At 50.0% G+C, this 133669-nt stretch overlaps 1 protein-coding gene across 3 annotated transcripts; it reads left to right on the forward strand.

The window, feature by feature from the left end:
* The first annotated feature begins 4935 nt into the window (after nucleotides 1–4935).
* Nucleotides 4936–113861, forward strand: PRICKLE2 (prickle planar cell polarity protein 2). 3 transcript variants are annotated; one of them, XM_072876082.1, is made up of 9 exons: nucleotides 4936–5049; nucleotides 5396–5481; nucleotides 81099–81282; nucleotides 92974–93087; nucleotides 94842–94979; nucleotides 95341–95544; nucleotides 97269–97455; nucleotides 99793–100656; nucleotides 111146–113861. In XM_072876082.1, the coding sequence occupies exons 1-9, from the start codon at nucleotides 5008–5010 to the stop codon at nucleotides 112012–112014; spliced, it is 2688 nt and encodes an 895-aa protein (XP_072732183.1). In that variant the 5' UTR covers nucleotides 4936–5007; the 3' UTR covers nucleotides 112015–113861. The 3 variants fall into 3 exon arrangements, with proteins under 3 accessions (XP_072732183.1, XP_072732185.1, XP_072732184.1); XM_072876084.1 differs by lacking the exon at nucleotides 4936–5049 and adding an exon at nucleotides 5101–5224; XM_072876083.1 differs by lacking the exons at nucleotides 4936–5049; nucleotides 5396–5481 and adding an exon at nucleotides 54345–54524.
* Nucleotides 113862–133669: the final 19808 nt, after the last annotated feature.

A 133669-nucleotide genomic window follows, 5' to 3' on the forward strand; every position in this document is an offset into this window, starting at 1 on the left:
TTAGTGGTGTGGACTCCAACTCCCAAATGCTATTTACAGGGAAATTGAAGACTGCCTTCAAAATTAACAATAGATGGCTATAAATCTTACTCAGTTACCTAGCAACTAACACAATAAAATCCTAAGGTTAAAAGGAGAAGGGTTATTTGGAGATACCTTGGGGAGCACGTAATGGCCATTTGCATTCCTGGGTGGGAGGACAAAAAAAAAACCTCCTGGGATATTTACAAATTACTGTATTGATGAAGGAAAAAAGGTGAAATTACTCAGTGCGGTTTTAATCAAAATACCTCAGAACTGACAAATCTAACAAAACAAATAGTAGTCAAATGGCTGTGATAAAGAGCACTGGGAAAATGTATGGCGATCTGCAGAAATGATGGAAGGGTTTTGTTAAGTTGCTAAGCCCACTTTGTTACTGTTTCTGACATCTGAAGTGTGTGTACCGCAGACTAACAGTGTAATAAATGGTTCAAAGTGAATTTGACCGGTATGTGCCTGATGGAATATGCCCTAGAAAAACCTACGCAGTGCAAAAAAAATTTAAAACTGAAGTAACATAGCATGATTCATCCCGGCCTGGGTTCCTGTTATGCACAGCACAGATTGAAATTCCATATCCCCACCTCAAACTGGGGTTTATGCACAGTCTTTTCTGCCTACAGTAATTGCAAATCGCAAAGCCAGAATGAGCGGAAACACTGAATTGTTTCCCTCCTAAAAGACCCTCATGAGGGCACGTTTACCCAGGAAGGAGGAGGCTTGGTGGAAGAACTATACAGTAAAATAAATGCCTGGTCCCCAGCACACTCCTTCAGCAGCTGTGGCACTTAGAAGCATTTTTTAAGCCCTCTTTTTGTTGTTGAAAGGCTTCAGACAATAACTGCCTAATAACAGTCAGACATTTATTACCTTCAGGGTACTAGATGGCGACAGGACTCATGTTGAGCTGTAATTCACCTGCGCAGGCTGCTGGCAGGAGGAACCGCAAAGGGACTGACTCGGTCCGTAACAGTCAAATTCACCTTGACGTCGCAGAGGGGAGAAATGTATGGGTCCAGCAGACAAAATGAGAGCTGCTTTCTGCCTTACTCCAGTGTTTTCTGTTGGTGGTACTGCTGCCCAGGTGCTGACAGCCAGGGCTGGACCGTAGGAGGCACAGGGGTGTCAGAGCTGATGGAGAGATGCTAAGAGCTTTCTGCAGGTATTTTGGAGCTGATTTCCTAACACGAGGCATGGTTTGCAGGATCGAAGAGCTGGGGGCGCTTTCCTGGAAAGACTACCAAATTTTCCTGGCTCTGTATGCAGAAGCGTTGTGTCTGCCAGCTAACTCCCATCCAGAAGCGCTGGGCGAGAGCTGGAGGCAGAGAGTACATGGTCTTTGGTGGCACAAGTTGTCCCCACATGGCAGAGCCCTAATGGCATCTCCTTTCCTTCACAGGCAGCGATGGGGGACGATACAAGGTGAGACTTGGCACAGCTGCGAGGTTGGGCAGCTAGGACCAGGCAAGCAGAACAGCTCTGCAGCAACATGGGTTTCTTCTCTGCACCTTCTGCTGCCAGAGGCTGAATTTGCTTGAAGAAGTGCATTTATCTGACCAGGAGGCATAGCACAATGTGCATGTTGGACTAAGATGCTCTGCAGGGCTTGTGACCAGACCTGCTGAGCCATGAGGGCTAATGCAGCCTGGATACCCTGCGGCCACTGCAACGCCTGCCCCGCATCCAGGGCTGCTTTCCTGCACGGATCCCACGTCAGCCCCTGCACCCATTAGTGGGAACTAACGCAGGAGCTGCATTTTACCTTTCCCTGAGCTCTCTGATTTTAATCATAATTATTTCTGTAATATGAGGTACAACAGGGAGCAGGAAAAGAAGGACATTTCTGTCATTTCCCTCCTCTCGGCCACCCATAACTTCAAAAGGGAATGGGGTCCTTCTTACGGCGCACGAACAGAGAAAACTGGGTTTTAAACTGGTTTAGTCATGAGAAGGTCTGGAAGAAGTGTCATCTGTAGGCAGGTTTGGTTGAAACAGAAATGGGAGGGGAAGATGACGTACAGACCAATTTAAGTGACAGCAGAAACAATAATTTGTCAGACAAACTGTCTGGCATATATTATCCATGTGTCTCTGTTTCTGAGCCTATTTGACAGCAGTATCTGACACCCCCCACCTCCAAGCTGAGTCTGTCTCCTCTCGAGAAGAAGATCTACATGTTTATAAAAACAAAAATATAAAGACCCCCCTTTGAAAGTACCTCTCGTGGTAGCACAGGTAGGGCTGGAGCTCTGTTGCTGTCCCCTGCCCGCCCAGTCATGCCAGGATGTGTGCATCATCCCCTTTGAACATGGTGAGAACAAGGGAGTGGGAGTTTATTTCCTGAGAGATCTTTACTCTTGGCAGCTTTTCTGGGGGAGGAAAGAGAAGAGGAGCGTTCAGGCCAGTGAGATAATGTCTCCCCTCCCTTTCCCAAATACATCCCAGAGATGATTTTCTGGCCTGGCTGTTTCCTTATGTAGATGCAGCGTCTGAGCATCCCTAAAATGTGGATCAAGTCCTCCTGACTAGCTCTTCATTTATCGCGGATGTCTTGGGACAGAGGGAAACTGCTGTGCCCATGAGATATTTAGATGCCTGGGAGTCACTGAGGACCTGACTCCGTCGGGGTCTTTGGTACCTGAATATTTTTATGGCTCTGGGTGTATGTCATTTCCCCAGATTGCCCTCCAGGCACGCCAGGGCAGTGAGCACCCCTCTTATCTGCATCTTCTGCACTCCCAGGCTGAGCCCTCCTCTTCCCTCTCCTTTTGAACATGCTGGTGCAAGTCTTGATGCTCAGAGCCTTCCCTGCCTTCTGCCTGTGTATGAGGAGTCGCCCGCCAGCATTTGCAGTATCTACTGAAATGGGGCTGGAGGATACAAGACGTGTAGGGTGGCAGGCAAGTTTGGTGGCCCCATGGACAGCTTGGGATGGAGAGAGGGGACCAACTTGCCTTGTTTTAAGAAGCTATTTAGGACCTGCCTCTTCATCCGAAGACCGGAGCCGTGATTCAGCACAGCCACACCTCCAAGGAATTTACCCTCCAACTTTGACTTACTTTTGCTGTTTTAAACTTAAGCAGATGTCCTCACCAGGCCTGCTATTGAGGGCACACAGCATCTCTTGCAACAGCAAAGCAATTAAAAAGGATTTGCAGGTCACCTTTAAAGCATTTCCCACAGCACGTTGAGTCTTGTTATAAATCCCGTATCCAATAATGCTTTTATTTCGGCAGTTTTAATTGGAGTTTTAAATATTCTGAATCTTATGCAAGACACCCAAAGTGCTGGAGAATTTCAGGCCCTCTCTTGCACGATGCTCGTTCCCTGAAATCCCGTTGACCTTCAGTAGAGATAACAGTAACTCAGCACCCTGATATTGCTGTATCCGATATTAGACACATATAGGTAGGGATGTTTTAATATGAGGTCAAACCCCAGCCTGCAAGCAGTTGCCCACCATGTGATGAAACACGTACGTATTTGAAGGGATCGCCTCCCTCCTTGAGAGGTTCTAACATATTCATGCATTCGTATGAGCTGCAAACTGGAAGAGAAACTGAGAAGGAAAATGATGAGGAAATTTGGCAGAAGGGAGCAATGGAGGGAAGCTGGAGGGTTTTGGAAGGGTAAAAATAGCAACCACAGGAAAACAGAGCAGGGATGGATGTCAGTATTTTCCCACTGACATGAAGAAAGCCCATGAAAAAGAAAATTTTCTCCATGATAAAATTTTGTGCTTTTTTTTTTTTTAAGAAAGCCCAACATTTATGGGAGGAAAGAGTGAAAATCTCCCTGAAACTTTTTGCTTGAGACTCTTCAAAAGGCAACCACACAGCTCCTGGCCCCATTTCAGAAGATACAAGTGAAAAGTTGACAAAAATGAGAACTGATTAAACGCAAAAAAATTATCAAAGAGTTACAGTTTTAACCAGCCGTGAGGCAGAAAGGCAAAGGAACAAAGAGGCAGGGAAGGAGGGGAAGGAGATGACAGGATCTGCAAACAACCACAACCACAGGGTGAAGCTGTGAAATGCTAATGGCGAAGCTGCTCCTTCCCCACTGGGGACAAGTTTCCGAGGACCCCTGTGCTCCGCGAAGCGTGTTTGCTGCTCCCCGTGTTTCATTTTGCTCTGCCTTATGCCAGATGTGCTGTTTGATTGCAAACCCCCAGGGGTATGGGCTGGTTGTTGGCCGTGGGGATCCCTTTGTAGCGCATTGTATAAATGACAAGAGCAGACTGATGCACGGGCTGCCCCACGGCTCCTGGCCCCACTGGCCCACGTGTAGCTCTGGGAGGACCGTGAGCTCCGGGGGTGTAACAGGTGCTTTGCGTCTCAGGCTGCAAACATATTTCACATGACTGTGTTTCTCCTGCACCCTGCTAGTGTCTGTGGACTAAATCTGTTCTCTGCGAGGAGGGGAACAGAAGCCCAGCAGGAACCCGGCTGTTTGCTCCCGGCCTTTGCTTATGCCAGCACAAGCCCCCCGTGCAGCGCGGGCTGCAACGTGCTCAGAGCTGCACCTTCAGCGCGCGCCCCTTCAGCACTGCAGAATCCCATCTCTGCTCTTTTGGAGCTCAGGTTTTTTATGAACGCTCATGCTCCAGAGAGTTACGAGTGCACCGCACTGCCGGGCACGGCTGGCCGAGCGCCGTGCTCCCGAGTGCGGCGGGACAACAGCCGGTGCCGGGAAGGGCCCGGGGAGGGTCGTTAACTCTGGAGCGGAGTGATGGCAGCAGGCGCTGCGGTGCGGCTGGGCGGCAGGAGCCGCCGGCCCGCGGCGAGCCGGGGCGGGGGGGCGGCCGGGCTCTCCCGGGGCGGTGCCTGCCGGGCCGAGGGGCGGGGTGAGGGGCGGGAGCGCGGCGCGGCGGAGGGGCGGCCGCCGGGGGCGGGCCGGGCCGGGGCGGCCGCTGCCGCGCACTCGGGCTGGGCTGCGCTCGGCTCCGCGGAGCGCGGCGCTGCCATGTTCGGCCGCGGCTCCCGCAAGCGGCTCTCCGGCCGGTCGGTGAGTGCCGGGGGGGTCTCCCTTCGCCCCCCGTCCCGCCCCGGCCCGGCCCGTCCCGGCGGGGTGCGCGCCCCCCGCCCCGCTCCGCTCCAGCCCGTGGCTCCGTCCCGCCGCCCGGCTGCGCCCCGGGCGCGGTGCGCGTGTCCCCCCGCTGCCCCCAGGCGCCCTTCCTGCGGTGCGTCCCCCCTCCAGCCCCGCCGTGCTCCCTCCCCGGCCCTTCTCCCAGCCGTGCGGGCACCCCCTTTCCCCACAGGTTCCCCCTTTCCCCCGGGCGTGCCCCGGTGCCCCAGGCACCCCCCTGTCCCGCAGCTGGGGGGCTGGGGCTGACCTCTGCGGTTTGTTGCAGCTGACGGCGTCGGGGGAGCCGGAGCGGGGCCAGCCCTGCACCACCTGCGGGGACCAGTGCCCCGGCTTCGCCCTGCACAAGTGGAGGTAAGGCCCGGCGAGACCCCCGTCCCCCAGCCCCGTCCCATCGCCCCGTCACCCCGAGGGCAGTGGGACCCCGATGGGTCTCCCTCTTCGCAGGGTTTTGTGGCTCCCTCCCAGCTCTGTGCGTGTTCAGGGTGCAGATGGGGCTTTTTTGGGGAGCGCTTGCGTTGGTCTGAAAGCGTCGCCCACCCTGGCTGGTGGTTCTCGAGACACGGGTGGGTTTTTCAGCCTCGCCGAGCAGCGCCCAGGTGTGTCTGTGCCGCGCGGGATCCAGACCTGGGACTGGGGTAACTGGTTTGCTAATTACCACCTCGCAGCCGGTCCGCTCCCCGCTGCGGTCAGGGGCTCGTCCTGCTGCCCTGGGTCGTGCCAGGGGCTGAAGTTGCCCTCGTCCGGCGGGGACAGCCTGGGCAGGCTGGGATGGGCTGGGAAGAGGGGGATCGGGGCAGAAGGGGGTCTGGGGGGTTTGCACCAAACCGCTGCGTGAAACTCCTGCCTCCCCCTGTGACCCCACGATGGGTTTATCCCCTCTCAGCGATGCCAAGCAGGGATTTAGCTATTAAAATGGATGGGGCGTGTGTAAGAATGAACAAGTATTTTTTGGCTATTGCTGTTGTGTCTCTTTATAAAACGGACAGTGCTGGCGCCTATGAGGCACAGCGAGCCCTGGCCTCGTGCTGGATCAGCCCTTCTCCCCTCCCCACGTTGTGCTGTCTAGAAATGAGTTCCTGCTCATGGGTGATCTGGGACTTGGCGATATTAAATCTGGGCTGTGGGCTCTGGGAGCTGGTGCACGGACTCAGTAGGCCAGGGAGCCCTTGGCGACCTTTTAACCTTATTTTATAGGCTATACCCTTTTCTCCAGCATCTGCCATGCTTGGTGCTCCTCCTGGCTTCTGCCCTGCTTCTTGGAGCTGCGTCTCAGCAGATTAAAGCATGGGTTCAGAGCGAGGAGGGGGATTGGTTTATTCACACAGAGTTGTATCATAAGCTTCAGCCTGGCAAATAATCGTTCCCGGTGGCATTTGCTCCGAGGTGTGGTGGGACGGGGTCCGTGGGCCGAGGCCTGCCCAGAGCGATGCGTGGTGGCAGGTGGGGCTCGCCATGGTCCTCCAGCCTGGTCCTCCGCAGGGGCCGGTGGCACATCCGAGTGCACCATGTCCTACCTCAGACCTTCAGAAGGTGAAGGTGTCTCCTTCTCTTGGGCTGCAGGAGCTGTGGTCTCCTGACACCCTCCCCATAATCTGAATCTGCCACGTGTGCATTAATAAAGATTTATAAGGTCACCCCTGAGTTATCTTCTTTTCAGGGCTTATAAATGCTTTCCCGAGCTGTCCCAGGTTTCCTTGCAGCTGAAGTTTGAGGTAGCAGGTGCTGTCACAGAGGCGCTTCGTGATGCTTAAAAGTGTCAAGGGGAACTTTCAACTGTAGGATAAGAAGAAGAGAGGTGGTCAGCAAAGCTATTTCTCCTCTGCTCCAAGGACTTACGAGGTGCTGTGGTTTGAGTTTTGTTATGTCAGAGGGCGCACTGTCTAGCGGCTTTTGAAAAATTAGGTGAATTTTGATAGCATCCCATCGAAGGCCCAGTGGCCCAGCAGAAGAGGCACGCAGCTTCTTGGGGAGCGTCAGGTGAGAGGTGGTGTCGCGGCTCTGTTCAGGCTGTGCCCTCCGCACCGGCACGCTGTGCCCCTTGCGCCGGATCCCGCAAAACCCTGCGTGCAGGAGGAGGTGGAGCAGGAGGCTCCAGCCTGCCAGGGCCACCCGTAGCTGTCTCCTGGCTGCCCTTTTCTGAGGGACCCTGGACACTGGCAAGGATTTTAGCTAAAACCACATGGATGGTGCCAGCAGCCTTTTCTCAGGAAGGAAGGGGTTACCTCCCCCAGGGCAGGAGAAGGATGGGGCCCTGGGGGTAGGGGTGGGGGTCAGCCCCCAGGGGCATTGCACCTGGTGCGCTCCGGTGTGCGGGCAAGCAATGCCAAGTTAGACCTTACACCAAGTTACCTTACACCAGGGACTGGACAAGCTGAGAGCGCTCCTGCACACACATTCACGTTTAATTGCCTTGATATAAGAGTAATTAGGCAATTAAATAAAAGCAACCTACTTGCCAGAACACAATCGAGAGGAAGCACGTTCATTTTTTAGCAGCCAGTGGTCTATTAATGCCAGGGACGTGTAAGCAGGCAAATTATTAATAGTAGTTTTGTAGGTTGAAAATACGCTCAGGAGCCCATGCCCTCTGCAGCCAGCTCCTGCTGGGGATGCTCACCAACATGTTAATGTGCAGAGGGAGATTGGAAGAAAACAAGGGTTTGGACGGAAATCCTCAGATTGAGGATACAAACCCGGATCAATTAACCACTAGAGATTTGTAAGCCTTTTTATAATCCTTTAATAGCAGAGTTTTGCTGATAAATGTAAATGGAACTTTTTTGCTTCAAAGATGGGAACTGGTGATATGCTTTAGGGAGAAGGAAAAGAATTTATAAGCTTACAGGCACTGAAACCATTGCTGATACAGGCATTGTCATATACGTAATTATGCAGGACTGTGCATTTTCTAGTTACCTGTGATTTTAGGTGTGATCTGTGCAGCTACTCCATTGAGCAGGCAAATTGCTTTTTTAGACGCCAAAGATTTCTGTGCCCGAACGTTCCCCTAAAAGCCACTTTTCTCAGATGGGGAGATGGCTTTGAGTGTTGGTTGAATTTATAATTCCTGGAAGCAAATGCATACTTCCTGAGCCAGGGAAACCACTCAAAAATCAGTTGTATTCTGCAGAACTGTTTTCTTTTCAGAATAAAACCGGTCTCTGTACTGTAGGTGATGTGCAAAAAGAAGATGAAAGGGGATTGCTAAGTAATTAAAAAATGTCACTGGTTTTAGAGTTTGTTTTTGAATCTTCTTAATTTTGCTCTGAAATTATAATCTGAAATTCAAGGTAGTGGGTGAATTATCCTGTAAAAGTGTTGACTCTTTTGGTGGAAGTCAGGAATTGAAAACACCCCGTGTTACAGACACAGTTAAACTGGAGCCCACTGCCTGCGTCTTACCCCTCGACGCTCTCAGACCTCCTGCGTGCCACAGACCTCTGCCTCTTGTTGTAAGGCAGAAATTCAATTTTCAGGTTTAAATCATTTAGCCCCAAAGAGGAGAAAGTAAGTGGTTTGTCTGAAAAGGCTGAAGATTGAATTCCATCATCCTTGGGTGTAAAGTCTGCGAGGACGCGGCTATCAAACTATGACCGGTATAACCCCCGATTTCTCATAGCCTGAACAGAAAAATGACTCCTTCCTCTAATTGCATCACTTTCTTTTATGGTAGGTTGTCAGTAAAGTACGTAAGGACTGAAAAGTTCATCTGTGTGGGCTGCGGTCTGGAGGATGGAAATTGGGTGTATATAACAAAATCCTCATTAATACAGGTCGATACTTGAAAGGTGGCTTTGTGTGGAAAAAGTGAAATCAAATTCAATAAAAATCTCCTAACTCCTTAGGAGCCCGGTTGCTGTTTTCTAATCAGATCTGCATTACATTAAACTGTGTGCCATTCAGCTTGTTAACAAGCTTTGGCATTAAATAAAGCTGTCACTGGAGTTTGGTGAATGAATGGCCATTAGGAGTGTCTTTTGCATAATGTCTTGCAGAGAAAAGCCTGCGAGGGAGGTGGTCCGGGAGGAGGGAAGGGAAGGGCATTTATAACCTAGTCCTGGTGCAATTAGTGTGAATATGCAAACCTGAAAGGTGACAAATGGTTGGCAGCTCCAGGAAGGGAGCGAGTGGCTTTTGCTGCTGTTAAGCCTACTGTGAAGAACTAATTTCGGATTTACTCTGGGCGAAGTAAAATTACAGCCTTAGTACTGTATTTAAAATAGCGGATCCTTCGAGTTGGGAGATTGGCATGTGTTTAGCACACAGAGGCATGGTTTGTTTGCTCCTTGAGAAAGCCTTGCAAAAAACGATACTCTTGCAGTTCAACAGACCTTGCTGTTCCCCGCTCTCTACCTTCTGCTCCAAAAATACCAGCTAAACCATAGATGCAGGACACCTAAATCTCAAGACTGCGTTTGAGCTCTGCTTTGAGGAGAGGGGATGTACCACCTGGTTTGCAAAGCCTGCAGAGGCAGTGGCGTGCAGCTGATTTCAGAGGGAAGGCGTTCAGATGCTGTGACAGATAAGATAATTTTAAAAATAGTGTCTGAAAACCTTTGGAGAAGTCTTTGTTGCCATAGTTATTCTTCTCGTTTGCAGAAGCATTTAAATAACAGTAATAAACATGACATAAAGACAAGGACTGGCTTACTGGGTTTTTCGTTTCAGTGTGAGATTGTGTTTTACATCTTTTCCTGGAGTCTCTTTTTTTCTTGCATATGCTGTGTAATCTTTGTCCCTCGAAATCACGTTTTGGTGGGGAAGAGATCTGCTTCTCTTCATGCATCCCTATCACACTTCATGGTCTTAATAGCAGCAGTCTGTGTGCAGCATGTAATGCCTGGCCCTTACCTTCCAGTATTTATGTGACTGTTGACTTAATATTCAGTAATATTCCATATTAACTAGTGAAGTTTTGGTGCATGCAATTGTTTCGAGCGTTTATTTGCTTCCATAACTCAGCATCTCACCATAATCTACTGTGGCCGGTCTCGCAGAAGTCTGATCATATCTGGCCTCGTCAGATCTGGGAACATCTGCAAGAACAAACTTCCCAGCTTCCCAGGAGAGACCACCTGGAGATCCCCGATGATACAGGAGCAGCCCAAAGGGTTGCGACTGACCACTGGATCACAAAAACCTATGGGCAAGGCTAAGCTGATGGACGAGGAAAAAGAGGAGATGTGTGTTGTGAGATGGTGACCTGGTAAATGAGGTGGTTGACCAGAAGCCCAGAGATATTTGAGGCTGCTGGGTGATGGTGGGTAGGTCTCTTTGCAACTCCCATCTCTGCCTTGTTGACTGTAGGCATGGAGTTGCTAGTGGCAGTGGATGTTTATTTTCTTCGTGTGTTTGTCCAGTTCCCAGTGCTCTGGACATTATCTGCTCGTGTGTGGTGAGCAGCAGACGGGACTGTCCGTGCAAGGAGAAACTCTGTGTGCTTGCAGCCTCAACCTGCGTTCGCCTGGTGCTGGCCCTGCCCGCAGCAGGGACGTCCCAGCAGGCACGCGTACGCGTCCCGGGGTGCGTTTGGGTCTCAGGTCTGATGCCTAGTGCCTCATCCAGAGAGCAGAAACAATAATATTTGTAACACAGCACGTGAACAAATAATGCTGAATTCTGAAGCATTTGTTTCTACTTTCAAAAAAAAAAAAAAGTACAGATTATTACTTCCATATGTGTTCAGCATTTTTTGTAGGTTATGTATCTTTCACACACACGCGCCCAGCTTTTCCCTTTCATGAATAACATGCTTTGTGCCTCTCTCTCCTTTAGGATTCAGATCTTCCACACTCCCTTGCATGTTTATTTGAAAGGCTTTGGAGATGTGAGAATAGCAATACCTTATCTTGAATGGGCTTATGCTTGCATCGCTGCTGTGGTGAACTGCACTGGGCCCAGTGGGTTTTATCAAGTTTTTCTTTTTGCAATGGGGAACCTGCTGCAATAGGCAAAACTTGGCCGGTGCGGTGCATCCCAGTGCGGTCCATCCTGCTGCTCCGGAGGTGAGTCCCTGAGGGACCACAGAGGGGACAAGCAGGCTGCTGTCCCCGGGGGACCTGTGCCTGTCCCCAGGGGTGGGCAGGAGTCACCTGTCTCCCGAGGATGCTGTTGTCCTGGTGGAGGGGATGCAAAAAAATCAAAGGTTGGTTTTGTCTGCTTATTTTAAAGCCTTTCACAAATGGATTGGTATTGTTAGCTTTTTAATTTTTTTTTTTTTTTGGTCACAAGCAGTTCAGAAGGAAGTCGTCATTCCCTGCCAGGTTGCTCACTGACAAAGTCAGTGTCTCTCAGCCTCTGTGCCCAGGGTGCTTTGGGATAGGCGGCTGCTGGGTGCACAGAAGCTCAGCTCGGGAGGATGCTGGAACATGCACTTTGCTGGGCATAAATGACTTCATCTGTCCTATTCACTTACACCTGTGAGATTAAGCACTTGTGTAAGTGTTTGAAAAATCAGGGTCTACTTTTTCTTTGAGTTTTCAACCCCTGTGGCAGTAGGGAAAGAGCAGGGTAGCAAGTGATGGCTCCTGCTGCTGCCACCGTTCCCACCGTGTCTCTGCCGAGGGGCAGCCGGGCCAGCAGGGTGTGAGTTTGGGTGGGTTTGAGGGTAGGGATCCCCATGAGGTTTTCAGCTTTGTCCTGCCCTGGAACAATCCGCCTTTATATGAAGTGTTGAGTGCACAGTTGCATTTAAGGGACTCCCAACCAATTTTTTGGCTTGTCCCTTCCACGTCTTCATGCCCTGCTGCTGAAACAGCACTTAAAACAGCCGAGACTGATAAGGTATCCTGTTTGTGTTGGCTGGGAGACACGATATCCACTTTAACAGAGCATTACAATATTGGAGGCAGTGTTGTCCCTGGCAAAATGCCTAAAATAAATTCTTTAATTTTTTGTATGCAATGTACAAAAGAGCAGGTGAGGTATGTACTTGTATCCGGGCAAGCCCGGGGAGCCTGTTTGAAGTCCTTTACAAGCCACTCAGGATTGTATTGCAAGAACTCAAAGGAGTTTGAGACACTTCTTGATTAAATTTCAGCTGAACACAGAGCCCTAGTCTGCAGCTGCTGTAGCTGGAGTTGCTCTGCTGCCGGGCTCTGCCCCGCTCCATCGCAGCTGAGCTGCTGGAAAAAGCCAAAAAAGCAGAATTTCTCCTAGAGAAAGTGCAGCCTGGGTACGTTTTCTGTCTGTTTTGAAGCAGCCTTGTGCAATTCTAGTTTTATGAATGGGGTGAAAAACCACTAATAAGCTGTTGTGGGTTTTGGGCTGGTTAGGGGGGTTTATTCTGTTTCTGGAGTGATTGTGAATGACACTGATGACGGAGGGGGCAGAGCAGACAAACACTGAATTCTAACTTTACCTGATATTTTACTCCTTGACTAAACAAATATTTTTTTTAAAGTTGGTGGCTTTTTTTTTTTGCACTAAGTTTTTGGAAAAATGACTACAGCTGCTTCTTGGTATGCAAAGAGTGAAATGTTACCTGCCTGGTGTGAGCGAGTGGGGTTTGCCATCGTGAAAGCAGAACAACGGCCACGAGCACTTTCCCGGCTCCTCGGCCATGGGGCTCTGCTGCTGTGCACTGGAGCCTTTTGGGATGGAATTGCCCACGACAGACATGCAAAACTCGGAAGCGGGATGGGATAGCTTGCAGTGGGGACGTCCTTCAAGCAAACAGCTGTCAGTGCTGGAGGCTGTGGTTATGGATTTGGGTACTGTGTGGGGTGTGATTTAGTGGGGTGGGGTGAACTGATTTAACAGCTCAGCGCTGCTGGATGCAGAAGGTCCTGCGCTCCTCGTGCATTGCTCCAGGCCCAGGGTAGTGGGTTAAATCAGTCGTTGAACCCTCTGCTGAGCCGGTGCAAGGAGAGGGGGAGAGGGAGGAGGTGGGGGATGAAGGGTCTCATCGGTCCAGTGGCATGCCAAGCCGGGCTGTCATCCCTGCCCTTGGCATCCCCATCGCATACTGGGTTTTGCTGCCCTGCCGCAGCCGCAGCCCTCTCGGTCCTCCCTGCTGGTCCCACAGGAGCGTGCAGAGTCCGTTTTCCCACAGGATGCGTCCCACCGACCCCCCGGAGCCCCAGCAGCGCTGCCTGCGGCTGCGATCGCCCGGCTGGGGTGTTTGGCCCCATCTGTTCTGTGGGGAGGGAAAACTACCCCTTTCGTAGAGAGTTTGCAACAGGCCTTTGTCATGAGCGTGGTGCGGCATGAGAGAAGAAGCTCCTGGCCGCTACTTTGGAAAAAAAGCCGAACTGGGTGGGTAAAGGCTGGTACCTGAGATTCTCAGCTGGAGGGGGCCAGGGTGCAGCTATTCGGCTGACGCCTGCCGAGCACTGCCCTCCTCTTTGTTGTTCTCCGCTCTGGAGGGCTGTTCAGTGCTTTCAAGAGTTTTTCTTGGGTTTTGTTCCCTTTCTGTTTGCCTTTAAAAAGTCAATCTGCAGTCTTTTATTTTTTTTTTTCAAAGACAGTTCCCCCCCCCTCCCGCCCCCCGCCCAGTAATCCATCCTTATTACACCAGTGAGTCACTCTTCAAATAATCAATTGCGTTTTCATTGTCTGGCTTGTAAGTCTATCACCGAGCTTAAGGATGGCCGATAGTATCAGCTGAGACCTTTGGCAGATGGTTTTGCAATTCGTGATGCTCATTTGGATATTTGCTTTTTTTCTCCTATGAATTATCTCCCAGTCGTGGCGGGGGAAAGCCGGGCTGGGGACTCTTCCCTGCGTGCGCAGCATCTCTGCGGTCACTATCTAACGTCGGAGGAATTTGTAACATTAGCAGAATTGTCTGATGCGAGGAAAACTAATTTCGGGGTAAGCCTCACGAGCATGGCTGTAAAGAGCCTTTTTCTCGTGCGCTGTCGTGTCCTCCTGGGCTCCGGGCATGCATCAGTGCAGCCCCGAGGTGGCCGATGGTCAGAGCCTTTCTCAGGGTCACCGATGCTAGGGCCCAGAGGCATATATAAAATTCAGGGTGCTCCCCTCTGCTGCTGGAGAGGCTGTTTCTTCCCCTGTGTGTGGCTCTTTGCTCTCTGCAGGGCCCTGATGCCAGAGCTTAACACTTCGAGAGCTAAGTATTACAATTATTATTCTTACCGCGGAGGGAGGCACTTTGTACTCAGCCATCGCAGCAAATATTTCATCCCCTATCAATTGCCCTCGTGCAGATGCTGCCGCCGCGGTGATAAAAGACATAATGGCTGCTCTCGCTGATAAGGGGAGCATATAAATATAATTATTGAAATCCCTGCACAGAGCCTGGGGATGGGTGGAGGAGAGTCCCTCTCCCTGCGAGGGGTTTCTCTCGCTCTGGAGCCCATCGGGGAGAGCAGGAACGCTCACCCCAGCGTGCTCCCTGCTGGCTGCAGCTCCTGGCAGCCGAAATGGGAGCTGCTTGGCCACAGCTGTGAGCAATTAGTAAAAGATGTCTTTTTCCCCCCTCCACTTTCTTTCCTCCTCCTCCTCTTCTCCTTGAAACCAAGCCACGGGCCCTGGGGGAGCCGGGAGGAAAGCCCCGAGCAGCTTGGGTGTGAGATGCTCCTGCGCCAGCTCGGAGGCGGCCGGTGCTCGATGCGGTCGCACCCCGGTAGCAGGGTGCAGGTCTGAGGATCCAGCCCAACCTTGCGGGAAGCGTACTGCGGCCGAGGAGCCAGATATTATTTAGATCAAGCCAACAAAAAGTATTTCCATGGCAGCGGTAACCATAGGAAACCTCCCCAGCGTGTCTTGGGTGGTTCCTGTTTCCTTGCCTTCAGCTGTTTGCTTTGCAAGCGGAGCAGCGGTTGCAAGTGCTCCGCGCCTGTGGTGCCACCAGCAGTGGCCGGTGAGCCGGGCTGTCCCCGCCACGGGCTGTCCCCGCCACGGGCTGTCCCCGCCACGGGCTGTCCCCGCCACGGGCTGTCCCCGCCACGGGCTGTCCCCAGGGGCTTCGCAGCCGCACTCCGGGATGCATCGCTGCTCCTGGTTTTCTCTTGCACTCTAGTTGGTGAAAAGATGCTTTCAGAGGCTTCTTTAGATGCTGTAAAGTCTCAAAGCCACCTTTTTACCTTGTGTCAGCTCACAAATGCGTGTTTGATCCTTAAATACCCAAGGCATGAAAGTGAATTGGCTCCCAGGGTCCAATTCTTCTTCCTTTCTATAGCGTCTTAGAAAGATGCTTTTATATTCCCTCTGGCTCAGCTAGTGATGCTTGGCCTTCAACCAAGATGGGTAATCTAGGACAAGAATCCCTGAGAATAGCAAGATGAAAAGTTATAAAAAAACCCCAACATTTTGTTGTGAAAAAATGCTGGTAAAAGACTTCATTTAAAAAAATAAACTGGAATATTTTTGATTGGCTTCATGTGGACACCTTTACAGGAGGGCGTAAGAGGAGGCTTGTTTTCCTGGGTGCTGCCTCCTCTAGGAAATCCAAGCCGTGAAGCGAATACAAATGCTGGAAATCGAGAGGTTTTGTAGTGAGTCACTGGAAGGGATGGGGAACCAGTTGTGCCGGTGTGGCCGTGCTGGTCGGCAACCAGCTCGTGGACCGACAGGGACGGGGCAGCTGCGTGGAAGCACCCGGGGGCCTGGGCATCACTGGAGACTGCACCCGTGGGTGCTCCGACCCCACCGACCCCCTCCCACCCTCCGAGGGCAGTGTGGAGGTGTGCCCGCGTAGCTTTGCGGAGCAGATGGGCCCCGCTTGCAGAGCCGAGGTGTCGCACAGAGACAGGTTATAAAAAGACATCTCCTTCTGTGGGAGCGCGAAGCAGAGGGGAAAAAATACATTGTGATGCCAATAACTGGGATTTTGATGTTTGCGTACCACGCGGCGCTGCTCCGTCCTCCCCACGCCGTCGGGTGCTCGTCGTGGCAGGGTTTGCTCCGTGGGGGAAGACCTGGTCGGTCTTTGACCTGTCTGCCTTGGGTGGACGTGGACCCCTTTGCAGAGATGCTGCTGGGCTTGTTGTCTCGTAACCTGCCCTGACTCTTTGCAGATGATTTGATCTGTGTTTTTGCAAAACCCACAATGCTACAGAAGTCAGGCTTTTGCTTAAGATTACACATTTGAAGAAGCAACAGTGGAGCAGGGACAAGGCTGATTCCCTTTCTCTTCTCACCTGCCAAACAAATGGCAGCGCTCATCACAGAGCTGCGCCTATGCCATATTAAATCTGTGTTCGGTGCCATAAAGGCCATGTGCTGGAAACGCAGCCCCTTTAAATGTCAGATTTGAGGAGAGCTGGGACGTGAGAAGACAATAAAAGTTAATATTCTGAAGTCGGGTTTGTGCAGTGTAGCTCGGATTTTTAATATCAAGTGCATAGTTTATTACAAGATGTAGAGCCTTCAAATACATATATTTGAATATGTTTTAGTATTATCTTTCCTTCCAGTAGCAGGAACAATGCTGCTTTGCAAAAGAAAAATGATTTCATGTTGCCATGTGATAGTTTCAGCTTGTACCTCTAATAGATGTGTGATCTGCTGAAGTGTGAAGGCGATCTGATAAATGCCTGAATAATAAAGCTATATTGTTTGTTCTGATTTCCTTTTGCTAGTTTCAAAGGTATAAATAAAACATTTTCACACTGTACTGTGTAGTTCCAGCCCGGACTGTTTACTTTCTGCTGATGCACCCTCTAGGAGCCATGAATCTTTCAGTCTGACAGGAGAAATCTTGTGGCATTAGTATTGCATGTTGCGCTCAAAATGATTAAATGTGATTTTAATCAATATTTTGTCCGAAGTAAAGTTATAAGTATTTTAGCAAATAGTAAATCTTCCCTTTAAACAAAGAAGCATTTGTCTCCGTGTACGGCAGAGGGCAGCCGGCATCGCTGCGCTGGGAGGCTGCTGCTCGGGGCTGCCTGAAGGGAAAAAAATCCCTGTGCTTAAATGATATTTTGCAGAAATGAAATACTCTCTGTGTGTTTGCTTATATATGGGTGTGAGTGTGTATATAAAAAGACACAGGGTGGCATATATATAAAAATAATCCTAGCACATAATATAAAACTTAAATATTGGTAGTGGTTGCTGAAGTTGGATGAAGCGCATGTTGTGTTGATTAATGCTCAGCCTGGTGTTACACTAAGCTTCGGAGGGGATTGAAGCATGCTGAGAGGGGAAAACGAAGAGGCCCCGGCTAGCGAAGGGTTGCAGTCTTCATCTTCCTTGCAAAGACGGAGTCTGGAGACATCTTATGATGCTGGGAACTACCCCAAGTCAAGGAAAGGCCTTAAAAGACAGATAATATTGGGATATGCAGAATTGTGAGTCCGTCCTTCTAGCAAAGAAGCAGCACGTCTGGGCGCTGGGGGGGTTTGTGCCGGAGTTTGCAGTGCTGTGGTCTCATTCCCGGCAGCACCAAAGCTGTTGGAGTTGCAGGGCTCTTGCGAAAGCCCCTGAGATGATTCTTATCCCCACCTTAGAAGTGATCAGCTGTTAAGGAAACTTAAAATACTGAGTTTGGTGGATGGAGGAGGAAGCAGCCCTGGCCCCAGGGGCAAGGCGGCAGGGCTGGAGGCTGGCTGCAGTATCCTTCGTTGGAAGATGAAGCTCCTGCTTGCTAGTGAGGGACCCCATCCCGCAGGTACGGAGACACGTGCTTAGTTGTCCAGAGCCAGTCATGGAGACTGGGGCCTCGCCTTGCGTAATAAGGTTTTTCCAACAGAAATGGACTTTCTTCTTTTTATTTTTTCCCCTGTAGCTAATTGCACAGACACTACCAAGATGTGCTTCTCATTGAACTCTTAGTGCACCTTGTGTTTCTTTTAAGAGGGAATAAAGAACTCCAATGCCAAGTCTGTGCTCAGCTTTTGGCTTCGCTGTGGCGCTGGTAAAATGTTCAGGGCAGCTGGATTTTGTGCTGCGTTTTGGGCAATGTGTTTCCTGGTGAAACCATAAGATGCCATGCTGAATTTTCAGATTTTAGTCATTAATTTGAGAGGAATTCAGATTTCCTCTGTCTCCGCCAGTGAGCGGCTTGGATTGGGCTTAATCTAAATCTCTCAAAGCACTGCTCCTGCAAGGGGCTGGAAGTGTCAACATTGTTGTATAAAATATGGGGCTGGTAACAAGAGTGAAAGAACATGTGGTTCAATAACCAGTTTATGCAAAATACCCAGCTGGGTGGATTTTGCTACTGAGAATCTGTGGACTGTAATGATCAGAGAAATATGGAAATGTTGGAGGGGCTTTATAATAATGGGTGCTAATTAAGATGAAATGGATTTGGGTGGTAGGGAGTAATCCAAGATTACAATAGCAAGTTTTTTTTTAAAATAGCCCCTGCTATTTGGGAGGGCAGCAGAGCTCCTTGTTGTAGGGCTTAAAACAGCCTCTCCACAGGATTGTTGCAAGCATTCACCCTTGCCTGGTTATTTCACAAGAGCTTGGTACAGCTGAGACATGAAATACGTGACTAATTTCAAGGGTACAAGCTGGCGTGCGTGCTGTAAAGCACCTTCTCACTAGGATAAAAATGCTGTTATATTGATGTGCCTGGATAATTGCTTTTCTGGAGGTCTCGCTGGAGCTGGGCTCTGGGAAGGGGTGTTTTGTCCCGTTACGGCGATTCCTGCATTGCACGTTTCGGAGCTGCGAGAACGGCCCGGTGCTGCCGCTGCCAGCGAGCTGCTCCTGCCTGGGCTGGTGCGCTGGGAGGGACTGGGAGAATGCTACTGGGAATGACCTCTGGCAGCTCTGGGAGTGGGACCAAAAGCAAGATGCAACACCACAGCCTGGACTGCAGGACCCCGGTTCTGCCCCACCAGCTCCAGGTTTTTGGGCAGGAGCAGACGTGCAGAGCCAGGCACATTTCTGCTCATGCTGCTTGGCTTTTCCTCTCTTGTAAGGCTTCAATGGTCTTTTTTCAGCGCTGACCGTGCCGCAAAGCACTGGACTTAGCACACCGAGTGCTTCAGGCACCTGGCTCCTCGGGAAATGATGGCTATGAAATGTTTTGCAGGAGCTTGTCGTCATTAAAGGCGATTTGGCAATGCGTAGCTCGAAAGGCTGCGCTCGTAGGCAGCCCAGCCTTGTGCTGCAGACGGGCGAGCCTTAGGACTCACCTTAGCCAATGTCAATAGAAATGAAACTACTTAAATACACAGTTAAAATATGTTGTTATGTTAGCGTGTGGACCTCCATGCAAGATTGCTCTTTAACTGTAGCCATTAAAGGACCCCCATGGAAGGAGGTATAGGAGGCTGGTAAAAAAAATTTCCCAGTCTTAACTGCTTGTTTGCTGCCAAGTGGATTTTGGGCTGAGGTGAAAGCTACCTGGTTTTGGGGTATTTCTATCCAAAACCTTGTAGACGGTAAGCAGAAATGTGTTAAAAAGATGCTGCGTGCTTCCTTTCAGGTGATGAAATCCAGCTGCCCCGTCTGCTGGCGTTTCTCTTCTGTGCTTCCACGCACGGTGCCCAAGCCGTGGTGGCAGAGAAGGCTGTTTCCAATGGCTGGCACATCCTCGTGGTTCAGATCGGCCGTCTTCCTGGGCTTTGCCAGATGATCCGGGAACTTGAGTAGTTCATAAAAGGAGCAAGTAGCCAAATGGACCAATAAAAGGAGTTTGTGGAAAAGCCCAATATATTTTATGAAGAAAGAAACGGATCCTCAAATGCAAGGGTTGTGTCTTGTAAAATTTTGCAGGGCTGCTAGTGCTGTTAAATGCTGGCTTTCTGCTCCAGCCGCTCTCTTCCAGCGCACGCAGTAACTGTCTAAGCTTTCTTTCTGTCCTGAGCTCTTCCAAGTTTGGGGTGAAATCCTGGCCCTGGGGAAGTCACTGGGAGATGTGCCGTGAATTTCCCAGGGACCTGGAAAGTGATCTTCAGTGTGAGACCTGTGATGACAGCCTTCGAACAAAAACCATCTGGCTTTTGTGGGGCATTTTAGGCAAGGTAAAATACAGCTTTACATCTTCTTAATGCTCTTCAATGGGAACAACTGCAGCTAGAAGGCCAAAATTTGGCTTGACAGTGGTTCTCGCTGGGAAATGCCTTTTGTGTGATCCAGGAAAAGTTAAGCCCTTTGGATTTGAGCGATTGATGAGTTTGTAGCAGCAGGATGGTGCATGCACACGCAGCATTTCTAACCATGGTAACCCAATGAGTGAAATTTCAGCCCAGCGCAGAGGGCGAGCACAAGGTTGATGTATTATTTAAATCCCCCCCCAAGCTGTTTAAAGGGCTCGAAGGGGGCTGTGGTGCAGGGAGCTCGGCTGCCCTGCCAGCTTGGGTGGATTTCATGCACCGTCCATAGCTGCGAGATCTCATCTCCCTGTGCTGCCCCGAAGCCTGTAGGATGGGGAGGCAACAAATGAGGCAGAACATCCTTGGAGGCTGAACCCCTTCATGTCATTGAAGGGACAGGCGGGGAGTTGCAGGAAAGCAGAAAACAGGGATCTTGCTGCCAATTCAACTTTTTATCCGTCTGTGCAAAGGAGTGTCTGCAGCTTCGACCTTGATGCTACCTGACCTGTGAGATTTTTAACGAAATCTTTTTAGTATTCTCCTTGTGCAGTTTGAATTTATTCCAATGGACTGCAGAGATGTGGTGGTGTTCGAGCTAGGCTTGAATTTCTTAGCTGATAAAAATTTGATATCATTCTTCTATCTTGGCCCCAAAGGGCAAAGCTGCAGAGCTCAGCTAATCTTATGAGATCCATGTCTTTTTGATTTGACAGTTCCTGAGAGCGGTTTCTGCTGCACCCAGACTTTAAAATAGGGCACAATCCCAATTTCCAAACTGCAATTAAAATTTGGCTTCAAATCCAATTTCTCAGCTCCTAAATGCTGAACAGAGACAAATTTCGGACTGTGTCCTCTCTGCAAAATGATGATGCATGCCGGTGTGTGGCCCTTCACTGAGCCAGGGTTGGGGTGATCCCGACTGCAAGCAGCTCTAAGAGAAGGGTCCAGATTTTAAGGAAATAGCATTACATTTCCCAATCACTGGAAGTCTTTACGGTCGAGGGGGGTTACCTTTGGAGATGGCTTGGTCATTGCCAGCTCTGGGAACTGGCTGTGCTGAGCTCTCCTCCTCACTGGGGATGCTCAGCTCCCCTTCAGCTTCGTGGGAACATGACAGTGTCTCTTCTTGTGGATAGTGATGCTCAAAAAAACAGGCTGTGTGGCTGGATGAAGTGCTGTGCGGACCGCCATGCTTTTGGCTACCGGGCCCCTTCCCGCAAGCTTTCTCCAAGGTGAAGGTTGGGTTTTACTGCTGGAGTTTGGCTGTCACTCTCGCTTTCCCCACGGCCACCTTTTGAGGGGATCAGTGGTTGGTTTTGGCAGGAGCTGTTTTATTTCTTGCTTGTGAACGTAGTGATCTCAGCTGTCTGCGGGTCTGCGTGAGGCTCGGTATTAGAGCTGCTTTGATGTCTGCACTGATACATCTTAAGGCAGCTCAGGATGATTTTATGCAGTAGCCCCAAGGTGCTTGCACAGAAAAAGGTGCTTTAGAAATGTAAATTTTGTTTGAGGACAGATTTTTCTCTGCTGCTCTCTCTCAATTCAGGACAAGGCGGTAAAAATGTAGCATTTAATTAAAGTTTGTAAAGGTTTGGAAATGAATTGCTATAAACATAAAAGACATAATCAAATGCCTACCTAATCCCCACCTTAAGGGCACATTAAATGCAGAAAGAATATAATGTGTTGGAGACTAGGATTGAAAAGTGATGAGGATTTGGGAGCAGATCTTTTATAGCTGGAGCTTCTAAATTATTTTACTTCAGGCTTAGGGATTTAAATATCTACATATTATAGATAAACATGAAGCAGCCCAATTCTCAGTTGGCACAGCTGCATCATTCTACCCAGTCATTTTAGCTACAAATTCGTACAGCGCAGCCTTGCGACGTGCGTTACGGCGCGGTGTCTTGTCCCGGTGGTGGATGGGGTAGCAATCAGCCCTGGGTTTATCACCGAGTCGAGGACTTCTTCTCTGAAGCTGATAGCTATTTAGACAAAAGCGCCTGAGACTTTTCCATTATTGGAATAGAACAGGGTGAAGAAGAAGATGTGGCGTTACGCAGTGTCAGCTGGGGAGCTGGGCTTCCTCGGCTGCGGAGCTGCCTTCTGTCATCTCCAGCTTCAATTTTAAAAAAAAAAAATTAAATAAAATTGAAACAATCTTTTATCCTGAAAAACTCAGACAGCAGGAACCAAATGCTGTTATCTCTCTGGGTCTCTAGAGAAATAAAATCTGGGCGCCTTGGAGCTGCCTGGCTCCATCACCATCTCCCCACCGTCCCCCCATCTCCCCGGTGTCATCCCCATAGCCAGCTGTCCTGAAGAGTTGGTTTTCCCCATCGAACTGCTGCCCCCCCCCCCACCCTCCAGCAGCACGTTGTCAGCAGGAGCACGCCATGGTTTTGTTCTGCAGTTAGCGATATCCGGCTTTGTTCAGTTTTGGGTAGAAACCAGGCTGTGTTCTGTGGTCTAGCTGTGATTCCTGTTGTTGTTTTTTAAGGCATTGTGATTCTTATGGAAATTGGGAATGTTTCTCTTGGTGGAGAAAGAGCAGCGAGGTATCACCAAAAACCCCAGCTGGACCCACGCCTTGCGGTGCTTTGCTGGGGTGGCGGCAGCAGAGGTTTGCTTTCTTTGGGACCAAGGCTTGGAGACGTGGGGTGGGGAGAGGGCAGGGAGAGGGCTGTGGGGAGAGGGCTCGCACGGGCACCGGTGGTGACGGTGGTGGTGGTGACGACGCTTGGAGGAGCAGAGGTGGTGGTAGGGGATTGCCCTTGCTGGTAGCATCAGGGAAAGGGCAACGTGGCCAAAAGATTAACTCATCCTCTAAACGGCGAGGGGAGAAAAAGAGCCTGGGCAAAAGGGAAGGGGACAAAACACCTGGTGGCAGAGCTGAAAGGTGCCCAGTTAAGGGTAAAATTAGTCCCGTGTCTTACACTGCAGGGCCCCATGGAAACGGGGAGGGCTTTCTTTTTCTGTTGAATCGGGCTCTACGCCAGGTGAAAGAAAACATTTTCCCAACACCAAATGGAAAAATGCAAGGCAGACGTCTTAAATGAACTGTTAAAGGAATAGAGCTGTGAAAAGAATACGTTTGCTGTGCGCCAGGGTTATGCATTTAACAGATTTTTGACTATATGCGACCTTTGCAGTTTGTAGACAGAGAAATCTGCTGCAGAAACTCAAGTTGTACTAAAGGCTGATGGCAAATGTCAGGGTATCATTGCTGTTCCTGGGCTGGGCTTTGCTCAGGAGGAATGGACAGTATCTTTCTGTCCTCCCCCAAAACCTTGCTGCATTCTTCCTTTCCCCTCTAGCCCTCTCCCCTCTCTTTCTACAGATCATTGGCAGCTCTGCTCATGCTTTAAAATAACCCAGGCTAAAAAGTGCGATTTGCGTTTCAGCGATTTTTGATTACACCCACGTCCTATATTTATTGCCGTTTAAATCGTCTGTGTTAGCTTGAGATGTGTTTCTTTTGAGCAAGGAAAAAAAACTTGACTCTGTTGCTAAGGGAAAGAAGATATTTATTCATCAGGGCACTTCTTCAGTACTGCGAGGCTGGTAGCCATGGAGGAGGAGTGTAAGGAAGAGAAACGGTTATGTATTTAAGCCCTTTCTGTTATTGTTGTTGGACTCTTGCCATATCTACTGATGGTCAGCAGATGTCTTTTTTTTTTTTTTTTTTTTTTTTTTTTCCCCCTCCCAGTGTTGTGCATCTTGGAGTAGAGGTGCAGCTCGGGTTATGGTGCAGGGCAGCTGGTCCCCAGAGCCTGGTGTAAAATCCAGGGAGGTCCCTGGAAGGACCCGCGGGGCTTTGGTGGGTTCCTGGTCCCACGGGCGTTACGAGGCTCCCGTGTTTTGTAGCTATTTCCCCTGAACCTCTCCAAAGAGCTTTTCTAGTCCTTGGCTTCAGTATGTCCTTTTTAAAAATCCCCATCAAATCAAAGACACCAAGAGCCAAAAATGATGCACATGGCTGCGTTCCTTCCCCCAGCTACTGCTGCTGGGGGACGTGCGGCAATGCCATTAGCTGGCTGTCGCCGAGGTAGGAGGCTTTCCTTTCAGCTGTCATAGCAACAGGAAAATATTGTTTTGATGGAGATCAAATTAAAAATTAAATTTGTCTCTTTCCTAGTAAGTGAATTGCTCACTTGTGAAAAGTATAGATCACTTTGATTGGGGTAGATATCTTTGTAAGCACCTCTGTGGGTTTCTGAAGTGGATTTTGCAGATGCCTCGTGCCACACTATGTCCCTGCTGGGTTTATGTCAAGTGTCCCGTGAATTTGAGCTTTATTTAACGTTAGGCTTAGTTCAGAAAACTTCCTTGGCAAAATTTCCTTGGTGCTTGTAACCTGCTAAAGCTTGGGGGGGGGGAAACAGGTCTGACGAGTGTCTGGAAGCAGAAGGGATGACTACTCAAATGTAGCATTTCTATTCTTTCTACTAAAAAACCAAATAAGCAGTAATTTGGTGGTTTACAAGATGCTCTGGTTCTTGGAACGCAAAGCTGAGCACAACCTGAGAGCAGAGAAGAGGAGGTGAGTCACGTAAACGGCAGGGTTTGCGGCAGCGCCGGGAAGAGAACAGCCTGAACATCTCTCTGATGCTCTCCCACACCCAAAGTATTTCCAGCTCGGGGACTTTCTAAGCCAGACATGATTTCTAGGTATTCGGTGTCCCCAGGTGCCTTTCTGTCCCATGAGTTGTCCATTCTCCCTTTGAGCCCACGCAAGCTTTTGGCATCCGCAGCATCACTTGCTGTGGCTCGGTGCCGCTGCGTGGGGGACCACCTCGCTTGGGTTGCTTTCATTGTGGTTGGCTTCCTTCGGCCAGGTCGCAGCATCCTCAGCCTGCAGGTGGGGAAACCGAGGAGTGAGAGGGAAGGACCTTCCCAGGCTGCTCACAGGTCCGTGCCAGCCCCGAGGCCGCACTGATGGCCATGTTTCTTCTCAAAGCAGCACGTGGAAGCTCGAGCTAGTCGTATCTGTGTCCTTTTGGCTTGTAGTATAGTAGCGCTAGCAGATTTACTACAGCTAAACTGATTCTCTCATTGGTTTATCTGTAATTAAGATTCTAATTGATAGGGAAAAAGCTTTTTGGTTGAAGGTAAAGTGAAAAAAAGAAAAGGTTTTTCTTGGAAAGAGTTTAAAAATCACCGGTGTTCTTCAGCAGAAGTGAACAACCCCCTGTCCAACATTGTGCAAATAATTGTTTTTGTTTTTTTCACGAGACATCCTGTTAGCACGGATGGTTTGTGGACATATGCAGGCTTTTTGACTGCATAAACAACTCTGGCCTGACATCTGGCACTGGAGCACAATATAACAAGGGCTGCAAGCATCCATGCTGCTTTGATTGGAAACGATCTCCCAAACTTTGGTGACAGATGGAGGCCAGGAGCTTCCTCCAGATTACGTGGGGTGCACGAAGTCTGGCTGTGGGCGAGAGGGGCTGTCCTGTCAGCCAGCGTCCCTTGAGCTGCTATCTAGACAGGCTTTGGCACTGGGTTGTCAGAAGTGGGAGGAGAGGGAGAAGCCACCCAGAAAATAACCAATTCCACATTTTCCAAAGTGACTTCTGGGCTTTCCATCATTTCAGCTTTCCAGGTGCCCAGCTCTTGGTTCAGAAGTGGTGGCTTTTTGAAACGAGCTTCTATTTTTATTCTTTTTCTTCTACCCTGTTCCTCTGCAAGGGGCTTGGCCCCTGGGGACACACAGCTGCTCTGCGGGAGGTGCTGCTTCCCCCGTGCCCAGCCCAGCCTTGAGCCCCGTGTCCTGTGCGCGTGCCACAACGTCTCCAAGAAAGGAGGACAAAAGAAAAGGGCTTGCTTGTTTGAAATGTCAGTGGTGAAATTATAAAGAAGATTCCCTTTCTTCCCCCATGGAAATCCATACGTAAAGCTGTTTCCAGCCAGCTCCCTTCTTAAGCACTCTATTGATTTGTGAAATCAAATCGGGCTCGGGCAATGCCGTCATTATCTGCCACAAGCTGATGGAGAAAGTCGATGCCAACATCAATTTCCCATTGCACGTGGCTTTCGTGGAGTTCATGGCAGACTGCAAGTGGCGTGACACCGAGACCATATCTGCGTGATCAGTTATCACCCACTTCCATTAAAATCCTTCTCCTTTTCCCCAGACTGAGGTCTGCAGCGATGCTGCACTGTGGGGACCTGCGTCCTGCAGGCAGCGATGCTGCTGAGCGCCTGCCTCTCCGCACCAGCAGGCATTCGTTGTGCATTTTATTTTTCGCATGTGTTCATCTTCAGTATTACAGACATGTATGTGCAGAGCAGTGCTGCGTGCTGATGAGGATTATTATATTGCCTTTTTTTTTTTCTCCCCCCTCATATATTTGAAAAAGCAACACAAAATTACATATATAAGCGGCAACATCTGTTACGGAAGCCTGGCCCAGGCAAATTACTGCTTTAGAAAGTCGACGCAGATACTTGTGTGATTCACTTTCATGCTTGCCAGAGTCACATCATACCCACAGCGCTTTATTCCAGCTACGATAGGTGTGTCTTTTTTTTCTTTTACACCCACATCAAATTCTTAAAATAAGAGCACTGTAAAAGGAAAAAATAACTTTGAGTTTATTTTCCTCTGGAGTCCATGGGGCCCTGGAAGTTATTATTAGAGGTGAAGTCATCACAGAGGAGACTGTAACCCTTGGGGAAGGGTGTGGGCGACGCTGCTCTTGCAGAAAGAGCAGGGATGGTGGTGTCCTAGGGCAAGGGGACGTGGGCACCAGGGGTAGAGAAGTCCCCATCTACCTCTTGCCCGTGTCCATGATTTTGGCCAGACGGCGATGGGGCGTTTCAGTGCACATCCCTCCTCCGGCACGGTGGCTCTGGGAGCAGAACGGATCTGCCCTGAGCGCTGCTGAGCTCCACCACGTCTGCACGCACCATCCCTTTGCCGGCTTGCAGTGCCCAGACCACACCAACAGCTGGAGTGGAGCTATTCTTTTTTTTTTATTTCACATAAAACAGAGTTGGATCCTCGTTACCGTGGAAACTAGCAGCCCTAATTATAAGGAGTTTGATTCACTGGATGTGAAAAGCTATAGTTCTTCTTTTTCTCTTAAAAAAAAAATAGAAACAAAAAAGGTATTTCATAAAGTGATAACCCCACACCTGATGTAAGGGTAATCTTGAGTGTTTTCCATATGAATGGTGTCCCAGGAATATAGAAAATACTAGTACTACTACGTCTGTAATGGTGAGCCAGGCTGGGATCAGCAATACCATCCTTTGCTGCCGGTTACTTGTGCTGAACCATGGCTGCCTCCAGGCTGACACTGAAAACAAATCAAAGTCATTGCATTCTGTATGATTTTCCTTTTTTTTTTTTCTTTGTCTTTTGCTGTTGCATCACGTGCAGCATGAAGAGAGGAGATAAAGCCAGAGGGCAGAGGTGAAAATATCTCCTGCCGGGAACTCCGGATTGCAGCCAGGAAAAAGGCTCGGCACCTCTTGGTGCGGGAAGGACCGAGGTCTGTGCAGGGCCCATGAATAGCCCCATTGAGCAGCTGCTGGTCTGGAAGTTAAGTGGTGGCTTAAGTGTTTTGCCAGATCTGCTGGAATTTGCTCGTTTTGCAGACAGCGGTGAAGGAGCATTACTGTTTACATCAAAACAGGATGCGAGTCAATATGTAAATACTGTATAAAGAATGCTCTGTGTGTGCAAAGTGGCCTTTGCAAGTGGTCTCGGAGTTCATCCTCCCCATTGCTCTGTCCTTTGAGGGAAATCAGCTGAAAGCTGCAAAAATTGGGGAGTGTTTTTTGTCTTGGCTTTCTGGCTTCTTTTTCTTTAAGCAGACAGCGAGGGGACCGTCCTGCGCGGGTCAGAGCATCGGTTGTATTTGGGTCAGGAGGGTTACCGGGGGGGCAGAGATTTGCACATGGAATTGATTATTTTATTCCATTTTTAGAACGTGCTTACTGCGGTTTAAAACTCAAATTCGTCTTGTAACACAGATACTTAAATCCTGGCCTGGAACCGTAGCTAAGAGGAGAGCATTTAATACTTGCTAAATCCCTATTTCAAATAAACGTGTGAGAGAGTGGCTTTCTGGTTTATTGGTGAAGAAACAAAGCTGATATTTTAGAATATATCCAATTAAATTCTGCAGAGTGGCCTTTCACATGAGGATAAATACATTTAGGGCCGTGTCCCTCCGAGCATGAAAAGCAGGGACTGTTGAGGGGGTGTTTTGGTGTAAGTTCATCCACGCTTGTGACACGGGCTTTTTCCAGCCCTGGGTATGGTTGCTCACGAGTTGGGAGCTTGTCTTCCACCTGGGAACGGCTGGCACGTTCTTGTTGTACGGCTTCGTGGAAGGAGCAGGACTCATTGTGGTAGGTGTACGGTTGGACTCGCTGACCTTAAGGGTCTTTTCCAACCTAAACGATTCTACGATTCTGTGATTGCCACCCTCGGTTGGGTCAGTGTCTGCATCGTACAGATGAGAAACCAAGCTGTGAAGGGTTGGAGGGCCACAGCAGCCCAGCCGCTTCGGCAGGGGCAGCCTGAGCTGCTCTGCGGTCTCTCTCCACGGACTGCACCTCGCGGAGGCACGGGCATCCCTCGGCCGGCTGGGACACGCCGGCCCCTCGTCAGGGTGCTCCTCCGGCGGGGCGAGCGGCTCTGAACAGCCCGGGCAGAGGGGCTGCTTTTGTGTGGAAATGCCTTTCTATCCACGCCGGCCCAAGGGTGGTCGGTCTGATGTGTTACTGCACTTTGCTTTTGCGGGGATGATCAGTGCCATCAGACACTCTTCTAAGGCCTGGGGGAATAATTTGGGAGTGGGGAGGCAAGCGGTGTTCCCGTTTGCGGGAGCGGGGTGGGCGCCCGCACCTTGCGTGCGTGCAGATGGGATCAGGGAGCTGGAGACTCCGGGGACGCTCATTCTGCAAATGGTTTCCAGTTAATGGTGTCCTGATATCCGTGACTATGTGGCAAATCGTGTGCTTAAAGTTGCGTACGCGGATGGTTTATCAAAGGCAGCAGAGCCTACTGCTGTGCTTAATATTAGGCGTGTGTTTAAGTACCTTGTTGAACTGTAGCAAAAGCAGCTAACCCCAGCCAGGACTTCAACTGGGCTTTTTCTGGACTGAAAGAATTTTTCTGCCTTTTAAATGCCTCGGGATTTTTACAAGACATCCATCTCTGGTTTTAAAAACCCGTCACCATGGTATAGTGTATCAACGTCTGACAGCTGTGACCAGGTAAGAATTACGATGTCTTGAACAGAATTTATGAAACCACAAATTACCTTTTGCCTATTGAAAATTAAAACAGCGCTAGTGGTTTTAGACTAATACAAAGGAACCACAGTACTTTTTTCATTTAGCAGTCACCATATGACTGATACAATTTTTTAATGTACACGCCCCCCCCCCCCCCCCCCCAATGTTTGGAATGTATAACTATATATTGGGCATTTAAAAAATTATAAAAACCATTAGGCAAGAATAGCACGTTAAAATGTATTTTACATGTTTTTCTTAGGCTCAGTTAGCCATATGTTAAAATAAACTTTAGCAATGGCAACAATTCTTGTTTGAGATTATGTCTTAATAAAATAGTGTGTGGGTGGTAGATACAAGCAGATACATTTCTGTGCAGAAGTCAGGATTCAGCTATTTTATATCATGTTTACCTAAACCATCCCCACCGAGCAGCTTCCACCTGCATCCCCTGGGTGAGGATGTGGTCCCGTTCCCACCGGAGCCAGCGGGACATCTCCAGTGGGGTCGGTGGGCTGTGCCGCTGCAAGGGTGCACGTCCTGTCCTGCCCATGGGGTGGATGGACCATGGGGTGAGCTGGGCAGCCAGTGCACCGGGAGCCTGGTGTGGGGCTGCTCCTCTGAGAACATCTGTAGAGCTCCTGCATCTCCTAAAATCCTTGGCAGATGTGCTACTGGGAGAGCAGGCAGGACCTGCAGGGCTTGGTGCATGAAACAGGCTGTCGCACGCAGCCAGGGCAGCCCTGGGAGCATCCGACCCTGTTCTCTGGCACGACATGGCCCAGGGTTGGAATGGGGAGGATGCCAGGCAGGCTGGGTGCTTTGGGCTTTTTTCCATCTGCTGACACGGCATCCAGAGCTTGTACTGGGGGAGACAGCCAAGGGAAGTGCTCCCATCCACGCGCACACAGCCTTGTGACGTGGATGGTGGGGACCACAGGAGCTTCATGTGCCAGGACCTGGCAGTGGCTGGTGGAGGGATAATGACAGGACAAGAAAGACGAGGGCTAATTCACTTTCCACACACTCCTAACAAACCCCAAACCAGACCCAGTTCCTCCTCTGACCGGTGCAACGGCCCCAGTGTGCTGTAACGACTGCGGGCACAAGAGGGGCTGGCGCGGCGTTCCCCACCGTCCCCGCTCTGCAGCACGAGGACATCTTGCCAGCTGCCAGAGGAGCCTCGCTCGAGTAAAGACCATCGAGTTAATCTCCTGCTTGCTTCAATTACACCAGCCAGGAATAGGTCCCGTGGTACTTTGGCAAATTTGTTACTTCCCGATGCTGTTTCACCACTACTCATTCCTCATGGAGATCCTTCCTGTTACTGCAAACGGGTTTCCAAGCAGTGAGTGGCTCAGGGTCTTGATGTATATGGGAAATCCATGCTTCAGCGTGTTTGTGCAATATTTACCATTGTGTGCCTGCGTGTGTATGTGCGTCCTTGCATGCCTAAGCACCCTGCAGCGTACCGAAGTTTTCTTGACGCTTGCACGTGGTGGGTTGAGAGCACGAAGAGTTAGCCGGGGAGGCAGCAGCCTTAGGACTCCCCGGTGTACAGACTGCAGTGTGCTCTTCTGCAGACTTTCTAGCACGTGGCAGTTGATATTTTTCAGGTGACACCTAATTTGCAGGGGTTGGGTGACGGTGGGGCGCTGGCAGGTCAGCCTGGTGCCCAGCACTTTGTGATCCCTGCTTTACGTGCTCTGTTTATCTCTGGCTTTGTAAGCCCGAGCCACCCTCTGCTTGTTTTAATAACCTCTTATTTTTCTGTTCAAGACTTCACAGAGCTGTGGATCAAACTGTTGTTTCTGGATTTATTTATTTATTTATTTATTTTAAGGAGGAGAAAATAATCACGGTCAGCTGCACACTGGATTTTATTAAGGGTTTCTGGAAACCACATCAAATGGTAACATGAGCATGATGATGAATGCTGGGAAGTTCATCTCCTAGCCTGATGCAGATGGTCCACTCCCTATTTACATTTTGAGGGCATCGTTTCATGTTGTATCGCTCTGGTCACTTCTGCTAATGCGGTGAAGGCCAGGGCTGTACTTTCATGGTGTGCCCCTGCGTGGTTGTGTTGTTTTTAAATTGCCTTGCATTGCTGCTGGCTTTCTTGTTGGTGAGCGGTGAAGAGAGGAGAATGTGCAGGGGATGATACCCCTTGGATCTGGCGTTTCAGCCTTTCAACTTGTTCTACCCTTGAATAAACAGGGATTTGCATTTTGACAGTGCTTTTCCCCTAACTCGGGGATCTGCAGTAAATTGCATTTTCACCTGTAACATTCTGCTGCTTTCTCCCTGTCATGATACTGGTGTAGTGAGGTGCAACGCAGCAGTCAATGAACAGCGGAGTCTGCATTAAAGACAGACAGCGAGTGATGTCCTGATGTCGCTGTCACCGGTCTAAGGGCCGGGAAGGGGACTGGCTCTACCTGGGGTCGGTTTGGGGTGCGTGCCCTCGCCTCCCATGGTGCCCCGGCCCCTCCAGCTCCCACCCCCTGTCAGACCCATCCCTGTGCTATTTACCTTCGCTGCTGATCATTTACTTAACTTTGCATTTATTCAGGGTTTAACTCCGTCAGCCTGTTTTAATCGGTGGGGCTGCAGCGTTGTTGTGCTAAACTGGAGACAGATGGTGCTTGAACAGGGACCACACACAGAGATCCGCAGCAGTGGTGCTGGCCGGGCCGGACGAGCAGGGTCCCACATGGGTACTGGCGGGTGGGAGCCGGCGCCAAGTCCGGGATGGTTTGCGGAGCTGCCGGCAGCAGGAGGTGGGGAGAGGCGAAGGGGCCGTGCTGGATGGCAAGGGGACGCATCGCCCCTCCAGCTCGCCCATCTCTGTTTTTCTTGTGGCACAGCGTTTTTCCTAGAAGAGGAGTGGAGAGTTTGCCAGGCCCAGCTCCATCGCCTCGATGGGGTGCCTGTCACCAAAAAAGCCCTTTTTGCTGGAAGGAGGGGGTGGGAAGGGCCCCGCAGAGCGATGGCTGGAGCGGTCCCTTCCCCTTGCAGGCAGCACGGGGAGCGGGAATGGAGCCAGGCAAAGGCTTTCTAATGAGGCGATATAATGCCTCGTTATTAAGCGTTGTGGCTGGACGTAATTAGCTCAGCGCACCAGTTGCCATGGTGTCTGGCACACATTGGCACGAGTGCTGGGTTAGCTCTCTGCCCAAATGCTCAGCCAGTGTGTTTCATCGCTTGGAGCCAGGAGGAAGGAGATGTCCCCAGTCCTGATCCCCAAAGAGCTCGTGGCTCCTCGGCGTGAGGAGGAGGAGAGCGCTGGGAGTTGAGGTGGGTGAGGAGCCAGGGAGGGGGCACAGGGGCGATTCTCCACCGGGAGACCCTGAACCTCGTGCTGTGCTGCAGCACCTGCCCCAGGACCCCGGGATCACACTTCAACCCGACCTACGTGGCTGCACCGGTGACCATCGTGTCAGCCTGTCTCCCTGCACGCACTCCGCCAGCGCTTCCTGCGGGTGAATTGTGGGCGAGGAGGGTGCAGACCCGGCTCCAGCGGGGTAACGCTCCCCATGCTGCTCGCAGGGCTCTTCTGGGAGATGCTGGTGCAAGTGAAAGGGAGGAGCGCTCCTAACTGCTTTTGCTTTTTTGGGTTATGCCTTGCAACCAAATATGATAAACCTGTTCTCTCCTAAAGAGGATTATGAGGTCTTAAGGGTAGTGATATCAGTCTGGGCACACGTTTGTATGGTGCCTGCTTCGCAGCTGGGCTTTCTCCTAAGGTGTAGATGCCCTCCCTTCAGCCTCCACACCAGCTGTTGGAGGCGTAGGGCAGAGCATCCTGAAGTGTGGTCTTGCAACCAAAGACGTGTCTTGGTGACCTCAGACTGTGAGTGAGGGACTGTGACTCATGGAAGCCCTCTGATGAGATTAGAGATTTGCTCACCCAAATTTCTTGAGATCTCCGAAAAAGGAAGAAGCCACTGACGAACAGACCTGTCCTCTCTCGTCCGTTCCTGCAGACGGGCAGTGAACCTGCTGGTCAGTGGTTTTGTGAGCTGCCGCGAGAGCCAATACAATGTGCTGACGGCGTGAAAGAGCAGGGTTTGTGCAAAGGCTTTCTCGTCTCCCACGTGGAAATTGGTTTGCAAGTAGAAACAAGGAACCTGGGAATGGTTCTGCAATTAGAAACTCATCTGTCTGTGACTCCGGTGGGATAAAGAAGCTTCACACCTTACTTAGAGTAAATGGCAAGGTAACAAATGCTGGGATCCTGGCAGCTGGATTAAGGGTGATTATCATAGGATTTTAGGAGAATTAACATGGCAGTAAAATCAAAAAGAAACCCTGGGAAACAGTAAGAAGCACGACAGAAGACCCGTCCTGTCCATCCTCCCAACAGCTGTGTGCTCGCGAGTGCTTGGTCTGGTCTAGTCAAAGCGGCTGGGGACGTGGGAGCCGGTCCAGGGCTGTGAACCTCTGATACACGGTTGTGATGGGAAAGGCAGAATGAGATGTCTCAGGGTGTAATTTGCCCAGTACGAAATAAAATGTGATCCCGGGTTGTTGGCTGTGCTGCAGCCGGGATGCTATTACGTGCATTTTTATGAGGCATTTTATCTAGAAGTGTTTTTTCTCTCGAGGACCCTTTAAGTTGATTTTCCACATCAACTTATTTTTATAATTGCATCATATTTACCGATTCTGGCTCATGAACTTATAACATCTGAATGTTGTAACTGCGAGGCAGCCAGCCTTTCTGGGGAGACTGCATTGAATAAATACAGTACAGAGGAACAGATACACTCAGTTAATTAGCTTTCACCCAATCTCAGTAACAAAGTGACTCACAGGGCGTTTAACCAGGGAGTTGCACCCTATTTTGTGGGTGCAGGGGCAGGTAGAGGAGAGGTTACCTTATTTCCATCGGCTGCAAGTCAGCTGGCGGGGAAGATGAAAAGCAGCAAAGTGGAGCCGATGTTCAAAGCTCTGAAGTCTGAAATCACTAAATAGGAAATAGAAATAAACAGGAAAAACACACACCAAAAAACCCCCTTTATTGAAATAATTGATAAACACAAGTAGTAACACAGATGAGTAGTGAAAGAATTTGCAGTCATTAGTGAAGTAAACAGGGATTAGACAGGACTTGAAATAATTTTTCCTATGGATTTTTCTTTTTTTTTTTGGTACCAAACTTCTATCAGTTGCCCAGTCAGTGATTCAGGGAATACCATTTTACTGGGGAATATTCTTTTTCATCGCCTCAGCAGCTGATCCGCGGTACAAATTGGTTGCCATAATATTTTAGCTGTCATGGCAGTCAGCTCCTCCTGCAAGGCACCATCTGACTCTGGGATAAAATGGTGACACAACGCAAAAAGCTGTCCCGACGTCACCACAACCTGACATTTCCAGTCAGAAAAATGTGCCTTTTTAGAACCGGTTGGGACTTGCAGAAAATGGCTTTGCGTTTTTGGGTGGCTTGTGGTGCACGGCGAGCCTTGGCCGGCGCGGTGAGGTGCTTAGAGCTGCAGCAGCTCCCTGGTAGCAGGCTGGGATTCCCTCTCACTTATACCCCAGCAAACTTTCCCCTATTTCTTAGATTTTCTGGCAAAATGTGGGTGCAAAGCTTCACAGGCCTTGGTTCAGGCATTGCACTTTGTGCCTGCCATTAATAAACGGTATTTACATAAGTAAGAGGGTGGAATATTGCTTACAGCCCTCGTTTGGTGTAGAGTAGCTCTCCAGCGATAAACTGTTTATATTGAAGAGGAAAATAATGTTTAAATGAAATGGATAAGCAAATAGCTGGGTTTGGCAAACAGATGCGAGAAACGGAGAAGTCGTCAAATCCTGGAGTTGTAATAATAAGTAAAACAGTTTTCTGGCTGTTCAGTGTCCCGGTTCCCCTCTGCCTGTGGTCTGGCATCCAGGGATGGGAGGAGCAGGGACTTGGTGACCTGCCCCACGGGAACCCAAGGGGGCTTCGGGTGGGAATTTCAACCCATGGTGAACATTTCTTTAAATCACTGGCAAGCAGGAAATTTTTCAACAGCTTTGGGAACAATATGTCAATGGCAACTAAACAAGTTTTTAATAATGTTTACAGAGGGGTGGAGAACAGCATTTTTCTCCCAAGATCAGTTCCTCCAACACACAAGTGCCAGTTTGTACTGGGATGCTTTGCTAACGTGATTTATTACCGGCCTCGTTATTATATGGCCTTGCTAAATGATTTTTTATTAATTCCAAGCGTTTGTTTGGGCCCTTTCAAATAGCAAAGGAAAGAGCCAAGTCTGACAGTTTGATAGTTTGACGTATTTATTGAGATCTGTGTACTCTGATTATCACCCCCTCCAGCTCCGCAATGGGTTTGTTTACTCTGAATAGGGGTTTATGTACTGCACATGGAAGTACTATAAAAATTAAAACAACTTTACATTTGTTTTCCTTGCTGTCTGAGCTCCAGCCTCACAATCCATCCCAGCCATCCAGAGCTGGGAGAAGAATTTGGCGGGGCAAAAGCACGGTGTGGCAATTCTCATTTAAATTCTCCTCTTCTAAAGTAGAAAGCCCCATTCTGTGTCAATAAAACACCTTATGCTCAAAAAAGGAATCTAGGTACAAAAAAGGCACAAATTAAAGGGGAGCTGTGATAAAGTCTCCTTGGAAAAATGTAAGCAATATATATGTGTACTATAGATATACTATATCTATATATACTATTCTTTTTATTCTATTTTATTTAAAAAGAGAGCTTTTCGCAATCTCTGTTTATGAGTGGTGTGGTCCCATCTGGAAACCATTCTTTCAGACGTGCATCCTACACAATAGATCACTATTTTGCTGTTTAATATGAGTCCAGTTCCCCCGAGTATACAGTATATCCAGGCACTGGATGTATTTCTTATCATCTATATTGCTTCATTAATACTGCACAAACTGACCCTGTAGCTGTGCAGCCGCTTTTGTGTGGTTGGTGTCATCTCTTGGAGCCAAACGAAAGCACGTGCCAAGGAACTGAGGTCTCAAAGCTGGGCATGCAACATGCTTATGGGGCCGTTAACCACCATCGGCTAATTAAAGTTGGACTCACATTTTCTAACCCTCTGACCTGACAGATTGCTGGAGGTTTTTGTTTTGTTGGGGTTTTTTCTTTAAAAAAAAAAATATATATCAAAATAAGCCTCAGGTTGAGAAGTCTGAAGAAGTGTGTCCTTCTGTGATGGCTGGAGATGGCTTTCCCAGCCTGCAGGGTTGCTGTGTGCCATCCGTGTAGAAGATACACTTCGGAGGCAGCTGGACGGGGACCGTGTGCTTGATTTGAGGTGCTCATCTGGGCCCTTTTTCGGCATCCATGGCACTACACTGATTTAAGTGAACCCCAAACAATTCTTAGGGTGGGAATTACTTTTTTCCAGGCATAATAAAAATGGGAACATTTTCCGCTTGAAGTGGACAAGAGAACATCGGGAGTTCCCAGTGTGGATGAATGTGTAAGGGAACCCCACTCCTGCTCCAAAAAGGAAAGAAAAGAAACCCATACAGAAAGGCGTGTTGGGCCCAGGAGGGAGGGTGAAGGGGCGTGTGGGCTCGACCTCGCTGAAATCCAGCAGGATTTGTTACTTCAGTGAAGAAGCGTTTGAGCCTTTCTCCGTGTTTGTCTGGGAAGAGTGATGCGCACCCAAGGAACCATAGAAACAACAAATAATAACGGCGGCACTAAATGGCTTGCTCTAATCACAAGCAGACTGTTGTGGTTATATTTGAGCACTGTCATTACAAGAAACTCTGTAATGAGTATTTTTTTTCTTTTTTCATTTGCATCAAACAGATTCCCTGTATTAACATTAACAGCCTTCTGTGGAGCCCAAGGTATTTACAAATTCGATGGTGCTACTTCAGTCTTTTGGGAAGGTTTTCAGTTCTTATTTAAATCACCCAAGACAGTTATGCTAGGCAGATTGAAAGCATGAACTGCCTGGAAAATAGCACGCATAAGCTTTGCTGTCGATGAGTGGTCTATAGTCCTGTCCCTTTGGAGACCCAGAGCATTTTTTTAAATATATATATATATATAAATATATATATATGTATAAATGCATGTGTATATATATAAAAAAGTGTAATATATATAAGATGTATATTGACGTATTGCATTGTGGTTGTGATGTCAAATGTCCAGAGCATCTGGGAAGGTAAAGATGGAGCATCCTTCTGCTAACAGCAGGTGAGACTTTGTTTTCCTCATTTGCTGAAACCCCTCTTGTAGGTAACTTTGGATTTTGGTAGGTGATAATTGGGTTTATTCATGGAGCGGTACTCTTAATTGAAATGTAAGTCACCAAAAGCACTATGGTTAATCTCTTTTTTTGGAGGGGGAGAAAATGTATCTCAAAGACCTGAGCTGACATCCTGTCGAGCACAGGAAAGGCAAATCTGCTCAGGAGAAAGCTCTTTCAGCCTTGGTTTTAAGAAGCATTGGTGAAAACAGTCTGCTGCGGCATTAGTTTAAAGAGCAAACAGAAAGCACGTTTGTGGTGGATGGAGTCTATCCCTAATTGCTCGGCATCGAAGCGTGGCTGTGGACTCGCAGGGGAGGTGTACGCCTGCCTTCTCACCTTGCAGTTACCGCAGCGCTGCCGGGCATGCCTGCCACCGCTTCGTGACGGTTTCGCCTCCATCTCCAACAGCAACTCGAAAGCAAACTGGCCCCCAGCTTCAACCTTGCATCTCCCCAAGATGTTAGCAGGGATCATGTCTGCTTGCGTCTTGGTTGTACCAACACATAGTCGCACCTCACTGGTGCATACCATGGGTTTGAGAGCCCTCGCACCGCGAAGGTCATGGCTGAGGCTTTGACGTTAGGTCAATAAACCTTTAAACCCTAGCCAGGAACTCTGAAAAAAACCTATAATTTTTGGGCATCGTAGGCATAGTCATGGTGGCATGATACATTTCTGGTGGAGGTGCAGTGAAGAAGCAGTGCTGTGAAGAGGGAGCCCTGTCTGGAGTAAATCACAGCGGCCAAACCTCTGGTGCCGAAGACTTGAAGAAAGCCTTCAGAAAGGATGAGCAATGGGGTGTTGTTTGTGCTTGGGGACAGCCAGCCCTGCTGAGAGGCTTCCCAGAGGAACTGAGCTGAGGAGAAGGTGGAGAAATGGAGAATTTCTCCAGAATTTCCCTGGAGAAATGCCTCCTTATTTCTCAGGACAGGTATAATGTGGTGATCCAGGTCGATTTGCTGTGGGTTAAAGCATGGAAGGACCAGGATTATTTCCTTTGCCAGAGAGCTTAGCATGCAGAGAGCATGTGGTGTCCTCCAATGCAGCACAACAATGAATATTTAAGGAAATGTTACAAGCATTTTAATGACTTTTCCCAGGTGTGTTTGTCCATTTCCTGCTTTTAGTTATTTCTGATGGACCTGTAAAAGCAAGGAGACTCAACGAAACCATACACGAGCAGCACAGGGCTGTCTAATGGGAAAGGACAGAGCTGCTCTGAGGTTTCCAGAAACGAAATTGCGAAGCCAATTCACGATTCTTTGGTTCCAGTTAAAATTTTGCATCCCAGCCAATTGAGCACTGTGATCGCCCTGGGGAGAGAGCAGGGCCCCAGCTTGGGGTGTGATGAACAGGGGCTTGATTTATCCCTCAGGGGATGTTTCTCCAACGAGCATCCCACGCAGGAGCACCGTGAGCTGCCATGGCCATCTGCATCCCTGTAATGTTTTGGTGGTGCATAAAAGGTTTTTTGTTTTATTTTTCCTGTTTTGTTATTCTCCAGCCCCCCTTAATTTAATGGGACTGTTTTCACTTGATCATTTCCCAGAAGAGAGTTGTTAAAGCAAAATCGCTCCTTGTTTCTGCAGTGCTGTGTGATCATTCCATCTGCTAGGCCATCCCTCATCAGCTGAGACGTTGGGTCAACACCCTGGACCAAGGTGTCTGTACAGTTTAGCACATGTTTAAACTGGAAATGCAAATTCTCCATTACAGGTTGAGAGAGGTCTTATTTAATTCAGTGTTTAGTTTTCAAGGATTCAGAGAGCTTGCAAAGTTTTGAAAGACTCGGGCCTTGTGTCGGTTTTCGTTCTCTTTTGGCATCCAGATGTTAATTACGGATGAACTGAGCAGCGATGCTGACGAGCCCGTTCCCACCCGTAAATGCATATGAAGAATAAACGAGTGTCTTGGCTGGAGCAAGCACACGCTCGCACTCTGTTTATGTGAATCCACATACCTTTGAAATCAATGCACAGATCCACATGTCGCCATGATACGTTCTCAATGTATGTAGCATATGTGCCGCGGGAGCTGGAAATAATAGAATCAAAGTGTAATTCAGAGTGCGGCCATTGTTGAGCCAACTTCATTTATCTTCACCATTGTCCTTATCATTTGCGATTTCGACGGCGGGCTGCTGTTGGCAGGTGACGGCCGTTTCATTGATGGTGCTGTGTGGGCATTTGGTTGCAGTGCAGCCGTTTGGGTCAATAACACAAACTTTGAAGTTCCTTTTTCAGAATATGGGTTTTCTGCTGTTCATGTTTATGGCGTCTTGGAAGTAGAATGTACTTTTGCACATGATTTTTTTACATTGTGGTGAAGTGGTCCAAGAGTATTTGGTATTACCAAGATGGTTTTTTAATGGGAAACATCTCTGTAGATACAGACTCAAATTTTCATAATTGCATGCTCAGTAACTACCAATTGTGTGCTCATTTAAGCAGATGCATCCCCACCCATTCCCTTCAGTTCATGTTTAATGGGATGATTTGTTTGGTCGTGAGGCTTGGGGGATTTCAATAAGCCCAATTTGCAATAAGAAATAAGGGAATAATAAATTTTGCAGAAGTTTGTGTGTGCTGTGTTTAAGGTACAGGAATTACTAACTGTTTTTTCAGACGTCAGCACAACCCAGGCTGTTACACACCGGTGCATGACAATGTGATGCTGCAGTTGATTTCTTCGGCTGCCTCTTCCTGCATGCACAGACATAGCCAAGGCCTGAGACGTGCACCCATGCGGTCAATGCACCTGCCCCTTGGGGCATGAGGCTGGACTAAGGGACCTTGCATGAGCCCTTCTTTTTTTGTGATTAGTTGGTTGAAATGTTGACTTCATATCTTGCACTCACGTAGTTTTGCAACAGGCTACTAGTTTTATACCATTCCCTGCTCTTGAAAAGAGATTTGCAAGGTGTTAATCATTCATCGGAGATTTACTATTGAATTCTCTGGTTGTTCAAAGTTCCCAGCAGCTGTTGGCTTCAAATCTTCCTGATACATATTGCAGAAATCACTCTCTTCTACAGTAATCATTATAGCAGGGAATATCTTGGCCCCGGCTGCTTTCTAACGCCATCCGTTACTGCTTAGGTTTGTGCATTGGTGCACGAGCATTTCGGCCACCTGCTGATATCTTAAATACTGGTTTGCACGCAGGTGACCAGAGTCCTTTAGAAGTGCTTCTAGCAGTGCTATATTTATCATAAGAGATGAAAGTTCAGTCTTTTTCTATACTGTCCTTATATGTCATAGCGTTGTGTTGGGTTTTTAAAAGCCAGCTGTGCAATTCACAGCTGGGCTGTCGATAAAGAAGCCTGGCACTTTCCTGCAGTGGCTGTAGAGATTTGTTTTGAGTGTCTCTCTGGACTTCACATGGTTTGATAAACATGCTTAGTCTATCATCCCTCCCTCTGTTTCCTGCAGTGATAATGGATTGTAGAAACCTTAATAAGCAAATTCAGGCCGATCCATCAAATAACCGAGTTGAAAGACATCACGTCTTTTTCTCAGTCGGCGAACAGATGCGAGATATTAGGGCTGCAAGTCACAGACCTGTGTGAGTTTAATGGGGAGGTTCTCATCATTCCCAAGGCCTTTGCCTAGAGTTGTAAAATAAATTATCCTCAGTAATTTTAATATTTCATGAAATCTTGCAAAGTGATGGCATTCTGGGCAGATTAATACAAAAGCTATAAAATTCACATGTGCCATATGTTATATGAGCACCAAATGGGACGCCTGGGATTCTTAACATCAATATAATTTTAATGTTGGCTTCAGCAGTGATTCATGACATACTCGTCCCTGATGAGAACCTCGATAGTGCGAGTGGCGTTACCTCAATGTGCCTTGGCTCTATGCAACTGGTTATTCGACTAGATTTATGAAAAACCACCATTCGTGGTGTTTGCTGGCTTGTTCCAGACTGCGTTAGGTCTGCATGGTGATGCTGTGCCACCCCGGGCTGCAGGCATGGCCGAGGGCCACCGTCCCCTCCCTGTGGTACCTGCAGAACAGGGTCTGTGCCAGGCTCGCGTCTCACCTCCGTGCCGTAAAGTCCCGTTCACTCTGGGTTAAATATCTGGGCTCAATTACTCCAGGCTGGTGCTTTGGCGCAGGCGTGAGCTCTTTGACAGCGCTCGCTTCTGCGCTAATGAGCTGTCTTAGGTTTCTGCATTAAATCCACCCATACTGTTTTCCCTTCGTGCTACTGGCCTCCCCAGGCTCCTCTCCGTTCAGCAGCCCTGTTTAAAAGCAGCAGTGCAAATGTGAGTGGAATGATCCTCTCTTGGTTCTCCTGATTCAGAAGTTTATTTGGGAGGTGGTGTACCCCCCAGTACCCAGTACCTAGCACTATCAGGTGCTGTTTGTAAACTGACAATATTAAGCACAACTATACTTTCGATATTCCTCCGGAATCTGAAAACCTCTTTAGAAAGGGGCCTGCCAGCTGAGTTTGGTTTTTTAATTTTTTTTTTTTTTTTTTTTTTCCTTGAAAACCCTGCCAGCATCAAGGCCGTGCTGTGCCAGCATAATCACAGGCACCGCTTGCTACCTGGCCCTCCATTGTGCCCATCCTCGGATGGTGCGTCTGTTCATTTGTCTCAGATCCATCCATCACTTCTTAGGTCTCAGCCTGTCTCACCCAGGCCAGTTTTTGGAAGGGGGATGCTGCGAGGAGCCACCCAGCCATTTTGGCGTGCTGGGCTCCCCGCATCTTGCATCCCGCAGCAGCGGGTCCTGGGTGCCGGTGCCGGTGCCGGCCCCGGTGAGGCAGCCGGGATAACGCCTTCCTGCAGCTGGCAGCACAGCGATGGCGCGGCTTGGTTTAGCTCGCTCGCTGGTGAGCAAAACCCATCCCTGGACGTGGATTTGGGAAGGCGGACGCCTTTCGTGCCAGCACAGCTTCAGGGGTTCACTCACTGTACAAGACGCTGCCAGGGGTGTTCAGCGGACGGTGACAGGGACGTTTTGAATATAATTATCTTTAACCTGGAGGTTATTCTGCAGCTCGCAGGATGGTTTTAAAAATCCTGTCCCACAGGCTTTCCTGTGTGCTGGGTTTTAGTACCGTTGACGGGGAGCACAAAACTATGTGTATTTTTCTTCCTGTGTTTCATGATATTTAACCTAGCAATCTAACGTGCCTAAAATAGCCAATGTTCTTCCTAAGGCACAAATACAGTTTATTTGTTAAATATTCAGTTTTCAGTTTTTCCGGCTGCTGCTTTTTCTCCAAAAAACCAGGTCCCATGCTGCAAAAAAATGCAAATATAGTTATTACTTAGGAAAGAGAGGATTAGTCAGCAACTTAGTTATGTTTTTGTAGGAATAAGGACACAGGGCACAAGTCTTTAGCCCTGTAGAAGTGCGGTTGCAGTTAGGCAGTATTTTGTACCCTTTGTACTCCAGTTTTGTAGCACGTAGATGCCCAGGGAAGGTCTAAGCAGAGCCCGAGCCCTGGCTGTTGTGTATACACAAGAAGAAATAAAGCCCCGCAGTCTGGATTGGCACTGTTAGCTTATGGCCCATCTCGTGGATACCTCTTGAGAGAAGAGTCAAAGGTCCCTGAAAGCTGTCTAATCAAGGCAATCCGGGAGCAATTAAAAGCGTGCAGGTGTCAGTGCTGCAGAGTGGGTTACAGGCATTAAGGAGTAAAGCATTAAGAAGCACACAGGAGAAGGGCACTGGGACTGGGTTCAAAATAGAAGACATCTTAAGTGTATGGATGAGAGCATCACCTCCCGCTGCCAAACGTGCCTGAAGCCTGTGCAGCGGCTCGCTGCCTCCTGGCCGGGGGAGAGAGGCGAGAGGCCAATGCTGGAAGGTACATGGGCACCCTGCGATGCCTCATTAGCCGTCAGTGGGTAACGAGCCTCGAACGGGGTCTTGCTCGTCCCTTGGGCATCCTCATCCCCTGGGCATCCTTTCGAGGCAGAGGCTGTCCTGGCAGTGGTCCCCTCCTCCTCAAGCCGCCTTGGTCCCCTTCTTACTCCGAGACGGGAAGGCAGGAGGCAAAGACAGGCAGGGCAGAGGCAGGGTTAGGCTTTGCGATGGTGCTGCCGTGTCATGGTGCTTGGCATCTCCCCCGGCCCCGCGGCATGCCCTGCGCTGGGCTGCACCGGCTCGGCAGGCAGCTCGCTGGAGTGAATAAAGTCATCGGGAGGGCTGAGGCACGCTCACGTTTCGCGTTGGCCGCATGATAGCGGGGTATCACTTTAAATAGGTTTTCTTGATGCAATTTCCACTCTTCCCTATCCCCTCAGGATTTTGGCGTGTCTGAGGCAGGCGGAGCAGGTTCCTAGGAGAGAGGCGGCACGGCGCTGCGCCCGCTCGCCTGCCCCCGTCCCCGGTGGCATGTCACCGGCTGCCTCAGCTCCCCGGCGGGGCTGACTCGTGTGGCACCGCCACACCGGCGGCTCTGACATCCCGCCCTGGCGTTATCCGCCCGCGGCGCTGGAAACCTCTTGAGCCGGAAAGAGCGGGGGGGAAAGATGCGGCTGTGAAAAGGGCATGGGGGTGTCACTGTGCCAAACCCAGCGAGGGCTCAGCCGGGACCCTGGTGCAGCTCCCAGCCATGGGCTAAAGATTTACGGAGGGGGTGTTGGGAGGAAACCCTCCAGCACGCAATGCGGTTGCAGGGAGGAGAGGAGGAGGAGAAGCCATCCGTGGGTCAGGCAGCCCTGGCCACCCCCAGAGCTGTTGGCGTTTGCCATCCTTCCCCCGGTCCAGAGACACCAGTTTGGGTTTTCTGGTGGTATCGGTGAGATGGCCGTTTCCGCTTGGCAGGATGCTTGGGGGTTAATTCTGAGCATCCTTCTACTCTTTCAGCAGAAGGACAGCAAGCCCTAGCAGTGTTTTGTTTTTAATATCAGTTGGCTAGTACAAGAAAAGTGATGTCAGAAAAACCATCTTTCAATGACAATATGATTAATTCCTTCTTAAGGGGAAAAAAAAAAAAGGGTTGGGTATTTTTTCCCCTTTTTTTGCCATTACCTAAAGATGGTCTGACAGTAAAGAACCCGTGATTAATTGCACCAAAAGAAATATAATAGACACCTTTTCTTGGCATCATCTGTATTTTGTGTGATTTTGCTGTTATCTCATTGGCTCAATGTAGAAAAATTACCTCTGAGGCCGCTGTAAGGGATGTTACCTTCCTTTTCCTTATTACAGATTGATCTTTGATACCTGCTTTTCTCTGAGAGCTCTTTTATTCCCACAAGTGATACAAACCTTCTGCTGTTTTCCATATATTGCACTTAAGTAGTTCAATACCTTTTGGAACCTTTATGGGAACATTTAATAAAGACTCAATGATTGCCGTATTTTGAAGGTTATATGATATGAGAAATTATATATTGTTTTAATAGCTGAATATATATATGCTGTTGATTTGAGATAAACCAATATTTTTCTAATAAGGCAGAGAATTGATACCTTTTTTTTTGTTTATATCCTCTAGAGTGTGAATATTTTTCCATCTGTGGTTTCCAGTAAAATGGATTTTCACTCTCTCTGAAATTTCTGCCCAAGTCCCAGCAATATTTGCTTAAGAGTAATCATAGTATTACCCAAATCTCTGTTCAAAGCAACGGTGACCTTACCAGTGGTAAGCAATAATTGGATTATTTTCAGAGATGTAGGAAGATTCACTGTAATAACAAAAGAAGAAATACCAAATGATAACACCACTTGTCTGCAGCACAGTAAGCCGCAGCGCTTTCCATAGGATAGTTTAATAGCTTAGCATATTATGAATACTGAGTAAGAAAGGCAGAGACTTGGGGAATAGATGCTGCCTTGCAGTTTGGGGTGATGCACATGCTTATGTGGGGGGTTCTCTTACTGATTATTATTATTAAAGTGCTTTTGTCAGGATGTGATGCTCTGTGTGTATAAAACTTGCACCCAGGACAGCGCTCACCTGCCTGCAAGGGGGGTTGCAGGGAGCTCACCCTGAAAGCACAAGCAAACGTACGGCCCAAAATGTCCCGGCTTGATGGCGTTACCGAAGGATTTGGTGTGGCGAGGCTGTGGCTGTGGCTGGGACACCTAAGTGTCCTGGGTCCCCCGTCCCCTCTGCTGCCCATGGCTTGGCTGTAGTTGGGTAATGCCGATTTCTCGGCGTGGGTTTCTCAGCAGCGTGGGTGCAAGTCAGCTGGCAAAGCCCGCGGGCACGGGCTGCCCTGGAGGTGCGGGATCAGCATCCCCATACAGCACAGGGCAAATGCCGGCAGGGTTTCTCCCGGAGAGGCTGAGCTGCTGTGAAGACAAATTGGAAACCATTTGGAAGAGCAAATCCATACCAGCACAGTGTCGGGCGAGCCTGATTGCCTCGCTCTCTGCTTTTAATTGTAATGAATTATATGGCTCAGCACGGTGGGGTGCTGAGCCTCTTGGCTGAAACTTGTGTAATTCACGTAAGTGTTTACACAAAAGCCAAGTAAATGTTAAGCTTCCTACAGATTTCAATATACATGAACCCTTGTTTGTATTCAGTTTGGGAGACTGGCGGAAGCAAAGCAGCGTGTATGGCTGTGTGTCTGGGTGGGGGACGTGTGCACATGGGAATTGCACGTGTTAAAAGATATACAAAAAATACAACCTTTAACTTTCACTGGAGTGGGTTTTGCAGTGACCTGTCTGGTTCCCCTCCAAGAGTTCTGTATAATTTTGGTTTATGAAGAGATGCTCAAGGGCACAGGGGAGTTTTTGCCTCTTGACCACTAAAAAAGAGACTTGTGCTGTCAAGGCTACCGGCGTCCTTTGAAGTCCTCCCGTGTGCCCACATGATGCTTCTAATTGCTGCAAATGAGCCTTCTGCAGCACAGGCCGCTGTGTAATTCAAACCAGCGCTGCTCGCCAGATGGGATCCCTCCCAGCCTAGACCTTGGCGATGTCCATCCCCATGACTGTCACAGGGAGGACGTCACACGAGGGGGACAAGGGGTTGGTCCTGGCCTCTGATGGCACCTGGTTGTGGAGCAGAGGTCCCTTAGCCTGGCTGTGCCCTGTGTGTTGAGAGGTGACCCTTGGCTCTAACACAAGGTCTGGCCACGCAGCGCTCCAGGTCTCTTGGCTTCCCCTTGACCTGAGGGGAGCTGAAATTTGGGACCCTGCACATCGGCCAAGCCCTTGCTGTTGTCCTGATGGGGCCAGGTTTGCTTTAAAACAACAAAACCAAACAAGACTGTTACAGAATTTGCATTAAGATGATTCCCTGGGCATGGTGCAGCCAGGAGATCTGTATACCTGGAGGTAATTTTATTTTTAGAAAGCACATTAAGGAGCATAACGACCTCATTACCATGCCAGTTGCAGCCCTGCCTGCTTAAGAGTATTTAATTGTTTCCCTGTGTGCAGCCGTTTTAGTGGATAGGGCAAAAGCAGGAGAGGAAGCGATTTTGTGTGACTGGAAACGATAAGGATGCTGAAGCAGAAAGCAAAGGGCTTGTCTTGAAGCATCCCTGTAAGGTTCCCTCCCCAAAGCACCCCAGTACTCCAGGCACCTGCAGTGTTTTGGAGCCCTTTCCTCCAAAGAGAGAGGCGGCTCCTCCTCCCATTGCCTTCCGAGGAGCCACAATTTTTTCCTCTTTTAGGCCTTTCTCTTGGAAAAAAAAAAAGTGTTTGAAAGGCAACCCAGGCTCCCACTTCATCAGATAGTGCTGAAAGCTGGGGATGGAGGAGAGGCGAGAGGCTTGCCCCCAGCAGGCTCGCTGCCGAGCGGGCAGTGCTGCGGCGGGGGACGCTGACCCTTCCAGCCGCTCCCCGGGGGTTTCGCTCGTCCCTGCTTGCCTCGAGTATTTTTAGCCTCCTTACCACTCCTGTGCAAGGAAGAATGTATAAAAACATGTAAAAGAGAGAGGAGAGGAGGGGGGGGAAAAAGGATTTATGTTTCTCTGGCAGTGGTTTTCTAAGGAGCCCTGATTATTCAGCAGCAGTGGAAAAAACCTGCAGAAGATGTAAATAATCTTCAGGATTATGCTAAAGCCAAGCTTCAGTCATTTTCCTGGAAAAAAAATGCATGAGGCCTGTCCATTTAATAATGATCAACCAGAATTTCTCTAGGGCTTCTTATATTTTCATGAAAAGGATCAGTTGTCTTGAAGAGAAATGGTAATTCTGGTATCTACAAATACCCTTTGGCGGGGGAGTGTGTGGTCCAGGTTGGTGTACTTGTTTGACTGGGCTTTTTCTTCCCGTTTTCTTTTTATGATACTATTGTACATTCACATCCACAGTTACACACTAAAATGATCAAAAGCGAAGAGTTGGTTTACCATGAAATGGCAAACCACGGCTGTACTCTGTGGTATAGGCTGTATCAAGATAAAAACACTACATGATTTTTAGCTTTCCCTGTGTTTATATTTGGTGCCAGAGGTACTTGAGCGATTTTGCAAAGTGCGTACACAGTGCAGTCAGGCCTTCCAAAAAAATCGCGGTATCTTTTGAAATCTATACAGGATCTTACTTACCCTGCTGGGCTTAATTTTAGACTATCGAGTTTATCGTTCAAGGAGGAAAAAATGGGTTTGTTGTGTGCTGTATTTAATCAAGTGCAGCAGAAAACTATCACAGGCATCGTTCATCTTCGCAAGCCAATTTTTGTTTCCATTTTAGTTGTAGAAAAAAACAGCCCCGGTAAAATGGACTCGTTTATTGTGCAGATCTGATGGCACCAGGATTACAGCTGCTGGCAGGTATTGCCTGGTTTGCAGTGGCAGTCCCCATATGGATTTTTATGGGGTTTCAGTGTTGAGAACTGTGTCTTTAATCATTGTAGAAATGCCAGATGGGGATTTGGGGATGCTTGGAAATAAGGGAAAGTACACGGCATTCCCGTTGCAGCTTCCAAAACACGAGGTGTGCTGCAGAAGCCTGAGACTGCTGGGTTTCCAGCAAGTGGCAGGGTTTAGGGTGCTCGTGCATCCTTAGCTTTTATCCTTCCCAGCCACCCGCCCTCCTGAGAAGCCCCATCCATGGTGGAGGCGAGAGGTGCTCATCCCTTTCGTGGTGAACCCGGGTGTGATTAAACAGTTGCTGGTACCAGGCGTGGAGGAGGTCTGCGGTCCCGCTCTGCTCTGCTCCTGCTCCGTTCCTCGGACTCTGGGTGTTTCTGTGGAGCGTAATGCCCGAGGTGATGAGAGCAGGGTGAAGAAGGGAAACGTCCGCCCTAACTCGTGGCAAGGGACCACTCGGTCCAGCGACGAGCATCTCTCCTCTGCACGGGGTGCAGCCGAAGTTATGCTTCCCAGCAGACAAAGCTGCAGCTGAAGTTTCCGCTGTGAGGAAGCCTGTTGACTGCAACTACAGAACATTTTAATATTTAATGAAGACTTGAAGAAACATCATGCCTCACCGATCTGGGCCTCGCTGGCACGTGGGTAGTTCAGAGCGTGCTTCAGCCACTGCAGCGGTCACACGTGCAAAGCAGCCAGCGAGGTGCCTGGCTGGCAGTAGTCTGAGCAACGGGGATCCTCGCTTGCGTAAATTTTGGGCAGACAGGCATGAAAATCCAAGCCCCGAGCGTGGTGTTAATAAAAATGCCTGGCTTTGTACCGGACAGCCCTTTGCGTGGTGGGGATGCTCTGATTTATTGGTGCGTGGGGCTCATTGAGGTGGGATGTTGGGGCTCACATTGCTCGGGAACAAATTCCAGTAATTGCCACCCATAGACCTCTCTGGGGTTTTGTTTCAGCAGCCCTTAATTCAAGAAACAGTTTCTGTCGCTCTGGGTTCAGCCACAGGCAAAGAAATGACTGAGGGAGAAATAAGTGATGTGTCCTAAGCTGCAGGAAAGAAGTGGTGGTATTTTTCATAATTCGGTGCATTCGTAATCTTTCGGTTCTGTTTCTGAGCATCCTGGCTGTCTCATATATCTGTGGGTTCCTACAGCAGTATATTCTTCTCCAGGTTCACACATGCCTGGGGTGATGGCTTGTGAGCTATTCTGGCAATACCAAAAAAAAAAAAAAAAAGGCTTGGAATGGTGCAGGGAGGGGATGTGATGCCAAGTGGAACAGCTCTGTCGTACCTGCCTTGAAGAGAAATCATCCGAACGCTAAAGAAGACAGGCTCCATTGCGCAGATTAATGTGCAGTGTTTGAAAGCAGCCAAGAACATTTTATACACACACACGGCAAGGCTGGAAGGAGCTGGGCGGTTCAGCTCTGCAGAAGCCGTGCCTTTCCCTAAGAGGGCATTTTTAAAAAAAAAAAAAAAAAGGAGAGTACAAAGGTCTCCAGGAGCGCTCAGCCGCTCAGGCAGTTTAATTGGCTGAACATAGCGCTTTACAGTTGGGATTAATATGGATATTTCTTAATAATGTGTCACCTTGTCAGGAGTTTCAGGGTCAGGACTGCAAGGCTGCACGGTGCTTGCAACTGAAGTTCTTGCCTTTCCTTCTGGTTTTTATTATTTCAATATGCGCTAACGGGAGCTATTGTAAGGAAGATATTGTTAAGTTGGTTTCTTCTTTTCTTCACATGGAACTAGTGAAGAAACTGGAAAGACGAGGGGCAGGATGGTCTTGCAGAGCTTGGCAGTGATCGCTGGGGCATGGGTTGGCTCGCAGGTCCACGCCAGCTTTGACCTGCACACCAGGCTGCGCAGCCTATCAGTGTAAACACGGTGAGCTCAAGCCTAAGCAAATCCCACCAGAAAGCGAATAAAAAGTAATTTAGCAGTGCTCAAGATGGCTTAAAAGGACCTGAGACCATTAGCATTCTTACAAGTATTTTGCAACTGGTCTTGCTCCCTTTTATCTCTGTGGGTCTCCCCTGAGTGCCCACCAGCACTGGGATGCCCGCGGGGAGGAGGCTGCTCCTCCGTGCCCTGCTCCCAGGCAGCCGGGGTGATGTCTGCCGCTGTTGTTGAGGGTTATTTTGCTTTTTCTCTGTTTTCCTCCTTTTTCTCACCTTCTCTCCCTGTCCAGTAATTTCAGAGGGGGCTCTGGGAAGCCCACCTACTTGATCAGCACACGTAATTGCCACCAGCGCTAATGGGATGCACTCAGAAGAAGGTTTCTCTAATTTCCCCATGCTCCTGCCTGCCCCTACCTCCCTCCAGGAGTGATTGCCTCCACGGCTTTATAATCAGCATCTCGCCCACCACAGAGGAGAGGTTCATCTGCCTGGAGGCACCGCAGCGCAGAGCGATGAGGCTGAAGCCTTCCCCGCTCTCGATAAAGTCGTTAGCGGCACAAAAGCAAGCAGCAAGCACGCAGCTGATAAAAGTCTCAGCGAGGCATTTGCTCCTATAATGATCGTCTTCTATGCATAGATAATTTTGATAGAGTTGCACTTCTGAAGCCCACTGTCATCAGGGTGGCTTGAGCTGACCTGTTAATCATAAGAGGAATTAATGGGAATTACAGCCAGCGGAGGCCCCCTCTCTGAAGAGCTGGTTCAGGGCGTAGCACTGGAGGGGAATTTAAAAATGAAGCAGTGTGTGTTGTCCTTAGAGCTGCAGATAAAGTGGCAGCGAGTCGGTTCCCAGGGGAGAAGGGGGGTGTGGAGGAGATAAACTCCAGGAGTATAAACACCAGATTAACAGCCTAATTCTGAGGAGTGTGAGCACACATGCATTTTCATTGCATCCACTCGGTAATTAACAGAGACTTTTAATTTAACCGGGGAGGCAGGGGGGAGCAGGGGGAGACCAGGGCCACCAGGATTTGCAGCCTTCGTGGTGGCTGTACCCAAAGGAGACCCAGGTGAGATGGTCCTGCATTACCTCTCTTGATGGTGCTCCTGTGGTGTAAATTGCTTTAGCACCATTGACTTGAAGTGAACTGAAATCAAAAGATCCCTGCTGATGCTTTACACCACCTGAGGTCCTGGCTGTCTCCAGGTAATATTACCAAACAGCCACTAGATACTTCACAAAGCATTTCCTCCAAGTTTTCTTTTTAGGATAAGTTTCCTTTAAAATGCCATATATCCATGTAGCCTGCAGAGATTAAAAGAATAGCTTATCTCATCCGTACAGAAGACCCATAAAGTCCTTAAATATGCTTTATATTGGTGCTTCTCAAAGGAAGGGTTGATTGCTTGGTCTTAAATATCCAAAACGTGGTCCCTGCGTGCCTGAATACGCATACACGAGAGCTCTCTGAAGAGCAGTCAGAGGGGCTGCTCAGAGAGGCTGTCTTTAGAAGTTTATGAAGAGCAATGCAGCAAGTTGCATTGAAATGCTGTTGTCATTTGTGCATTCCAAATGCACGTGCAGTCCGGGGTTTGGAGCAAAGGACAGCAATTAGACAGTCCTGTTAATAAGGAGCATGTTGCTGGGAAGGGGAGAACGATGATAGAATGAGTCATTTCTTCTTTAACAATAAAAGGAAGATAAATGGTGCTTGGTCGGTTCCATGTGTGCACTTCAGGAGTTTTTAAAGTCTGTTTACCAGTTTGGGGACCAATGGAGGAGGAGCAGGTTTCCTACAGAATTAGCAACTGGTTTGTACTTTGGGAAACGCAATGAAGTCGTCCTCGTCCAGGGTGGCTGGAGAGGAAAGCCCTCATCAAAGGTGATGTCCTTCCCAGCGCAGGCACTGGGGGGACCGTGAGAACCCCCGTGCTGTGCCAGCCAACGAGGAGTTTTTCTGTCCATATCATCTCCCTCTGGCAGCGGTGGGATTCCCCATTTCCCTGCTGAGCACAGGGGCAGTGACGGTCCCACAAGCGCCTGGGGAACAGCATGGCCGGAGGAATGGGACCGATCTGCAAAGAAGGGGCTGTTTTGCGAGACAGCCGAGCAGGTACCTGGAGCTGGGCGTCCTGGCTGGCAGCGCTGCCCTGAGGCTGCAGTGATGCTGTGGGATGGTGCTTTCCTTCAGTGGAGGAGGCCAGCAATGTGGGTCAGGACCCAAAACCTGCAGCCTGAGCACTGTGCAAAGGCTATTGCTAGACGGACACAGCCCTTACCTGCGGGTCTCCTACCTGATTGCAAACCAGAGGGTGAAAGCTCCAATGCAGAACGCGTGCCCAGGAAAGGGGGAACACCTCTTGTAAATGGTGAACTTCTCAGTGGGACCCTCAGGATGTCATTTAAGGATTTAAGACCAGGAAAGAAAGTACATCACCCTGCTCTCTGCTATTGCTATCTCTGGCTTGGCTGAGGCTCACAGCGATGGCACGTGGGTGGCTCTAACTCTGTGTTTGTTATGGGGAAGCTCAAAAGGTCTCCGTTTGCCATCCGATGTCTAGTGGTGAGGTGCTACTGCTCACCTACCGAACAGCCCAGGGAAAATAAAGCAGCAAGGAAAGCTCGGACTTGCAGGGGAGGGTGGGGAGAACGTATTTTGGGTAGTCTGTCAGTCAGCTTGACACTAATTGGTTACAGTAAGTAATTGTTCTCCATGTAAATTAGACTCCAATTTCCTCTGTAGTCTGTCTGTTTGCTGTGTGGGCTTCGGTCTCTAATTAGGCTCTCACGTGGCGAACCTGGTTTGTAAGCTGCTTTTGTTCCCTGAGAGCCAGGCTCAGCCCTCCCTGAGGCTGCCCAGGCTCTTCGAGCCCCGCTCCGGAGCAGGATGGTTCTTAGATCAACACTGCCAAGTTCAAAATAAATTCTTCTTTTAATGTATGTTTTGATTATTTCTGTATTTAAAGCTTGCAACAGCAGGGGGGGCAGGGGTAAAATGCAAAGGGATTTATTAGACTTACAATGGGAATACCCCTCGGAAACGCTTCCTCTGCGTTCCTGGAAGCCCTGCTCGCTCCTCCATGAATAGACCTCATTGAATTGCTAGCTTCTACGAAGGCCAGAGCAGCTTGCCCACATCTGGATCCTGCTGCCTGTCTGCCGGGACACCTGGAGTGCATACTGCTCGCTCGGAGGTAGCCGTGTGTGCGCATTCAAAGCTCGCCCAAACGCTGGCCCACGTTCTGGAGCTGCTCCAGGGTTGCACATCTGTAACCGAGTGCAGAAATGAGCAGTTGCACGAGAGGCTTTTATCCCCGGCCCTCCGTTGTTTGTGAATGAAGGCAGTGTTTCTAGGTCGCTGCCTGCAGTAGGAAGCTGCCCATGGTGTAGCTCTGTGGTTTCCGAGCTGCTGCTGGTAGCCCCCACCTTAGTCCGAGCGTCAGAAGCGAACGCCGTGGTCAAGCATCTAGATTTGTGTGCGGCGGAGAAAGACGTGTCCCTATGGCTAACGTCTGCACCAGGCTGCAAAAAAAGGAAAACCATATGTGTCGGCCGGCCAGGCTGTTTGCCAGCAGTGCTTTACGATTCAGTAGTCACCTCTGTGAAACTCGGTATCAGGAACCATGTGCTAACTGTTTCTATAAACCTCCTCCTTATGTGATACAGTCCTGACCCAGATGTGTCAGGAGTACGGTTGGGCATTCTGATAAATACTGGTTTTATTGGCATCCTGATACTCACCTTACTGACTTTCGATCCGGTGACACGCGCTGGGAGTTGCTGGCTTTCTTCAGCGCGCTCGCAAGGCTGTGGTCCCCTCGAATTAGGTAGATAAGAAACTCTCTTGGGAGAAAGAGGTGAAGCAAACTGGGGGGGGGGGGGTTATTGCTTCTCTTTACGCGATTTATACATTGGCAAGGTAAGTTCGCTTTCATACCGCTGGTCCGAACTGGAAGGGGTGTGGGCTCCGTGGAGAGCTAAATTTGGGTAGAGGGAGGCGATTGGATTAGGGCTGACGGGTTTCACCAATAAGCTCCATCTGCGGTGGGCGGCTTTCCCTCCCCGGATGGCCGCAGCCGCTCGCCGCCGCGCAGGCACCCGGCCCGGCCCGGGCTCCGCCGCCGCCGGGGGACGCGCCCGGTCCCTGGCACCGAAGGCGCTGCCCGTCCTGCTGCCCGTCCTGCTGCCCGTCCTGCTGCCCGTCCTCCCCTCGGCCCTTACGCGCCACACGTGAAGTGAATGCCTGTTTAGCCTGGGTAAGTGATCGCGCCCGATTTCTAGCCCGTGAAAGCAGAAGCCGCTGTAACGCCCTACAAATGTTTGCGTTGGGAAGGGATTTTCTTTTTCAGCTCCGATTCCTGCCTGTCTTTGCAAGCGCCGGTTCTCGCTGCGGGCAGAGCCCGGGGGCCCGGCAGGGCCCCGCAGCGGGGATGTGCCGTGTCCCCGCCGATGTCCGACCTGGAGGACACGGGAAAACTTCTCCTTGATGCCGGCGTGACTTCTCTCACCAGCCCCGGAGCCGCTCCTGCTTTTTTTTTTTTTTCCCCACCCTGTCGAAAAACCCCCGAGGAGTAAAACCCCGCGGGAGGCTGGAGCTTATCTTCGGCTCCGGGTTTCCAAACATGCCGTGTGTCTTCTCAGCTGTTGCAAGGATTTGTGCGGAATGACAAAATGCGAATTTTGAGCCTTCAGCAGCTGTGTTTAGTACAGCAAAAAGGGTTATCTTTAACTTTTGGATGTTGGATTTTTTTTGCTCTTTGTTCACGTGAATTCAGGAGACAATATCCGATTCCTTTGAGGCAAAGCAAAGGCACCTTTTAAGTGAAACAAAGATTTCTAAGTACTTAATCAAACTTGCTGAATTCAGTTGCTTTGGGATACTTTAGGAATTAAGCAGATAGGAGGCTGTGTTAGTGACAAACAACCTGTTTGCTTGGAAGAAGGGGTTCATTCCCGCCGGAGAAGGCGGAGGAGCGCGCAGCCTGCCGGACGCCCGCGCTGGGCAGGGGTCCGGGGGCTGTTTGCTGGGTGGGGGTGTTCAGCAGCATCCTCTCTTTGCCTTTGTTTAGGCAGCGGAGATTGTGTGCTTTAGGATTCCTGCTCTCTTTCAGCAGATGTTCTATCTGTGCAACTGGTGGAGTAATTAGAGGGACGTGGTGCTGGTGTGCAAACCCCCCGTGGGGGGGTTAGAGAAATCGCAGGGTCAGTCCCGGGAGCAGCCGGCTGAGGAGCGAAGTTAGCACAAGTTGCCAAAAGCAAAATGCGTATGGCCCAATATATTCGACTTTATTTCTGCGAAGGGCTTGTCCTGTGCCGTGTCCCCCCCCGAGAACAGGCAGGGGCTGTGTCCCGGGGCAGAGTACCGTGCTGCTGCTTACGGCAAATTTCTTTCAACATGCGAATCGTTCACTCGGGATTTTTGTGGTGGCAGCTGGGGGATGATTAAATGTTCTTGTCTGTGGGAAATTACCAGGAGATTTGAGTATTTTCCTCAGTGGCTTTGGCACTGGCAATGGGGTGACATGAGAGCCTCCCCGCTCGTAGATCGGGCTGCCCGGAGGTTTTGAAGGCTCCAGTTGCACAAGCATATTTTTCCTCTGCTACTGTTTAAATAATAGCAGCAACATGCTGATTCCTCTAATGATCTTGATTAAGTTATCGGTTATTTCCTTAATTAGCTACTTGATCTACTTACACCTTAAATGAGTCTATTTGTTCACCCGGGGAGGGGGGAGGGGGAAGCTCCTGTTTTTTCCCTTTTAAAAGGTTTTTTTCCTCTCCAAAATGCAGCTGTCATCTTAGGTCGATAAGGGAGCTTAGATGAGCTGGCTTCCCCGGTGCTGCCGCACCAGGGATGTGTGGGGCGGTCGTGGTGTTAGCGTGGTGACGAGGGGACCACGCCAGCGGTGCTGGAGCATCCTGCCTGCCACCGCTGGGGCCTTGCTCAGCAGAGATGCCTCAGGGGGCTGGAAGCGAGCTGCTTCCAGAGGCTGAGCAAAACAGCCCCATCGCTTTATTCGTGGTGGTGGTGACCTATAAATCTAACCAGCCGTTTCAGGCTGGCCGTGGAAAGAGTGCCAGTGTTTGCGGATGTGACGCCGAGAGATGGGCATTGGTGCTTCCTGGGGGCTGGCTCTCCTGGCAGCAGCGAATTTTAAATGTGTACGTTTATTCCCAGCATCAGTGTTATGCAGACAAACAAAATATGTCGAAGTGGTCTTCTGAATGCTCTGTGTGTATTAACTGGGATGGGGTGGTGTCTCAGGGCCAGTTCTGGAGGAGAAAATGCATCTTTTAATCTCTAGTAGCCTTTATGTTTCCCATGCATTAATGCAAGCGTAGCACTGCATCAACCACCCAGCATCTCTGCACAGCTCTACAAAAGCAGCCTCGCCAGTTGGCACCAGTTCTTCACCAGTATTGCCCACGCACCGCCGTTTGTTGCCCTCTCTCCCATATCTCAGAGCAGAGAGACTCAAATTCTTCGCTTTGGAGTCTCCTTGTGATATATGCAGCAGCAGCAGCTCGTGCCTCAGACAAGCCTATTTGTTCATGCTTTTCTACTGTTTATTACTCTTAATGATATTCCCCTCGTTAGCCTTAGCTTCACACCCTCCCTGATGCAGAACTCGCTGAAACACGTATTGCGTAATGAGCCTGCTTCCATATATAAATTGGAGAGACAGAAGTTGGGACTCTCCCAGCTAAAACAGAACTAAATGCTTGCCCTCCAGTTACATTTTAGCATCTGTGCCAAAAAATTATGTATTTGTGAGGAATTACCAAGAGTTCTGACATACACAAGCTTTATTCCTTTGAGTCTTTTATATTTTTAGCAGTTTGGTGAGAATTTGGACTGTACGACTTTCCTCTGTCAGAAGAAACCTTTCCTGTGGCCCATTGAAAGCCAGAGCATCGCCCCGCGATGCAGAGCCCTGGGGAGTGGCACGAACGTGTCTCCAGCACCGGCACTTGCTCCGACCGGGACGTGCTTGGATGGCAGCGCTCGAAATCCCATGTGCCGCGTTAGGTAGCACGCACAAACCCCGTACCCGGTGCTGCCAGCCCTGCTGCCTGCGTTGGCTGACTCTGGGCGCTCGGCGTTACTCTCGTGGTCTCAGGTGATCCCAGCAGAATTGCAGCTTTCAGTTTGGTTTGCAAAAATAGCTTCCGAGCTGAGGATTGGTGGGAAGGGCTTGAATATATCAATTCTAATGGCCCAGAAAACAGCATCCTAATATTTTTATATCACGATTCCTAAATGGTTGTCATGACGTTGCAAATGCAAGCGGGGTGGATCTTATGGTCAGCTGTGCTTTGGACACCAGGGATGAGTGTCACAGATGTTGCAGTGCCAGAGCAGCGATGGTGACGCCTCTGGGTGATCCATGTTCCCTTCCGTGTCTGTCCTGGATTGCTTGTGTAACCTCGGCCAAATCATGGACGTCCTCCAAGTTTCAGGTGGGGGAGAGCAGCAGAGCTCCTCTTGCAGCTGCTCAGGGTTTGGTGTTGGAGCAGAGCCAGCCCCAGGGAGGTACCCAGGGATGCCCGTACCCAGACGGTATGGGCAGTGGACCCTACTGTGGCCAGGACCTCCAAATACAGTGGAAAAAGGCAATAAAACCAGACAAATAACTGCACTCAAAAAGAAAGTATATCGCTGGCTTGTCCCCTCTGCTTTTCTTCCTCTGCAAGTCCTGGGAGGTAGCTGAGATGAAATGTTTACTCTGACAGGGTTAGATTTCTCTTTACATTCCTTGGAAGTTTGTGTTTGGATTTTGCCCTGTTCGTGTTGGTTTATGCAGTGATGTTTCCAGCAGCTGGATCACATGGATATACTTCCACCTCTTGGTATTTTGTGCAAAGATAAAAATGAAAGAAAGATGGGCCTGGGTAATGAGGTAGCTATTTAATCACAGCAGGACTCACAGGAAAATGTGCGTTAAATATTTATGGGATGGTATTTGTTAACATTTTCACTGTGTTGGCACTGGGCAGTGCAGGAAAGCTGTCGAGAGAATTAGAGTCTGTGTTACACAGCCATAGACCTGGAAAGAGCCGCAGCAGAGGAAAGGCATGAACGCTTACTTTGTTATCCCGATGTATTCCTCATAGCTAGCATTGCATTTGGAGTTGCAGTAGTAAGCAGGATTTCAATAGTTTCACTTACAGTTCTAAAAATGCTCACGGTAAATATTTTAGGTCTGATTTTTCTGACTGCCGTGTCTTATGTGAGTGGAAGTGGCTGACACCGAACCCCTGATTTGTGGGCGGGCAATTAGAGAGATAAGCCTAAGTGACTTCATGTGTCTCCTTTTCAGATTGCTCAAGTCTGAGTTGCTTTAAAGGGCTGGGATTAGCAGAGATTGAGTTCTCAGGGCGCTGGAAACCAGCTGCGGCTGGGGACCTTGTCCAACATGTGCTGTAGGTACCAAGTTATGGAGCGAGTTATCCGTGGGCATGAAATGATGCCAGGACAATTAGAAGTGATGATAAAATAGCATTAATGCTTGCTTCATTAACAGTGTGGAAGGTATCAAATTACTCTGGTGCTATAAATCTAACGCATTTCCTATGATTGTTAAGTGAAGCTACTTAAATGGTTGAAATAGGTTTATTTGCTGTCCATTGCATCCTCAGATACAGGATCACAGCAAAGGGTGTTAGACTTCCCATAGCAGTAAGAGGAAGGTCTGAAGCCTTACCAGCCTGATGGATTAAATACTCCTTTGAGATGAGACAGGGTCTGGTGTCACATTTTAGGATACCTTGTTCTAGATGAGTAGTGTGAGCCCGGGACTGGCCTCAGGCTCATGCCAAAGGCTGTACCGGTTGCAGAGGTCTACCAGATTTGGGCTTTGGGGCCGAAGGTCCGTGATGCTGGCCCCGTCCCATGCCATTAGCCACAGCAAGTGATGTGCCCAGCTCAGGCTGTGCCCGCGGGCACCTCCCTTGGCGGAGAGAAAGTTTGTCTTGGTATTACTCTCCCTGGCAGAGAGCTTTGTCCTACTTTTTAACAAGTGTAAAAGGGACGTATACAGATATAAGAGAACTACCTCCTTTACCTCAATGCCTGTTGGATAAAATAAATGCTAATCGTGACTAATTAGCTAATAGACTCACTGCGGATGTCTCTGCAATCCATTTATGTACTTGAAAGCCCCATTAATTGCCACTGGCGCCTTACAGCAGAGCAGCAAGTGAAAGGCTTGATGGTACCATACCTTTTTTCCCCCCATACATGAGAAAGGAGCCCTGCTGCTCCCGACGACAGTCACGAGAGTCGCATGGCTCGTGCCAGGCGAGCAGCACGGAGCGCTTCTCGCTGCGCCTCAGCCTCCGGTGTCATGTTTTGTCGCTTTGGATAGAGCGATGCCTTGTAGCACCCCACGTAGACGGCTTTGATTAACTCGCCGCTTACCTGTCGGCTGTGTCACTGGTTGTGAAGGTGTGCTGACGGGGAAGGCACGGGAGCGGCCGCGGCTGGTCCACGTGGTGAGCCGGGTCCCGGCCGGGGAGCTGGGAAGGATCAGAGTCACGGCAAATGGCTCTTGCTCCTCTTGTTGCTTTGATCTTAAAGGTCTTTTCCAACCTATACGATTCTGTGACATGCTGCTTGTTAGGGAAGTACAAATGTGTTTCTTTGCACTGGGAAATTAAATAAACCTTTGTTCTGGCTTCGCACGTCATGTTTTTTAACCCTTTGGTGCGGTGTTGTTGACATCCTTGTTCCAGCAGATCACCGCCTGTTTGCAGTTACTCCTGAGCTTTCCTGCCCAGCCTGGCTGGGGCTTCTTTCACCAAGAGGTTAAATTTCCTCAGTGTAAACGTTTCTGCTTTCTAAGCTTGTCATTATTTGTTGTCTCCATGCTCTCATTTTCTTTAGCACTGTAGGAAATGGTCTCTTGCATGAAAAGCTTAGAGCTCACACCTCCAAACATCTTTACTTTCTCAGTGTCTAACACCCACTAAAAATCAGCGGGAGCTGAATCCTGAACTACTGCCAAAATATCCAGATATCCTGAGTGTCTGACTGCTTCCCTTGCCCAGCCCTGTTAGACCAAGGGGTAGCAAAAAGGAAGGGAGAAGAGCAATCCCTCCTGGAGCGCAAGCACCAGAAATGATTCAGAATTAGTCTGGGTCTACACCACAGCATATTTTGCAATTTAGGGCCCAGAGCCTGTCACGTAAGTGACTTTGCAACCCCTGCGCTGGCTGTGGATGATGATCTGACCCCTACAACCGGTGGTTGGGGTGAGGGTGGTGGAGCAACACGGGTCAAGCGGGTCACTCTTTTCCCTTGCAGTGGGCTCCCCAAAACGAGAAAAACAGCAGCAAGCGGTCGTTCGAGGTACCAGAGGGTGTTTTGGAGACCTTAGTCCTTGGCTCCCCAAAATTTGGAGAAGGCTCACTTGAATTTCATAGCACGTGGCACAGATCTGAAGCGGAGCAGCAAGCACATCTGATGTTGGCTATTCTGAGCTGCGGCCACAAGTGGGAGGAGCGCGGGGCGGCACTGCAGCACGGGGACGTGCCTGGTGCCTGCATCCTGTGCCGGTGGCACGGGCCCCGCTGGTGAGCTGCTGGCAAGCGGCATTTTCACCGAAATCCCCAACTGATTTTAAATGACAGTCTACCCCATAACTTCTCCACCATTTTAAATATGTTTCCAAACCAATTAACCGTTGGTATAGAAAATCCCTGCCCTCCAGTTACGTCACTATCTGCTTTCCAATCCTTTAAAATATTCTCCTGTCAAGAAGTCCCCTCTTTGAAAGCAGGGCTGCTTTGGATTTTGGTGAGTTGTAGAGCAATTTTTCTGTGCTATATGCTCACTGCCAACTTCCTGCAACCGTGGCATGGATGGGGACAAGTGTGTTTGAAATAAATTTATCTTAGAGAAGGTTCAGAGAAGGATGTTGGACACGTGCCCATCAGTATGCCCACGGTAAATGATTTTTGTCATGTTTTGCCATTTTCTGTAGAACGGAAACATCTCTGACACTCCAGGGACTTCAGAAAGTTGAGTATGGCACATTTGCCTCAACTTAAAGGTGACGAGGTTTTGTTCGAAGCCACATGTGAAATCATAGTTGACATCAAAACTAAACCCAGTTTCATGACCCTTCTGTAAGCACAGGGTGCTGCTTGCTCAGGTGAAGTTGAAGAGGCTGGGAAAGCAGGAGAGTGCTCTCCTCTGTGTCTTCCATGGAATGAAAAGTTTACCAAAGTCAAAACTTTTTTCAGAGCAAAGCTGTTCAGAGTACAGCAAGTGTCAAAAAATCCTTCTTGGCCATGGGTCTGTGCTGGTGTGTGTAGCAGACGCTCAGGGAGAGGAAGGCAGCTGTTGAGCTGTGATTGCTGCTTATTACACTAATTATAATAGTCTCGCCGGTATCGAGAGCTTCCCTTCTCCTTCCCCCATCTGTCTGTTTGGCCATCCATGGTTGCTCATCTTTTTGAGATACATGTTTGAAGGGCTTAGTACTGCAGGGAACCCGACTGCGCTTCCCCTCTGCTTCCCTGCACTGATACAAGGGAATGATCGCGGTTTGCAGAGAGAAGGAATTTTTGGGATTGAGCTGTTTGGCCTGAAATAAGGCCATGGAAAGGCAAGATGCTGACCTGGCTCTGCAACTCCAGATTTCCAAGGATCTCAGCCAGGTGAGCCACCCTGGTCTGGAACGTCCCAACCTGTTTGGGATGGAGGGAAGAGGACGATGTCCAGCGCTTACTCCATTGCCTTTTTCCTCCACATTTTATTTTCTGCCCTGTACCAGTACAACCAGTCTCAATCCTGGTCAGAGCAATCCCTTCCAGTCCGGGCACACCGCAGGAAGGTTCCCAGCTCTACCCAAAGAACATCCACTGTTTTCCAGAAATGTCCTCTCTCCTCTGCCGTGGGAGCCTGGCCGACCCTGCCTTCAGTACCACCGCTGGCAGCAGCTGAGCTGACCCCAGATTGCTGTTCTTTTGTTGCAAGGAGACTCTGTAAGTTAAATGCTCAGCAAAAAGAAAGCACCGCTCCTTTGGATGCCCACCTGGTTTTTATTTCACTGGGGAGGGGTTGCTCGTTGTCACAGGGCCCTTGCTTTGAAGGAGCAGCCCACTCCAAAGCAGCCAGCAAAATGCTTTCCGAACCACGAAACAATGAGGCTCGCTAAATCTCTAGCAGGAATAACTGCTTCTAAAAGGCTGATGTATTTAGTCTGCTCTTGTTTAGCAAACATGTTTGCTTCACCCTTTGAAGATAATGCTGCGTGCAGCACAGCATGGTAGGGGAAAAAAGAGGAAGAAATGGCCTGTGGTTTTCAGCATGTTTAACGAGCAATGGCTGACGGGAGCAATAGCACTCGATAACGCTGGTGCCCCCCTGTTAAACACGACTGACTGGGTTTCCCCACCCTTCCCGTGCTCGAGCTGCGATGCCCTTGCGAGCTCGTACAAGCTGGGGGCACGCGCCGGAGGCTGGGGCTGGCGGAGGGCGGCAGCAGCCCGGCACGGTGATGCTGGTGTCTCTGCGAGTGCGGGGCACCCCTGAAGTCCCCTGGCTGGGGACACCTGCGAGCCACGCCTCGGTGTGGCTCTGACGGCAGCAACCAGCATTTCCTTGCAGCGTGGCTTTGGCCCTTGGGTAGAGACTGTTACCGGGTGCACGGGGCCGGGGGTTGTGTGGCAAGGAGGGGTGCTCCGGGGACGCTGCCTGCACGGGACCCGTCCAGGAGAGCGGGGACAGGTTGGGACTCTGCGGAGGAGGGAGCCAGCGCTGGAGGCAGGGGCCACGCTTCTGGCCGACCCTCTCCTGATACGGTCTTAATCCCTCCCCGCGGGTCCTGATCCCCCCTGTTTGTGTGGCAGCCGGTTTAGTCGCAGTTCCCTGTAGATCATGATAAGATAAAAGCGTGGCCATGTTTTACAATAAGGGAAGCGGGTTTAGAGGATGACGGGTTATACGAGGAAGGGATGCAGGTTTCCAGCTGCGCACTCTCGCCGCCGCGGCCGCCTTTGATGAGGGCTGTGATTGATGCTGCGTTTGGAGCAGGCAGCCGTCAGCCGGCGACGCGCTGACCTTTCCCTGACGGGCTGAGCGGCTTTAATGATCTTGATGGGGCTGGCGATTTGTATATTGGGTTTGATGTACGAGGCTTGACATGGCATGGAGAAATGGGACTGGGGTATGACTGACAGCCCTTTCCCATTAAGGATGGTGAGGCACAGGCTGTTTTCCAGCCATTTCTTTCAGTGGAAATGTTTTGCCGAATTATATTGTAGCAGAGAAGTTGTACTGTTAAATATCTTCCTTTATATAGCTTCCAAGCAGTTAAAAAAAGATGAGAATGAAGTAACTTGCAGGCCAGAAGGCTTATCACTAAAAAGGCTCCTCAAATTATACACTTAATTAATATTTAGTAAATTATTTTTACCCTGACTGTAATGTTCAGGCTCCTTAGGCAGATAAAACAATGCAGTAGCTTGCGTCTGGGATTTTTTTTGTCATTCAGCTGCATAAAATTTCAAACCCTTGACTTCTTGCAGGCAACATTAAAACCTTTTAATTTCCATCAGTTGAGCTGTGTATAAACCACACCCTGGTTGGCACATCTCGTGGGTGCTTGTGGCAAGAGTAATGAATTTCATGGTTTGTTATGAGCTACTAAAACCAACACAAACACAGAAAGCCCGTTGTAATCTCAGTATATCATTCAAGGAAGCAATTTATTCCTAAGGATGAACAAATGTCAAGCCACGATAACAAATTGTTATTACTAATTAAAACAAAGGGAAGAATAGCAAATGTCTCTTGTCATTTGTGTACAGTGCCAGGCTGTCTCGGGGACGCTGGAGCTCCGTCCAGCTTCAGCTGGTGGGACAGCCAGGCTGCAGACCTCGCCAAAGGCAGGTTTACCCGCTCTGTGCCCTCCAGGCAGGGCATGGGGCGTGATCCTAAGAGGGCTGGGGCAGGGGAAGCACCCACGCTTAAATCGAGATGCCACTTTTCATAATTTTACTGGGGTTTTTTTAATTTAAAATCAAGGTTAGCTGGATTGTAGAAGTCTTGTAATGGGTGGAGTTTGGGGTGGACCGAAATGATGCGTACCAGTCCATTTGCTCGTGCTGGCTGGTTTTATATCATCCAGGTGTACTTCATGCTCTTGGATATGAAATAAAAACCTATTTTGGCACCTTTCTTCCCACTGAGCAGTTAGGAGGCTGTGGGTAGCCCAGCATGAGGATCCAGGTGCATTCCTGACGGCAGCCGATCTCCCTGTGTTTGCAAATACACTGGGAAACTTAAAAGCCTCGAAGGCATCATGAAAGCCCGTTTCTATTCATGACCAACATGCTTGATTTCCTCCTAAACGAGTCCAGCGTGTCACAGGATCATCGGGTGGATCCAAAAATGTGCTGGAGTTATTACCCTGCATTCAACACAGTTTGGGAACAAGCAGCAAATAGGTCTTTTCTCTTAGCTGGGGAAGAGCAGCCATGTCTCTCCTGGGTGGGAGCAGAAACACAGCTGTTTAAACCATCGGTGGTTTCTGAGGAGCTTGGACGGAGGTTTGTGCAGTCCCGGGGCCTGCCGGCAGCTCCTGGCTCGGAGCGGGGGCTTGCGCGGTGCCTGGCCAGGCTGCGGGGCGTGCCGAAATCCCGCTGGCAGCCAGAGGAGATGGGCACGGTCTGGTTTAGGGAGGTAAAAGCCAGACTTGTGTCACCTGGCCAGGACTCTGGGCTGGCTCAAGACTCACCTCTGAGCATGGAGATGGTTGAACATCATGCCCTGGTCCTGGGGGATGCACAGGTTTTTGGAGGGGGGGACGGGACACGGGACTGGGTGGTGCATGGCTGGTGCAGAGGGGAGCTCGGTGAGCAAAGGCAAGAAATCCTCAGGGCATAATCACTGACCCAAAACACCCTATTAGACAGGTTTGAAGCCAGAAAATAAAATAAAAATCATCTAACGTGACAGCAACCCTGACAGTGTCAGGCAGCGAGAAGGGCGGCAGCAAGGGAGTCCTGAGCTGCTGCCAAGGCACATATTAATGCAAACTTGCAGGGCTCGTGGTTATCCTGGAAATACATCTTCTATTTTGTGTAAATGGAAAATTAATTTGTTGCTGATCAAAGGTTTAGATCTTTGGAAAACATACCACCAGATAAGCTGAAGATTTATGTGTTTCCTTTGTAACATATTTTCAGTGAACGCTTTATTGTTCATGGAAAGGCCCCAAGAAAAATATGTCATTAAAAAAATAACTGCATTGAGTTTATTCAGCTTAAATTACGATACAGTGCTTTAATGAGGCTTTTGTAGATGTCATTAAAGGACACTATTAAAAAGTCTTCAGATGAGAATACTATCAGGCTAGCAAAGGGGAGAGAACCACATGAGCATCCAAATTGTTCTTCGTATTCGGTTACAAATTTGATTTCAGCAGACAAAAGTAAAAAACATAGTAGTGCCGAGTTAAAGCCGGAGGCTATGAAAAGCCTTATTGTTGTTAAGCTCTCTAAAGCTTCTTGCATTAAGGTGATTAAAAAAAAAAAAAAAAGGAGAGAAAGAGATGCAGTGATTGATTGAAACGCCGTCTGCAGCGTGCTCCGCGTGTCACACCAGAGCGCGCGGTGCCGGTCTGCGAGCTGGGGGTGCGTGGGGGGGACACACAGTCAGTGGGTAAGCATTGTTTTGGGGTGCCCTGTCGTGGGGGGGACAGGGTGCAGGGCAGCGGTGCTCGGGAGCACCAACGCAGCGTCCCGGGTCCTCCTGCAGCACCACCCCGGCGTTCGTGTGGTTCGGTGCTGCCAGGGAACGTGGACGGCACAGGGTGCGCTCACAGACGCTGCTCGCCGCCCGGCTCTGCCTGTGCACCGGAGGATGCCGGCGAGGGTCAGGCCTGTCTCGCTGGGTGACTTGGTAGGAAATACAGAAAATTATCTCTAAAATCAGCCGCAGTGCGTACGGGCTGTACCTCCCCTTCTGTGTCAGCTGCTGCTGGGCTCGATAGTGTTTTAAAAACTAAATTCCTCCTTGCAGACTGACAGCACGGATCCTTACCCATGGCTCTGCTGAAAACGAGTCGCGCGCAGCAGCGGTGACAGCAGGAGGAGAGGGTCTGTCTCACGCGGTCTCGGGCGGCAGCCGTGTGAAGGTACAAATGGCAGCCCTGAGGAAAAGTGGAGGAGGCCAAGTTTTTGGGATTAATGATCTGCATCTGATGTTGGTCTCTCTGCCCCTCCCTCCATCCCGTTTTTCTTTGAGATAAGACATCCCTGCTTCTGGCATTGAGAAGTATGGGGAGGGTCTGCTGCCTTGCTTAAAAAGAATAAAGAAAAAAAGAAGAAAAAAGAGAGCTCAACCTCATTTAAAGTCCTGACCTGTGTTTTGTGACTCGAGTTCTCCAAGGAGCTTTCCCCGTACTTTGGACACATCCCTGTGTGTCTCCCAAAGAGCCAGGCATTTGGCCGGGAGGAGTGGGGCTGGACCCTGCCACGCAGGGTCTTCTCTCTTCCCTGCTCACTGCTAACAGCTTTTTGCAATCACCTTGCCTTTCCCCTCTGGTGTTTGCAAAGCCGTGCCCTCTCCAGCCCCTCGTCTGCTGCTTGTCGCTGCCCCGAGGCCGTGGGAGCACAGCTCTGGCTGTCCCCTGCCCGCGGACCGCGCCGGGCATGGCCCGTCCTGGCACCGGGGCGGGAGCACTGGCTTGGCGAGTGGAGATTTCCCTGCAAATTACAGGGGGGAGCATGGGAACCGAGGGGTAAAGAACCACTGTGAGTATCTAATTCTGCATTTCTGTGGGTAGAAAGAGCGATGGGAAAGTAATCTGTTATTGTGTCTCTTGCTGTGAGCCAGGACGGGCTCGGTGATGGGGGGACCTGCCATCCCACCCATCCTGGACAGGCTCGTGGTGCACAGGGCGCAGGGGAGAGCCTTTGTCCCTGCGGGCAGCATTTCGGGACAGAGGAGGCTGGAGCCTCCGTGACATCCCAAGGTAGCAGTGCTGTACGCTGCCCTGGCAAGCTGCAGCAGAGGATGCTCACTAAATAATTCAGAAAGGCAACTTGATCTGACATTCATCAGGTTAGTAGCCCGGTGACCTTGAGGACGCCAGTCTGCTGTCGCTGCGCGTGGCCGTGCTGTGTAGCTCGTTGTCATCGGGAGAGCCAACAGTGTCACGTGGAGGCCTATTGATTGACGGTCGATGGATACACCAAGGTGATAAAATACAGCATTTATGAAACGTGAGCTCTTACAATGATTTGTTAAATTAGCCGTAGGGTTGAGTTTGTGCAAATGGCAGAAAGTTTAAAGTTGACTGGGTTAGGGTCTTTGTCTTTAAAACTAGCAGCAAAGGGCGGAAAGATGTGGCTACATTTATGAGCAGAGTTGTCCATCTCACACCTCTGCACCGAAGTGGGGGCTTCCTGCTCTTGGTCTTTCTTTATTTCAGTCGCTAAGGTTTTACGTCTGGTTGTTTGCTTCATTGCTGGCGGTTGCCAGCATTCATCCTCATAATGGTGCAAGTCCTTCACGTGACCTTTGATAATGTGCTCCATGGGCTCGGTATTCTCCTTGCTGCTTAATGAAACACCCATTTCACCTGCATAATGTGCAGAATCCGTCAAGAAATCCTGCGTGCCTTCTGGAGTTATACCGTGACCTTTTCACAAGCCTTGCAGTAGGTAACGATAATATGGAGCAATTGCCAACGAACCGTCAGCTTTCAAAGCAGGAAGGCTCATTTCCACTTTCCTAAGACAGTTGTGTGTCTAAACGTGGCAGCTCCTAATCTGATTTCTTGTCTCAGAAGAGCCTGTTCATTGGATTTTGTGGATATTTAGGTTTGCAAGTATTGGAACAAGAAGTCTGCCAGGAGCAATGAAGATTATACATGCTCTTTGGAGACACAAAGCTCTTCTGCTCATAGCTGAGATGTTATAAGCGTTGGTCTTACTGATCTTTTACATCAGCTCATGATTCTCACTCCCATTTTATCTTTGTGGATCAACTTATACTTAAAAGTTTGCAGTTTCTGGTGTGATCCCTTTCTTGGGGACGCTCCAGTTGGCCAAGGCAGCCAAGCAGAACTCACCTTTGCTGCAGGATGCTTGGTTGCGTGGGGATGACACGACCATCCACCCTGTGGTGGGATCACATCAGGGTGTTGCTGGGTGATCGAAGCTGCTGTGGATGGCGTTACACAGAGCACGTCGTACAAGAAGTGGGATTGGACGCTTGGGCTCGTGCCGTGCCGGCCTTTCCCCCGAGCGTGGGGCTGGCTGGTGGTCCTGCTCAAGTGGCACTTGGAGCACTGATAGACGCTTTGCTCCCAACTGTTTATAGCTAAAGGGCCTTTGCTCCTTGAAAGTTAATGCAGATGAAGTTGGGCATTTTACTCGTGTTCAGTGAAAATTAGCGCCTACAGGACCTGCCGTATGGAGCGGTATGTATTCTTTGTGCCGGTTGTAGCCCCTAGTCACTGCTGCGTGCTTTTAGCAATACATTTCCAGGAAAGATTGTTACAGTAAACGGGTAATTTCTGCTCTTACAGCATTTCTGCTCAACATTATCATTTTATAAGCAGGCTTCTTTATTTGCTTTTGCCCAATTCAGTTTTGTCTCATTTCCTTTGGATTGTAATTAATATGTTCTGAATTTAAGAGGGAAAAACACATCATCCTGGGCCCGTGGCACATTAACCACAGAGAGGCCAGCTGACAGCCTGCCCGCAAGCTGGAAGGGGCAAAAAGTGCCCGTTCAGGAAGCTGAAGGGTCAGGGGAGTTTTTTCCTGCAAATTCTGTTGCTCTGTGGAGTTGGAGGAGTTGGAGGGGACCCTCCTCAGTGCTGTGGCCATCCCCAGCAGAAGTGGAGACGAAGCTGCTGCTTCCTCTGTGAAAGGGGGGTCCAACCCGGCTGGACGCGGTAACAGGGTCAGTGCTCAACTCTTGGACTTGCAGCTGCAGATTTAATTTAAAAAAAAAAAAAGAGGGGAAAAATAATAAAAAAAAAAAAAGAAAGCAACTGTAAGTGCTCAAATATTTCATCAACGGCCCTGAATATTTTATTTTGTCTGAAGTTGTCTGAGCCAGCTGAGGTCTCTGCACTTTCTCGGTCTGTCCCGCTTGCCCGGGGTAAGTTGGGGCAGCTCTGAGGGGGAGCTGGACTGGTTTGTCCCAGCTGAACATCTCGCTCTGGAGATTTTGAGTGTAATTCCATATAATGAAACCTAATTTATGAGCCTTAATAATAATAATTTAAGGCATTTGCGACTGCAGAAAGACTCGCAGCTGTAGTTTCTGCATCCTTCTGTGTTCTGTAAACATAGCTAATATTGCCAAAATCAAGGACTCTGAAATCTGGAGTCAAGCCCCAAAAGTCAGGAGCGTGCTGCAAAAGCACTACATGTTGGGCAAGTTTTATTTGCTTTCTGTATTTTTCTGAGCCCACAGAAACTAGATTTCTGAATTTCACTCACTTTTTGTAAATGCAAAAGCTAAGAAGTATGCTCTCCTCCAGCTGACTTGAAGCAGAGATTTATTTGTGACCACCTAATTCCCAAGCAACGGGCTTTAAGAGCAGCAGCAGAGATTTGGCAGCATAGCTCCTTCTCTGCGTTTTCTTTTCTTTTCCGAGGGGAGGGAAACACGGGGGAAGGAGGCTTCGGCGATCCCGTTGGGGTGGCGTGTTCCCGGGACTCGCAGTACTCACCTGAGAGATGGATAAAAGGTGTGAATCATGCATCTCTTGGGGCCGCATGAAAGAAAATGTATTAAAATATGTGGTAACCAAAATGCCACGCTAATAACTTGTATTTCCCAGAATGTTTGGCCCTGCTGGTGCACAAACACGCTGCGTCGAAAAACCAGTGGGGAATCATAGCAAATGACTGCAGAAAATAATTAAGAGGGCATTGAAAGGCAGGAGAAAGATGATATGTTGCTCAGAGCCAGCAGATCATTGCTTTAATAGCCCACGTACCTAAGACGAGGGGGCTTAAGTTTGACAGCAAGTTGAGATTCGGTCAGCATCAGATAAGATGATAGTTGGGGAAGGATAATTAGTGTCTTCACACCATTCAACTTGGGCTGCTGGTGCGGAGCCAACTCTTTGAAACGCGCACATGCGAGCCGGCGAGAAGGAATTTTTTTTTTTTTTCCCTCTCCCTTTCCCGAAGCAGCCTACAGGATTTATTGATTTCGAAGAGCGGGCTGATTTCCATGTAAATAAACGGGAGGGTGGCCGGGCCGCGGCGCGCGGTCCGGATGCGGTGACTTTGGCTTGCTGACATCATTGCTCATTAGCATGCAGGAGAGGAGAGCAATGCAACAGCAGAGCCCCGCGCCGCTCCCGCGCCGGCAATTATTCTCCACGGGCTGCATCTCTCCTTGTTAATGCCTTGCGCTCGGAGAGCAAATTGGACATCCTCTTGCCACCTCGAAGGGTCATTTAGTGAAAGGCAGGCTGAGGGGGGAGCTGCTGTATTCATTTGGATTGGGAGCGGAGAGGGGGGCACCCTCCGGAGCTGGATTTCAGAGCGAGGCAATTTAAGCGAAAGCTTAAGACGCGGGGCAGGAATGGCACGTTTTTCCACAGCAGGTTTCCTTCGGAGACACGCCGCGGTCGGTGCGTGCCTCCCCTGAAAGACTCGGACAAAAGCCCGCCTTGGCGGCAGCCCCTGGCTGCGCGGGTCGGGGCGGTGGGCTGCGCCGGGAGAGCGCGGGATGCTTTATGGCACTGCGGTGCTTGGGCTGGTCCTGGGAGCAGCCCACTAGCCAAAAGGCAACTGGCACAACTAGGACGGCTGAGCAACCCGCTGGATTTCTTCCTCCTGCGCTGCCACTGCTGTCATCGGTGGGAACAGGTAAGAAACTACCTTTTGCCAGCGACTTCAAAGTTGTCGTGGATTTTTAGGAGGGATAGAAAGTAGCGCGGAGGAGGAATAAGCAGCATTCTGTGGATGCGTGTAGCTGCCTGCTAACTTTGCTCAATGTGCTGTCGGTGGTGATCTACGAGGGGGCTGTGCTTTTTTCCCAGCCTTTGCTGTTCTTGTTGTTTATGGATGTAAAAGGTTAATTGTTAAATTGCATTTCTGCAGCTGCAGGAAGTCGGGGAGAAATGCTGATGCCACCGTAATGGATTTTTCATTTTAAAAATAATCAGGAAGGTTCGTCTGGCTCTAAATAGGAATAAGTGTTAAAAAATTCTCATCTCTCGGTGTTAATTTTATTGCTCTGGTAAATGCAGCTTCTGGAAGCCTGGGTTCTCTGGGCATTTTCTGAGCAGACTGCATGCCGACTGGCATTGTGGATGAGGACATTACTGTTCGGATGTTTATTGTGGTGGTTTTGCCTTCCTAAGGATAGAGAGTTTTAAAGTCATAATCTTTCTACATCCTTCTTTTTCATGCCAGAATGCCTAACTATAAACCAACCTAGAACCGCAGCCTGGGGGTTATGTTTTTCAGTGCAATCTTTTCAAGTCAAATTTCCTTTTTTCCTTGTTCCTTCAAGGAGCATTTTAAGCAGATGTGACACAGACGTGACCTGTGACCATAGAAAGATTTTAATCCAGTTACTCTTTGTTTTGTAGTCATGATTCCTTGGCGGTGCTAAACACTGATTGAATCTTTTTGAGCCGTTGAGGATTAGCGCTGGACAGAATAATGCCAAAATAATTATTTGCACCAGATGCAGTGTCATCCTTTCAGTTTTAGCTCTCTTATCTTGTAACTTACCTAACTTATTTTTATTCAGCGATTATTTCACCTACTATGGGAGCACTTACATGTCTCGCATCACTGCGTTGTGTTTATAAGGGTGCCAGCTTGAGCCTGCAATAAAGATTTGTAAAATAAAGCTATCTGCTGCTAACAAGATTATATTTTGCTTCGTATTTTAATCGTCTCCCGTTGCATGTTTTCTACCAGACAGATTCAGCTTAACAAAATGACCCAGCCTTGCGCACTTGCTGTTGGCAGACTTGCTTGGGCTTAGCCAGCACATACACGTATCAGGCTGGCAGCGATCGCTTTCACGAGCGGGTCGCTATTGCCTGTCTCAGAGGACGCTGTCTAAGCCTTAACTTTTGAAAAAATTACAATTTTCAGCCTAGCTTATCCTGCTTCTGAGCATTTTGCCTGTCAGCCAGGTTTTTTCCTTTAGGATGTACGGCCTGGGAGATGCTCGAATTGCAGTGTGTTTACTGCTTCCTGTGGTTTCTGCTTGTTATACTGCAAATGCAAACTGGTGAAGTCCCTTAAAATAGCGTTTACAGCCCCGGGGCAGTTCGCTGGGAACCCGCTTAGCTTAGCCGGTCTGAGACCAGTGCTGGAGAGATGGGCTGCAAGCCTGGAACAGGGTGGGGGAAAGAGAGGGGCAGGAAGATCAATACTGCCTGTGAAGAGACCAGGGTTATGTAAACTTGAGAAGACAGCGAGGACCCACATGCTGAACAGAGACAGGCTTCTTCATGGAGAGCTGGTTTTGCATCCAGAGGTAGAGCTTAAATCTGGCTAGAACCCCAGGCTTGGAAGCAATTTTCTTCCTTCAGTTAAGCAGCAGAAGGAAACCCCCTGCGATACAGCTCTGCATCTTGTTAGGCTGAAAAGCCACCGAATGGTATGATTAAAAATCTGACAAGATAACCTGTGGGGTAGGACAAGGGCTTTGCTTGGCTTGGCTCTTGGGTGGGGAGCACTGCGGAACTCAGCCCAGAGGGAGAGTTTGGTGAGGGTCCTGCTGCTGCCTGCTCCCTCCGCTGCCTCCCCTGCTCCGTCCCTGCCAGCCAGGGACCCCGCTGGCTCCTGGGGGCTTGGGGTTGTCCTGCCACCGGGGACATCAAACCTCTCTCGGGTGTCCACGGCTCCTGGGTCTGCCCATCGCATGGCTCCCCCTGCCTTCCAGAATCATGAGATTGGCTTCAGCATTGTTTGCCCACCAGCTTTGTGGGTGTTATTGCTGTTATTGAGCCTGTTCTTCTCTTCAACTTGGAAACTAATGGTTTGCATTTCTTCTCCATGACCAGGGAAAAATATGTGATTGTTATTATTTCCGTATGCTAAGAGCTGGACCTTTGGGGGGGGGGAAATAACCCGTAACATAAATACGTTGAGATGAGTGGTAAACCTGTGAGCTGGCAGGCTGCCTCCATCGTCTTGGATGTGACAGAGCAGGCTGTTGGACCCCTTTGCTCCTGGTAGCATGGCTGGGCAACAGGCTGGGGCTCACAGCACCTTATTTTTCCTCTTCTCTCTCCCCCTTGCTTGATCTGCAGCTCACGTGGGTATAGCACTTTGCCCACCTCTGTCTAACCTCTGTTACGAAAAAAAAATATTTTCTGCAAAACATGCCGAGAACTCCAAATAGAGAGTTCTTCTGAGATCTGCTGTGTTATTAATATCCCTTAATTTAAACATCTCATCTTTATGCATCAGAATTTTCATGGTTCGTGTCAGGGGTTGCAGCTCATGGGAGCAGCCTGGCAGTGTGGTTCAGGTCAGGAGGGTGTTGAAGCACCCTGGGGCTCTTACCCAGCTCAGGAGGAGAAACTGGAGCCTGAGCGGGGACCTGTGTTCACTGCAGAGCGCTGGGGTGCACCTGGGCTCCCCAAAATGACCCATGATGCACCCCAGCTTGCCTGGTGTGATTTAGCCACAGGTTGGGAAGGTTGATCGTGCTTGAATTAATCCTACAGGGGTGCTGAGAGATCTGGCCCCAATTTTGGGCTGTGGTCCTGGTTCCTTGTTTGCCTAAGAGGGCACCAAGACAGCCCAGATGAGGGATTTGGGGTTTTGTACGTCGTGTCGTGTTTTGTCCTAATTTCTTGGCCTCACCTGGGAGGAGCACAGCCTTGTGCGCTGATGGTTGTTCTCTGCCACGTGGTGCCCGAGACCACAGGCAGCAAAATCAGACGCAGCCTGGAGGCTGCCCCAGGCCGTGCTGCAGGGAAGCCGTGGTTTGGGGACAGGGCGGTGGGGACCCACAGGCAGATGTTCCACCCGCTTCTTGCCTTGATGGTCCTGATGCACCGTGAAGGCAGACCAACTGGAAAATCCTCGGAGACTGCTTTTGCTCATATTTGGCTGCAGCTGGCAATATGGAGGATAGTTCTTTTCTTTCTTCTTTTTCTTAATTAAGCAAAAATAACTCTTGCAATGGTAAAGGATTTTTACAGAGTCTTAAAAATAAAATTAGTCTCCAGCCTGAGACCGAGCATGGACAACTTCAGCCAGAGAGGAGAATTTTTCCAGGAGTGGAAATGGGGTTTGTAATAAAAGCTTCAACGCCACCCTGGATACCTTTGCAATTGTTGCTGTTGGCACTGCGGAGGTCAGAGGGGATTAAAAATAAAGCAACGCTGAAAATCTGACTTGCCAAGAGCAAATCAAGCAGGTAGAGAAGAGAAGGTGGATGGGGAAGATGGAGAAGAGTCTGACTTGCAACTCTTCCATCCTCTCAGTGTTTCCCCACCTACTGCAGAGCTTTCTGGAGCTGGGTAGCTCCACGTGCTCCCCTATGGCCACTGAGACTGGGGGGAGTTGCAGCTACAGGAGTAGTTTGGTTGCTGGATTATTTCTCTCTTCCTTAGCTTCTTGGCATTACTGTGCTACCTGCTCTGTTGCTACCACCTGATGTCGATCTTTTAAGCCAGCTGTTGCTACAGCATCTTGGGTCAAGTGAGCGTTATCCTCCCTTGGCCGTTCTTGCAGGCCACCAAGGGCACCTTGTCCTCAGACTTTGAATTGCTGCTATTGTAAATGCCCGTGTATAATTTACCTCTTTTAGCCTCCTGCACCCCAGTTTGGCAGGTAAAAGCTTTCACTAAGCTTCCTTTTCAACCCAGGTAGCACAAGGTCTTTGCAATTCATTCCCACTGATAGGTTTTTTCCGGCTGAAGTGACTCGGAAAGAGCCGTGAAGTCACAGAAATGTTTTGTCCAGAGAGATGCTGCTTTGTCACTGAGATCCGTGGCACCTGGGGCCGTGGGCAGCGGCTGGCTGGGGCTACTGGGAGTGTTTGGTTCAAAATACATGTTAGAGAAGTTGGAGAAGGAGGCAGAGCTTCAGCTCCAAGTGTGTGTTTTGAGCACAAAAGCTTGGGGCTCCTCTGATGAAGCTGATGTTCAGGGAGTTGATGGGGAAGCCACAGCTGGGTGCTGCCTGTGGGTCTCCCATGCCTGAGCCTCCCCATTTGTGAAACGGGAGAGCGGTGCCCGTACTGGAGAAGAGCCGCCAGGCTCTCCCTATGGCAGTGAAGGACTATGTTAATTTTTCAGTTTAGATAAATGTTTGCCTTGCCTGTGGGGTCTGGAGAAATGGGTCTGTGTAGCTGGAGCTGGCTCAGGGTGGGAAGATGCCTCATTAGCTCTCAAATGAGGAGAGGAGATAACAGGCAGGGATATTAAGACGCCCTTGTTAAGAGGCTCAGGGGTCACATGAGCTGTCCCAAATCCTCAGCCTCTCCCATTTCCGAGAAGTCTTGTGATTTACTGACTGACGACTGACCCAAAAGCCTCATTGCAATCAGAATGATGGCACGATGCTGGAAAAAAATCAGGCTGCTGTATATGTCTGAAACCAAGCGGGAAGGGAATTGCCCCTTTGCTTTTACACATCCCATCCGAGCTGAGCAGACAATTGCTTTTTGAGGGATTCCCAATCTTGTATGTTAATGTGTGCACAAATGCATGCAAATCCTTTATTACAGAGCACAGCAGAGGCATCGCACGGCCCGGCGCAGGCCATGGCATTCCTGCTCCTCGCATTGTCTGGAGACCGGAGACAGGGCTGCTCCCTGATACAGCCCATTTATTTCCATCCCAGAAGAAACAAGTGAGAAGCACAGATAAGCAGTGCCGGGGGAGTGATAAGGGCTGTTTGCCGAGTTCCTTCTTTGTCCGAGAGGAATTTTAACATTTCTGCCACGATTTTAAATTCTGCCTTCGTTCTTGGTGCTGCCAGGAGGCGTTGGGATCTTGCGCTGCCCTCTCTTAAAATAGCCACGTTGCCCAGCCCGGGCAGGCTTCACTTTGGTGGTGTTTGCTGCGTTAGGTCCTGCGTGCCCAGCCAGCCGAGCTGGCAGCCGTGGCTGGAAGAGAAGATCCCTGCGGCCAGGACGGATTTCCTGCAGGCAGGGGTCTCCTGCCCGCACGGCCCCGGGGAGCGCGGTCCTGCCCGTGCCGCCCCAGATCCCAGCACACACCGGCTGTTCGCTGGGAGAGGCTCCTTTGCTGGAGCTACAGACCGCTTGCGAGGACCCGCTTTGCCATGGCTTCGGGCTGCCCCCGGCCCCGTCTTCCCTGGCTTTTTAGCTCTGCTTGCGCTTTCCCGGTTTGGGGTCATTGCTGGTTTATCACAGCAGGGAGACCTCTGCTCTCTTCAGAATGCTGGGAGCACACTCGCAGCTCTCTCCAGAGTCTCTTGCACCGCACTAGTGTTTTCGGCGTCGTTTAACTTATTGTTGGTGCCATTGCTATGATGAAAGGGCTGTGGGAGGCTCCAGCGATGGCAGAGGCTATGCTTTGCTAACCGTGGTGTACGACAAGAGACTGCCTCGTCCCAGAGACCTCACGGGTCAATTGGGCTCACGTTGAGCTGTGCGTAGGTGGACATGGGCTGGAAGCATGCTTCTGCATCCCAAGCGAGAGGGACTCGGGAGCCAGGTTCTCTGCTTGGTGTGTTGGGCCCCGTTTGCTTCAGATTCCCCTTGTGTGCCTGTTTTCATCTGTAGAGAGAATAGGGCTGGCGTGGGGTGGTGGATCCAGTTTGCACCGTCGCCCCGCACCAGCGGATGGGTGGGGATGTAACCGGGGACGGGCGTTAGAGCCCGCTCTGAGGAGAGGACCAGCCACCGTGCCAAGAGCACCACGTAAAAGCAGCTGTTGCACAATAAATCCATCCATCTTGTAACTTTATCACATGAAGCGCTGGCCTTGAGTAGAACAAATTTTTCAATCTGTTTTCGAGCCGTTGCTGCTTTGCACCATGTGAAGTCAATTCAAGGCAGGCTCCTTTCCAGCTAAATCTGACACCAGGAAATGTTCTTTTTCTCCCCATTTGCCTCCCGCCATCCTGGCCCGGCTGCAGGGCAGCTCTGTGCACAGCTCCGTGCCAAGCAGCCCTGCCGGGTGCTCCCCAGCCCGCGCCTCCCGCAGCAGCGTGGCTGCTGGCCGGCTCCCTCTCTTCTTTCTTGCCTGTCCACAAGCTACAGCTGCTTAACAGCTCCTTCATTTACCCTCCGTGCCCGAAGCTGGTCATGCTGTCGGCTCTCCTTGCTTCATTGGGAAACACAGAATCACAGAATCATATAGGTTGGAAAAGACCTTTAAGATCATCAAGTCCAACCGTAAACCTAACACTACCAAGTCCACCACTACACCATGTCCCTAAGCACCTCATCCAAACGTCTTTTAAATACCTCCAGGGATGGGGTCTCAACCACTTCCCTGGGCAGCCTGTTCCAATGCTTGATAACCCTTTCAGTTAAGTAAAATTTCCTAATATCCAGTCTAAACACAACATCACTGGGTTTCTCCTTGCCAGCCCTCAGCTCCTGGAGTCAAGTGATGCTCCAGAATGCCTGCAGCTTTTAGCAACAGCACCGAAATACCTCCGACCCTGTGTCCTCCCTGATGCTGGAGACCTCTCTGAATCACCAGGGCAGGTACTTCCTTGAGACGAGCTTGCAGACCCTGCTCTGGGATGAGAGCAAGACAGCAAGGCTCAGGAATGAAGACAGGATTTACAGAGAGTGATTGGCGTTGGTTTCTTCTTGCTTAAAAAAACACCAAACCTGCGCACGCTATTCTCAAGTTGTGTGGGGCTCCTTGGCTGCGCAGGCAGCAGAAGTCGTTGTTGATGAAGCTTTGGTGGTGGTTAGATGAGGCTTGGCCTGGCCAGAGCCAAGCTAACAGGTTTCCCTTTGCAGGACGTGCCACTCCACCTGGCTGCGGCACCCTTTATATGGTAAGGTATGCGGCACGCCGATGTGCTGAGCATCTCCAGGCTCCGCTGCTCTTCCCGTGTTAACGACTAACGAGCCGTTGCTGGCAGGAGCAGCCGGGCGGGCTGCTGGCCGTGACCCTGCTCCCCTCAACACCCACCAGCTCTCCGCCGTCGTGTCAGCACCCGCGGCACGTTGTCGCTCCGGTCATTGTGCGCGGTCAAGCACCGGCACGTGCATCGTCTCACTTCATGCCGCTCCACTTTGAGTGCGGTGGGGGGATACTGCTTTTTCAATTTCATCTCACATTTGAAATGTACATTTTTATATTAAGTTTTTACTACGGGGAATTATTTTTAATTATAGCGAGCTGGAAGACGATAAAATAAGGTTGAGTAAGTGAGACCTATGCAAAGAAGTCATGGAAACCATATCATAGGAGTGGAAAGACACTCCTAGGACACTGAGTATTGTTCCCATGAAACAACATATCCTAATGTAAAGAAAATAATTGTAATTAAAGCTGTTAATCTTCTGCTTTTAATGAGGGGAGAGGAAGATAACTGAATACCTCAGGGGCAAGATCTTGAAGTTTGTACAGTTTGCCCAGGGAGGTGGCAGAAACCCCATGCCTGGAGATGCTCAGTTTTTAATGGTGCAGAGTTTTTACAGAGCCTGTTGTCCTGGCCTGGGGACATCACTGATGAGCAGACAGGCTACCTGTGTCCTTTTCATCCTTCGCTTTTCTGACCAGGAGAAGCCAGCCACTGGCGGTACCTGCTTGCCTGGGACGTGGCAGGAGTGAGGGCGAGTGTAAATCAGCTCACGCGCCTCGCGCTCCTGGCTACACGTGGCGTGAGCTGCAGGATGGCCGTCACGTGGAGTGACCTGTGGGGTCTAATTGATCACACGTCTCCGTTATTAACTCTTCAACACCATTATTTAAAGTTCTCACGATGGCGTGATTTATCTCATTTATTAAAAGCCACGACCTCTGACGCTCTCCTGCCATCCTCCATCTCCTGGAGGGGATGCGTCTAGAGCAGCAGAAACGTGCGGGCTGGCTTTTTCCCGGTCACAGCACTCGTGCTCCCGGCGTTGCTGCTATCTGAGCATGGACTGTTGGGTTTGTCTCCCTTTGAAGCTTGTGATTGGTATCCTGAAAATTAAAATTTGTCTAAGAAGTCCTAAACTCCGTTAGAATAACTATCTCCAATACCAAATCCAGGGCTCTGGAGCTATTAATTATTCTTAGCATCTTGTTGCATATTGATCTGCTTCTAATCGTATCGTGAAATGAGATGGACACGGCAAAGAAACCAGTGGCTTTGCTGAGGCAGAGCACCCTTCCACGGTAGCTGATTAATTAAAGTATTCATATGAAATGGTGCCTTGATTATTTTTTAAGGTAACAGCTGGAGGCGATGCCGAGACTCTCCGACTGGACGCAAACCAGACGCCGGGGGTGCGTGGGGGTCGCTGTGTGGTTTAGATCTGATGAAAGGCAGGAAATGGGAAAATCTGGCAAATCTCCCTGGCTTGACTTAACGGAGCCTCTTGACTTTTGCTAGAGTGCATTTTTTGTGCTGTAATAGCCAAGTGGAAATTTAGACTCGACTCTGGATCAGAGCGCTGGTATGCTTAGCTGGCTTGTACGCAGTGGTGAAAAAGAAGGAAAGGTGTTTGAAAATTACAGCCCCCAATGTTTAACTGTTGCTGCCCTCTGAATTTCTTTGCTTTTACCGTATAGCAGAGAAACCTGCAATGACAACGGTAACTTTTCCCTCGCCTTTTGTGTGTGGTGCCTTATTATTTCTGAGATGTCTCCCTTCTGCTACCCAAGTGAAACCATATCTCATTCCTCAGAAGTCAGTGGCATTTCATTAGCACAAATTAATTCAGAATCCTGTGTGGTTACTTCAAAATAGATACCATTGACCCATATTGTGGAAGAGCATTGCATTTTCAGAAATAGAAACGAATTTATCAGCATTCCCTTTAACTTGTTTTAGGCTGGGGGATGTTTTCAGCCAGGTTAGTCCCTCGTTCTTACCCCTGGCGAAGGGGTGTGATGTCCTAGCAGCCCTGCAGATAAATGCTCAGGTTCAAGCCCATGAAGAAAATCTCCCACGGACCACCAGCTGCAGGAACAGACCCTTAAAAGAAATGCTAAGAAGTGATATTTGCAGCAAATTAACCTAATGGCTGTTAAATTGCAACCTGTGGGCTGTTCTTTCAGTTCTTGTGCTTCCCCCCCTCCCCATCCGGCGCTCGGGCAGCGTGCGACCTGGTGTGCCGCTGAGCCGCGGCACGTGCCGTCGAGCCGGGCGGTTAAGATGCCATTGTAGTGTGACTGTGATTTTTGTAGCCTCCCTTAATTTAATTTAGTTTTATATGTTCAGACTATAATCAATTTTTATGCTACTTTAATAAGCAAATTTATGCTATCAGCATGCTAAAGGGACTTGTCATTCACAGCTTCCCAGTCAATCCACCATTTTCTGTATTAGCCAAGTGCTCGGCTGTCCTAAATTCGATAACTGCTCTGCAATTACCGGCTGGCATGCCGACCCACTCCAGGAGGGCACGTGGCCCTTGCCTGTGCTGGCCCCTGGAAGTACTCCTCGCAGTGCAGTAAAGGGACAAGCAATTACATATCCCCAAGCACTGGGCAGTCTGGCTCGGCTTTATTGCCAAGTGTTGTTACAGCAAATATGGACTTCTGTTTCCTCCTTGTAAGAGAGACAAATCCTGCATTAGAAAATGCCTGAGCATAAAAAAGGGTTGAGTTCAGTATCTGCAGGCCAGCAACTGGCAGGAATCGCTTTGTTTTCTTATTTAGAGTGCAGCTCACCGGGGCATCTCCTCTTTTTCCTCTCTCCTCACCTTGCAGGAAGATTTGCCTTCACTGTAAGTGCTCCCAGGAAGAGCACATCGTAACAGTTATGCCTCTGGAGATGGAGAAGACCGTCACGAAGCTCATGTTTGACTTCCAGAGGAATTCGACTTCTGACGATGACTCGGGCTGTGCCTTGGAAGAGTACGCGTGGGTCCCCCCCGGCCTGAAGCCCGAGCAGGTAATGGTGACACCACCGAGTTACCAGAAATAAATTGTTTTAATCTGCTCTTTGGAAATAGTTGCCCTGATTTTTCTTCTAGGGGTGTGAGCACTTGTTGCATGTGGCTGTTTCTGGGTGCACTATAGAGACTTGCAGAGACAGGTCTGGTCTGAACGCACTAATGAAACAAGGTAGAGATGCAATCCTTGCAGGACCTGTGGTTTTCTACGTCTGTAGATGTAATTGGTAACTGAGAGGGGGGAAACAAAATACTTCCAGGATAGGGTTTGTTGTGGTTGTGCAAGGGAACAGATACAGACGTATCTACTACTGTTTCATGGCAAAAAAGTGGTGGGGCTCCGTTGTGCCCCAGGGGACCCGGTGCTCATGTTCTGCCCTCCTGAACCACTCTGCTCTGCGGTAAGTCCAGGGCAGACAGTCAAAGCTGGTAGATGACTGTAAAAAACGGGCCAAAGTCTTCGGGGTTGGGTTCAAGCACAATGTTTGTGCTTTACTGGAAAGAATTGCTCAAATGAAGTTCAAGTCTCTCAGTACAGGAATTGAACGGGATGGATTAGACCTCAGCGTGCTGTCTGTGCAGAGCGCACGTTGATTTCTGCTCCTTGCAGTTTACATGATTCCTTTGTGGTTTTTATGCTGATCTTTTACGTGTTCAACTCAGAACTTAATTTGCAGAGGAGATTGCAAAATGAGCTTAGCCTTGACAATTGCTATGGCAATCATTTTAAACCGTGTAAGGAGGCTGGGAGAGGGTGGAAAGCTTTCATTCTTACTGTTGTAGTTGCCGTCCTTAAATACTGTGTTTTCCTGAGCTTTTATTCAGAAGGGCTTAGGCATTTCCTGAAATATTTTGGCACCACCCGTAGGCTGTAAATATTATCTGTCTGATTAGAGAAAATCCAGTTGTTTGGGATTTTTTTTCATTCTTCTTGTCTTTACAAGCCTGGCTTGGTGCTTGCTTGAAACTCCACAGCACCGCGTGTTTCATTTGGTGCCATCCAACCACGCAAATCAGGCAGCAGCCTTGTTTTCTGTCACCTTCCTTATGTCAGAGGCTCCCTTTGTGCCTCTCGGGAGTACAGGACATGGTGTATGGAGAGATGCAGATGGTCCTGAAGTAGCTCTGCTGGTCCTGTGTGCTGCAGGGACACGAACCGGTTGGGTTTCGGGAGTCCCAGTGGAGGATCGTACCCAAGCTGGTGCCACCTGCTCTCAGCGCTGCCTTCCGTCCAGGCGTGTCAGTGGCTTCTGGAGCCCAAGCTGGCCCATGTCCCTGTAGCTTTGGGTGGAAATACAGATATTTAGTGACAGGTGGCACCTGACTGGGTAGACATGGTCTCTGATGAGTACGGCATGGCATGGACAGCAATTGAAACCCACTTCCAGCATGGTGGTGACATATTCCACAAGACCTGGATACTTCTTTGATCCCTCAGGTGTTTTTTAAGAAATAGCGTGCTGTCAGGGAGTTTGGGATGCTCAGGAGAAAGAAAAGTCCATTAGTTCTAGCAGTAAGTGGTGACGTCTCATGCATCACTCAGGTTAATGTATTTTTAGGTTCTTCTAGCATCTGTTTCTTGCGGAGGTCACAGTGCTCCTCGATATGAACACCCACTTTCTAATTGTGCTCCCCTGTCTGCATTACTGGGTCTTTTAGCAGATTTGCCACTTCAGACCTGTCCCTAATCACCATGGAGATGAAGAGCCGCCGTAAGCAGAGCCTAAGACAGACACTGAAATCCTTCCAGCGTAGCTCATCCACCAGCCCTTTCAGGACCTTTCATGCATCAGATGAGCCACTAAGGAGACAAAAGCAAGGTGTGACTTCTCTGGGCTGTGAAAGGGCCACCACGTAGGGCTGGGGGCTGTCCCCAGGTGAAGAGCAGCACCCTGAATTTCGCCGGGAGTTACCACGTGCCCGGGGTGCAGGAGGGTTCTGTTTGCCTCCCGTGGGGGTAGGAGGTACCTCTGCAGCCGCGCCAGGCTGTAGACAGACGTGTGGTTTTCTGGTCGATGAGTCAGGTGTGCGTACGTGATGTGGAGCCTCTGGAAGGCTGCTGTCTGCCGTGGAGCAGCTGGTGGGCTCTGCTCTGGCTGAGGACACTGCCATCAGGCTGGGCTGAAAATACAGGTTTGCAGGCAGTGAATTTTTCTTTGCCTTCCACTCTTTCACTGTCGTATTTCTTTGACATGAAACAGATGAAATGAAACAACTTCTTCTGCAATATTCTACTTTATTAAAATCTCTACGCAGTGTATGAGCTGGGGAGGTAAGTGGTCCCCTGAAAGACTAATGCAGTTTTCTTATTATACTTGGACGACAGCCTCCCTGCCTCGCTATTCTTGGGAGACAGCGTTCACGTCTCACTCAACACAGCAATTTACAGGATTTCAGGGGGGGAAGTTGGCCAACAAACATGACATCGGTTTTCAGCAGTTACCATAGGTCACTTCAGAATTTGGAGACTCCCTTCAATCCATAGCTTAGAATATTAAGTATAATCTAAAGGGGAATCGACCCAAACCTACAAGGTCTCGCTGGATTCCTGGACAGTAATTAAGGCATCAGCTGCTCTGTGGTACATGTCAACTATGTGAAAATCATGTTGGTTACTTCATACCCACTACTTGAAGAAAAAAAAAGTGTCAGTCCAGTGTTTACAGATAATGATCCAGACATTGCATTGAAGAGCGGAGCTGAATTCCTTGTATTATGGCTCATCAGTGTGCAGGACTACGAAGTGGTCTACTACTATGGAACAGCCATAAATATTATATATTTCTAAATAGGTTTATAACACAGGGATGAAGATGGTAATATAAAAAATGTTATAATACCACTGCATAAGGTATGGTAAAAATTCATCTGGAAAACTGGCTAAAATTTATAACATCTCTGCTCAAGAAAGACGGGTATAAACTGGAAGGAGACTGGAAATGTTATTTCATTGAGGAGCCTAGAAGAGCTTGGTTTGTTCAGCCTAGCAAATCGAAGGGTTATGATCACTCCCTATGCATTAGAGGAGGAAGAGCTGTTATTCAAGCTCCAACTTTGGCACAAGAACATAGATATAAACTGGCTCCGAATGCATTCAGGCAGGAAATTGGAAGAGGTTTCAAACCATCAGAGGTGTAAGGCTGAGCGGCAACCTGCCAACAGGGAGAGCGACGGGTAAAAACCCAAGGCTGAGCTCCATAAATTACAACGGGATTAGAAAATGTGGTTTCTTGTAATAGCAGTCAGCTACACAGGATGGCCAAGAGGCTCCCGTGGGCTCTAATCCCGCTTGGACTAGACCTCGATGAGAAGTTGTCTTATGGCAGAAGAGGGACTTCTCTTCTGGAAGATACAGATGCAGATGGGAATGGGAGAGGTGGCTGTACGGGAGGCGAGGCAGAAGCTCGGGATGTGGGCTTTGAGAAATACTCTTTTTTTTTCCTGCCTGCCATTCAATGGTTGGATAAAGAAATAAGTGTGAAAGCCTTGAAATGGGCAGACACCAATAGAAACGTGTCCTCAGCAAAGCAAAATCCCAGACTGGGCCTGGCTGCGAAGACGGGGGAAGGCAATTTTGGGAGCCAGTTTGTCTGCTGGGGCTGGCAGTCCGACAGCTGATCCTCCTTGCACTGACATAAGTTTGAGGGCAGATGCTTAAAAATAAGTACTTTTATAATGTGTTTTTCACATTTTTAGGCAAGGCATGTGTAAATACATGTGAGTGCGCAGCCTTGAATTCCTTGGGCCTGTGGTTTGGAGAAATCCAATGGGGTTGTAACATGCCAGCTTGAATTTCTGAATACAACGGATTTTTGAGGATTTCTGTCTTTATTGTGCCTCAATAATAGGAGCAGCTGGTTATGGGCACAGATTTCCAATTCAACAAAAGATGGGACTCTGCTTCAGCTGTGGTGCAGCTTTGTGCATGGCTCCAGCATGCCAACATTCAAGACCCTTGTATATGCCATAAGAACTTAATTCCCTCTTGCCGTCAGCACGGTTGCTCTGATTGGGTCCCTTAAAAAGTTATGAAAATCTCATCCGAGCTAAACTTAGTAGCATGAAGGTTCAGGGGTCCATTTTCCTCTAAGGCGGCCGTTAGAGCTTGGACCTCAAGAGCTTTGCATTGTGGTATGAAACTTGTAGCTGTGCTGGGGAATTTATTCAGGGGCTAACATACCTGTTGGTTCCTGTTCTGGATCTTTTGCAAGACCTATAGCAAGGGCTTGAGTTATAAAACCTCCAAGCTTCATCAGTTGCTGTTGAGGTCACAAAGTGAGGAAGGGAGGGCGGAGATGAACCTCCACTGAACATGCATTTACACCTTACCTAAAGATACCCACTTTCACCACCTCGGTGTGGTAGAAAGTACATTACCTGGGCCAGTCGTCTCGGGGGGACGTGTGCCTCACTTCAGCCTATGTGTCACGATCAAGTGCATTTTACCTTCTCGTCCTTTCTTGAGCCCTGTAAGTTCAGCAAACTGTTTCACTCCTCAGGAGACTGAAGTCTTGCACGCGACAAGGAAGGAACAAGACAGACCAAAGCAACCCTGTGCCCCAAGCCTGCATAGTAACGGGGAGCAGATAAGCTAATTTTTGGCTGGGTAGAGGAAGGAGAAAAGCCCCATGAAGAGCTCTGCTTTCCTTGGTAGATCCTGATTCTGAGGGCAGAGCATGGTGGATGGGGAGCCGAGGGGGGTGAAGAGGAGCTGTAACTCATGTACGCTGGTGCCAGAAGCTGCAGCCACCTCTAGCTCTGCCCCCATGTGCACGCTGTAGTATTTTATCCAAAAGCTGCCTTTCAGCACATTTTTAAAAGCTCTCCAATTTCACTTCAAGGTAGCGGTAAGTCCATCACCTCCCCAGTGAACTCTTTCAGTATCTAAATACCCTGGCAGTTCGCCGCTCTTATTTCAAGGCTGGAGCTGTCTAAATCCAGCATCCAGGCATCAGACCGTGCCGAATGCTTGCCAGCCGGATGGAGCAGCAATCCCCCACACGAAATGCTTTTTCCGTGTGCGAAGCCTGTGCTGCGTGACTTGGGGGCAGCTGGGGTGGGTTAGGAGGTCCTGGAGCTATTCCTTCTGCCCTGGAGCGGAGCGGATGGAGGAGGTGTGAGTGTATACCACGCTGCAAAAAAAACCCACGGCCAAACCATGTGTCTGGGCTTTTGCTCCGTTTCTGTGTCCTGGGGTGTTTGCCTGATCATTGTGAGCCAATGAAAGCTGTTAAAATTATTTAATCCTTGAACAATCTTGTTATCAGGGAGGGAATCAGCTGCTTTCGGTGGGCCACAGAAACAAAACTACTCACCTGATGGGGTTTGCTTCGTTCTTAAATTTGAAGTAGCCATGTGGTGGGCAGCAGAGGTAAGAGGCAGAGAAAGAGCAGGGAGCGGAAGAGAAAACAGAAAAATCCTGGACTACACAATATAAACTTGTCCTGGAGCTTTTTTCCAACGTACAGTTACAGCTTTTCCTTGTTGCAGCGTTATTCTAGTATGCTACCCTGTGACTTATAAATACAAGAGCATTTTAAGTGGCAGACCCAGGGGAATTATCAGCTGTGATCAATGCAGCAGATGATCATTGTAATTGCTGGTGCTCCAGGGGACTGTGAGCGGTGCGAGAGTGGCTCTGCCGGTCAGTACCTCACAGCACAAAGACCACTCTCAGATGCTTTTGAAAGCGCCGTTTCTGGCTCCTTTTAATCCAAATTCGATTTCTGCTTAAAAAAAGAAAAATCATGGCATGCGCTTTCACAAGTCTAAAACTTGTGGATGTACAGCCTTCATTCAAATGTTCTTCTTTGATGCCAGCAGGAAGCAATGTTTCCGCGGGATCTCTTACAGACCAAGAACTGCTCCAGAGGCTTGGCAGGAATGGATGTCGTTCTCAACTGGTGAGCAGCAACGCTCAAACGACTCGGCTGCCGTTAGCCGTGGGAGAGAAGCGCGCGGAGAGCCGCAGAGCATGCCAGAACAAATAGCACTTAGGAAAATGATTTTTCCTTTGTTCCCTGTCTTTGTCCTTGCGAGTCGGGAGCGGGTTTCCGAGAGCAAACCCGGCGTTGTGGGGTGCCGGACCGCCCGGCGCCGGGGATTGCATCCGCCTCCCACCGCAGCGTGCCGGCACACAGGCACGTTCATGGATCTGGGGGTGATAAGGGTCTTCTCCCAGCCAGGGCTGCGGGGTCTTGGGGGGAACCGCGGGTCCCTCCCAGGGTGTGTGCCTGGCTGCATCCCCGCACTCGCAGACCTGGCCAGCAGTTCCCACTCTCCTCTCTGTTTCAGAGCATCTGGCCTTGCTGCAAGGATTGTTTTGCTTCAAGAAATAAGTAAGTGCTTTGTATCCTAACGGCCGCGGAAAAGGAGGACGTGCCAGACTCGGGCCAAAGCACACTGAACCCGCTTTCCAGTTTCACACGTGCTGTCATCGGCGCAGCTCGTGCGCGAGCCTACGTGTACAAGCACTTGCAACGCTTTGCAAACACGTTAAGAGGGTTATTTGCGTGTGGCTTGTTTGGGGTTTTTTCCTCTTTAGTTTTCCAAGGGTGGCCAGCAGGAATGAGAGAAATACTGAAGACATGAGATTCGTTTCTCTGTCGATTTTAAATGCTTGCTGTAAAAGATCATTTAATGCCTGATGTGCGGTTAAAAGCCAGCGCTGGGGAGGAGCAGGCGAGCCGCAGGAGCAGCCCCACTCGCCCGGGCCAGCACGGGCTTGTCGGAGCCACTGGCCGCCTTCCTCCCGCCACAGCCAAAGCTCGTGGGAGCTCGCACACGGCGAGCCGGGGGACAGGGCCACGAGCCAGTGTCCACACACACACGCACCAGCAGCCGCTGCTCCGCACGTCCTTGCACAGGCAGCTCCCCGCGCTGGCGTGGTACGTCCCCGGGTGGCACGGGGTGGACTGCTGGGGCTGTGGCATGGTCCTAGGGGAAACGATGCTCTCCTGGGCACGACGGGATGTCAGCGCACCTGGATTTTAGATTCCACTGCGTGTGATGATTTACTGTGCTGTGCCTGAGCAGTGGCTGACCCACCAAGGTCCCCTTTTTGGGGACATCTGTGTTCAGGCACTCTGCTGCACACAGGCCAGCCGTACTGCCCTCACAGGGCTCTTTGCAAAAGCCTTGCAGCCGGTTTTGCAGTTTCTTTGGTTCATGAAAGCCGGGCGGGATTGCCCAGCTGGATGTGCCGGAGCTGTTATGGCTGAGCAAGTCGGCACCCATCGGCTGAGCCGCGCCAGGGCACCGCGTTCTCCTTTGTAGTCCATCCCAGCCGTACAGTCATCCCAAACAGCCCGGTTTGGTGGGTGCTTTCGGTAGGGGTGTTGTACTTGGGGTGAGTACAACCGAATGCTGCTTCCGAACAGCAATTCATGGCATAAGAAACATGATGTTTCCCCTCCGCCTCCTTTAATTCATTGATCAAAGAGATCCTTCATCAGTGGCTTAAATTCACAGGTTGTTTGCAAACTTCCTTCTAGGAGAAGGTGTAAGACTTTGCCCACAAAAGTGCTGGCGTGGGTTTTGTCTTTGGTCACCCCTGGGACCTCCAGGAGAAGCTGCAGTCCTGCCTTTATTTAGCGGGGACGGGGAGGTTTGTTAGCTGTCAAAGTTAAACTGGAAACACACCCCAAACCTAGGAAGACTGCAGAACAAAAAGGCATTTGTAAACTAATGTAATTACTTTCCTCAGTGCCTTTGAATAAAGTTGGCTCTACTTTAAAGGCTTTTTCCTACCCTTGTTTTACATTACGTTCTTTCCTTTCTGCTGGTTTCTTTCTTTTTTAATTTCTGTCTTCTCCCCCGTGCCCTCCCCTTTTAGCTCCAAGCAGCTGTTAATTTCTAAAATGTGTATCAGTTTTCCTCAGCAAAACTTGGTGTTTGGACATTTTCCTTTTGAAGGTGGGAAGAGCACCCTGGGAAGATGGATATCTGCTGCGCTGGGTTCTCGCAGCACGAGCCCATCCGAGTGCCTGGGTGACCTCCCCGGGGCAGGACGGGGCTCGCCCGGCTGCCTGGCATGCCACGACACCCAGCACCCACAGCCGGCCTGGCTTCCAGCGTGCTGGCCAGCCCATCCCCATGGCATCCAGGCCCCTGACATTGTCTGAAGCCTTATTTTAACTCAGCCTGATGTTTTCCATATTCCTCTGGAATTTCTCCCATCCAGATGTGAGCAGAGGTCAGAGCGAAGAGGAGCAAGTGGGGAAACTGAGGACGAAACCTAGCCCGGCCCCACACGTGGCTCGTGTGTGTTAATGATGCTTGTTAGGATAATCATGGGCAGAGCAGATCTGTTGCAAGGGGAAGTAGCAGGATGTGGAGCTGCTGTGTTGTACAGCAGAAGTATTTAATAATAAAACGGTTAAAGATAGCACATGATTTAAAAGGGATATGTTATCTGTCCTGGGTTGTTGCCCCACACTGTTTTCCTTATCTGGATGCAGCTCATGTTGCAGAGCCCGCAGGGTCAGCGAGGAGCCGTCTGCCGGTGCCTGGGGGCCTGGATGAGGCCCTTTGGCCGCAGTGGCCCTGCAAGGCTCGCTGGCTACAAGGGCTTGTGCGTGCTCTGAACCGGAGCTGGACGGAGGAGGAGTTATTTTCACAGAAAACAGTGACCTTTTGTACAAAAGCAAAGTGCAGACTGAGCAGTTTTAGTTTTCCAGTGAGTTAACGTTTTCTGCAGGCATTTTCCCTGAAAAGCCAGATTTATCTGAAAATCCCCCTTTCCTTCTTCATTTTTCCTTACTGAGCATCCCGACTGAGCCGTGCCAGCCCAGCTGCCGGCCACTCGCTCACGGGGTGGGAAATGCTGTCGGCGGCCAGCTGAGCACAGGGGCAGGGGACGCTGGCAGCCTGTGACCCCGTCCCTTCTGGGCTTGGCTCTCCCATCCGGGAAGCCGGGCGCATCCCACAGGGAATCGGTGATGGATGAGGCAGTGTATTTGCACAGGCCTGGATTAACGTCAGCCCGGGCAAGGGCTGTCCTTCTGCTCTTCACCTGCACTCTGGCTGGATCTCTTGGGATAGGAGTGATGCCCCGGGTGAAGGAATCTGTGTATGTCCCTGGTTCAGGTTTGTCCCCAGGAGGGATGGTGGGTGTAAAAGCAACAGTGGAGGAAGCCATCGACAGGCGTAAGGAAAGGGTTTTCTCCCCACGAGGTGTCCCACGGGTGCTGGGCAAGGACTGGCAGCTGCCTCCGTTCCATCCCCTCCATGAGCACCCCTGCAGAAGGTCCCCTTGGCTGATGTGGATCCAAAGCAAACCCTTTCGGGTTATTTCAGGCAACAGAACACAGGTTGGAGCCTGTTATATTTATTTTGTTTTGCTTTTCAAACCAAATTGCCCATCCCTGCTGAGCTATGTTGCTGGTGCAATGGGAGCCAGTTCCCATGGACCTGCTGAGACTAAATGGAAAACTTCCCAGCGGAAGCAGGAGCGGAGCTGGGCACGTACGTCCTGCCGCGCTGGGCTCCGGGAAGGCAGCGCCCAGGCTGCTGAAGGAAGAACTTGCATCCCTGCTTTTCGCCCACGGTGAGCGTCTTACAGCTCATTGCTTTAGGGACCGGAGCAGCCTGAAAAAAAAAAAAGTAATTTCTAGTCTCCGCCAACTTCAGGGACTCAGTGGGCAAAAAAACTTCGTTGCAAGAAAAAAAACCCAAACCAACCAGCCTGAGCACAGAGGAAAGCGAGCAGCCTGTCCGCATGTGGGAAATTTGGCAAGAGGAGTCAGCAGGCGTCTGTACCGGCCGGGAAGGCGCAGCGTGGCAGCGCTGTAGCCTGGCAGCCCGGTAAAAGGTATGGCAGCCGGGGCATCGCCGGGAGATTTTCAGCTGCAAGCTCTGCTACGGACTAGCTGCATGAACTCAGGGAGCTCATTTAACATCGTTATGCTGCAAGTAGTCCTTTCCAGTGCGTATATTTGCTACCTTACGTAGCATGTCATAAGAATTTAAATGTTTTTAATGTGCTTTGATGTCCCTGGATGAAGGATGCTCTATAAATGTAAAGTAAGTATTCTAATGTACGTAGTTTGTTTTCTTTTTTAATGTAACAAAATCCTTAGCAGCCTTTCTTTCTTTGACAGTTTCCATAGCTGGTGGGTCTGTTTCTGCTGTGCTTTAGCAAAACAAATTTAGGGTTTCACAGTGGCATACACTTAGCGTGTTCCTCAGCTTCATGACTTGAGCAGTTCCCTCGTCGTCAGCACTGCAGAGTTACAGGCGGAAATCTGCTAAAAATCTCTTTCTGCAAAACCTGATGATGGGGAAAGATGGATGTTAGGGTCGGTTTGGGGAGGAACCATAAATTGGGAAGAAAAGCGATTGCAAGCACTGGAGCAGCTCTGCTTGCAGGTAGCTCTGAATGAGACCAGGGAGTGAGCTGAATGCAGAGTAATTATTCCTGAGTAATGCCAGTTTTGGATATTTATTCTGGAATAAAAAGTGATTTCTTCCTGTTGAAGGTAACTCCCTGTATGAGCCACCCCCAGCAGCCTGCAAGCCCAGGGGCGAGCTCTCCTGCCAGCCAGCCCCATAACCTGCCTCTGCATCCCCATCCCACCCGGAGACCCCTGGTAGTTCATCATCTCGCAGATGCTGTGGGGTTGTGCGGGCAGAGAGGGCTTCTCTGGGGAAAGCCAGCCCAGGTGGGGCTTTCAAGGCCAAAGACCAAAATGTACGGTGAGGGAAAAAGCTGATCAGAAGCCACTGCAAAGCAAGCGTCATTTGGGAAAAGCCCTGCAAAAGCTGCAGGCAGTGCAGCGGCTCTGAAGTGAATTGCTGCAGCGTCTGAGAGCCAAGGGAGCATCTCCGGGGGTTAATCCCACCGCCACAAAGGCAGAAAGCTGTGTTTGTGTCCCTCTAGCCGAGTGCAGGTTTAAGGAAGCCATCCAGCCCCCTGCTCCTGCCCGAGCATCCGGAAGCATCCGGGGCTGCAGAGACTCTCGATCCCAGCCGAGCGGCGAGAGCTTTCCCTTACCTTTAGTTTCTCCTGCTTCTTCCCAAGGCGCTGAATGTCCCCGTGGCCGTTTGGGAGCTGACCCTCGGCCAGCGAGTCCCACCCCGGTGCCCGGCCCGGCCCTTGAGTACACGTCCCAGGTGTGGCAGGCGGAGGAGAGACGCTGGGGTTCGGGGCGTGCTTCCTCTCCGGGCTGCCACCGGGCTCTTCCAGCGCCGGGCACGCCGTGCCCCACCGCGCTGCCTTTTTAATAGCTGATTTTTAATTATACGCTCTGAGACGAAAGAGAAAAGCCAAGCCTTCCAACAGATTTTATCTGCTGTTTATTTCCACAAATTGCTGCAGAAAAAAGCCCGGAGAGTTTTGATGGAGGTGGAGGCTGAGATAGCCGGCAACACGGAGGCTGCCGGGGCGCAGCCTTTTTAACCTCCCCTGCCGAGGCAGGTGCCGACACATCCCCGCAGCCAGCGAAACATGCTAACGCTATGGAGGCTGACCGAGCAAACGGTAACGAGCTCCGCTGCCTCGCCGGGGCTGCCACCCCTCTTTCTCCGACGAGAAAAGGCAATAAAACCCAAGCAGCGCCTGGCCGCGTTTCCCTGCTCGCAATCGCTGGGAGGACCCAGCGCCCGCTGGCTCGGGGGGTGGCTGCTGGCCAGGCACGGGGGCACGGGCTCGGCCAGGGAGCCCCCCTGCAGTCCCCTCTCTTGCTCCGTAGGTGCACCAGTACTACAGCTGCCTGCCCGAGGACAAGGTCCCCTACGTCAACAGCCCAGGAGAAAAATCGCGCATAAAGCAGCTTTTGCACCAGCTGCCGCCGCACGACAATGAGGTTAGTCCTCGGACATCCGTCAGGGCTGCGGGCGGGGAGGGGACGCACCTCCTGGGGTTGCTCGTGGGGAGTGTGGCTGGTCCTTTCTCAGCCCTTTCTGCTTTTCGGGGGGGGATTTACTTGAGTTTGGTCATGTTGCTATGTAAGTGCCGTATTTGCTCCCTGCTTGGATTGTGTTGGAGGTGGGGGGGAGTTGTCTGTTTCTAAGGTTAAAATTTTTTAAATCGTCCTTCTTCAGTTCTCTGAAATAAAAGCACTTTCTCAGCCCTCAGAGGCCAAAGCCACGTTAAGAGTGGCTTGAAGTGCTGTTGAGATCGACTAGAGCCAGATCTGAAGTTGCACAAGCCTCTTCCCAAGCGCTGCTTCCGACTCACCTTGGGAGTGGGAGTGCGTGTGCCGAGGAGGGGTTTCACTGGGGCTGAACCTCGCGAGCTGGGAGAGCCTGGCAAGCCGGAGGTTGAGCCAAGGCCAGTCAGAGCAAATCAACCTTCTTACATCTCACAAGAAAGACGTGAGGCAGCAAAAAGGATCCGGTCTTTGACGTCCTGTTCTCGCCAGTGAGAACATTGACTTCTGGTAGCCTGCAAAATTTCCCTGTGTAAACAAAAAAAAGTTATTTTCACGCTGCTTTCTGAAGAAGCCGCTCTGGAAAATATGCGCAGGTAACTTGTTTGATCTAGGTCAGATTTTAACGAGTTTGCCTGCGCATGGCTGGGTGCCACAGGCACAGCGCGGTGCTGCCAGCGCCGGGGGAGCTCCAGGCACCGGGCAGGGGCTTCTTCCCATGCACCCTTGGGCCCCAGCCTGCCCGCCTGCCTTCCCTGGCAGCCGCTGGAAACCCCCAGCCTCCGACAGCTGAAGAGCACAGGAACAAATGCACATGAATGCTGCTGCTGCTGCAGCCCGTGCTGCTGCAAGCTGGAGGCACGAGCCTGCATGTATTTTCTGCAAACTGGCAGATTTTGCATCCAGTTCCCCCTCGTGCTCAGTTTTCCTCCTTTGAAAATTCAAGGCGTGTTGGTTGCTCACGTGAACAATCCTGCTCGACTCCATGAACCTGCTCTCCAGAGTAACGGAGGCTGGATTGGGCACTGGTGCTACACGTGGCCACCTTGGCTCTTCAGTCGTATTCTCCGTTGAGATGCAACCAGCTAAGAGCTAAGCCTGCAGGATGAAAATAGCCAGGAAAACCTCACAGTTTCATAAGCTTCAGGGAAATTGCATCGTTCATTGTTTATATCCTTTTATTTTACTTATTTCCTTATTACCTTCCAGCGTAGAGGTTTTGCATATATGCAAACTTGACCCTACGCTGAAAGAATAGTTGGAGTTCCCAAATAGCTGGAACTCCCTCGTTCACACAGGGAAAATTGGCTGCACTCTAGAAATGCCAATAAAACATTTTGAAGCTGCTATAAGATCTCTGCCATAAGGAGAAAGCAGGAGAACCATCAGTCTGATTGCTGGCCTGGGTGAGACTCAGAGGACCCAACTTTTAAAGCTTTCCTAGAAACGTAGCGCTTGGAGAGCAGCTTCCTCCTGCCCTTTCTTCTCATCTCTGCCTCTTGAAATTTTGGCCAAACCCTGGGCTGACCGAAGCCCAGACAGCGGTGTTTCTCCAGCCTCCCCTAAGCTGAGGTCGGAGCCTGTCTGTGTGACCCCCTTGCAGAGGTCTGCAGAGCCCATGGGACTGCGGCTCGCTGGCCAGGGAGCCAGGGGCACCCCTAACACCGAGCATGGCTTGTGTTTTTTAGGTCCGCTATTGCAATTCGTTGGATGAGGAGGAGAAGAGGGAGCTCAAACTCTTCAGCAATCAAAGGAAGAGGGAGAATTTAGGGAGAGGCAATGTCCGGCCGTTCCCTGTAACCATGACGGGAGCCATCTGTGAGCAGGTGGGTAGCAGCTGACAAACTGGCGCAAGCGGGGTGGCTTTTTAATCACCAAAGTTAAGCGAAGCTCACAGGAACAGCACCTGCCCCGTGCCCCCTGCCAGCTGCAAGCACTGGGGTCCGTTGGGGCACGTGCCAAGAGCCCCCCGCAATATTTGATGTAGAGCAGTCACGTCGGTTCCCCTTGTGCAGGGGGGAAGCTGTTGATATCCTGGCCATAAAATGGGGATGAAAAGAGATTAAGGGACACCAGAAAGGAGCTGTGAATTAGCACCTCCTTCTGCCACGGTTGCAAAAGCAGCTGGCTGGCGATGGGTGGCAGCGGGCTCGCCCGCCTCCCGTTAAACACCGGCTTTTCTGACAGTGCGGCGGCCAGATCAACGGAGGGGACATGGCTGTCTTCGCCTCACGAGCGGGACATGGCGTTTGCTGGCACCCTCCCTGCTTCATCTGCAGCGTCTGCAACGAGCTGCTGGTCGACCTGATCTACTTCTACCAAGACGGGAAGATCTACTGCGGCAGGCACCATGCCGAGTGCCTCAAGCCCCGCTGCGCGGCGTGCGACGAGGTAAGAGCCGGCTCGTCCTGGCTCCTGCCACGGACGCTGCCTGCGGGGATGGCACGAGAGGGTTCCCCTTGCCAGCTGGGGGGTACTTCTCCTCCCTCCGCCCCGACGGTGGTGGGTGCGTTAGCATAGGGAGGAGCACCTGCATGGAGGCGTGCACATGAAATACGACGGTTTGGCTTTGCCAAGGGTTCACGCAACCTTTTCCTGGGGTTTCAGGTGAGCATCTCGGGGATTTTTATTGCAGTCTGCCTAGGGCTGTTCTGAGAGGGATCCTCATCTACAGGCAGGGAGGGCTTTCCACGAGCGTTTCCAGTAACAGCCTACCCCCCGTGCTGTGTGATTTTAGCCCAGCTGTGTGTGGTGGTCCTCCCTTCTCTGTTCCCCCAGAAGAAGGCTCTGGTAGGATGAGTGCTATGTTTCCTACAAGACGGTAGTGTTTGAGCACACACCCAGCTGAAATAGGCTTTAAGAGAGGAGATTAACAGGCTATAGGAAGCTGAACAAATGGAATACAAAACGAATAGAAAACCGTAGAGTCGCATCTGAGCGTTTCTCAAGTGTCAATCTCTGTTTAAAAGGCTGGTGAAGGAAATAGTTCTGGCTTTTAAAGTTATGAAAACCATAGCGTGGAAAACCATATGTACTATAAAATACCACAGCCCATCTATGCAAGCGTGTAATAGTAAATATCCAAGGCTATATGCACTTCAAATATAAAGAACATTGACGTATGTATCCAATTAAATTTGTAACGCTACCAGTAAAAAAACAACTCCTAACCATTTGACTGGCCCTATTTCCTTGTGGCTTAGGCTGGGTAATTTTTTTCGTGTACTTTTTATCCTTGCAAATTCTTGTACAAGTCTTTCATTCAGCTCCTTCTTTAACATGCACTTCTTGCCCTGAAACATCCGGCACTAATCGCGAGAAAGAGGAACTCGGGGGTAAGAGGAACGGCAGGGGAAAAGCTTTCGGTGTGACCTGTGCCGGGGCAGGGAGCCAGGGAGCAGCACGGGGCCACCGCTTGCTCCCCTGGCTTGGCTTTGGGAGCAGAGATGGCGTGGGGACGGGAAGCAGAGACAGAAGGAAAGCATCTGCTGAAAACATTTTAGATGGCTGCTTCACCAGCCCACCCTTAACAGCCCTCCATGCCTCAGTTTCCCCACTGGTATAATGACTGCGATCGTCTTCATAAGCACGCAGGCTGGCGCAGAGACGATGAGGACCCAGGTAGCTCCATCTTCTCTCCCTTCCAGAGAGCTGCCACTTCTCCTTGTGGTTTCGTTCATCCTTTGTACTCAGGTCCCTGTTTCAGAGATGGGTGAATGTGTTTTAGTAAGCGGCTGCTCCATTCTTCAAAAGTCCCCCAGATCGATAGGTTGTATATAAGTGTGTTTATTACCCTGATCGACCCCTCCTGCTGATGGATGTGCTTATGAGCATGTTACTGCGAGCTCTGCCTTAACGCTTTGTAGTCCAGGCCCTAACGGAGTCCTGAGGTATTTGTATTTTAATGAATTTCCTTAAGAAGTGATGGGTGCCCCTGCAGCAAGCCAAACCACGGGAGTTTCCCATGCAGGATGGGAGGGGTTAGCTGTAAAATTTGGAGGTTGCATGAGCAAAGGGGCACAGCAGCCATGCATGGGCAGAAGACACGAAGGTTGGTGGCCGTGTCCCAGGTCCCCTCTCTGACTCTGCCCCACGTTTGTGTTTCCCCCGCACAGATCATTTTTGCCGACGAGTGCACTGAGGCCGAAGGGCGGCACTGGCACATGAAGCACTTCTGCTGCTTTGAATGCGAGACGGTGCTGGGGGGGCAGAGGTACATCATGAAGGACGGCAGGCCCTACTGCTGCAGCTGCTTCGAGTCCCTCTATGCCGAGTACTGCGACACCTGCGCCCAGCACATCGGTACGTGCCACCGTCCCTCCGCCCCGCGGCGAGCATGGCGCGGGAGGGGAGCGGGGCAAATCTCTGCTCGGAAGGTTGTTTCTGGCAACACGAGCTGTTGCGTGAAGTCTTTGACAACAACCTGGGGCTGCGAGCGGGACTGCCTGTGGCTGGGGTCTGCACTGGCCCCGCGGCATCCAAAGAGGCTTGTGCCCCTCTCGCATCTTGCCAAGGAGCTAGCACGGTAATTTGTTTGGTGGAACCACTGCTTATCCCTTTTTGTGGTCAGAGAGGGGAAGATTATCAGAGAGCAACCTCAGGAGCTGTTGCAAGTAGTGAAAGCTTTCTCTGGCCTAATATAATGTGCATTTTTTTTTTTCCTTTAAATCTCATTTTCCTGTAAACAGCCTCGCTCTTCAACTCCCAGATTTTTCCCAGCCAAGCTTGCCAAAGGATCGCATGAGTTAATGAGCGACTGACAGCAACTGTGCTTGTTCATTAGGCATTATTATTGTTTCTGTTTGCCTTTTTTAATCAACCTCCAGATAGATGTTCTCAGAAAGAAATAATGCATCAGAGTCAATCTATGTTTCTGGAGCAGTGATTGAAAATGTACTTTATTCTGGGGGCTAGCTGTCCCCCCAGCACTCGGGGGGTGGTAAGCCGGGCAGACTGGGAAGCCGCCTCACTGTCCTCCCCGATCCTGTTTGTCACTTGGCTGAGCATTTGCTCGCGGGTGGGTGGGCAGCCCTTTCTTTGTCCGTGGAGGTGAGCTCACGTGTTCAAATAATTCATAGGCTGCAGGGAAAGAAAAAAACCCAACCATTTTGCTCTTGTGCAGTGGCCAGATGGCACGGGGAGGAAGACTCAGGGCTTCAGCAAAGCACTTGGAGGACGTGTGTGCTGTGACCTGCAGCACATCCTTCCCGAAAGCTCAGCTGCGGAGCGGTGAAGCAGCTGTTAACGCTTCTTGCAGGCTCCCTTCTCTCGTGCTTCTCCCATCTGCTGTCCTCCCCTCCGTCCGGCCGGCTGGAGCCTGCTGACTGTCAGGTTTTTGGGGCAAAATGCCTGTTTTGGTGCATATCTGCACATTTCTAGCAAAGGAGGGACTGCAGCCATTTTGCTGCAAGTTGCTTATAGTAGTCACTGAGCGTTGTATTTAAGAGCCACATAAATTACAGATAAGTGCCTGCTTAAGAGTTGTCAGGCTTGGGTTGGGTAGCCAACGCTCGGAGTGAGGAGGCTGTGCTCCTTCCTCTGCGAGATGGCTTTGGGGCATTGGAAAAGGAGCTGATAAAATCCCACCCACTGTCTTGTCTCTCTTTGCTCCACAAGCGTAGCACTCCAGTCTATATATAAAAACATTTTGCTCATTATGAGGGAAGAAGAAAAAAAACAATTACACTAAAGCAAATCTAGCTTGGAATAAAAGGGACCGTTAATGTAGTGTTCATTTATAAATTATCCAGTGGCATTCGGCCCTCCCAGCGGCGGGGCCGCGGCACGTGTGCAGGCACGTGCTGTGCACGTGTGCAGCGAAGCACCCCGCTGTGCCGGCCAGCCCGCACCCTGTGCGGCAGCTTCTCAGGTAACAGGGGCTTTTGCCATGAATGGCAGCTTAAACAGGTGAATAAATGTTATAATTGAAACCTCGGGAGCTTTGCTCGTGGCTCTGACCGAGAGCGATGTGCATGCCGCAGTCACGTGCTCCCGTGGCTCTGGCCGGTGCCTGCGAGCAGCCCCGGGGTTTCGCTGGTGGGGGACAGGCTCTCTGCATCAATTCCTTTACTTAACCCAAGGGGCAACACGGGGAATGTGGCTGGGTGCGAGGCAAGGGGGTGCCCTCAGATCCCTGGGGCCGGCTCTTTCTGCTCCCTTTTGGAGAAGGGGCCCCAGTAGCCAAAGTAAAGTTAGGATGGGGCCGCGGTAGCAGCGAGGGACAGGGATGCGATCTGCTCTGTTATGTATTTAACCAAGGCAGCACAAATTCCTCGTTGTGGTTCAGTTGGAGGCTTTTTGTTTTTTTCAAGTAGGCAGCGTATTACTGCTTTGACTTCAAGGACTTTATGGAGAGCTTCTTGCATTCCTTTGCTTTATGATCGGAAATATCCCCATTTAATACGAAATAGCTTGAGGCTCGGTTCTGCTGCCTTTTCCAACATTGAGCAACTCCCGAGCAAAGGCCTGCAGCCTGCAAGGCATTAGAAATGGGCTTAACTTCACGCGCCAGAGAAACCCTGCTGAAGGGCTTTCGAGAGCGAGCCCGGGTGCGCGTCGCTCGTAGGGGACGCGCACAGTCAGTGCAGCGCGAAGTGATGTGCTGGGCTAACTCTGACGCCATGCATCTTCCCTCTCAAGGTATCGACCAGGGCCAGATGACATACGACGGCCAGCACTGGCACGCCACCGAGACCTGCTTCTGCTGCGCGCAGTGCAAGAAGTCCCTGCTGGGACGGCCCTTCCTGCCCAAGCAGGGGCAGATCTTCTGCTCCAGGGCCTGCAGCGTCGGCGACGACCCCAACGGCTCCGACTCCTCCGACTCGGCTTTCCAGAGCGCGCGAGCCAAGGAGTCCCGCCGCAGCGCCAAGATCGGCAAGAACAAGGGGAAAGGCGAGGAGGGGGCGCGCAGCCCATGCAACCAGCTGCAGGTCACCTCCAACCGCCTCTCCACCGACGTGGACCCGCTGTCCCTGCAGATGGATTTGCTGAGCCTGGCCAGCCAGACGCCGAGCCTCAACAGGGAGCACTTGTGGAGGAGCCGGGACGAGCTCTATCACTACGGGAGCAAAATGGAGCAGAGTCAGTCCCAAAGCCCTTTGCAGCTTCTCAGCCAGTGCAACATAAGGACCTCCTATAACCCTGGCCAGGTCCCGGGCTCGCAGCAGGATTTATGGGCGAAACATTTCAGCAACCCAAAGAGGAGCTCCTCGCTGGCGATGAAGAGCCACGGCGGCAGCTTCATCCAAGACTGCAGAGAGGACTACTACTCGGGGAGGCTTCGCTCGCAGGAGAGCTACAGCGACATGTCCAACCAGAGCTTCCCCGAGACCAGAGGAAGTCTCAAAGTCCCCAAGTACGAAGAGGAAGAGGAAGGCGGGATGCCGACGCCGCAGTGCCGCACCCGGCACCCCATCAACGCCCTCAAGTTCACAGAGGACCTGACGCCCACCGAGCAGACTCCCCGCGGCTCCATGGAGTCCCTCGCGCTCTCCAACGCAACAGGTACGTCACCCCTGCTCCCGTCACCCTGCAGCCGCCCCGGGACCTCCTCCGTGCAATGGGGTCCCTTGTGCTCCGGGTCAGTGCCATGGCAGGTGTCTTCCCATTACGGGGGTGACCAGCAGCTTGGGGACCGCTACTTGGTGCCACGGGCTTGCCTGCCCGGCCCCGGTGTGCCTGGCAGCCCTCTCTTGCTTTGCTTGCTTGCTTACCAAATGCAGGGCTTTGTAGATGGCCAGCCTTTCCGTGTAGCTCAAAACAAATGTTTTCAAGCTCTTTACTCCTCCCTTTTGTGAAGAAGAGGGAAAAATCAAGGCCAGCTGCTAATGCAGAGGCAGATTCCAGCCTTCAGTGCTTGAAGGACTGCTGTCAGCTGCCCTTTGGGGCTAAAAATATTTTTAAATGCTTTGAAATAGGCCCAGTTAACCCCTTTTGCATGTTACGCAGTCCTCGAGCACATGAGTAGTTAAAAGAAATTCCTACTCTTCTATGCACGGCCCTTTTTCTCCTCTTCCCCAGTCCCCTGGTAGAAACTGCAGGGAAAAGCCAGGTGAGATGCCTGTCCCGTCAGGCTGAGCCCGTTTCTCGTGAGCGCATCCCAGGGTAATATTTTTCAGTCCCCTCACCCCAAACGTGTTTGGGTTTCATTTTGCGGCTGCGGGGATGGGTGTGTGTGCACGGATGTGTCTGCGGCAGGGCTCCGGTCCGCAGCCCGGCGCCGGAGAGGCTCAGACCCCTGCGCACGCCGTCCTTCTGCAGCCCGCTGTAGTTTGCATTATCGGACAGCCCCTCTCGTCTGGCACAGCTATCGCTTGCTTCCGAGTCCCTCAGCAGAAAACTTCTCGGAAAGGAAAATAGTGAGCCTGGTGTGCTCACCGGACATACTACCTTGCTTTTTCTTCACCACTCCCCAGTTTTTTTCCGTTCCAGCCAAGCATTGCTTGGATTTGGGCACATCCTGCGCCTGTCCCCTGCAAAATGGAATCCATCTGGCTTGCTGTCACCAGCAGCGAGCAGCCTGCGGGGTGTTTGGTACCCGATCCCGAGGGCCTCCCTCCCGTGGGATGCTGGCCCCGGGTGGTGGGGATGCGCTGGTGAGCATCGCCGGGTCCCCGAGAGCTGAGCGCTGCTGAAGCCGAGCTCTGTGCCTCTGCCCCACCTGGACGGACAGGTTTGCTCTGCTACGCCTGTGCCTCCTCACCCCGCTCCTGGGTTTTGGCGTGTTTGTTTCGGGAAGTTGCCAGCCCAGTGCCAAGATGTGAAATGATCTCTGTGTTCAGCCAGGATATCACTAACCGGCGAGTGGTAAAGAGGGAGGGAGAGGAAAAGCTAATGAGCTGGAGAGGGTTTTGTTCAAACAGCCTCAGATATACACGGAGGAAAAATAGATGTAAAATGGCAAGGGAGCTGGGAATTGCTCTTTGAAACAAGGTTTTCCGAAGCAAAGCCCCACGTTTCCAAAGCGGCTTGTGTTCCTGAAAACTTGTATTGTGTAAAACTCGGTCAGTACGAAGAGTCTTGAGCAACATCGAGTTTGGATGAGCAATCCCTGAATACTGAAGTGGTTGTTGCATGCTTTGGAGCTGAAGTGTAACAAGTTATTGGGGATACAGGTCAAGAGACGAGAAATGTGGCAAGGCCTTCATATTAGAGTGAAAATCACTGTCTTTCATTTTAGAAACCCCTTTTTTAAATGCTGGGAGGGAGCTCTTCCAAAGGCGTCTGTCCTCCATACGTAGCCCCAGTATGGCTTTCCTTACAGCAGTGCCTGCCTTAACGACTCACTTCTTTCCTGCTTTCTGGAGCAGATGCTCAGCATGATGGGACTTGCAACGAATTTAAGCAGTTCCTCTGCAGAGTGAGGTGATAACATTTTTATTAATGTGTAAGATTCTAACAATTTTCCTTGCTCTGGGACGTGGCTCAGCTCGAGCCGGGGGGCACTGTGGCAGCAACAGGCAGCTCCCCCAGGGCCATGTGTGCAATTATGGAGGACACATTTATTATCGCATTTAATTGGCAGTGTTTTGAGGACAGGAAGATTCAGAGAGCGGGTTGCCCAACAAACACCCCCATGAAGCTCCCCCCAACACAGCCCAGGGGTCCAGCTCGCCCCGGGCCCTCTGCCCTGCACACCCCAGCTCTGCTTTGCAAGAAAGTCCCAGGCATCCAGATACGAGGTCCTTTTGAGCTACTGATGCTGTACAGTTGCTCCACCTTATAAAGTGAAATAATTCACGCCGCATCCATCTAACATTTTATGGCATTGCTGAAAATGTTCTTTTTTTATAGGGAGCTGAAGGGCAAACAGTCCCTGAACTGCAGAGCACACCTTAAAAGCCGGTCCCTCCCTGGCAGCAAGCTTTGCTGTGATGTTTCTATTACGACTTAAGTAGTAATTAGCTGGAGACGTCAGTAAAAGCGGATAATACATAGGGTGGGCAGCGGTAGTCCCTGTCCTCTGGCCAGAAGGCTTTCTCCTGTGAACAGATGTTGTCCCTATAATACTTGCCATGAATTCAGTGCCAGGCAGGGGGTCACCCATTGGGTGGGTCAAGATCTGTGTGACCCCGTCTCCTACAAGACCCCAGGTTTTCGCCTTACCAACCAGGCTCTACGTAATCACTTCCAAGCCAATTCCTCATGGGTTGGTTAAGAGGCGTGACACTGTGTTAATCTTGGGCACTTGCCCTTGAAGTGCTGAACTGTGCTTCATCGTTGGGCCACGGGCAGTAGTGCACCAGCAGACACCGGAGTGGCAGAGCCGTGACCCTCCTTGTGCTTTGTTTTGGGGTTTGAATTAGATGGGAGCGTCTCTGCCATGCTCTGGTTTGTGCTTGTGTAATCGCCGCAAATGCTGATGTGATTTAACCACATCCACTGGCAAAGGGCAGAGTTTCCTGCTGGTGGGGGGCATCTCTCCTTTCCCCCCACGTTTCTGTTTGAAAATCCCTTCTCTGCCATCAACCAAAGGCTATGACAGACTCTGATCCGCTACATCTTCTTGAAGGCTGGGTCCTCCTCCTGCCCAACATGGCCATTAGATGGAGAGGCAAAGAGCAAAAAGTATTTCCCAGTGCATTCTCCAAGAGAGAGCTCATTTTTGCTGGATTTTATATTATCTTTCATATTTGATTTGCTTTGGCTGCTTTTGCCTTTTTTTTTAATGGCGTTAGCAACAATACAAAACAGTGGATGCTGAGGCAATGTTTACCCTATAACTCCCTTCATTAAGCAATCAGGACGATGCTGAGATGGAGTTTGTCCAGGAAGCTTTTCTCATGAGAAGGAGTCTGATCCTACCAGAGGTTAATAACTTCCCAGAAGATACTCGGTCCCTCACAGCCCTGCTCCCAGTGCTTGTGCTCTGCCTTGCTCTGCTTGTGCTTGCATTGCCCTCTAAAAAGGTTTTGCAGGCGCTGTATGTGCCTAGCAGCTGAATTAGAAATCAAGAGCTGATCTCTGCTGATTCCAAGCAGTCATTTCCACAAAATGCCAGCTGGTCAAATAGCCCACTTAAGAAAGTACCTGCGGGCTAAATGTTATTCTCTGGGAACAGTCTCTTTGTGTGCAGCTTGCAGAGAGCAGGAGTGCTTTGGAGGTAGAAGTCGCGTTGAACGGTGACACTGCCATATGCAAAAGGAGAAATAGATTTTAAGTATTCCTTGAGAAAATTAGTTTGGGTAAGGCTAACAGCCTCATCTGTCACAGCCTTTTCCTGTCACCAGGAAAAAAAGACGTTAAACCGGTGCCGTTGCAGGGTGGAATGTGATTTCACATGTATGGCGCATGTTTCTGCTGTCATCTGTGTTACGAGGTGCCCAGAGGCCCCAAATAGCTTGTTTTTCCAGGACTAAACAACAACTGTGATATACCCAGAAAGCGGGGAGATAAAATGTACGAATATGCACGTGGGTCAGCGCTGATCCCTGCGCGTCTCAGTTGCAGGGTGACCTGACTCCATGGTCTGTCTCCAGTCCCCTCTTCTTCCTCTGCCTGAGGAGAGGCTGAAAGCTGGGGTGGGGGACGAAAAAACCCTGTTTCTCAGGGCTGGGGTATATTTTCCAAGAAGCGTTCAATGGCCCAGCCTCTCCTGCACTGAGGGCTTGGGAGCAGCTCCTGAACACCCCCAGGGACGGCAGTGAGGGGCTCGGGGTGAGTGGCTCCGGGGGCTGGTCCCCATCCCCATGTCCTCAGTGGCACTGCATCCCGCAGGTGCTCCTCTCCCCCCTGGGCTGCCCCGGGCGCTTCAGCCAAGTTACACAAGCCAGCAAATGACACATTGGCTGTTCTTGACTTTTTCTAAGAAAAAGGAGGCTCCCAGCTCTCAAGCTCGCTCCTACCATCCTCTTTCCCCCAGAGACGGGCAGCATAAAACTGCTTCCGAGTCAGAAGACGGGATCCCTGGGGGGATTTCTTGCAATTTTGAGACCCAGGTATAACATTCCCCAATCCAAGCCGGGTCATTTCAAAATGCAAGATGTGAAGATAGAGGTTTTCCTTCCCAAAGGGCCAATGCCAAAATATTATAAAACTGCTGGCAATGTTTCTTCTCCCCCTCGCCCGCCTTTTGCTGCTCAGCAGTGGGAGGTTTGGCGTGCTTACCGCGGGGGCTGGCCACGTGCACGCCTTCCCCTCTTTTGTGTCACACGTGGATGTGCCAAAGCACGTGGGGTAACGACCAAACCAGAGGGAGAACCAAAATGGACTTCTGGAAGGAGATGTTGGGGGAAGCAATAGCACATCATCCCCGACCCGGAGTGCTGGCCATCCTGCCTTGTCTGGGGAGGGCGTAGGAGCTGATAGTGCCCATGAGGGGGGTTACAGGAACATTTCTAGGTTAAAATCCAACTCCTTTCCCAGGCAGCACCCATGTAGGGACTTTTTTCAGCGAGCCAGACAGAGGGACTGATCAGGTAGGAAACAGGCCCTGACACCCTCGGGATGGCACACGGGGGCACACCATGGGAGGCTGCTGGCACTGCGACTTGCTTGGCGAGCGCCCTGCTTTCCCCCGAATTGTTTACTTGCCTTGATTTCCAGTTACATAAGGGTTCTGCTTTATTTCTGCACACCCCAATGTCGCTCAGAAGTGAGACGAGGCTGAGCTATAAACAAAGCCCTGGGCAGGCTGTTTCTCCTTCAGTTCCTTTTTAGTTCTTGGGGTTGAACTTGAAATAAACCCTGTTTCAGGGGTGGTGAGGATGCGCCTGAGAGAGAGAAGGCTCTGACATGAGAGATGCCGCGCTGTCCCCTCCTGTGCCTCTATAGCTGCACTTAAACACTGGTGTCCGGGCTGGGCGCAGGTTTTTGTGCAGGCAGACACCTATGTGGGTATCAGGTGGTGAGGACTGCGATGCACGGGTATACATGTACGCTATGATAAATGTAAAAGCAAGAAGCGAGCGTCAGCATAGCCCGGTTTGTGTGCAATGTCCTAAGTCAGAGTGTTTTGCATTCCCCCCGCCGGGGTGAAGCAGACGACGCTGTCTCTGCAGTGGGGTGCTGGCTGCGGCGCGGTCTCACCCCACGTTAGCCCAGCTTCACGGGGAGTTTCACTTACTGGGAGCTGCTTCCCCTCATGGGGGGCTTCATTCCCAGCCTCACACCCAGCGTATGTGCTCCCTGCGGCCCCTCTGCTGTCATTTGCCAAGTGGTTTAATAATTCATAATTAATGCAACTTGCAGCCCCGGTTTAGCAAAGCACACAGTGAGATTTAAGTGCCTCCGAGTGCTTTGTTGTGCCAGGTTGTAGAGGTGATACTCACGAGGAATATTTTTGTGCCGTCGCTTTGCTTATTCGGTTGTTATTTCCCTTGGCAATGTTTTATGGGGTAAACATGGCTCTTAACAGGGGTGGGGAAGGACTTCAGAGTGGATTGTACAACGTGTTCTTAGCAAATCTTAATGTTAACCAGAAACCTGCTTTGTGTTCCCGGCGCTGTAGCCAGCTTGAGTTTTATATCGAACGCCCGCAGATGAGCTACAGCTTTCACTTGTGTTCATCCGAAAGGCGTGCGTTTCCATGGCTCCGGGGTGAAATATTGAGCCTGGCAGCCCCACGCAGCGGAGAACGGCAGCAAAATAACCTGCTGTGTCCACGTGCGCCGCGGTGCTGGCTCCAATCTGGCCGCGGGACGGGCACCGGCCGACGCACTGTGCCGGCGGCAGCAGGTGCCATCTCTCCTCTTCCAGTGCAAGAGCCTCTGGGGCAGCCGCCAACGGATGCGCTTGGTGTCTCTTGGAGCGTCATTTTGAAGGGAAAGTCTCATGCAGTCAGCATGTCATCCCTGGGTTTGCACCCTTGGAAAGGGCTCGGGGATGGGGTAACAACCATCTTGTGCCATGGGCCAGAGCAGGGCTCCCGCTCCCCTGCACAGATTCCCAACAGATTCTCAGGTTTCCTCGTTAGAAAAAAATCACCGCTGCGTGTTGGGGTCTCCCCTCGTGTGCTCTTTCCTCCAGGTTAGGGCTCACTCGGGTTACTAGCTGTGTTCCCAGATGAAACACTTCATTAAGAGGGAGCTGCAGCAGCTGTAAATAAATACTGGTAATTCAAGAAGACTGGGCCTCAATGCACTGGTGTAGCTCTGAACTGGCAAATGACGGCAGGAGAGGAAAGTTGGTGCCACCTTCACCCCATCCAGGGCTCCGGAGACCTGGAGCCACCCTGCCCATGCCCAGGCACCCGTTGCCTTCCAGTGCCCGGGAAACCCTCCGGTGCCAGAGCCTCCCCCGGCCACCTTCTGCTGGGATTGCACAGGAAGAGTTTTCTTCTTCTCCAAGCTGAAATTTTCCTTGCAGGAGTTCAGCAGACCTGGAGAATAATGGATTTCCATCCTCTTTGAAAGCATTTTTTTCCATGTTTGAAGGCTGTTATTATATCCCCTTCAGCCTTCTCTTCTCTAGGCTAAACAACCCCTGCTCTTTCAAACTTTCTTCCTAGGTCATGTTTCCTAGATGAAATTTTTAGACAAACGGTTATCGCTGTCCGCTGAACTCGTTGTGGTCAGTCTGGAGCGCTCATGGATTGCTCCTGCTATGCCTTGCTGGGGCTTTGCGGCTCCACAGAGAGGGGCAGGATCATTTTGCTAGCTTTGAAAGACTAATCTGAGCCTAGCCCCCGCTCATAATACTTCACACCTTGCATTGGTGTAAACGTAAAGTTAAGCCCAGAGGCATCTTTGTGTTTCATGTGGGTTAGAAGTTGCATCCTCAACCTGGTACCTGCTCTGGGCACTGTAAGAGCCGTGCGGAGCTCTCGGTGTCTGCAGGGATGCTGTAAAAGCACAACTTTGCTCCTGAGTGAGCAGAAGAAATCCTTCACTGCCACGGTGAGCAGACAAAACAAAGTTTCCCTGGCCCCTGGCCACGCTGCTTGCTGGGTCACTTGCTAGTGTGGCTCCCAAAAAAAGGCTTGTGCACATGCAGCCTGCCAAATCTGCTTGGGAAGATGCGTTTGGCCCTCAGCAAGGAGCATTTCCCACTCGGTTGTATGGAGAAGTGAAGCCGTTGGGTCTCGGGGTGGCTTTGCTGCAGTCTCCCGAGCACGGGCTCCATCGCGCCCTGAGCTCCGAGTGCTGGCGATGGTGGTGTACGTGCTCTGTGCTGGATTCCTCTTACGATCGACGTTTTCCCAGTGATTCAAGATCTTAAAATGTGTGTGCTTAATTATAATCAGGCCGGCTGAATGAACAGCCAGAAACATCCCCTGGACCTAATAATCACTGATTAAACCTTGCACTCCAAGCATGAGCCATACGTGTATCGCAGGCTTCTCATCTGAAATTGCTTCCTCCTGTGCTGACCAGGGCTTTGAAGAGGAAAAGAAAAAGCACTCGCAGGGTCTGCTGGAGGTGTGCGCAAGGGCTGGAGACCCCCATCCTGCATAAGCTAAACCTGCAAAGCGCTGTCTCTGCCCTTCCAGGAGCCAGAGCCCCCCGCGCATCATGGCTTGCTTTACTCCCGGCAAAAAGAGCAGGTTTCACCGCAGGTCATCCCGCTCGGCCACTGCGGCTCGTTTTTATTCTCGCTGGGTGCAGGACCGGAGGAGAGAGACGGCCGTGGCAGGGGAGCCGAGACCTGCGGGTGCTGCCCGATGCGGCTGGCTGTGCGCTGGGGGTGAAGCACCGGCTCGCCCCATGCCCCCACGAGCTGGGACGAGGTTGGCCCCTTTCAAACAACGCTGCCAAATTCAATCTGCTGACACCACAGAAACATCCCGCAGCGTTTGGAGCTGTATTCCTGCACAGCACTGCCATGGCTCACTCTTATTGCGGAGCCGCGCCAGTTCTCTTAACGAACGGTTGCATAAACGTCACCGAGGGCTCATTTTCTTTGGCGTCAGCTATTGTCTGACAGATCCGATTAAGGCCACATTCGGCTGTCAGCGGCCATGATTCACGTTTGGATCAGCTCCGCTGGCAATCCCACTGTTGTTCTGGCCTTTCGGGAGGCCTTTGTGCATGGTACCGAGTTGCGTTTCCCTCCCGGGGGGCTGCGGGGCTCCTCCACGGTGGCACAGGAGGGACACTGGGAGCAGTGCCCAGTGTGACAAACGGTGTCACTGGGATCAAAGGCAGAAGATCGCGGCTCCAGCAGGGAGCTGGCGTGTGCCGGGAATCGCTTGCTCCCATAACGGGAGCAGGGAGCCCGGGCGGGCAGGTCCTCGGAGGGGACAGGGAGCCCGGGCAGGACTGTTTCCAAAGGGTACTCAGCAGGGTTGGGATAGCTCGCTCGAGATCCATGTGGCTTAGGAAAAAAAAGCACGAAGCTGGCTTGAAAAGTGTGTCCTTTTTGAAACAAAACATGGCTTTAACTTTTTTTTAACCCAGCCTCTCCCTTTTCCTGCGGCACTCAGGGATCGCCTTCGCTTTACCTTCCTCTGTAATCATAAACTCCAGAAACATCCCCATTAACAGCAGAAAAGCAAACGAGCAGAGAGAAATAGCTGTGGCGGCTGGGACTCGGGGAGCAAAGCCAAGTCCTGCGAGACCCAGTAGCGGCTTGTGCTCAAGTGCTAAAGCTCTCCCTGGTGCCACCGAGGGGAGGATTTGGAAAACCATGCCCGTCTGTGCAGGATCTGTTGATCTTTTTAAGGCTGAGTCCAAAGAAACCCTGAAGCGGCTCGTGAGCGGGGTTAGTGACAGCAGCCCTTGTTCTTGTTCAGGTTTGGCAGGCAGCAGCTGATGCCGAAGGAGCTAAGCTCTCGATGAAATGTAAGCAGCTTTTGTTCAGGGAAAAAGAAGTTTATTCTTGAATTGTGGGTTGGGTTGCTGTTTTTTTAAATTAATTTACAAAGTCATAAATTCTCGGTGATTGCATAAGGGCTGTGCGTCATGTTGAAAATCCTGCTGATGGTGCACAGCTCTCCGCGTTTGGTCTGCACGGGGAGGTTGTCGGAGAGGGATGGGGAGAAGAGCGCCAAAGCAAACACTCTGCGTTTGATTTGGGATGAAATGGATTTCCTTTGAAATAGCTTGCGAAACATGTTGTCCTGAGCTTGCAATGCAAGCGCTGACTGCTGCCAGTTGTCAAGCCAACATGGAGATAGTCAGAAAATAGATAGAAAACACCCAGGAAACAGGCCAAGGACTAGGGCGGCATGGGGCGCGTTGAGATTCTGGGTGATGGGCAGGTGCTGAGCAGACACCCCACTTCTCTGCTGCCGGGTGAAGGCTGTCTGGGCTGGAGGAAAGCTCCTTGCAGGAGCTCAGGGCTGGCTGGCACATGGGAGAGACCCGGTGGGCCACCTTCCCGAGCAGGGCAGCCCGTCAAGCTGGAGCTGATGCTCCTGGCTCCTGCCCATGTGCAGCTCCCTGGATGTCTGCAGGGATAGCCCGACCCTCCCGCTGTCCCGCTGCTTACGGGGAGCTCCAGCAGACCCTCTGGGGCTCGGGGGTTTCCTCGCTTCCTGGGAAACCCGACTGCATGCACATGGCCAAGGTTGCCCCTTCGGTCCCCCCGCGGGTGCCATTCTGGGGACCTGCGCAGTGCAGCGTGGTGACAAGCCTGAATTAGGCAGTGGCCCCGTTTTCAGCTGCCCCTGACGTTGTTCAGTCCTCCAAAACATGTCATCGTCACACAAGGTGTGGGTGCCAGATCACGGCACCCTAGTTACCTCGGCGTGCAGGAGGCCTCAGGTTACCTCTGACGCATAATTTCTCACTGGCATCGCTAGTTATTCCTATCGAGTCGCAGACAGCGTAGACATATGGGAAAGGAAGTCGTGAAAAGCAACTTGGAGCCCAACTCAAAACACCTTAAATTGGTGTGATTTCCCCAAAGGAGGAACTGCCTGCTCTTTAAAAAAAAAAAAAAAAAAAGGCAAATCACCCTCTTGAAAGGGCTCTTCAGGATAGCATCTAAACCACCGAGTGTTTTTTTAAAGCAAAAGTCTCGGGCCAAAACCAGCCTTCTCCCTGCATCCCTGCTGATAGAAAATTCTCCTTCTTAACTCTTTTTTTCCTTCCTTTGCCCTTTCCCTGCAAAGGCCTCTCAGCAGATGGTGGAGCCAAGCGCCAAGAGCATCTCTCCAGGTTCTCGATGCCTGACCTGAGCAAAGACTCGGGCATGAACGTCTCGGAGAAGATGAGCAACATGGGGACCCTGAACTCCTCCGTGCAATTTCGAAGCGCCGAGTCCGTCCGCAGCCTGCTGTCGGTGCAGCAGTACCAGGACATGGAGCCGAACCTGCACAACCTCGCCAGCCCCCTCGGGTACCGAGAGCGGCCGTCGCATGGGCGGATGCACCAGAGCTTCGACTACGGTAGCGGGGTGCCCGGGGGCAAGCTGGCGGCGCAGGAGGGCTCGAGGCACGCCCCCATGAGCGAGCGCACGCGTCGGCGAACTAACCTCTGGGATGATGACCGGCATTACCGCCCGCACCGGCCCCGGCGGTCTCGACGTTCCCGGTCGGATAACGCCCTGCACCTGGCCAGCGAGCAGTGCTGCCGGCTGAAGGAGAGACCCTCGCTGCGGGCCAGGGAAGACTACGACCAGTTCATGCACCAGAGGAGCTGCAGAGAGACGGTGGAGCAGGGTCCCCGCAGGGACGTCTACGGCCACTGTCCCCGGACAGTGTCGGATCTTGCCTTGCAGAACCACTTGGGCGAGAGATGGGGGCCCTACTTCGCCGAATACGACTGGTGCTCGACCTGCTCCTCCTCTTCGGAGTCCGACAACGAGGGCTATTTCCTCGGGGAGCCGATTCCCCAGCCCGCCCGCCTCCGGTACGTGACCAGCGAGGAGCTCCTGCACAAGTACGGCTCGTACAGCATGCCCAAGTCTTCCACGCTGGGTGGTAGGGGACAGTTGCACAGCCGGAAAAGACAGAAGAGCAAAAACTGTATCATATCCTAATGGCATCCTTGCCAGGCACCTTGGGAGAATGTAAATTAACTCACAAACTTGCACTGTTTTAGATCATGTAAGCGCTTTTATTGTAACAAAAAAGACCCGAAGAGTAGGGATTTGTAAGAAGGTTGTAGACTGGCTTCTATAAATAGTCATAATCCTGGGCACGGTGAATATATTTTGCACATCTTTGGAGAAAAAAACAAAAAAGTTCACTTTAGTCTGTAATATTTACCCAGTAGTTTTTCCTCTTTCTCCCAGATACTGCCAGCCTTTTGAGTTCTGTTTGTCCGTACATTTTGGTTACCACTGTTGACTCTCAGCATCAGTTTGCCGGTAGCTTTTGCTTTCCACCGCGTTTTTGTTTTCCATTAGCCATGTTGGTAAGTAATTTGTCTCTCTCAGACAGTGTGGGAGCCTAAGTTATTTCCGTGATTGTTGTAAATGCAATGTAAATGAGAGTTTGGAGAAAATATTTTTGTATTTTGTAATATCAGAGGAATTTCTATATCTTAGGAGTCACTGGGAAAATGCATGCACATTCAGAATTGTTTTCAGCCAGAGCTAACCAAACAGTACTTTGGACCCCCCCTTTCCATTTCATCATCAAATTTCTTAAGCATAGCAGTGACGGTTTGAGTTGTCATTTGTTTTGAGATTTGTTTGTTTGGTTTTTTTTTAAAACCCTTTTTTCTGTTTGTTTGTTTCATTCCTGGTAAATAAAGAGAACATTTTCTGATTCATTAAATCTTGAAGAGGCCTCGGTGGCATTTTGAAGTCTGCTCACGCCTGTGATTTTCAGGTACGCTCCATCAGTCAGATACAGGAATCCTGACAGCTGCAAAAGGGACTTTTTTTTTTAATTATTAAATAGGAAAGAACAGAACTACCAAACGTCTGCAACGTTGTAAATGACCAAAGCCGGAGAAGGAATTTTACACCTCTGTAGAGAACGCTGAAGTTACTAAACGTTGAACTATTATTTGGAGTAAATAAAAGTGTAAATGGTGCAATTGTGTGATGTCAGCATGACATTGTTTTGAATATAGACTTGTCTTATGGTGCTCTAGTCTCCTGGGTTATGTTAACTGCTGTTCATTACCAAGTGGAAGTCTCAATATTGCCTACTGCCTAACATGTAAGAGAACGACTGCAAACTGCTCCCCGCGGGCCTGATCCTGCCCCGGCGAGACGCCCTCGCCCCTCCGAGGCCTCTTGTGGCCGGGGGGCTCGTCCCCGGGTGGGCTCAGCCCCTGCCTCTGCGGAGCCAGGACAGCCCCACAGCAGCCTCGCCGTGGCAGAGCGTTCTATAAATAGGGCTCAGCTGTATTGTATTATGGTGGATGTGAGTTTGTTCTCTGTATGCTTTAAACCATTGGGGTACTGCCGTCGCGGCGCGTCCCGGCGCGTCCCGGCGGATGCGCCGGAGGATCGCGAGCCAACGCCGGTTGTCCCGGTGCTTCCCGGGAAGGAGCAGGTTTACAAAAGGGGCTCTTGGCACCCAAAGATGCGGGTTAGCGCCTGAGGGTGTTAAGATAAAGCTGGGCTTTGAGCCGCGGGAGGGCTGAGAGGCTTACCCGGCTGCATCGCCCTCGCCCCACGCGCTGCCGGCATCTCAGGGTGCCCCTGCACCTCCGCCGAGCCAGCCCCTGCCCTGCACCCCGGGGAGGAGGGTCCCGCTGCACCCCTGGGCACGCATGGGGACGCCCCGTTGCCTACTCAAAGCAGCAGACGCAGAAAAATCTTGAAGATGGATGTCTCCATACCACAGACTATTGCTAGGAATTTTTTTTGTTGTTTGTAAAGGACAATGTGATAATTATTATTCCTTTAAAAATAAAAGTAAAAAAAGAAATGACACTTAAGTATATTTAAAAAAAATGTTTTTTCCAGTTGGAATAAATGGAAGTATTCATCCAAAGGGAAGAGTCTCATGTGTATGTTTTTTGCTCTTAAGGAGCGTTGGTTAATTGTGAGTAGAAAACTTGATTTTCATTTAGCTCGTCTTGCAATAAAAGCACAAGAACCAGCTCAGCCCCATCCCTGACGTGGTTTCAGTGGGCAGGGAAAGCCAACAGAGGAGCATCTGCACACCACGTGCATTCCCCAGGGTTGGTCACCCAGACCTATTTTTTGGTGTTAAAGAAGCTAAGTCTTCACCTGGTGTAAGTCAGCACAGCTCAGCCAAAATCCCTCGTGGGCCTCCGGCTTACACTAGCGGAGACTTCCACCTGTAATTTATAAATAACAGCCTTTTTCTTAGAAAGATCACAAATCTCTCCATGTTTTCCAAAACAGACCTGGTAAGTCGGGTAGGGGTATTGCTTTCAGCGACAAGTATGACACTATAACTACAGGTTATTATATAATTGGCATTTCATATGTACAATTTAATTCATTGTCAGTGATTAAAAGCACAATGAATGTTGTCTGTCAGCTCCAGTACAGCTGAGCTGCTCTTTGTACAGCAGGAGCCTGAATCACTCAGCAAATGGAAAAAAAAAAAATCCCCAGCCTTTCCCCTTTAACTGCTTGCTGCCTCTCCCCAGGGGTAACATAACAACCTTTAAAGACTCCTTGCAGCAGAATTGCAGCACCTTTTCCCGTGCAATTTTGTACCAAAATCCAGGGCCCAATGCCCCCGTGCACGGGATGGTCTCGCTGCTGGAAAGCGGCTCTTCAAAATTCAGTTCTCGCTGGGGAGCATCTCTGCATCCCTGCAGACCACTGATATGCAACGCAGCTTTAATGCAACGCTGGAATCAGAACAGACGGGCAACAAATTGGGGAGATAAGAGTATCTCGGGGATGCTCCCCTCCGCTGGGCCCTTCACCAGCACAGCAGAAAGGTCTCAGATCACATTGTGTAAGAAAGACACTGCTGGCAAATACTTAGTCGGTACAAATTTCAGCAATAAAAGTGCAAACACAGCTTCCAAGCCTTTTTTTTCTTTTTCATATGGGCTCCAGAAGTCCCATACACTTTGAGACACATGGTTAAAAAAAAAAAAAAAAAAGAATGCTTGTTTTCTTTTTCTTTGCCCGTTTGGAGTATGATTAACCATTTCTGACAAACCCACTGAGCTTGAGGGATGGAGCTACGAGTCTGTAAAATGCTGCTCCGCCGCCATCTGGCCCCGCTGGTTTACCTCTCCGAGCACGCTGCGCGCGGGTGCCGGCGCCCCGTGGGAGCGGGGGCACACACAGCCATTTCCCTTCACGTCTCCGAGAACTGAGTGAAGGTGACAGCACCTGAAGCTCAGGGCGAGTGTCAGCAGGTCCAGTTTCCCGGAGGGGTCAGTGGGCACAGCGCTGGGGTTGCTGTTGGGCCGAGGGAGTGGGAAGCTTTTTGCTGGCGCCCCAGCCAGCTGTGTTGCCAGAGTCAGCCTGGAACGCTGTCAATGTTGCTTAAAAAAATAAAAAAAAAAAAATCTGATCAGGTCTATTGCTGCCACATTTTTCTCCCATAAAAAAATCTTTTTTTCCCTTTTTTTTCCCCAAAATCTTTTTTTGTTTTCCCTTTTTTCCCCAAAAAGTCCTCGGCAAGGCTCACCCAGTGTGACCCCAGGGGATGGGCTGGCTTCAGCGGTACCCTGGCCATCCCAGCGTAGCCATGCGATGCTGACCGTGGCTTTGAGAGGCACAGGGGATTAGGCTGCCTTTAGCAATCGGGCTTGGAGCATGCATCGCCTCCTGCGAGCTGGTCCTGAGTACGCAGACACACAACCCTTCAGCAGCTGTTACCTCTGTGGCAAAGCCAACATCCCCATCGCACGCTTGGCCGCAGCCCGAGCGGCTGTGGGAGCACTGCACCCTTCACGTCCACTCTTCCCAGCAGGCTGGGGGGCTCGGTGAGGCCCCTGCAACACCCAAAACTCCCTGGCGTGGGCAGCATGTTGGCCCAAAAGCCACCGGAGCTGTGCAGGGCAGCTTCCAGCACTCTGAGGCTTGTTTTTCAGGAAGCCAAAAGCCACACAGTCTTGAACCCGTGCAAATAAATTACAATCAGATGAGCAGAGCCTCTGTGGAAAGATGCAGAGATAGGAAGTATGAGGTTAGAAATAATCAGAAGCACCCTGATCTGGAAATTGTTACATGCAGATAATCCTGTATTTGCAAAAGGCCCAAGTGGCTCTGGCTACACAACCGCTGCCAAGCTCGCAGGAGCGAGCGAGGGTGCGAGCAGCCTGCGCTGATGGGGTGCGCACGAGCCCGAGGTGCTCGGTGGCTTTGAAAACCCGGTTGCTCATGAAGAGGTGCCTATGTGCAGCTTAAAGACAGCAGCATTGGGTGGCAGTTTAATTAACGAGAGCAGTTAGACGAAGGCTGAGGGCTGCTGAGAAACAGGCATGCATTTAGCGTCACAATTTAATACCCCAAAAAGACCTGCCCGGGCAGCATGGGGCTGGCAGTGCCAAAGCTGGCACTGCTCTGCCGCTGCTGCCCCTGCTCCCGGCCCCCTCCCAGCTTCCAGCTAATCCGGGCTCCTGGGCTGGGAGCTGCCATGTTATCTGATGAACTTTGCTCTTTCGGGCTAAAAAAAAAAAAAGATCCCTGTTCCTTGCATTTACATACAATTATGCTATTCTTGAAATCTAGGCTGTCCTCATTCTCCTGGAGATTATCTGCCACCTACTACATGACCATCCTCCACGGCCAGGGGAAGCTCATTAGCTGAGAGCAATTTCAGAGGACTTTATTTTAAAGATTTTTTTTTTTTTTAATGCAACACATTTTCAACCTAGATCCTTAAAACTATTCAGGAATTCGGCTCCTGTTTGAGTACAAAGGGGAGTCAGTGGCCAAGGATGCTAAGGGCCGTAAAAAGGTCACTAGAGAGCTGGGTCCCATTTCCAAAAGCATCCACAAGTCATGACATATCAGTGCATTTATAAACTGTACCCAATAATAACATTTTTTTCTTGTAAGGACTGGGTCTTAATTCAGCCTCTGAAGTGGGAGTCAAGCCCACCGCCCCGACAGGAGACCCAGAGCAACCGCAGCCGAGAGCTGACCCTTTCCCACCCTGCACATGAGTTCACCAACCCAGAGACTTTCAGTATCCCTTTTCTGAGTTACACCAGCATGGTTTGATCAGCTCCCTTTGCTTTTCTGTGTGAGATTGCACTTTTCCATTCCTTTTTAAATTGGCTGCAGGCAAACACTGACCAGCCAAAGGCTGGCAGCTCTGCAGCCGCAGCGTTCTCCATACAGGTAGTTTTGCTTTGGAAAGTCCCACTGGCACCTGCCTGAGTCTCCCTTGGGAAAGGCTTTCCCATTTTCCACAGCCATTTCAATATTTTACAATATTGAAAGGAAAAAAAAAACAAACCCTTTTATTATCAGGTACTGCTAGATGCTGGTATTTCATTTGTTAAACATCAAGACACTACTGTAGTCACTTCTAGTGCCAAGAATGCCTGTCTGGACCTCTGAGCAGGAGAAAAATGAGAAAGTTTATAAGTTATCTGAGTCTGCTGCCTCTGTCCATCGACCCTGGACTCTGGCATTGTGCTACGTGCCTCCCTCCACGCTACCGGCATCAGCTTCATCTGCCTCCAGGCTTCATCCTCACCTGGGAGGAGCGGAGGAAGCCAGGTCATGAGCTTAACCCACCTGGCAGAACACTGTCCCTTAGCCCGGTGACCAAAGACCCCCTTATCTACGGCTCCACCTTTCTGCTTCTTCACTTCTTCTTAATAACTCAGCAAAATACCAGCTTCCCTGTTTTAGACAAACCCACAGTCATTTGCTAAAGCATTCTCAGGAGAGTTTTCTCATTGTAAAAGCAAATATTTATATCTGCTGCTCTCTTAGAGGCTCTGGATATGATCAGCCCTTAAAGCAAGATTTAGCTGAAAGAGCTGATTTATTAAAATGGATAAACAAAGCCCTGTGAAGCAAGTTAATTCAGTCTAAATAAAGCATTAAACTCTGAAGAGCGCACACCAGATCACAGTATATACATTCATATATGTATAATTCATACAATCAAATGTGCAGTCCTCTGGACTGGGATCCCATATCAACATCAGCCCCAGGAGAAAGCTGGCCCTGAGCCAGGCTATGCGTATATTAGGCAATGTATATATTAGCACCTGCCCTGATTTTTAACAAATACAGCCTGGCAATCTGCTCCCGCCCCAGCTCCAGCAATCCCTTCGGCTGCCAGCCCTGCTCCTGCTCCGTGCCTCAGTTTCCCCATCTCCAAGCCTCCACCGCAATGATGTTTCTACCGACAAGGAACTTAAAAACCTTGGATGAGGGATGCTGCCAACACAGCTCTAATTTAAACCAGTGGCTCTGGCTCAAGGTTTGAGCCAGTTTTGTTGGCACCTGGGTGCGAGCACGCTCAGGCCCCCGCCCCAGCCATAGCTCATTTCCCATCGACACAACCCTCGCTTAGATCCTCGCTGCTCGGAAGAGCTCACTTCAGCTGTATACAAGACTACTTTTTTTCTTCTTTTCTGTAAGTTGGGCTTTAATTGTCAATTATTTGCTCATGAGTACTCTTTTATGGCTGATGCTGGAGCAGGCTCAAGCAGTTTTTATTTTAGTACTTGGTTTAATTAGCTTTTTTGGAAGAGCGAGGCAGGGCAGAGATCCATTCTTGCTGCTCATCACATATTCATTATTTACATTTTCAGTATCCCAAGTAAGTCAGCACAGAAAACAAATAAATGGAGACTGAAACATATACAAAACATCTGGAGACGCTGCAAGTCTCTAATTATTACTGCTCATTCACAATGCACAAGAGCTCCACGGAGTGCTTGTTGCAAAGGACGTTAATATATTGGCCCGATGGAGATTTTTTTGCTGTCAGGCTGGATGCTTCCAGATGAGCACCCCCCTCCTGCCGCCCCGTCCGCCTGGGTCGGCTCTCACCTTGACTCCCTGCCAAAAGCCAAAACAGCGAAATTTCTGGTCAGAGTTGGGAGGCAGCAGCCTCTGGAGCTCTTGGCCCACGACAGTAAGTACAGCTGGTCAGATTAGGGCTGTTGAATAATTTATGTGATGACTCTTCAAAATAGTAAACCCCCCCCAGCCTGCTCCATCCTTCATCAGCTCACGTGGCTGGTGAGCAGTTTATGAATATTTAGGAAGTTTTACTAAATGCATAAACCCTTGTAAAAACAGTTTAAAAATGCCGAGTGAAATATTTGTGTATCACACTGCGCACTGTTCACACGGCTACAGGGGAGGCAACAGGAGCTGGGGAAAGCTGCTGCAAAATCTTCATGGTTTGGGCGAAAATTTGCAAGATTTTGGGCCAGCAGATGCGATGCCGGGGAGGCCAGGCCCTGGCGCAGCAACGTCTGCAAGAGTGGGGGGCCCTTGGTGAGCCCCTCTGGAGGTGTCGGCATGTCCCCGACACGGAGGGGCTTCACTGGCAGCCTGGCGGGAAAGGGAAAGGCAAAAAGGGAAAGGGAAAAGAAAAGGAAAAATGGGAAAGGGAAAAGAAAAGGCAAAATGGGAAAGGAAAAAAGGGAAAGAAGAAAAGAGAAAAGGAAAGAGGGGGAGGGGAAGGGGAAGGGGAAGGGGAAGGGGAAGGGGAAGGGGAAGGGGAAGGGGAAGGGAAGAAGCTCTCCCCCATGCTGGGTACCCGGCAGCGCGGTGGCAGCCCGCGGGGCAGGGGCAGCCGAGCATCTCCCGCTGGAGGTGCTTGCCCTGTTCCGCAGCCTCCTCTCCCGACACACGGGCTGCCAGCAGTTTCTTTTGGAATTTGCAATGATGGGAGTAAGCGTGCCTGACCACCTCCTGGCCCAGCTGTGACGGTGGAGGGTTTTGCTCAGGGGAAGCAAATCTTTGCATATTTATGAACGTAATTGTTTATGGCAAAAGGTACAAAGAGAGGAAGATGATTTTGGATGCACAGAGAACTGCAGCAAACAAGCATCGCTCCCCGTGGAGACTTTATTGCAGCTCCAGAGATCACTGCCTTTAATGCGCCTTGCTTGTTAACGGCCAAGAGAGTGTCGGGAGAACCTGTCTGGGTGGGGAGAAAGGCGAAAATCTCCCAGTATCACTTTCATAATTCAGAGTTTCAAACTAGTGTTGACACGAACGTCACTATTGCTGAGCATCCGCTGGGCTCAGGGAGTAAAATGCCTTTTATTCATCTCAAGTGTCAGGATTTGCAAGTGCGAGAAATTTTCAAGTGCTTGTCTAGGTCCCCGTTTGTATGCAAATGATGTTGTAACATTTCTGAGACTGAAAGACCTGATTTTAGCTAGCATCAGTCAAAGCATCTGTCAGCCTTGTCAGAAGAGAAATACTTTGATTCTTTCAGGTCAAAACAACCCAAAATTATTACTAGAATATTGAGGCAGTTTAAAGACATGAAGAGTAAAATGAAAATTCTTCAAAACCATTTTTCCTTTCAATGAAGTTTTAATTTTTATTTTCCTTCCATATGTAACGTAAATTTTTTTCACAGGTGACAGAGTTTTAAAATCAAATAATTCAATGTAATACTCCAGTTCTCCGTAACTGGGCAGTAAGCAGTAGTGAATTCAATTACATGTACAGGAGAAAACTGGGATGAGGAATGAAACAAGCTAAGGAATGGGCAAAAATAATAGAAAATTAAGCAGGGGCTTGTGCCAAGGCTTGGAGGCAGCGAGCAAGGCTCCGAGATCAAACGCTTGCAGGGATGCTGTAAGCACCGAGTGCTTGGGCACGGGGTCCTCTCCAGGAGGTAAAAGTCCTCTCTGCAGAGAGAAAATCCTGCTGTTGTCCCTGCGCACGTGGACTGTGGAGGTCTGAGGTTTTGTTCATGGTAAAAATAAAACAGGCTGTTGCTCACAGGAACGCTTTTCCCTTGGTGTGGCCTGGGCCCATCTGTTGGCAAGACAACCAGAGCATCCTCCGTGTGACTTGAGCTGGCTGGAGGTGGAAAACGTGGGTTAGCAAGCCAAATCTGCTCGTGTGAAGCAATCTTTCTCAGCAGCAGGATTTCTGCTTCCTAATGAAAATTATTTTTGTTTAATAACCTGCTGGAGAGCTTGCAGTGTTCCCCAGGGTCCCTGCGAGGGGGGTTGTCACTCTGCTCTTGACAGAGAAGGCAAAAAGTTCTCCCAATAAATCCCCACTCGCCCTTTCTCACCGATGAAGCAGCTAAAGAGTGAATAGCTTTAGCACTCCACCAACCAAAAACGCACCTCCAGCTCTGCCCCCTGCTCTGCGCTCGGCCAAGGCCTGGGAGGACTGGGATGCGCCACATTGCTTGGGATCTCCCCCAGCACCACCAGCAGGTTCCCTGCTTGTTCGCATCAAAGCAGGGTTCAAGTCCCTGGGTTTGCTGGGAATAAAGAAGCTGGTTTAAGGGCCTGGCCTGGGACCAGGCTGGAATAGCCGGGTGGTATAGGCATCCCAGCATGGCTCTGGTTTGTTAGAACTAGCAATGAGCACTGCTGCAAAAACAGAGGAAATCTCCCGGGGACCCTAAGCTGCTGCTTTGGGCAGCTTTAGGATCCTGGGGGCTGCCAGAGGAGCCACATCTCTGTCCCCAAACAGTTACTGCAAGTTTCCCATTCCTGCTGCACGCAGCTTGTACACCTTCACTGACCATTGCTCACTGCAAAAGCCAAAGCAAGCAGCCCTTGCTCTGCACTGGGCATTCACCTCCAGCACAGAAAGCAGATGGATTTTCATTTACAGAGGCACACGGCTCTCCCTCTCCTGCACACACACACCCCGAGTTCTGCATCACAGCCTCCATCACTTATATGAGGAACTGTGAGGAAATAACATATTATAATAACAGCATGAATATATCCCTCGAGCTCTGAATGATAAGGCAGTAATCAAGTTTCACCAACATGGAGCGAGATTCCACAACACTCTTTCCTAAAGATAAACACGTCCCAGGACCAGTGAGATACTCTCTCCCCACCGGCATGCGTGGTCTTCCAGAGAAGTGATTTCTCCAATCCCCACTACATTAAACTATAGGCAGAATATCCAGATCTAAATCAGCTCCCAATGTGCTTTCATCTAATAGCCCTGATAACCGCATTGGCTTCATTTTCATACCATATTATTTATTCATAGTGCCTTGGGAAAGGAAGAGCCTCATGAACAGTGGGAGTGGACTACCTACCTGCAAACTAATATCTTCCTCTCACTGATGCGTTACCGTTACTCTCCCAGCAAAGGACCGAGCAAACGAATTGCCAGCCAGCAGCAGCACGCTGCCCAGCAGCAGCCCAAGCCCTCTGCCCACCTGCAGAGCACACGCTCCTTATTCTTCTCCCAAAGCACAGCACAAGGCCTGGGGCCATTTGCTCAACACAACCTTAACCTGATTCCCAATTTCCTCCCTCAGATTGTGGGTCCCTGTATTTCAGGCTTTCAGAAGCCTGCATTTCTGAGTTTTATGGCTGGCTGACCCATCCGTCCTGCCAAATGCCATTTGCACAAGGAAGCTTGAACTTTGGGATGGGCAAGCACTTGAGCAGAAATGTGAATGCTCACTCCTAGGCGTGCAAATAAGACTTTGCAAACGTGGCCCATCCCGCCCAGGCAGGGCAAGCAGCTAGGATGAAGTGACCGCTGCAATCAGGATATAGTATCTCGGTACTACATAATTTTGTCCTTCTAAATTAAGCACATGAAGGGGGTAGATGGTAGAAAGTACTATTGGACATGTGGTGGTGGTGATTACAAACTCCACTTTGAAAAAGTGGGAAAAAAGCCCAACTGTTTCCCTTGACTTCACCCACATTTCCAAGGCCAGCCATCCAATCCTGAATACGACGAGGCAAACGTGAACACCTCTCCAGCTGTTCTTGGCCATTTGGTCCTTGTCTCCAACCTTCAGCTAAAAATGTACTGATTTCTAAAAGGCTCAGGTGAGAAGAAGAAAGAGCATTTCAAGTTCTTGCAAAAATACAAGGCGATACAAGTTCCTGTGAGATTTTTACCTATTTCATACCATAGCTTCAATCCCATAATTAGGTCTCCTGTCACTTCATTTGGTGCTGTGCCACATTTATCCACAGCTTTTTGACCCTGTTTCTATACCTGGTAATAGTTTTTCCCATTACTGCTCTCAAAAGAAGGGAAAAAAAAGTACTCTTGACCTTCACTCAGATGACTGAGATCTGTAAGAACTGCACTAACTTTGTATTTCGAGGGAGATGATCGTGGTGTCAGAGAAGGATATCTATAAAGTAGGAGACATATGTATTTTTTTATATATAAAGTAGGATATATAAAAAGTAATGGTATCCATAGAGCAGATACACCCCAGTCGGTGCCCCGGTGGTCCAATGGGCCTCCCAAAACTGGACTCTGAGAGGAGAGGGCTCTCCACACCCCAGAGCAGCACTGGGTGCAAGAAGTCTGATTTTTTGGGGTGAAGCTAATCACACAAAATGCAGGCGGTGGCTGAGCACATGCTGCAGCCTTCAGCCGGGGCAGAGAGGACATACGCTCGTCTTGCATTTAAATCAGAGTCAAAATTTATTAACAGCGAAGAACCTTCCTGCCTGTGAAATGGTACATGCTTCCAGTCAGATCCGAGCAGTGAAACCATGTTCCCAAATGCCAAATGTAAGAATAGATGAGCTGTGTGTCAACCGCATCACCTTTTTATCTGATAGATGTTTATTAAGTGAAGACAGAATATCTGTTGCATAAAAGCAAGCCACCTGCTGCCAAACAGCAACCTTCACTCTGCTGCAGATAAACGTGTTCTTGGCTAATTTATGCTAATACTGTACGTCAAGTTACACCACGCTTGCCAAATTTTGAAAGACCAGATTTCTCAATGCTACAACACAACCCCAGAAAGAGTCACCTCCTCCTCTGACGGGCATAAACACCCAGTGATGGCCACAGCTCACTCGGAGCAGCTCTTGGCCAGGTCAGCGAGGCCAGCCTGAGAGCATCCACAAAAGACTGGACCCAGGATATCTGAGACAGAGATTTGGCATGGTGAACTCCTCCTGTTAGCCCATCTCCATTTGCAGACATAAGTCTTGGACTCATCTCAATCGCTCCCAACAGCTTCAGCGCTCTGGTGCATGGGTCCCTCTAAGCCACCCGGCAGCTGGTCCACACTCTGATTTCAACAACCATCTCTCCAAGCAGCCCGTGTCCCTGAGGAGGGATGAGCTGAGCTTTGCTGGCGGCGGCGGCAGGAGCGGTTAACCTGGCTTGCAATCAGCCCTGGCATCTCCATGGCAACTCCGGCGGATGCCGCACTCCTAATGGCTCACAAGGAACCGCCGCACTGACGAGCAGCAGTTGCAATCAAGTCCAGTCTTGGTCATCTCCAAGGGGGCAAGAGGATAATGCAGAAGAAATTAGTAAGAGGCATCGAAACGACTTTGAATAGTGTAATTGTCACAACAATTCCTCTGGATTAAAATTAGTCTGTTCCTTAAAATGCACAACATTTCTTCTGTCTCTCGGTTTTTGCTCTGCTACTGATGCTCACTGATGCCCTGCACACATCCATGGATGAAGGGGACCAAGCGGGACGTGCTGTCCTCAGACAGGGCTCACTGTACCAGGACTGGGTTTCACTGGCAGGAGCTGAAAGACCCCAAAGGCAAGCGTGGAGAATCCAACTTCATTACCCTACTGCACCTTCCCACTGCGCCATACCGGAGGGAGAAGCGTCTGAAAACCTGCTGGAGAGTTTTTGCAGTAAAAAACTAAAACCAGCTTCATTATAAGACATATGAGAGTCCTGACCTTAACTTCTAGGTCAAAGACTCAGCCCTGCCCACACTGCCACCTCAAATCCCCAACCTTCGCCCTTCCCGAGGTCTTTTGCAGCTGGGTGACTGCGCTGTAGTAACCCCTGAGGGATTTTTGTCTTTCCAGCTAAGTGAAAAGTGTATTTTTCATGCACAGGCTGCTGGGCAGCTCTCCCCGGGGGCCGCACTGCCATGGGAGAGGTTTACAGCCCGACCTTGGGGCAGGAATACACCTGACACCAGCCAGGCACCCGCTAGAGCGGGCGATGTCCCACCTCACTGCTGGGGTGCATCCCCGAGGATCACCGGGCAGGATTTAGCCCCTCATCGCTATTCAAGAGCCAAAAGGCACTTCTGCCTCATGGCTCACATCCTGCTCAGCCCCAGTCTCTGCTGCCTTGGTGGGAGCTCTCCCCCATGGCCCCTCCAGCTCCATGCGCCAAGATATCAGGGAAAGCAAATTACAGGGGGTTTAGGGTTAACGTGTTTGCATTCATATTCCAAGCCTTGCTTTCACATCTATAACTCATTTTCCAACATCTTCAAGCAAATTTCACACTGTTGGAAAAATGTCAAGGGTTTAATCTGATATGTGTGATATTTACTGATGCCACTAGGGAGAGAGATGATCATATCTTCCACTTCCCATCATATTTCTTACAAGAGTGAAAACATATCAGGAGAATTCGCTGGGTTTCACTATACTTGGTATATGCAAATGAACATAAATCAAACTGTCTGAGGAGCACAGACAAATAACTTTGCGTATAAGAGACCCAAGGAAGAGCTTACGCGACCGAAAGCTTACTTGTTTTTTCCAGTTGTATTAGATGGTCCCAGGGTATGTATGTGGTTTGCTGACAAGCCTTGCCACGGCTGTACTGTAACCGCATCAGAGAGCAGGTCCTGAAGCCTAGGACCAGACTCCTGCAAGCCTTATGCTTGGCATCAACTGGATTAAGAGTGGAATTAAACAGAGCAGGAACAAAAGGCAGATGGATGAAAACTGTAGTGCATCAGTACTGGGATTTTCCTCAGATTAATTTATTCCCTGGAATAACAGCAGGAAAAGATTCCTCCAAATCCAAAAGAAATCCAGAGAGGGCTTTCACATGCAGCAGAGAGGTCGGCGGCAATCTTGTGCCACAAAACAAACAAGCAGAATGAAGTAAGCAGCAATGCTCTTTCTGGTTGGGGTTGATTCGAAACCCAGGATTTAAAACAAAGTGGCTGCAACACTGGAAATCAGTGTTTTGCAGAGCTGTGGTGGGGCTGGGGCTGGGGCTCCCGCGGGCTCTCGGAGAGGGGGTGGCAGGGCTGAGCTGGGCACGGTTGCCCGCTCGGCAGCCAGCCCGCAGAGCCGTGCAGGGGGGATTTGTGCCACGAAAACAGCTGAAGGAGCTCAGTATGCCCAGTGTGGGGGGAGCAGGGCTGTGCTGCGGGCTGGGGCCCCGGCTGCTCGCACCACACCCGGGCAGCCAGGCTTGCACCACTCCGCATCCTGGGCAGAAGGAAAAGGCTCCAGTTAAGCTCTTTGCTGTATCAAGCCCTTTTCTCTACCACAAAAATAAATGCTCTATTTTAAAGCTTGGGATGTGGTTAGCAGAGAAAATAAATGCTCCGTATTTGAATTTGGTCGTAATCTGACCACCTGCAAACCCAGGGCAGGGCAGGAGGCAGGGACAGGGCTCCGGTACCCACGGTGGGGAGGACACCCATCGCTGGGCGGAGAGGACCAGGCACGTCAAACGTCGTCCCAGCCTGGCCGAGTCCAATAGCCACAAGGCTGCGGGAGCCCTCTTGGGCCCGTGGATTAAATTCAGCTATTATTAATGCATGACATTCTCCTGATACCCAAATATCAATCAATATTATTGACTTCAGTAAATTTTGCTCTGAGCCTATAACTGTAATTTAATTTTGCCCAGACTGGGAACAAAAAAAGAAAAAAAAAAAAAGCACGCTGCATGAAAGCAATATTCCTAAGGCTTCATTTTGGAAAGACATTCGGATCTCAGAAATAGAACTTGAAGTGTTTGTGGCAAGGAATATGCTTAATTAGATTCATGTCTGAGAAGTCCCCAGCTGTTCTGCAGACAAACAGAAATATCTGAGATTTCTTCCAGCTCTATGGAGACAGAGAGATTGGCTCCTCTCCCTCTTGCCCCAGTCTGAGAGATTTGCACGTATGATTATTATCTGGTGCTGTTCAGACAATACAAGATGCCACACAATCTCTGAGCACAGAGCAAATATTCCAGCATTTTGTTTCATGATTACTTCCACCCTGTTCGCTTCAGTGTCTGAAAAATTCTTTGCTATTTTTTTCATGTGAAAGGCTTTCTGGAAGTTGGACATAACATGCATTCATTATGAAATGAAAATACCTCATGTGTTCAGGATGGAAAAAAAAAATCCCTGGCTTTCAAGAAAGCTTTGTGAGCTTATTAAAAACAAGAGCACTCGCTATGCATGTCGTTCTGCCAAATGAAAAATTCCCTCCTCTCTTCTCAGGCTTGTAAGCTGCTTTGTGTGCTCAAGACATCTCTTTCCAGTGTCCAGCACATTTTCATGGTTAGTCTAACTCAGAATAAAATATCAGCTGCCTTGTAATGACAGAAGGGGACCGCAGAGCAGCCACACCTCGGCTCCATCGTCATTGGAAAGGGATCCTGGGGACGCCACCGGCGACAACGCCCTCCCAGCCCTCGGACCTTGGGAGCAGACCCTGTGCCGCAGGGAACCGTCATACCCGAACCACGCGTCTGGGGAGAAGCTGAAACAGGAACTGTGTGCCAAAACCACAGCCGGCCATAAACACCACAGCTCGAGAAGAAGTGAGCCGTGACCGCTCCCAAAATCCACATCCCCGGGGCACCACGGCAAGTCCAACCACACACGGAAAGACACAGTTTGGGAGCTCCAGCTCTGGCCGCGATTCCCAGGCCCATCTCACCAGCCTGGCCGCTTTCTCCTTCTCTTTCTTGCTCCCCATCACTCACCCCATCCCTGGTTTCAGGGGTCCCACCTCCTGGGGGCCCCGCTCCTGGCTAATGCTGTGAGACAAAGCTGCAGTCCATGGTGGGGTGGTGAACGTAGGGGTTGGTCCTCCACTGCCTCCTTTCTTCTCATTTCTCCTGTCACCCCTTGGACTTCTCCATAGCCCATCCCACCACCCGGGCTGGCCCGGGAAGGTGCAGGTAGGCACTGTGCAAATCAGGCAACCGGCCACTGCAGATGGAGGAGCCCAACTGGGCATCTCGGCACAACCGGCTGCCGTGCTGCTGCTACAGCCCTAAGCCCGTGGCATTTTGGAAATGCAGCTCTTACCAAGCTTTGTCCCAAGGTGCTGGGGTTGGATACACAGGGGAGCAGGAGGACAGGAGAGCATCAAACACTAGCAACCCTCAGGAAAGTGAGGTTAACCTCTCGCTGTTGGAGCTACCCACAGCGAGGAGCCTCTGGGTCCTGCTGAGACACGTCGCATAAGTATTATCGCCCCAAACCCCCTATGGCTGGGCTGGACCTGACAGTGAACAATACATATTGCAAGGGTCAGACTAGCAAAGCGCACCCGTAGAGTCACCTCCAGCAGACAGTGGAACAAGTCAAGGCTGTAATCGGTCAGTTATTTAAAAATAACTTATTTCCAGAAAAAAAGCCTTCCAGAGGGAGAAGTGGAGCTTTTGAGCTAGTTGGAAAAAACTGCACAGAGCAGCTCAATCTCACATATCACTGAGATCTCCCTCCCCACCCAAGGAGGGCCACACACCGCTGGCAAGCACCCAAAGGTTTTCCCAGAACTGGGATAATTTGTTCCCACAGGGCAGAGCGATTCACTCAGCACGGCTGCAAAACTCTGTGTTTCATCTGACTAAGGATGAGATGAGTAAGAGCAACTACGAGGATGAATAAACACTTGAGGAGCTTTGAAAAGCTGCTCTCGGTAGGCAGCAGTAGCATTCATTATCCCATAACCACCTGAAATGGGATCTCTCGGTCTCCTTGCATGCTACGAGCCGAGCCGAGTTGGTAGCTGGTGGCATTTGGGCAGGCGGGTTGGTAACTTGGGACGATGCAGGACTGGATCACACACGGCTCATTTGCTATAGCAGATCACATTCTCCATGTGGATTATCTGCAAGGCTCTCTCTTTCCCCTATTTCTTCATCCCCATTTATCTTACAAGCAATTAAGACTGTTTAAGAAGACGATCACTTTGGACTTTGAAGCTTTTTTCTCTGATCTGGTATGTTTGTTCCTTAAAATGTAACTTCAAATATTGTGGCATTCTGGATGTTTTCTGTTTCAGTAACAGGCTGGTAATTGTAATTAGTTTTATCATGGTGGAAATTCAAAAATCTGCTCTGAATGCGTTCCTTTGAATTTAGTTAAAAGGCACTTTTTGAGCTGACAATCATTTTGACTGTAGTTTGTGAGAAAGACTCAAATTTTAAACTTACGGGAAAGGCTCATTTTACTGCAGGGTTGAGAATCCACTGTCTCAGAGTTCACTGGCATTGCGAGGTGCTGGCGAGAGCCAGAGCAAATATTTCTCTGGGCTTCCACTTTCATGCAGTATGTTTTAGATTACACTTAAGTGGATTCAGGAGAGGAAGCTGGGGGTGGCGAGAGGGAAGGACGCGAGTAGGTAAGAATGAAAGGAAGCAGCGCATGGAAAAATAGAAGGAAACGGGCAACTAAAGAAAAAAACAATGCACAGAAAGGGTGAGGAGGTACTGGCAGGATTGAGAGTAGATCATACAGAAAGCTCAGTTATAGGTATCAGACCGAACAGGTAAAGATAATAAGGCAATATATAAGGATAATGCATCAAAGGATTGCTGCTCGGCACTTCAGGAATGGCTGTGAGTCACTAGAGGTGGGATGGAGAAAACAGGAAAAGGGGAATGAGTGAGAGGAAAACACCAAGAAAATGCTAAAAACGTTAAAAGATGTTGAAATTGTCCATATACAGTTCAAAATATTCAAAATACTTTTTTTCATGTTTGGACAACTCTGCAGTAAGAGCGTGGCAGTCGATGTGCCCAGCGGACGTGGCTGGGCCGGGGCTGTGCCCAGCGGGGAGCTGGTGCTGGGGTGCGGCGGGGACGGGGACGGGGACGGGGGCCAGCCAGGGCTCAGGCTCTGCGCACGCCGGCACCCACACGTAGCACAAACCTGCTCTTGCCACCCTCCTCTTTTATTCTAGTGGGTACCAAACCGGGCTCCACTGCGCTGTCGGGAATTCCTGTTGGCAGCGGGTTACCTTGCACCAGGCAAAGCTAATCCTTTTTACGAGTCCTTCCGTGGGCAATGCGTCCTCTTCCACTAGCCAGAATATGCTGCTTCCTTCGAGGATGAGGTGACTCTGTCCTCCAAATAATTTCTAAGGCAATATGCGGAATGAAATATATATTATGGTAGCCTGCAGCACCCATATAGTGCTAGTGGGACATACAGGAGACATGAAAATAAAAAACTGAATTGAGCACGAACTTCTAGAGTCAGATTCTCAGATGGGCAAGACCAAGGGCAGCTTTGCAGAACAGCAACCAAGGGCAAGGCTGCCTCTAACTCTGGGGATAATTGTCATGGAAACTACAAGTAAAGTAGCACAAAACATAAGTAGGTATGAAAAAGGTAGCTGAAAATAGCTGCTCCAGGAATGTTTCTTTGCAAAGGTTTTAGACATTAAAAGTCAATTGAATAAACAGGTTAGTAATTTTAGATGTTCTTGGAAAATGGATTTTAAAGGGCAAAATGTGGCAAAACAGAAAATTATGTCTCAGCAAAAACTCCAGGAGAAAAAATCCCTGAGAGGAAAATGAATGCAAGTAAAATTCCTGCAAGCTTTATTATATGCATACTTTCATATGTATAGTAGATGATAAACTCATGCATGTGTGTGTGATTACATGTATATACTATAGTGTGTGTATATATATATAACTATATATAGTGTGCATACATATATATACACTACTGAAAAAATAATACTGAAAAGAGAAGCCAGCACAAACCAAATACTTCCTGCATCAAATTGAAGATGACAGGGTTTCTCAGAGGTTAACTGTGCTGAAGTCCAAGGCCTTGAGCAGGAAAGCAAGTTGTTTGATGAGTTGGACCGGTGTCTAAATGGCATCTGACCAAGGATGGCTATGACCAGAAAATACACACTGAGGGTGAGATCCAGCCACCCAACAGCAGAATGGATGGGTGCCAAAGAGCTGAAATAATCATAAAATGCATGGAACAGGGAGCTCAGCGTGTCTGTAGAGAGCCCCGATGGGCGGAAAGCGGGGCTACAGCCTCCAGCCGACTGGGAGGTATTCTGCAATTAACAGCAAGCGTTTGATGGCCACAAACCAGGACACCTTTGTCTCTGCTCAAGAGAGCAGCAAACTGCATTTCGCAAAGTGCTTTTTCTTTGCTGTGAGGAACACCTCCCCGTGCCAGACGGACGGTGGCACATCTGGGGTTATTCTCCCAGCCAAAATTGCCGGTGGGCTGATGCACGTGAGCTGCAAGCACAGGGGAAGGAGCAGGGGTGCCAGTCCAGAACGCAGAGCAGCAGGTACAACCTCCGTGGGACGGCGCTGGGAACAGCAGGGCAGGATTCAGCACGAACACGGAGGAAAGCAGATGAGATGTGGAGGTACTGTCATGCAGGTCATGCTAGGAAGACATTAAAGGGCAATTTATGCACTTAGAGAGGAAAGAATTGAGTTGTAACAGGGAACAATGTTAGCTGGGAGATGTGTGAAGCAGCAGAAGGTATGTTACATCACCCATCAGCACACACTGCTGGCTGGAGCCAGGAGAATCCTGCTCCATTTTTTACGCCACATTGGAATAAGCATTGAATAAATGGGAATAATCCTGTGACGGCGAATGGTGCCATGTGCTAGTCACTGCCAAGCCGTATGTCTCAGCAGGCAAGACGAAAAGAGGTTGGTTCAAGGGCGAGTACCTGAGAAGTGTTCTGGCATTGTGCTGGGTTCACGTGAGTTGTAGGGGGGATTTTAGAAACTGGTCATATCCACAGCATGTAACATGTAACGATCAGAAACTCAAGCTACACCCCAAAAGGAGGTAACAATGGGAGAACCATCTCACTTACCAGAGGAGGTAACACAGGGGAAAAAGAAAAGTACAGAGAGCAAGAGATGAGGGGAAAGTCAGGGAGAGGTGAAAGGAAAATGGAAATCAAGGGAAAAATAACCCCACCTAAGAGGCAATTCTAATCGGCTACAAAAGCAGGGTTAAACGCAGCCCCAGCAGCAAAGGCTGAATGCTGCAGCCAGCCGGGGTTTTACCGGGCACTAACCAGGTATTTATGAAATACCATCGAGGCACAGGCTTCTTTACTTCTGAGCAGTTACAACATCGAAAGATACCAAAAGGAACCAATTACACAGGGTTTTTTTACTCAATAATGTCAAATCGCAGCTGAAGAAGATTAAATATGCAACCGAAAGTTACCTACACTGCCATAATACCACTAATAATGCTAGCATTTATAGAGGCCTAAATCATGCTTTCCTTGCTTAAGGCCCTTCTCTCTGACCTTTGAGGGTCTGATCTCGAGACATGATGTAAATCATCTGGAGCGGTTTCTTCACCTCTACCAGATGAAGGATACTCCTATTCTGGGAAAGCAGGGTTAGTCTTCCAAATAAAAGAAAGAAAGATACTGGAGGTACTTGGGCATCCCAGTTCTCCGCTTCCCAAAGTCACTCCGGCACCCGTCTGCAGCAGCAAAGAAGTTTCCATCAGCCAAGGAGCACCCTCCAGCGCTGCACACAGAGATGGACTCTCAGTTCCAGATGGTTTGGATTTTCTGCACACCTATTAAAACCAACATAAAACCCCCTAAAGTAATAATCCAGCTATTTTCACCCAAACTGAAGTTTCTCAGGCTAGCAACTTGCCTATTAGTAAAAGTACACCACTGAGGGCGATTGGTGCCGGGGCAGTGCACAGCACTGTGAGTGTCTGCCCTCAAACCCCACTCACTCTGGGACTCGTAGTGCGCTCAGGAGAAGGAAAAAAGAGCAGCTTCTTCAGTTAAATTGAGGTTCAAGTCAATGGGCATTTGGCAGATGCTCTCCAGGTGCACCAACAGCCTGCAGCAATGGCCAGAGCTACATTCCCATATGTTTTAGAGAAGTACCTTGCCCTGTGAGCTTAGCAGGACATTCAGACTGCATCCATTCCACTATTGGGTTTATTCTAAAAGCCAACACGATGTTAAAATATCACACTGGTGTTTGCATCAAACACCACTTCCCTTGATTAATAAATGTGTGCCTGGTTTGCTACGAGATCTCAATAGAAGTTATACAATACTTCTCAGCCCAGCGTTTTTCTTTGCATGATGTGAAAACAACTTGTGTTATAAAGAGTGAAAAAAAAAATAAATGAGGCTGTGTGTTTGAAAAGAAGCTGTGGAAAATACATCAATATTTGTAATTACAGCGGCAGCTGCTGCTCTGTGAGCAGTCACGGATGAAGGCTGCTTCCCCACAGATCCCATGCCCCTTCTCCCCACTTCGCCCCCATCCCCACCATGGCAATACTCCCAGCTTTTCCTTCCTACGTGCCTCAGGCCTATATATTTCCCATCCCTCCATGTAGTCTGCGATGGCCACACAGCAGTTCTTGCTGCTGGCCACGTTCCCTAAGTACCAGCTAAGCAAAAGGCATTGCTAGCACGGAGCACTGAGACACAGGTGCTGCAGGGCAGGACGGCATGGGTTAGCCAGGACGGCATGGGTTAGCCAAGATGGCATGGGTTAGCCAGGACGGCATGGGTTAGCCAGGACGGCATGGGTTAGCCAAGATGGCATGGGTTAGCCAAGATGGCTGATCCTTTCCAGTTTGGATTTGCTGTACCTGATCTGCACATAACTTCAAGCAATTGGACATTGTCGAGAGCTTGTGAC

This window comes from Ciconia boyciana, chromosome 11 (genome assembly GCF_034638445.1).
Source record: "Ciconia boyciana chromosome 11, ASM3463844v1, whole genome shotgun sequence".
Lineage (NCBI taxonomy): Eukaryota > Metazoa > Chordata > Aves > Ciconiiformes > Ciconiidae > Ciconia > Ciconia boyciana.

Excerpts from the sequence above, each read along its gene's own strand:
- PRICKLE2 (XM_072876082.1), top strand. The coding sequence starts at position 5,008 with ATGTTCGGCCGCGGCTCCCGCAAGCGGCTCTCCGGCCGGTCG. Across the intron at positions 94,980-95,340 it reads CGGGAGCCATCTGTGAGCAG|TGCGGCGGCCAGATCAACGG; the intron begins GTGGGTAGCAGC and ends CTTTTCTGACAG. Across the intron at positions 100,657-111,145 it reads CGCGCTCTCCAACGCAACAG|GCCTCTCAGCAGATGGTGGA; the intron begins GTACGTCACCCC and ends TTCCCTGCAAAG.